Genomic DNA, 144,179 nt, shown 5'->3' on the forward strand with positions numbered 1-144,179 from the left:
AATAAATGTACTGCATCCACCCTCAACAGAGCAGAAGTCAGTGAGAATCCCACAGTGAAGCCATTCTTCACAGGATGGGGTTACAGGGAAAGTCTTGGTAAAAGTATTTTGGGACAGATACACAAATACAAACACAGCTCATGTACCAAGATGTTGAAATGCTAATTTTGATTGTGCAGCTGATCCTGTTTCGCTGGGAGAACAGCAGCCAGTGTATTACTGATTTTCTTAAAGAGAGTTGTAGCTGAGACTTCTAGACCAGTGAGTTGTTGTTCTTCCCAGTCAATAGTAAATTATAGCTACAAATACATGGCAACAGCATAAATTTTTTCAAGGGGAAGTGATGCCTCATAAATCTGCTTTGAAGATGCCAACCACCCTTTAGATAAAGGCGATCCAACCTGAGAAACAGTAATCCAAATTTGGTATTACTGCTTAGGAAGGAGAGCTGATCATCACTGTGCCTACCTCAGCAGTCAGCAAAGGGCAGGTAGGAAGTTTAAATAGTTAGGGAGGAAATGGAAATCAAGCAAACCCATGGTTACCGGATGGACTCACAGTTAGTCCATGCTTTGAATGGCACATCGTTATACTCTGCCATCTTACGAAGCGTGCAGAAGACATAAAATACAAATGAAAAGCCACTGAACTTACTCACCTAAAGAAAGAAATTAAATAGACATGGATGGTTCAGCTGGGAAAAGTGGTGGCAGACAGAAGTCTGTAAGTGATTGTTGATGGGGAATAGGTATACAGGAAATTACTCGCTGTTACAACATGAAAATGCAGCTTCAGCCAATAATGACCAACCGGCAGCCAAACAAACACAACAAAGTAGGATTCCTATAGACTCCAGCTGTGGCATTTCCAGGCATAGGGAGGTACAGAGACTGAAGGCATTCCATCAGACAGATGAGTCACATACGGTAACTTTGATGTCCCCAGACAGCTATTTGATAACTGTGGTCCCAGTGCAGCCCCGAGGGGAGGAAACCCCTGCTCTGCACCTCACCGTGCGGGGAAGGATCTCTTCATGCTCTTTTGGGTTCCTACGGTTTTTCCTCAAGTACCACTGCTGGTCACAGTTGAAGGGAATACTGAGTGAGAAGGAGAGTGGGAAATTACAGTGAGGTCAGCAGATCTTCAGAATAATGAACTCCATGGCATTCGTGCTGTTAAAATGACTTTTTTTTTTGTCTATTGCTTCTTTTTGTGACTGAGTTTTGTTTAGACATGGGCAACTTTATTTACTTCTATAATGTAAATGATACTCTAGGGTATAACCTAATAAAATATTGTGTCCTGTACTCATCTACTTTAAAATTAATGCTTTTTAAGTGGTGCAAATATATATAAGATTAGCCTTAGTGTATAATTATTCTAATTTGTTGAAAATTCAGATTATTTTCCTGTCAAGCGCGAGGCAAAGAAGCTGTTAATACCACGTATGAGTTTTAAATAATGTATAAATTCCTTGAAACATCAGCTGTTGTGAGATTACCACAACTGACCTGGTAGTTCACACACGGGCTGTGTGGAGCTTTCAGATGGAGCTTTCAGATGGAGCTTTCAGGGTTGCACTGATTCAGAGGGGAATCCAAGTGATGTGTCACATTGGGACAGAGATGGCTGTTCACCAGTTCAGGATCCAAAGTGAAGCTGAAGACTTCTGTCTGCACAGAGGGGACGGAGAAGATGGAGGCAGGTCCTTCACAGTGGGGCGTGATGGGGAGACCTTAGATGATGGGCGTACGTTGAAACAAGATGGGGACAGAATGGATCTAAAGAGAAACTTTTCCTCTGCAATGACAGCCCAGCCATGGCAGGGGCTGCCCAGTGAGGCTGGCCCACCTCTGCCCTCTGAGGTCTTCAAGTTTCCATTGGATCAAGACCTTGGCAACCTGGTCTGACCCCAGAGCTGCCCCTGCTTTGGGCCGGTGGTTGGACCAGTAACCTCTTGAGGTCCCTTCCAGCCCGAGTTATCCTATGATCCTACCATTTTATGAGGTCAGACGCACTAGATATAATAGCAGACAATTACAGAGACTGATGTCTCCCTTAATATAAAGGTTTCACCCGATGTGCTGTACTTCAGGCTCTCAGAAGATATTTCAGGATCGCAGGTCTGTGTCTGAAACCTGCTGTTATTTTAGTCCTTTGTGTTTGTTTCCATAACTGTCATGGGTGACTTGGTCACAACCCCAGAAAAGCACCATGTAGGTAGGAGGAACAGAAAGAAGGGGTCTGCCAGAGAATCAGACACCTTAGCAGAATTTCCTTTGAGCGCAAATCATCCTGGTTCCCAGTGGAAACTCCTCCAGAACCATCGGTTATTTTTAGGGTGACAGGGAAGATGTTTACATGAGGAGATGGGGGAATAAGGGTCAAGTGGCTTAGAGGAAATTTAGTTCTCTGCTGGACCAGCACACCTAATAAATTGTCTCAGACGAGCAAACTGGACGTTCAGAGCATGCTTACTCTGCCAGATGGCAATGACAGGAAGCACTGGCTGGCTGCTGCTAGCTGAGAATCCAGATTCAGGCAGGGACCCGGAAAGACTATCCCAGGTTATAGAATTAATAAGCTATTTTTCACTAGAAAAAGTCTTAAAAACAGGATTTACAATTCCTCCCCTGCCCCCTCCACCGCACCCCATGATGTTACAGACAATGGATTAAATTATTTTGCTGGCAGAAGGAGAGGTGTTTTTTCTTGACAAGTGCAACTCGGGCACATAGAGCAGGAGGTGCTGCTCTGAGGGGTTTGTTGGCCTGACCAAAGAGTGATTTTTTCTGATACATCCTGAGATGTCTGTGCTTCAAGATGACTGGAAGAAAATGCTGGGTTTGTGATGAGCATCTAACAAAATAACCCTTTCTGTTTGCTTAGTTGCTTGCTTGTGCTGATATGCCCAGTCTTGCTTTTCCGTGGTTCGCCTAAAGTTGTGTCTGAGCTTTGATGCTCTGGAGCAGCACGCTGAAAGGGCCTCTGTGATTTGTCATAGCTTCCCTTACACGCCTGCTTCAGAAAAGACCTTTGCCTGCTTCGTACTTCACAATGCCATTTCCCACACCCTCTAATTGCCCCACCGCAGGCTGTGGCTTGTTTCCACCGTGGACCAGCTGTTGTCAGGGAGGAATGCTAAGAAGGCAGCTCGTGGTCTGGGGGCTCTGGAAGATTGAAGCATATATATACACACAGGCATATATATATTTCTATATACAGGACGCATTGGTCAGTGGAGGGCAGACGTGACCTCTCGTGCTGCACGGTATTGCAGAATGAGCAGCAGCAGCAGGTGGTTGTTAGTGGGTTGAAATAGCCTGAAACAAAACCCCAAACCCAAACAAACAGCTTCACAAAAAGGAGAATGGAAGGAGGTTTCTTAACCCAAATCACTTGGAGACTAATTGACGAGGCACCCCACAGAATCATACATGGGTGAGGTGAATAAGGGCCTGCAGTGCGTGGGGAAGAATGACAGAGGGGGAAAGGCATCTGCTAAACTTGTTTTCATAGAATCATAGAATCACAGACTGGTCTGGGTTAGAAGGGACCCCAAGGATCACAGAGCTGCAACCCCCCTGCCACAGGCAGGGACACCAGCCTCCAGGCCTGGATCTACACAAGGTTGCCCAGGGCCCCAGCCAAACTGGCCTTGAACACCCCCAGGGATGGGGCATCCACTACTTCTCTGGGCAGCCTGTTCCAGCCCCTCACCACTCTCTCTGGAAAGAATTTCCCCCTAAGATCTCATCTAACCCTTCCCTCCTTCAGCTTTGCTCCATCCCCCTTGTCCTGCCAGTGTCTGCCCTTTGAACAAGCTCTATTCCCTCCTGTTTCTCTGCTCCCTTCAGGGATGGGAAGGCTGCAATGAGGTCCCCTTGCAGCCTTCTCTTCCCCAGGCTGAACAAGCCCAGCTCCCTCAGCCTCTCTTTGTAGGGGAGGTAACCTCTCTTTGTAGGTTTGTCACAGGAAAAAAACAAATATTGTGAAATCCTACCTGTAGTTTTCTTGAAGAAATGGGATTAAGACTACAAATAACTCTCATGTTGTATGAAATAACAGGAGCAGTCATAAGGTTAAAAAAGAAGGCTTAAAAAAAGCGCTTTTTGTTTTTTCTTGCGTCAAAAGAAGAGAAGAGGAATTTTTCTCACTAGTTAGTCAGGTCCTTATCAAGAGTCTGCGTCGTTTCCTTGGACAGGGAGAAATCGGAGTTTTGCTATGCAGAAATAAGTTGGGGAGTTTTGATGGAAATATTGGAGTTTCCCTATTTGTTGAGGTTTGTGTTTATTTTTCTATTTTCTATCTGTAAAATATCAAGAATATAACCAGACCCATACCCTGGGGATCGTGCTTTGCATAAACTTAAAATGCCAAGAAGGAGAGTTGGCGACTAAGCCTCGGCTTGCAGATAACCCTCCCTTGGCCCAGTGCTGGGACAGCTGACTGAGCCAGTGAGCTACACGTGGCTCCAGTGAAGTCTGCATGTGGCTGGAGCAGGACTGTGCCAGGGTGAGGAGCCCTAGGAGAAAGCTGAGCATCCAGGCCCCTTAGGAACTAACACCCGCTAATACCTGCACTGGAGCAGTAGGTGCTCATGGTCACCTCCGAGATGTGCACAGGGCCTGGGAACTCTGCCTCCCTGGTGCTTAGCAGTATGTGGTATGTGTCTTGGACACTTCAAAATAAGAAAATCCCGTGGATTTAGAGCACAGGAGAGGTGAGTATACCCTCAAGCCTTGCCATTCAATCACCAGCCAAAGCAAAGAAAGTAACTAACATGCTAAGAGCAATCATATCCATGCCTTTTGTAGCTCCTACATGTCTCAAGACCATTACTCAGCTCTTCCGACACATTTTCAAGAGCCCTTTCCTACCTACCATAAGAGAGGGTGATGGTGATTTTCAGGCAGTAGTTGACATGGAAGTCAAGAGAACCTTAAAAATGACACCATCAGGGTTGTGCTGCATTTTTCTGGTTAACATTCTCTGAAATAGACAAGTGGGTGAAGAGGTTGTCCACATGAAATAAGGGCTTTCTGAGCTGGCAGTCCAGGTTTCCATTCCAAACATAAACTTGCCCTTCTTTGTGAACAGCACTTAGAGGACAGCACTTTCCTACTGTGCCTTTTTTCCTTATGAGACAGAAAACCAGGTTGAAAGCAATGAACAGAGTTGCTCAGCTCTCTCATAGCAGGAGACCGGTATGACGATGGAGAAAATGAGGTTTCTGGCCTGCATTGCTTCGCAGTGAGGAGTGGCGTCCTGTCCTCTAATTGTGGCTACCACTTTACTACACATTCGAGAACCCTGTTAGCAGACTGTGAATACCCCTTATTTACCTCTCATTTGTGGAAATGTACCCTTTGGTTTTCTGTGCTTCGAGGAGGTCCCAGCTGACTCACTTCAGACACTCATTTTCCCCCCTCCGTTTATCTTTGCTTTTTTATGGCCATGTTTCTTTCAAAGAAGCGAGTTCCCTTTTGGATGCTGAGTATGTACAAAGCCCCATGGTGGCGAGTTCCACCATAAAAGACAAAATTGGGTGTTTGGAAAGAGCTTGTCATTGACATCAAAGTGGAACTCGGCCTCCACTTTTGGTGTGTCTAGAGAAGACCTGCTTGTTACCTGGGGAGGGCCTGTTGTGGGCCTGCAGCAGCTTCAGCCTCTCGAGTTCTCCTTCTGACTCACTGCAGAGCCCTCAGACCTAGGCAGGAAATAGTCTTTTGGGTGTTAATGATGAAGTAACTCACTCAAGGCTCCACTTTATAAATATACTTAAGTATATTTCAAAATACTTTAATTTTACATCTTTTAAAGCAAGGCAAACAATGCTTAAGGGAGCTTCGAGGTCACTGAAAATCATCACAAAGTGGGAAAGTGACAGAATTAGTAAAAATACATGCATTGCCATTAAAAACAAGGAAAGCCAGCCAGCCGCTTCCCTTAATCCCTTCCCTCCAGGACAGGCCATTGCTCACAACCAAAAAACTGCGACTTCAAACTCCGCCAGTGCCAGTTGAGGAGCCAGGGCCGCAGTTCGGGTAAGGCGTGATGGGGGAGAGGGAATGTGCGGCTGCGGGGGCGGGGTGTGTGGGGGTGCAGACCGAAATCTTTAGTAAGGCTGAAGCTGGGGGGGGGGGAGGATGTTGGGGGAGCAGCAGCCTGACAGGGACCATCCTCACAGGGATGGCTTCCAACATCATCTGCTTTGCACTTATAAACTTGGGCGGATAAAACACTAACTCGATAGCCGGATTATCTGCTGTAACGTGGGGTTTTATTTTATTGCCTCTCAGCACCTGGGTGACAGGGCCCCGCCAAGAGCGGGAACCCCGAGGAGGGGAGTTGAGGGCGCAGCGCCGCCCGCCCCGCCGCCCCTCTCTTCACGGGCGCCTCAGGCTGCCCGCGGCTGCTCTCCCCTCAGCCCAGCCTGCCCACCGCGGCCAGGGGGGCAGACTGCCGAGCCGAGCCGTGCCGTGCCGAGCCGTACCGTGCCGCGCCGGCCGGCGCCCCACGCCTCCTTAAGAGGAGGCGGCCGAGGGAGGGCTGGCGCCTCCCCCGCGGCGCGTTGAACAGAGTCGTGCCTGCAATGGGGACCGGCGCCGTGTCCCGGCAGACAGGGACGGCCGTGCTCGCGGGACTCCGGGTGACTGTAAGCGCGGTGCCTCCTTCTTACACGCTCCGGCCGCGACCCCTGCGCGGGGTGGGGAGGGAGGGAGAACGGGTGGGCTCTGGGCGGTGTGGGTGGCTTATGCGGCTGGCCCCGCGGGCGGGCAGTGTGCGGAGGGCTCGGACTGAGGCGAGTGAAGCGCTCGCGGGGACGGGATAGAGAGTGACGGGGCGAAGCGTCGCGGACCCCCCCGCCCCTGGGTGCCGGCCGCCCCCTCCCGCGCCAGGACGGGCGGCTGGTCGTTTCCCGGGTCTGTGAGAGGCGCCGAGAAGCGCGGCCAGGCGGGAGCAGGGGGGAGCGCGGAGCGGCGCTTTCCCGCGGGCGCCGCCCAAGGCACCTGCTGCCCAGGCGGCCCTGCCGGCGCCCCACTTCGGGCAGCGTGGCCGCGGCTGCTGAGGAAGGCGCGCTGTCCGCTCGCCTCTCCGCCAGAAGCCCCATCACTGTGCCGCCTCCTCCCGCCCCGAGCACACAGGCTCCATGAGGTAAAAGCGGGGGGGGGGAACGGCGGGGGAACGTTCCTAGCACTGGCCGTGTGGAGGGGGCGGCGCAGGCTGCACGGTCGGCGCTGCGAAGGCCTGCCCGCGGAGGGCACGGTACCCACTGCAGCGCTTGGGGTCGGGTCGTGCCTGCCTTTGGCCCAGTGTCAGCGGGACCGGCCCTGGCATCGGGCGCTGCGAGCTCCTCCGTGTCCCCGCGCAGTGCGCTGCGATGAAGCAATCCGTTGTGAAAGGGACAGGGAAGTAAACCAGTGCATCTGTGAAGGAAACATTTCACAAAATGCCAGCCACAGCAGCTTCTCCTCTGGGTCTGGTATAAAAAGTGCCTGCAAGAGTTCCTGTCTGTGGCTTAGTGCAGGTATCTGTTAGGTATGTTAGGAGTATGATCACAGACCATTATCCTTTCCTTTTGTGGGGTTACATGTTCCTCTTTGGGTGCAAACTTGCACGCTTACTGGTAGAGGTTAATTTGTCATCCTGGCAGGCCTGTGGCATGTCCCTTGGAGAAGCTGCTGCCGCAATGGTGTGACCAGTTCCTGTGCTGTTGGCAGTGCTTCCCCCCAGTAGCGCAGTGGTGCACGCTGGTACAAAGTCAGTCAGTCAGCCACCTTCCCTCCAGAAGCTGCTGGTGGTGAGTTTGAGCTGCTGTGCTGGGCTCTGAGCTGGAGCTGCTGAGGCTCCAGCACCTTCGGGCAGTTGGAGCTTGCCTTTGGGGAGAATCTCTTCAGCCACCTGCCCTGCGGCATGTGAGCCCTCCAGTTTGGAGGCTCCTTGCAGATGGAGGTATGCAGGCTTGGAAACAAGATGAAGATGCAATCCCACATGAGGAGCAGCAGTGTGGGTAGGACTTGTAACCACAGTGGCGTTGCAGGAAGATGGCCTTCAGCAGGCTCAGTCACTTACTGTTTGCAACAGTTGGTTCATAGCATCAGTTTCTCCTGCTTACCAGGAGTTGTTCAGTATGCTAAGGCTTCCAGATAAGAAAGCATGAACCTAAAACTACTTTTTTTGTTGCTCCTGTTACAGGAAGGTTTTGAATACACAGTGTAGAGTTAAATGCTCCTCTACCATTGCTGTCTCTCAGAATCTCCACCTTCTCCATTTAGGACCACCCTTCTGCACTCAATTGTTCTTCTGTGGCAGGGGTATATAATAAAGGAGAAATGGAAATGCATACTTATGCTTGTATTGCATAACTTAATCTCTTCCTGCATGGCCACTTAATCTACACTGGAAAAATACCAGCTTGACTCTTGGCATCAAGTGCTGTTTATGACTTGCCTACTTCTTCCAAGAAAAACAAAAGAGAAAAATCTGGTGCTGTTGGTTCACTATGGTTCCAATCTTGCTTTCATCTTAACTTAAATGTACATTATCATACATGGTTACCGTAAGATGCTCCTCTCAAATTTCCATGATACTCTGAACAGATGACTTCTGTCAGCTGGTCTGTGGTAGCCAGTGTAGGAAACATTTCAGCCAATCTGTCTTTGCTTTAGCGTGCTTCAGTGCATAGCTCTTAGTCACAAGTAATGAGTGTAGAAGGAGCCCTGGCTATCTCCTTCCAAGATATTCCTGCAAAGCCATTGAGCAGGCTTCATTGGTGTTTTGGGTAACCTCTGCTAGCTTCCTTGGCATGTTTGCGCTGGATTCAGTCTGTCCATTTTGGGATTGTCAGAGGATGTAGCAGTGACTTTGCAGTTGCCCATCACTGCAGGGGCAAGAGAAAATGGCCCTGTCTGAGTCTGTGTTAACTGACATAGTGTTCAGGTATGTGGTATCCTCTGTGACTTGCATATGGGTTGGAAGAGGATAGTGTTGGCAGTAGATAGACCTGAAGCTGTTCTAGAAACCTGGGAGCTGTTGAGTTCAAATCGAGTTAATTGACTGGCTTGGGCTGGAAGGTGTCAGGGACAAGACTTGTGCAGCGGCTGGAGGAGGGGGCATCTCCTACTTGTACCCAGAAGTTCAAGTGTATGAAAACTGACCACAAAGTAATAGGAAGAAAAATAACAAGAAGATAACCTCATTTCTTGTGGAGATTTTCTAGCGTGATAAGGTGAAGCTCATAGTATGGTATGGCCCATGGTTAGTGTGTGGAATTGAGAGATGGGAGATTAAGTTCAAATTTATTCTTTACATGACCCAAACTACTGGTGTGATCACAGTCCCCTTAACCTCCAGGGCAGTGCCCTAAGGAGGGGGAGATCTTGAGGGAGCAAAACCCAATTTTTGACCAGTTGTTTACTTCTTGTTGTTGGGGAAGCCCACATTTCAGTGGTGGCTCTAAAGATGAGTATGTGTCAAAAATACCTGTGACTTACAGGTTTGGCGATGACAATCAAGTACATTCCTGCAGCTCTGGTTCAGCTGCTGTTTCAGCTCCCAGCCAAACCTTGGGGGAACCAGTCACAAGATGCATTTTTAAACTGAGTTTACAACTGTTCCAGTTGTGTTTTGTTTGCCTCTTTCCAAATAGAAGTTCTGTGTAATCTGTGGAAATCTTTGGCTTCACAGGCACCTCTCATCTTCCTGAGAGGTGCTGAACTTCATTGTGTGTGACATGCCTCAGTGACAGAGCTGTGTCTAGTCTGGAAAACAAATCCCAGAACCTGCCTTAGTAATGGGAATGATTTCATCTCTGCCCTAGGTTATAATAATATGAGGTCGTAGAAGAATACTTTGAAAACAACTTTCCCTTTTTTCTTTTCCCCAAATGCCCTGGTATTCAGACTTTCCTGAGGGCTTTCATTTACTGTTCACCTCAGAAATGATACACATTTCCTGACTGTATCAGTTTCCAGTAGCTCATGTGTCAATGTCTGGAGCAGCATTACTCAGCTCAGTGTGCAGGGACGGGTGGTGGTCTCTTGGACGTGTTGCAAGTGGTCCACTAAACAGAAGCAAGCAAAGCACCAACAAGCTCTGAATAATTTGTTGTTATTATTATTTTTTAAACAGATTGCATCAAAAGTAGCTAATGAACATTTAAACTTTAGTCTGACTTTTTAAAATGGAAGATACAGTGGCAGTACTGCAGGGGAGACTTAGTGGACTTCAGAAAGATCAGTCAGTCCTTCAGCTTGCATAGAATGAGGTGAATTCTGAGGGGGGGGAAGGGGGAAGAAGAAAGAAACCACCCCACAATGTTGGCAAGTGCAACTTAAGACAGCTGACAGAATGGGCCATCACTGCAGAGGTTTTATTCATTTCCTCTTGACTTCCCATATGAGATCTGTGGGCTGTCTGGATACTCCGGAGCCTGTGTTGGCACTCTGTCAGCTGGCAGGTGGGCACTGCAGTTTTTCTCCCAAAGCATTTTCCTGTCCAGAAAGATGGGTGCTGAGAGGACACTTTTCTGTCTCAGCTCGTGCTTGTGCTGTGTGCTGGGGCTTCCAAGGCTGTCAGTGTGTGTAGGGACAGAAGCTTTTGGGGTCTGGGCTGACCAATACAGACATTACTGAAGTCGATGTGTGAGTTCCCAGGCTCTTCAAGTAATCCCTGTAGGAAAAGCAGGTGCTTCCAGGATAAAATGAGCGTGATCCTAGAGCAGATATCCAGTGGGATGCATGAGTTATGTGCTGGGAGTGCCTCCTTCTCTCTGCTAGCTGAGCACAGTGTGTCTTTATGCGTTGGGCTAGGTGAGGCAGATCCTACCTCTGGGGTCTGGATCTCTGAGCACAGCAGTCTCCGTGCAGCCTGCACAACTCTGTTGGCAGGCTAAGTTCTGAGATGCAATCTCCTTTTGGAGGAGTGGTGACCTTAGTAAATATGTATCCCAAGGCTGAATCAAAGAGTATAGAGAGCTGCTCTGTGGCTGCTGATAACAAATCACTTTGGCAGACATTTATAGGCTTAATTACGAAAGTAAATGTGGCTTGCCCTTATGCTTTCAACATCCTAAGGTGGTGAATCTCAATTCTTGAAATACAAAGCAGCCTGTTTGCAAACAAGCATCTTTGTCTCTCTATCATTCCAGCTTGCATCCTTAAATATGCTGATGGAGGAAGGAGATGGTAAATGGTGGATCACAATCTTCCGCATGCACGAGTTCAGTGCTAAGACATGATGTGACTCAGTAACCCAACAGTAAAGTCATTGAACTGACACCTTTTGATATTTATCTAGTGTTTTCCTTAAAACCATCTTGGCATGAATCTGTTAAACATTTCTGTCATTTCTTACTGATTGTGTCAGTTATAACAGTGCCTGTATCCGTAGCCAGGATCTGTAGGAACCTGCACTTCTGTAATTCATGATCCTTTTTATTTACAGTGGCTGTAAGGTTACATATTTATTTGTGCATACAGAGACAGACTATAATTCCATCTGTACAAGTGTGTATTTATCATAACAAGTGGCAGTCACAGCTCCCAGGGCACTGTGTTTTAAAAGACACAGGTGATGGAGCTGACTGACAAGTGGAAAGCTGGGGTGGAAGGAGGTGGTTGAGTAAGAAGCACCGTGAATGTGTGTGCACAGACTGGCTTACCCTGTCCAGTCCGATGCATTGGACAGACTGTTAAATAAAGACCTGGCTTTTGGAAAGCCTTGTAGGTTAAGCATGGGGGTTTTGTGTTTGTTTTGGTTTTGTTTTGAGTTTTTTTTTAATCTTCAGGTTATAGGTTGTAAATGGGGCTTACCTACTAGACCTGTATTTCTCATGCATTTTACCTACTACATTGTCAGTTGGATGCTCAGAAGTGCCTCCCCCCCCCCGTGTATTCATTTCAGCCTCTTCCAAACCCCACTGAGGGCAGTGGGAAAACAAACAGCTCTGTGGGCAGTTGTACCAAACACACAGGAGCTCTGGCTGTGGCCTGCACCCTGACTTTGCATGCTCTGTCAGGAGAACTCTGCCTTTGTACTCTGCATGCAAAACTCTGTCTCTATGCAAAGTCAGCTGTTGCTGCCCAGCACTGTGGTCCTGTTAGGAAAAAACTCCAACCCTACAGAATGGCAAATAATTTGGGGGTGAAGGTGGATGTGTAGAAACATGGAATGTAATGAATTAGACATTTTCTGGTGGTTACTCTCATGCACTATCTTTTAAGAATAACCTGTAATGGGGAATTGCAAAAGATAATGCAGGTTTGAGGCACTTCTGTTCTTAAGGTCGATATGAAATATGAAACTTGTAAGATAAATATTGGAATAGCGATGGTATCTCAACCTGGGCAGTACCTGTAAAATATGAAGCTAACCATTCTTATCACAGAACTGTAGGGGTTGGAAAGGAGCTCCAGAACTCATCTGGTCCAACCCCCCTGCTGAAGTAAGCGTCCCTAGGACAGGTCACACAGGTCGGCCTCCAGACAGGTGCTTTGTTTGAATCCCTCCTTCCTCCAGAGAGAACCGATAGCGGCGGGTGTGTGACTGCGGCACTAAGTGCAGTGCCTCTTCGTATTTTGATAAAGGCAGGAGCCTGCTCAGCTTTCACAGCCACTGTGTTCTCCCACTGTCACCTTATGTGCAAAAATGTATTTTTCTTGGTGTACCCAGAACCCTTCAACTCTGAACCAAGGACTGCGAAACACCTCAGGACAAATGGGAATTAGCAGCAGCCTGTACCACGTCTGGGAGGAAGTTGCTAGGAAGCAAGTCCTAGCTTTTCTTGCATTCAGGGTTTTTTTTAAGTTTGTCTGTTCAGTGATGAAATCTGCTGACTAACTTTTATTAGCAGGCAGTTTAAGGTTCCTTGGGGGAAGTTGGTGTGATGTCTGTGCTGACAATAATGCAAACCAGTTCTTTGCTAATTGCAACATCTGCCAACATCTGTTGTGTTTCTCTGGTGTTTTTCCTTTTGAACAGCATACAGACCTTCCCGGTGAACAGGCTTGTCACAGTTAACTCTGACCTACTTCTAAGTATTATTTAGACATTTTATACTCATTCCTTTTTGTTTGAGGATCCCAAATATAGTAATTTAACGAGCTCTTCAACTCTCCTGTGGCCTAGTGAATATAGTTTCACTCTTTAAGGGTGCTTTTGATCCAGAGAAATTAAATAGCTTCTTCCTAGTCATTAAGTCAAATCTGAACCAAATTTATCTGTAAAACCCTGAAACTGTCTTCATTAAGTCAAATCTGAACCAAATTTATCTGTAAAACCCTGAAACTGTCTTGTAGCCTTGCTATAGACGTTTTCCTGTCCCAAATCCCCACTCTTGTGAAAAAATGGCCTCTAATTATGGTGAATTTTATTATGTTTTGTCTGAAAAAAAACTTAAGGCATGTAGTGTTGTGGGGTGGGGCTTTTTCTTAGCTTATCCTCTATGTGCTTCCAAGGATTGTTTCTTGTAGTTGAAATAACAACTGAAATAATGCAGGCCTGGGAATGATGTTTGATATGGCTGAGGTGGAAGGAAAACAGGTTTTGTTGCTTGTGCAGTTCCTTTCACCGATGAACGCACAATTGGGAGGCTCGTGTGAACCAAACCTGGCTTCTCCCTGCAGTTTCTCCTTCTCCTTAAAACAAGTGCTTTATGTAGGTCTGTCTGATGGGCTGTATAGATGTTTCTGAAAGAAGCTAAGGAAAAATGACTGCAGAGCATTCTGAGCTGGCTGGCACACCGTTGTGCAGGAGGGAGGGCAGAGCCCAACATGTTTTCTGCATTTTTCAGGTGAAGAATTTGACTCTGGGTTTCCTGTGTACTAGAACAGTAGTGTACTCCCTGCCCTGCAGGGCAGGGCAGGCTCTTCAGACAGATCTGAACAGACTGGACCGATGGGCTGGGACCAGTGGGATGAGGTTTAACAAGGCCAAGTGTAGAGTGCTGCACATGGGACAGAACAACCCCATGCAGTGCTACAGGCTTGGGGCAGAGTGGCTGGAGAGCTGTCAGGCAGAGAAGGACCTAGGGGTGCTGGGTGACTGCTGACTGACCATGAGCCAGCAGTGTGCCTGGGTGACCAAGAAGGCCAATGGCATCCTGGCTTGTGTCAGACACAGCGTGGCAGCAGGGCCAGGGCAGGGGTTGTGCCTCTGGACTCATCATTGGTGAGGCTGCACCTCGAGTGCTGGGTCCATTTCTGGGTCCCTCACTATAAGAAGGACATTGAGGTCCTGGAGCAAGTCCAGAGAAGGGCAACCAGGCTGGGGAAGGGGCTGGAGAGCAAACCTTCTGAGAAGCAGCTGAGGGAGCTGGGGGTGTTCAGCCTGGAAAAGAGGAGGCTGATGGGAGACCTTATCACTGCCTACACTGACCTGACAGGAGGGTGCAGAGAGGTGGGCAATGGTCTCTTCAGCCAGGGGACAGGATGAGGGGGAATGGCCTCAAGCTGCACCAAGGCAGGGTCAGATCAGATGTGAGGGAAAAGTTCTTTCCCGAAAGGGTTATTGGGCACTGAACACGCTGCCCAGGGAGGGGGCTGAGTCACCACCCCTGGATGTGTTTAACAGACGGGTAGATGAGGTGCTCAGGGATATGGATTAGCACAGGACAGGAATGGTTGGACTCAATGATCTTAAAGGTCTTTTCCGACCTTGTGGTTCTGTGAATATACAGTTGGGTGTGGGGCAGTCCTCCTCCTTGGTATGGCCGGCTACACATGAATGAAAGAACGAGCGTGGGGGAAGAGGGAGACCAACCCACCCCCCCGCTCCCCCGTCAGAGTTTTGTTAAAACTGGTGTAGTTCTCTAGGGGCAGATTTCTGCTTTGACTAACTGATGCTTTTCTGAACAAAAGCTCTTCCTGAAAAGTACTTTTAACATCTCCACTGTGTGTTCCTCTGGCGTGTAATACGAAGCAGTCACGTCCCTTTCAGCTCAGAGCTGGCACATAAGCCGCTGCTTTAATATGCTGAGAGAAAGTTTGAGTTGGCCAGGGAGGTAGTAAGCCCTCAGTGTCTTAAGAAATAGTTAAATTAAAAGCTTAGGCTGTTCGGTAAGAGAGTAGTCATAGTTCATTGAAGTCTTGTTGAACTTTCTCTGGCTGACCAATCTCCTATGCCTCAGAAGAGCATGAAAGTCCCCACTATGTCCCTAATTTTGCGAAGCTGTTTTAGCAAGTGAATACGTAACCTCGGGGTTTCTTCCAGACTTTGATTGTCCATTTACTTTTTGAGTCATTGTTTGTGGCTGCTCAGTGAATGAGACTGTTTGTCTCACGTTCCCACAGCCAAGGCCAGGGTAGCTAGCAGTTACTGCTTTTTTTGTTACTCTGTGGGTTTTGTTTGTTTTGTCTAGTATTGGTATAGCTGGCAGGATCGCTGTGGGCAGACTCGGAGGGCAATAATGTTTGTGACATTCTTGTGTCACATCTTGCTTGTGACAGATAGAAAAATGTATTAAATGAAAAATACTATTTTCAGTTTTACCCCCTCTCCCAAGCCTTAGTTGGTGATGTTTACCCATTACTGGTGGCTTAGATCCTTCCCCTCATCCCCTTAGACCTTGGCTGTGTCATGAACAGTAGCGCTTGAGGCAGCTGTCTGGAAACGAAGTAAGCATCACCCGGTTCAAAGCTTTCTTCCTTTAATCAGCAGAGGGATCACACTACTGCCCTTGCAGCAGCCTGGAGCTTCTGCTGTCCTTATGCTGAGCTGATGGAGCAGAGGATTCCGGCTGTTTTGATGCTGCTGCTGTAGCCCCAGGAGAAGAGCGGGTGCAGGCACTCGTTGGTTGAAGTGTGGGTGGCAGAGGTGACCAGGGTGCATGGAGAGCCTCGCAGAAGTGGTAAAAGGCATGCCACAGAAAGAGGAAGCTCAAGAACGGATGGAGGAACGTGCCACTCCCTTGGGGTGTCACCCAAAAGGGAGATTGCTTCATGCTTGCCCTTTCCTGCCCGGACAGGAGGGCTGTGGAGGTGCAGCAACAAAGTCTCACTTGAATTTGTAGGTGAAATCAAACCCCTCCAGTAAATGCTTTCTTTGCATCTACCCTGGCTTCAAACACAACCAGGTATCTGGGGAGCACTTTTGTAACCGCTCAAACCCAGGACTGATGGTGTCTCTGGCTGGAGGCTTGGCTCTGGGGTCTGGCAGGCTTTGCCCAAGGCTCTTTGGCTTTGGATTGAAGTGGGGTGTTCAATGCAGGATGGAGAGCTCTGATACAGATGCACATTCTACTGCAAAAGTGCACAACCTCTCAAGAAAATGGCTATGTGGTTGGGCTTTCCTGCTAGGTCTAGCATTTATTTATTGAGTCAGTTGACTCTGAAATTGTTGCATGTCACAGAATCACCAGGTTGGAAAAGACCTTGGAGAACATTGAGTCCAACCATTCCTATCCTATGCTAATCCATATCCCTGAGCACCGCATCTAGCCGTCTGTTAAACACACCCAGGGGTGGTGACTCAGCCCCCTCCCTGGGCAGCCTGCTCCAATGTATATGAAAAATACAAAGGAATTTTTCACAGTATAAGTTCACCACTTACTTTGTCCCCTCAAGAATATGACAGATGCCATAGGGGTGTCTGCATTTCCCTTCCTCTGTAAAACATATATCTGTATGACTTAAACTCCGGCTTGGCAATAGATGTAAAATATTTCCATATAAAAATATTTCCATATAAATTTTACTCATGTCATTTCAGAGGCTGAAAAACCTCAGCGTCAGTAGCTTGGTCATGGCTGCTTTTACTAGAAAGCCCTGACAAATTTCCTTGAGTCACCATAACTACTTTGTCATGCTTTGAATGCTATGACCATATAGACCAAAGGAAGTGCTGCACAGTTGTGCCTTTTATTGCAGACAATGACCAAAGCTCCTATTTTGAGTAAATAATCCAAAACCAGAACATGAAAGTTGTAGTGTTGAGTCAGGTTGTACAGACGCTGTGAGTGTGAGATGATGGAACACACCGTTTCCAGTCCTTTCTCTATCCCTGCGGTGCCAGCGTGACAGTAGCCTGTGTGCACCGACTGGCACTACAGCTTGCACTGAAAAGCCTGGAAATTCAGGGGAAAAAAAAAAAGAAGTTCGGAGAACTTGCTCTGGGTACTGATTAAACTGGAAAAGGATTAAAAAAAAAAAAGATATTTAAAGGAAAAGTTTGCCTGACTCTCAGCTCAATTTGTTCTATCGTGGATGCATGGTACCTGAACAGCAGCCAGCTGTTAATTCCACCAGCTCCTTGCATTTTTAGCTGCTATTGTGGTGGTTCTTTTGTGTGTAACCACTGCAGAACTTCAATGTGGAAGGATTGCCCAATTGCAATTGAAGCCTGAGAGCACCGGTCAGCTTTGCATGCTTGTCTCTTCCCGCCTGCCCCAACAAAACCCCAAACATAAATAATTAAATTTAAAAAAAGCTCTAATATTTTCTGTATTCATTTTTAAATTTTATTTTAAATGGTCCCTATTTTACAGCAGGGAAGCAAAATAAGGAGTGAGGGCATAGATAAGTGAAAGAGATGCAGTTACCTAACCTCGTTATTTTAATAAAATCTTTGAAAGGAATTGGCCTAAAAATATTTGGAAGTTGGATGACATCCCTGTTGTCAACCAGTGGAGAAGGAGGGATTTGGACTGAGACCTTTGGAGTCTAAATCCAGTGCCCTGAAACATTCAGCAGCATTTCTTTCCACAGAACCAGTGAGGGAGGATTCTTCAGGGGGGTCCCTGAAGGTTTTGGCAGGCAACAGCTCTTGACCAACACGCTGTGGCAAAGTTGAGGAAATGGAAAGTTTTGTCAAAGATCCAGGTAAAAACAAGATGTGGAGGAGATTGTTTTTCCCTTTCCTTCCCTTCATCTAAATTTTAAAGGAATACATTCCACAAACAACTCTGCCCAGTCAGGTGTGGCACTTGAGATGTATATCATTTCATTTTAAAGTTGTTTGTATTTTTGGCAACACTTTTTAAAGCTGCCACTGGCTTTGAGTTTTTTTCCATTTCGAAGAGCCTGGCTTGACATCTCCAAGGTGCTGGGTGCGTGGCCTTCTGGGATTGAGCATCCCTTTAAAACAAATAACTATCATACAGTAAAACATCTAGTTGTGGAATAACTAAATTCTGAAAACCTAACATATGGAGACTCTAGGAATTTTTTACCCTTGCTTCTTCTTAATTGCAGTGTGCATACAACAGATAGCCTGCGTAGATCATCTTCTTGAAATGATTTAATAATAGGTTGGGCTTGGCTAGTGTCCTGTAATTGTTTTTACAGGAAATATATCCTAGTAATTCTTCTTTTTCACAGGACTTCCATCGGATTTTTTTACATTTTTCTTCTGGTTTTTGGCCTTCTTGCTGGAAAAACACGCTAGCTGGCTCCTACATAAACTACAGGGTGCATGACCTCCACAGCAAGAAATACAGATTGGTTGCTTGAGGCTTTTTTTTTGACGAAGGTTAGATGGCAGAATCTCAAAATACATGCCTTGTGGCTTGGATTTCTGTAGACAAAGACTGATTTTTCCTCATTTTCAAGGAATATTCTTGGGAGTCTCTCAGCTGAGCTTTTTGGGGTTTTAACATTTAAGGCTGGTTTTTATTTCTAATGAAATTTCAATTGAAATAAAATACAAACATGGAGAAAAATTACATAAAGGCATGAACTTGAGGAACTCCATTCTCAGAAAGCATGAACTCCTTACTTAGAAAGTAGAACTGAGAAATTCAAGTATTTCTAAGCTTGTCATACAGTGAAGTCATATATGATGATGGCTTTTTCTTGTAAACTGTTGGGAGTGTTTCTTATTAACTCACGTTTGTATAAGCAGCATAGCTGTAAGATAAACCACCATGCCCTGAATCACTTGCCTCTTCCTTCATGCCTGTAGTTAAGTATTCATGGTGAAAATCCAGTACTCGGTTGGATTGGAAAGGTACTGGAACTTCCATGACTGACTTGAAATAGGTGTGAGTATTTGGGCAGAAATGCTCCTGGCCTCTCAAATATTCCCCTTGGTAAGGTTATTCTTTGAAGAATATAACATAGGGTTTAGTTTTTTGTTTGTTTGGGTTTTTTTTTCCCCGCCCCTTGGACTAAATCCATCTTAATTCATTATGAGATCGTGTCTAACTTGCCCTGACCCACTTGAGTTTTGCCTCCTCTTGCAGGAGGTTGCCATATTGTGGAGTTCTCCAGGAGATACTGGGTAGCTGTATGTAAAGAACTGGCCTGATTATTTTACCATTTTTGTCTTCCTCACTTCTGGCCTCTAAAGTAGCCTCCAGTGCTAGATAAGATGAAAATTGACCTTGCTCAGGATTTGTTCAGAGTTTCAGCCCTGTGGGGTTATTTTACAGCCCTCTTCTCGCACTGAAAGGAAACCCTGGTTACTCTGTCACCTGTAGTGTCAGTAATTGCTTACAGACCGATGGGTCATCTTTCAAAGAGAGATTCACCATCTCTTCATCTGCTACATCCTCTTGAGCAGGAAGTCAGATGTGGTTTCCCAATCTCAAAATCTCCTGTGTAGCTATTTCTGCTGTGTCAACTGCCGGGCTTCACCCCAGAGCATCCTCCAGAGACGTGGCACAGTGGTAGGGCTTTTTGCTTGTCTGCTCAGAATACTTCCCTCCTCCTGTGCTCTCCTGGAGAGGCTTGGGAAGAGGGGCCGTTGCATGCAGGCAAAGCCTGAACTTTCCCATCTGGGATGAAAATGGAGTAGTGGGTGGTCTGCACAGGGGAAGAGGTAAGCCTTGTTTAGTGTGTGGGATGGTCGAAATTAAGAAATAACATTATGGTGCTTTTTTTTCCAGGATGCTAGGCAAAGCCATGTAGAAACAGATTATTTATTACTTCTATTATACAATTTCAGGATTGTGTGAGTTAAACTCTGCAGAGTTAAACTCTGCAGGCTAATGTGATAAAAAGGGGTGATGACATTGGTACCGAAAGCCTGAGTCAGTACTTAGCTTATTCCCTACCCCTCACTCTTATCATATTAGATTGGACGTTAATGACTGTGCTGCTGAGTCGCACGTACTCACTTCTTGAAAAAATTATCTGTTTCTTTGATTTTTAAGAATTGACCGGCTTGATTATAAGCAATCTCCCACTCTGGATTATTTTTTTTTCCTTACAATCTTGAGGATGTATTCTGGTGGTGATACTTACACTGTATAGTGCTTTACTTGTTTTCAGAACTTTTCCACTTGGTGAGGCTCCTTCTCTGGAGATATTCCAGACCCATCTGGATGACTCTCTGTGCAACCTGTCCTAGGGACGCTGCTTAGGCAGGGAGCTTGGACTCAATGAGCTCTGGAGCTCCCTTCCAACCCCTATAATTCTGTGACTCCGTGAGACTAACCATGGAGTAAGCTCATGTGTGGGATGAAATGGGAAAGATCTTGTTATTCTTTGTTCTCTCACATGTCCTGTAAAACTGAATTATGTGTAGGAATATTCTGGGTCAACACTGAGAATGAAAAAGGTCTGGCAATAATCACTTCTCTGTGTGTGGGTAGCTGCTTTTTGTGGAGTTGCTCTTTTGTTGTGTGTCTTTAGAAACAGTTACCCCTTATCCATTTCACTGTGTCACCTCAAGTGAAAGTTGGCTAAAATCACAGAGGACCCTTGATTTTTGAACAGCGAAACACCTATCTGAAAGAGTCTTCTTTCTTTTGGTGGCTGAAAACCGTGCCTCACAGTTAAGTGCTTTTGGGCTGACAAAAATAGAGTTCATTTTTGGGTAAAAGTGAGTTTTAGGAGCTCATAGGAAGCTGTCTCTGTATTACATGACCAAGCTAAACTGTAGCCAGTTTGTTGCGGTGCTTTGTGGACTTGGCCATTTGTCCATAAAGCATCAAGAAACAGGTAGTTGATTAGTCTGGCTGGCCTAGTTAGTTTTGGAGATACGGTATGATTCCATAGAATCACAGAGTGCTTTGGGCTGCACAGGACCTGAAAGATCCTCTAGTTCCAACCTCCTGCCATGGGCAGGAAACCTTTCACTAGCCCAGGCTTCCCAAAGCCCCATCCAACCCGGCCTTGAACACCTCCAGGGATGGGGCTCCCACAGCCTCTCTGGGCACCCTGTGCCAGGGCCTCAGCACCCTCAGAGTAAAGAATTTCTTCCTAACATCTCACCTAGCCCTGCCCTCTGTCAGCTTGAGGCCATCACCCCTTGTCCTGTCTCTGCACCCCCTGGGGAACAGCCCCTCTCCCGCTTTGCTGTAGAACCCCTGTAAGTATTGATATGCTGTAATTGAGTCACCCCACAGCCTTCTCTTCTCCAGGCTGAACAAGCCCAACTCTCTCAGCCTGTCTTTGTAGTAGAGGTGCTCCAGGCCCTTGATAATCTTTGTGGCCTCCTTTGGACTTGCTCCAACAGCTCTATGTCTTTCCTGTCCTGGGGACTCCCAAGCTGGACACAGTACTCCAAGTGGAGCCTCATGAGAGCAAAGGAGAGGGGCAGAACCCCCACGCACCTGCTGGCCACACTGTTCTTGATGCAGCCCAGGACATGGATGGCCTCCTAAGCAGCCAGCACACGCTGTGGGCTTGTGTTGAGCTTGTCATTGGTCAGCACCCACAAGTCCTTCTCCTCATGGCTGCTCTCAATCCATTCTCCACCCAGACTGGAGTTGTGCTTGGGATTGCACCGACCCACATGCAGGACCTTGCTCTTGGCTGGGATCTGTGCTCGTGCTGCTGCAGAGGCACTGCTGGCGAGGTGCTGCCCTGTGTTTTGGGCAGGAATGCAGTCAGCCCTGGAAACAGCACAGTTTGGGCCTGTGTTACTACCCATTAGCAGGGAAACCAAACAACACATGAATAATATTAGAGTGTCCTTCAAGATCTGCTTGGAGGCGCCACTTCCCCTGCAATCTCTCAAGGGTGGGCCTGCCAGCAGCTTCAGCTGGAGTTCAGTTCTTTGTATGCGCTTGTGGTGCTGTCCTTCATTATTCATGGGGTTTTTGTGGGACAGACACCATATAGTGGCAGCGTTAAGTGAGGTAATTTTGGTATCACAGCTCTATTTACAGCAGATGTTTCCAGAAAATATTCTTCAAGACTTTATTTGTGGCTCTCGGTGAGTGTAATAACTGGCTCCTGATAGTGCTGTCCTCTGGCTCCTCTGCCACCCTGAGATTTTAGACAGATTATATTTTAGATATATTAGCATGCTCAACCCAAGCTCCACTGCAGAGGGTGAGGTGTAATTTTGTTAGGGTCAAGTAACTCTGATTTGGATTAAATCCGCTGTAAAGGCATTAAGCGTTCAAGTCATTCAAACGGATGTCTGCTGCCGCTTCAGATGTCCTGTTGGCTTCTGGCACGGATGTCTGTCTGCCAGTGCCTCAGGCCCACTCATGGGTGTGAAAGGCCTGTCTTTGGGTACCTGCCTCTGTTTAGCACATCCAGAAAGACTGTGATTAAACCAGAAAGCGGGAAGGTCCAAGTTGAAATAATCCCGGCACAATGGGGGCTGAGGTCTGTGATGCTGTACAGCAAACCAAGGTACTAGGCTTTGGCCGCTCGTGTCAGGGCCTACTTGCTCCCTGGCCTTTTTTCCCCTGTTCAGAGGCTCTGCCCATATATCTTCAGCCCACATGTGTGTGTGACACAGTTGTGGATTACGTGATCACATATCTATCTGTCTGCATGGCCCTTGCCTCATTCAACATGGAGGACAGTTGGCGCTCAGGGATTCATTATGGCTCCGTAGCCAAAGAGACTGTTGTTTGCTGGATCACAAACGTGTTTCCTGCAGATGTTGAAATGAGGCGGGGGGTTGTAGGAGAAGAGGGGATGATGTCATGTCTAAGCCAGTCGACTGGTTGAGTGATGATCTGGAGACCTGGAACTCTGCCTCTCAGGCGCTAGTCAGATAACTCTGAGCAGGCTTCTGCTCCTGGGCCTGATCTGTCGTCTTCTTTCCACAGTCGGAGTGGTGTCCTCAGCTCAGTTTCGTGTATCACGGAATCACCAGGTTGGAAAAGACCTTTAAGATCATCAAGTCCAACCATTCCCATCCGAAGCTAAACCATATCCCCGAACACCTCATCTACCCTTTTTTTAAACACATCCAGGGATGGTGACTCAGCCCCCTCCCTGGGCAGCCCACTTACAAAGCCAGTGTAGTAACTTGTAGGGGAAACAGTGTGTTTTCTGTTTTCTGACTTAGAGATTTCCACTTCATCACAGTGATCAGACATCCCTCACTGTTCCCTTTTCCTTGATGGCCTTTGAGGTTTGCAGCAGTTCTTCAAAGACATGGCAGGGCTTGTACAATAAGGCTCTCCAGTGGCCTGCTCGAAGTAGGATCCAAGGTAAAGTGAACTTGAGTATAACAAACCATCCATACAGTATGTATATACACACATTACTTCCCTCTGGTCTGCCTGCTTATGCTGCTGCTGAATTTTGCTGATAGGATTTTGACACGTCTTTGCTTATTATTTATTTAAGATTTCTTAGCCTTATTATTGCTGTAGGAGAAATAGTGGTGGATTTGTGTGCTAGAGACTTCCCTCTGAGTCTGAAAAGCCACTTGCTGTCTGTGCTAAAGACAGCTGGTTCTTGTTGGCATTGAACTTCCTTGAATGAAAGCTATGAACTGAGTGTGTGTTGAAGTCTTTCTTATTCAGGCTTCCCTAGATAAAAAAAAGATAAACAGAACCAGGGTAATTTGAAGCCTGAAGCTATTGTTAGGGCTGAGAAGATTAAAGAAGGGATATCATAACGTTCTGGTTATCTTAACAAAATGACATTTTTATGGAAATGCCTGCACATAGTTGCTCAAGAGGAAGGGTTTTGGGAGTGACATAAATCATTGTTCTTCAGGGCTTATTCTGCCCTTTCAAAATTGAGGATCAGGAATCATTTCCCTGAGACCAAGCCCCACGTGGAGCTTTTTTTCTCTTCACTCTGAAGCTTCTACTTCAGGTCTGACCGTGGTCCAGCTGAATCTGAGAAATCCTGGGTTTGTTTGTTTGGGGTTTTTTAGAGTCACAGCGAGGAATAAGCTCTGAATATGTTTTACTTTGATGGCTGGAAACAGTCCTGAAGTTTGAGGCCTTTGGTGGCCCCTGATTTCAGCAGAAACCTTCACGAAGCATTTGGAAAGCAGTGGTCTCTGAAGGACCTGTTGAAACCCTGCCTGCAGCTTGCCCATCAAGGCCCCTTGGGAATCTCTAGACAACAGGGCTGGCCAGGGAGGGTACCCAGGACTTCAGTTGGAATACCTTTCCCCGGTTTACAGAGGGCACTATTGCTGCTGGTTTGTAGTTAAATGAGCTGCTGCTGGGCTCTTGCTGCAGAGCAGATTCTGTTGGGTGGGACTTTGGGAACTTGGCGTTTGTGGATAAAGCTTTCAGAGTGTTGGTGGCACGAAAAGCTGCGTGAAAAGGGACAAACAGACAGACCCGTACTGGGAAGGGCTCTCTGGGGCTGGGTGCTGACTTCTGTGCTGGTGCTTTCCAACCGGCTTCGCAGCTCTAAGTCATGTCCCTGGGTGAGTGGGGGACGTACCCTCATCCCTCACCTTGTGTGGGCAGAGGATACAAAGAGGAATGTCATCTCTGTCCTGACCACGTGAGCATCTTAATATAGAAGCATGGGAACTTGTCCCATGAGTTTGTCACTGCAGTAGAAAGGCTGTTAACTAAACACTGACTTCCTTTACTTACTTTAAATGAGGATTGTAATGCATGGAGGCATATACATTTGAATGTATGCAATAGATAAAAATAACTGCTCTATTCTTCTCTTTATCTTTAGGACTGCTAGGAACACTTGGATGACTGGAATTCAAGATATTTGGTTCATGCTCTTACCCTGAAGTGGAGGAAATAAGTGCAAGGAAGGAATTTCTCTACTTCAAGCAGGTAAATATCTGTACCTCCATAGCTTATATGAAATGACGTTCTTAGTAAACAGATTTATTGTGGGAACTGACCTGAAGTGGAAGAACTAATTTGCTCAGTTACAAAATATTATTTAAAAGGAATTTTAATTATTCTTTTATTTTTATTCATTTAATAGTTAAAGGAGCTGTCACACTGAACTCTGCTCTGAAAAGCTGGGAAACCCCCTTCTGTGTGGAATTGAGAGCCATTTGACAGTTGTGTTGAATACAAATTGAGGCAGAAATGTCTGTCATAGATCCTTATCAACACATTGTGGTAAGTAGCTTTGAACTATCCAGGTATAGTGCCTTGTATAACAAATACCACCACCTACAATGTATCCTGTTAGAAGCTACTGTGAATAAGCACACAGCATTAGAGTTATCATTAATTCCTTAGAGCTTTGGTGAGTGTGGTTAGAGCAGATTTCTTCAAAAAATTATTTGAATGCAGTTTGGAAAATTCAAATTGAGTGTAGTTGCTCATGGAATCTGGGCTCCTAACAACCTCCTGGGTCTGATGTCGTAGTGTATTGTTCGGAAGGACTCGCCTGGTCAAAGTGTTTCATCAGAGTGCTTGTAATTGACTATTTCATGCAAGTTTTTCCAAACACTGGTTGTCAAATTGAACTGTTGTCTACAAAAGTAGCATCATGTGTCGAACTTTCTCTTTTATGGTATTATTGTTTTCTGTTCTTTGAACAATTCTAGTTACCAAATAACTGTATTTTTTCTTTTCATCAGTATGGATAGAGGGGTAAGTTGGAGGGTTTGGATAGTTAGATCTTAAGCTAGTGTGTATCAGTATTTTGATCTTAAGCTAGTGTGTATCAATGATTCAAAGAGAAACTTCTAAATGTAACCTGCAAGCTCTTGGTGTCAGTCAGATGATCTCTGCCACCCGACAACACCCTGCTGCCAAAAGCTCCTGCTCCGTCCTTCCCTGCTCCTTATTCCCACATTCCTGCTATCAAATCTGTGTGATTGGCACCGACCTTGCTGAATAGGCAGAAAAGCAAGTCAGTGCAGAAGATGAGTTCTGTGGTGTCAGAACTGACTCCAGGGAAGGGTAAAATAACCAGGTGAGCTCAGCCTCTGTAAGTAGAGAAGTTGGAGCAAGGATGGAGGGGAACGGAAATGGGAGCAGAACTGCCCTTTGCATGGCAATGCCGTGGAGTGGCTCAGTAGCTTATTGAATGCTGGATTTTGGCTGTGAGGTTCATTTTCATCTCTCTGCTTGCGTGACTTTCCAAAGTAAACACTGGAGCTGCAATTCCTAACTCAGTCTGAAATCTTGATGCTCATATCAAGCACTTTCACACCAGTCACAGAATCTCACAGCAGGAAAAGTGACTGTACTCAAAGAGTTACCATACACTTGTGATAACACTGAGTGCTAAAAATACAACGTATGCTTCCTTGAAATGATCTCTTATCACCTCTGTGGTTTCTGCCCCACGCCATCACGCCGCTTACGCCACGTCTGCAGCCAGCAGATGTCAAACTTGTACTCGCTCTGTAGTGCTGCGAACGCCACAGTAAAGGCAAGTTTGGGGTTGATGTCTGTGTTTAACGGTGGTAAAACAAGCCAGCAGTGTCCTCCTTCCTTGCATTGGTACCCTCTCCTGGATGGAATGCTTGGTTTGATCTGTACCTCTGTGGAGGAAGTCTATGAGACACACAGTTCATGGAATCATTCATATACATGATCTTTTCTAATACCAGTCCGTATAGATCGTCATGAACAAAGAGCAGCCTTAAAAGTTTTCAGAGTTACAGTTCTCTAGCTGTTGGGATGCTGCCAAGGCATGAAGGAACACTGTTAATCATAGAATCATAGAATGATCTCAGTTGGAATGGACCCCAAGGATCACAGAGTTCCAACCACCCTGCCACAGACAGGGTCACCAGCCTCCAGGCCTGGATCTACACAAGGTTGCCCCTGGCCTTGACCACCACCACCACCTCTCTGGGCAGCCTGTTCCAGCCCCTCACCACTCTCTCTGTAAAAAATTTTCCTAATATCTAATGTAACCCTTCCCTCCTTCAGCTTCAATCCATTCCCCCCTTGTCCTGCCATTATCTACCTTTTTAAAAAGTTGATTCCCCTCCTGTTTTTAATGCAAGAGCTGACCCTGTAATTGCTTGAAAAGTGAATGGATTTCCATTTCAGAAACTTTGAGGTTTCTTAATTCCAAAATTGAGATTGCAGGATAAATTTCAGTAAAATTTAGAACAGTCAAGGGCAGCAGGCTCAAACCAATGCAAAAATCTGGACATTTTAATGATATCTGGCATGAAAAGACTCAGAGGAATTCTGTGGTTTCCAATTCTGTTAACTATTATGTGTTGTCTGATCTCTTTTTCTTTTTTTTCCCCCCTCATTTTATGAAGGGCTCTGGGGAATTAGACATTCACAAAGCTGCTGCAGATACAGACAGAATAAAGAATTAAAATGTGATACATCCTCAATTACCTTGATATGGGCAATGAATGTTACAACAGTGGGGAGAATCACTTTGAGAGAAAATTTTTTGTGTGTGTGTGTATGCACAAATCACAGAATCATAGGGGTTGGAAGGGACCTCCAGAGCTCATCAGGTCCAAACTCCCTGCCAAAGCAGGGTCCCCAGGACAGGTCGCACAGGTTGGTGTCCAGATGGCTCTGGAGTATCTCCAGAGAAGGAGACTCCATACCCCGCTGGGCAGGCTGTCCCAGGGCTCCCTCACCCTCACTGGGAAGAAGTTCTTCTGCAGATTGGTGCAGAACTCCCCGTGCTCCAACTTGAGGCCATCGCCCCTTGTCCTGTCCCCACAGACACTGAATGGACATAAGGTACAGTATTCCCTCCCTACTGGTTCAACCACAAGGTTTTCCAAGTCTCCTGGGCAACTATGGTTTAATATGTGCTGTTCACACACCACAGCTCAAACTCTTCCTTCATTCCTCTCCCACTTTTGACTTCTTTCCCCTCTCCCCCAGTAAAATTTCCCTAATTATCTGATTTCCTCTGTTTTACATATCTCTCCATTCGTCCACACATAACAAGGTTACCTTCCCACCACGGGGCTGGGAAGCAGAACGCCAGGCTGAGGCCTCCTGTAACACAATCGGGTTTTACCTCGGAACTTCCCGCCCTCACTGGGGAAGCAGGGGATTTGCATACCCCCAACACAGTACTTTCCATATCCCAGAATGCTGAGTCACAAAACGCACCTCAATCAGGAGATAAACACAAAATACCCCTCAGGAAGCCCAGGTACACACTGATTGCATAATAAGCATTTATTAGTGTTACTTCCTTAAGGACACTGGAGCTGACGAGTAGGTTGGACAAATGAACATGTCTGCCTGTTTTCTTCAGTAGCAGGTTTTTGTAGAGCCCATGCTGCTCCTTCAGGCAGTATTACAGTTAAGCCAGATATTTGCTAAGAGGGCCAGTGGGATTCTGGGGTGCATCAAAAGGAGCATGGCCAGCAGGTCAAAAGGAGGTGATCCTCCCCCTCTGCTCTGCCCTGGGCAGGCCCCACCTGGAGTATTGTGTCCAGTTCTGGGCTCCCTGGTATAAAAAAGCCAAGGATCTCCTGGAGAGAGTCCAGCAGAGGCTACGAAGGTGATTAAGGGCCTGGAGCATCCCCCTCTATGAGGAGAGGCTGAGTGACCTGGGGCTGTTCAGCCTGGAGAAAAGAAGCCTGGGAGGGGATCTGATCAGTGTTTATCAATATCTGAAGGGTGGGACACAGGGGGATGTGGTCAGCCTCTTCTCAGTGTCTGTGGGGACAGGACAAGGGGTGATGGCCTCAAGTTGGAGCACAGGGAGTTCCGCACCAATATGGGAAGAACTTCTTCCCAGTCAGGGTGAAGGAGCCCTGGGACAGGCTGCCCAGGGGGGTGTGGAGTCTCCTTCTCTGGAGATATTCCAGCCCCATCTGGATGCAACCCTGTGCAACCTGTCCTAGGGACCCTGCTTTGGCGGGGGGTTGGTCCTGATAATCTCTGGAGCTGCCTTCCAACCCCTGTGATTTTGTGATTGTTCAGAAAAACCATGTTCAGAGAGTGCATGTTGTTGTGGGTTTCTTCTTTTTCTTTTTTTTTTTTTCTCCTCTCTCCCCCTTCTCTAACTGTATGGAGAAAGAAGTGAAGTGACACACAGTCATGGTTAACCTGGCTGGCAGCTAAACCAACCACACAGCCATCTGTTTCTGTGCTCCCCCTGTCTCCAGTGGGATGGGGAGAGAATAAAAAAAAAAAAACCCAACCAAAAAAACAAACAAAAACTTCTGGGTTGAGATGAAGACAGTTCGATAGGACAGAAAAAGCAAGAGAGTGGTGATGATAAAAGAATAAAAAAAAATGATGCACAGCACAGTTGCTCACTAGCTAAAGCTGATACTGAGCTAGTTCCTGAGCTACACCACCACCTGCTCTCCCCACCCCCAGTGTTATATACAGGGCACATTTTGTATATATTTATATATATATATATATATATGTATGTATATATATGTAGTATGGAACATTCCTTTGGTCACTGGAGTGAGCTGTCCTGGACATGTCCCTTCCCAGCTCCTTGGGCTTCCCCCTGCTCCTCATTGGCAGGGCTGTGTGAGATGCTGAAAAGTTCCCAACAAGTAAAACCTGGGGGTGTTACCAGAGTTATTCTCATCCTAAGCCCAAGCACAGCACTACCCAGCTGACTGAAAGAAAATGAGCTCTATCTCTGCCAAAACCAGGTCAAGCACATGTGTGAAGCTAGGTTGTTTTGGATGATAGGATAGAAGGAAAGGAAGCCATCCAGAGGGATCTCGACAGGCTGGAAAGGTGGGCCTGGGTGAACCTAATGAGGTTCAACACTGCCAAGTGTCAGGTGTTGCACTTGGGCCGGTGGAACCCAGACATATTTAGAGACTGGGAGAAGAGCTCCTGGAGAGCAGCCCTGCTGAGAAGGACCTGGGGGTTCTGGGATGAGAAACTTAACATGAGCCAGCAGTCTGCTCTTGCAGATAGGAAGGGCAATAGGATCCTGGGCTCCATCAGAAGAGGGGTGGCAGCAGGGACAGGGAGGGGATTGTCCCTCTCTGCTCTGCCCTCCCGAGGCCCCAGCTGGAGTCCTGTGTCCAGAGCTGGGCAGCCCAACACAAGAAAGATGTGGGACTGGTGGAGAGGGATCAGAGGAGGCCACAAAGATGATCAGAGGGCTGGAGCACCTCCCCTACAAAGAGAGGCTGAGGGAGCTGGGCTTGTTCAGCCTGGAGAAGAGAAGGCTGTGGGGGGACCTCATTGCAGCCTTCCCGTCCCTGAAGGGAGCAGAGAAACAGGAGGGGAATCAGCTTGTTCAAAGGGCAGAGACTGGCAGGAGAAGGGGGATGGAGTGAAGCTGAAGGAGGGAAGGGTTAGATGAGATCTTAGGGGGAAGTTCTTTCCAGAGAGAGTGGTGAGGGGCTGGAAGGGGCTGCCCAGAGAGGGGGTGGGTGTTCAAGGCCAGGTTGGCTGGGGCCCTGGGCAACCTTGTGTAGATCCAGGCCTGGAGGTTGGTGGCCCTGCCTGTGGCAGGGGAGTTGGAGCTCTGTGATCCTTGGGGTCCCTTCCAACCCAGATCAGCCTGTGATTCTATGATTCTATGATGTAGTTTTTGAGTTAATTGTGAGCTGCTGAGATTTTTTTCCCTGGCTATGAATTTTTCAAGTTATGCAGAAGTTGCTCCACTCAGTGTTGCAACGTTTCAGTGATTTATATATCGTCGTTTCTTTTTCAGAAGTAATTGAGGAGTTGGCAATGTACAGATTTTTATCAAGACTTGCAATGTAGATAAGTCACTTCAGAAAATGCAGCTTAGTCATCTGGACCAGCAAGGACTAAGTTTCTACAGGTATTTAGAGTCAATGCATTTCTTAGGGTATTTTCAGAAGGCATCTAACTTTTTTAGAACTCAGTCTCTCAAAAAAACCTAATCAAAAACGCTTCTGAAAGTTGTGTTGACTCTGAATATGACATTTTGTCCTCTTGGGATCGTGTTTCTAAGGGGATTAAGTGGAAAATTGCCTTAATTTCCCATTGTACTTAAATTACGTGAACAACATTTATTTTGGGGTAAGAAAAGATCTAGGCTTTGAGCTTCCTGTATATCTCTGTGTATTTTCATTTTTACAAAAACTGAGGTTGTTTATTTTAGCACCATTCTGTTGCAGATTTCTTACCAGCATGTGCTTATGACTAAATGCTAATAACTCCCTAAGCCTCGGTGTGTTGTTTTGGGTGAGGTGTGGGGAAAGAAGATAATGGTTTTCCTGCTTTGCCAGAGCTCTGGGTACTCAGGTTCATTTTGGGGGCATACCAGAGCTCAAACCAGATTGACCTTCCTTGGCAGAATAGCAGCAGGAACACTGGGGTTTGCCACTGAGTCATAGAATCATAGTGGATGCTGAAGTGGGTAACAAGTAGTTCTCACAGCAGCAACCCAGTTGTGAGAGAAAGCAGTGATGGTCTCTGTACTGCTGTGAGGACAATACACTTTTAAGTGTTACTTTGGCTTGCTTTGGTGGTAGGTATTTTATTTGGGCATATGAGTTTCATGAGAGGCAAGAAAATGACTTTGCTGAAGTGCTTTTTGTCAGGAAGCGTTTTATAGTACCCCCATTTTACAGCCAGGATGCTGGGGCACCAGAGTTGCATGTGAGTTCCTCATAGCAGCTGAAAGCTCCATCCAGCACACCCATGGCCTTGTAATTACAACTCCATCCTCCTCTTTGTTGCCAAATGCTGAGATCTCTGATTTGTGGTCTCTAGGGAGGACAGGCTCTTTCTTAACAGCTAAGAATAAGGAGAAGGGTGGTGTGTTTGTACTTTGGGCTGTTTCTCTTAATTACAAGGTTGTACGTGACAAAGGAGCTGCATCAGTCTGTGTGAACAAGCTCTGTGGTGTTGTGAAACCCACACTTCAGCAGCTTGACATGTGTGTGAAGGTGGCACAGGCTGATAACACTGCTTTGGGGCGAGAAGCCAGCTGAGCGCATGGGACAGCAGAGGGTGTCGGTTGTGGATTCACAGCTTGTAAAAATCCTTGAAGCATGGTAAACAGCAGAGCACGGCTGTCTTCACAGGAGTACCAGCTATTCCAGACCCCTGCTAAAATCCCTGCTTTACCCTCCTGGGGAGGAAAACTCTGGACATCTTTATTCTGTGTGACAGAGGCAGAAGTTTGTTCGGAGGGATGTGCCACCCATTCATCCCTCTTGGAAGCTGCGATACAAAAAGCGATGGATTTCACCAAGTCAGCATCAGGCAGGCTGTTAAATAGGTGTTGCTCCTTAACAGCTTCGAGTTCTCACCCCGAAATCCTTGCAGTTGGGTTTGATGCTTTTGAGGTGAGGTAACAGCCCTGGTTGGAGACTTGAGTAGAGCCTGGATTCTGTTTGTGCAGTGGTTGGCAATTTCAGATTGCCACTTGTAAGGGGAGAGTTTATGGTGCCCCAGCTTTCCCCTGCCTGGTGACTTGTGCTTTGAACCAGACAACTCCTACGGCTAACAGGGGAAAAATTAGTGTTGAAACTTACTGCTGGGCAGAGAGGCATGGAACAAGCCTCCAGCAGTCAGCACAACATGTGGGTGGTTACAGCCGTAATAAAGATGCAACAGTGCCTGGGTCAGCCAGTGTCTGGGTGATGTCACACCCTGGGTATCGCTGTGGGCATTTCGTGCCTGGGTCAGCCAGTGTCTGGGTGATGTCACACCCTGGGTATCGCTGTGGGCATTTCGTGCCTGGGTCAGCCAGTGTCTGGGTGACGTCACGCCCTGGGTATCACTGTGGGCATTCTGTGCCTGTGCCTTTGCATGCCTCCAGACTACAGGCTTGTGGTGGAATTTGTGCTGGTGTCATTTGTAGTGTTTTTTATGTCTCCTGATGTAGCTGTGACATTACACAGGCCACTGGTGCTATCTTAGAAGAGTCTTTTTAGCTTTTGCTTTTCTTTTTTTTTTTGAGAAAACTATAAACCTATAAGAAACTTACCCTTTTATTTTTGGTCTGACTGTATTTGAGAGATTCAGCTTGGTTCTAGTCTCTGGGTGTGACCGTGGTGTAGGTAGGTACCAGCGAGGCTTGGCTGAAACAGCTGCCTCTGAAATAAGAATGAAAACCACCTGAAGGGCCTTCTAAAGTCTAGCAGGTGTAGTGGCTTAATTGGAGGCATGTGCTGAAAACTGCGTGTGGGATGAAGGGTTTTATTGGCTTATCTCTTCCTCTAAAAAAGGGTTTTTTTAAAAAAAGAGAAGTATCCAGATGAAAACATAGCAAGAAAGCACCAGGCACAGCCAGAACACGCGTATCCCATGTACCGTGTCAAGGGGGTTGTCTCTCACTTCAAAGAAATGTCTATGAATTTCCTCATTCTGGTATTTCCCCCTTTTCCTTCTGACTGTGTTGTGAAAGCTTCTAACATAGGGATAGTAGTTCTGGCCCTAAAACTACAGATCGTAGTTCAGCCCTATAGGCTGCCCAGGGGGGTGTGGAGTCTCCTTCTCTGGAGACATTCCAGCCCCATCTGGACACCTCCCTGTGTGACCTGTCCTAGGGACCCTGCTTTGGCAGGGGGGTTGGACCTGATGAGCTCTGGAGCTCCCTTCCAGCCCCTACGATTCTGTGATTCTGTGACTGCAAGCAGTGTGTGTTTGAATGTGTTTCTCAAAGTTAAGGAGTGGTTAGGAAAGGCAGCGGGTATTGCTGTTTTGGTTTTAGACATGGAACCCTGAGGTAGCGGTGTGTGCTTGTGTTACCCGCGGTCCCATGCCCAAGGTGTGCGCTTTCGTTAGAGAAGCTTGAGCCCCAAGACCCAGGCAGATTGGACCTGCTGCTCCCTGGGGGTATAGCTCAGATGTGAGGCGGTCCCCTCCCAGTCCCCAAGTTTCTCTTGCAGGGGAGAGAGCTGGCACCCTCCGGGTTGTAGCTGTGTGTAAGTCAGTGACAGGGCACTGTGGGCACTCAGCCTGGGGGGGGGTCCTAAGACTGGCCGGTCCAGACACCTGGTCCAGATACATAAACCACCACCAGGCTCTGTACAGAGTTGCTGTGGAGACTGATGTCTGCCTTGCAGTGTGCAGTGGTGATTCTCCTGATGGTAGTCAGTGGGCTTGGTCACGCTTAGGCTTTGTAGATAAGGTAACAATAGATTCACTGACCTCTTTTCAGGAAGGTTTTTAAGTTTTGTTTCTTAATGTCACACCTTTCTCTGCTTCCCTAGTTTGTTCAGGACAGAGCTGCTCTTGGAAAGGCAGCTCCTGATGTGTGCTTGGGCTTTGCAGGAAACAGGAAACTCCAGAAGCTGTGTCAAATTTGCTTGTGCATGTTTTAATAGCTTGTTTTTCACCTTCCCTCCTTTGTCTTAAGGACACTGGCCCTTTGAATATTCATATATACTAAGCAGGTATATCCCATGCATAGCTGCCTGCATCCCTTGTGTGTGCAGTATGTGTGTATCCATTCCAGAACAGATACCCTGCAAGGTTTGCATCCATCGCCCTACGATCACCCCTTTTTTATTTTTTCCTTACTGCACTGAGTTCCCCTGACTGACAAATGCCTTAAAGCAGGTTCTGTAGAGAGGAGGAGTATTCATTGAGATTAGTAGGTGTGGCAGCAGGGAAATTAGGCAACCCCAGTCTAGGGTCTGACCTCTGTGTAAAGCTCCAGTGTGCGGTTCAGCTTTAAGATGCTCTATCCAGTATGAGTTTCACTTACGTTTTGACTGGGTGATTTACCTCTCTCAGTTTTTTGGACAAAATGAAACCTATTTTGGACAGGTGTTTTTTTGGTTCTGGAGCTTAATCATCTCTACCTCTCTGACTTCCAGGTGGAGCACCAGTACTCACACATATTCACTGTGACAGTAAGGAAAGCAACAAACGTGACGAAAGGAGCCATTGGGGACATGCGTGAGTATTTCTCTTTCTATTTTGCTTCTCTTTCTGTGAGGCTGTTGCTGTAGGCAGGAGGAGATCACAAGCTTGTGGTGGGTTCACTAGTTGTTTGTGGGTGCTGGTATTTTTTGACTTGCTCACTAAAGCCAGAGCTCTGTACAGCTCCCTCTCTCCAGCTCGGGAGGCAGATTTGCCCGCGCGTCTCCTTTTCATTGATGAAAAAGAGCTGAGTGAGTTGTAAACAATTTGCCTACGGGCAAGCAACACCTACACTTACGGTTTTTGGCTCAGTTGGAAGTGCTGCTGAGTGTCCCGAAACTCTCATTCGCTTTATCTTCAAAAGGCTGTGGTTTGATGGTGAGAACAGTTAAAAAGAAAGCGCCCACTGAGTCAATGCAGTCAGAATTGAAAAAAAGTCCAAAATGGATAAGCAGATCTCAGGAGAGGGAGGGCTGCTAAGACACCAGCACTTCCCCTTTCTGTGAGGCTTCTGAGCCTCCCCACTTGGTAGCTGCACAGGAAACCACCAGGAAGAATGAGCCATGAAAACACTTGTCTGCTCTTAAGGGGGAAAGAGGGACAGGGTAATATATTGGTTGAATCTAAAAGAAAATAATGCCTCAGCTTCCTTGGCAATGTTCTGCTGGCAGGTTGTGCTGTCCTTTCCCTGGCGCTCCATGTAGAGGGTTGCACAGCCCAAGACTTGCAGGCTGGGGCTGGGAGGATGAGTGTGGTACCTCGCTCCTGCTCACTCATCAGTCTTCTTGGACTTGTGGCTGTTTCTCACCCAGCATGTTCCTGGAAATTGCTTTCAGGTCAAACTCCAGCAGCTGCTCTGACACACAGCCTTGCTTCAGTGGGTTAACGGATTTTTAGCCTAACTGCTGCCCACCACTGATACTGAACTTGGGGGATAAGTGGGAGGGACAGCTGGAAAGGGAGTGTTCAAGAGCCCCGAGTACGAGGGTAGAGAGGGGAGCCCTTGCAGGAGGGAAGAAGGAATTTGGGGTCCGTTTAGTGCCTGCTGTGGGCTGGAGGAAAAGGAGGACACAGAAGGGTGTTAAATCCTGGTGGCCTCTGAGAGGGTCTTTGAAGAACAAGGCCTCAGGAAAAATGCAGTAGAGAATGAACAAGGGACCCACAGGCTTGTGTGCGTAAGGAGCGGGGTTAAAGGGCAGAGATCTCTGCCGTGAGACAGTGGGGAGCATGGGAAGGGAAGAAAGGGAACCACATGATATGATATTCAAGGAAGCTTGTAAAGGGTGAAGAAAGACACAAGACCAGGGGCTTGGGACTTTTTGGTGAATTTGTGTGTGTGTGCTTTCCTCTTCCACCCTCCCCCCTGACAAGTATGGTCTTGTAGTATAAATTCCAAATATTATGTATTAATGTAATTGATATAATTTTTTTCTAGATAAAACTCTTATCTTGCCAAATCATCAAACCCAAAAGCTCCTGAGGAAGAACTCAGTTTGATAAAACCTGACAGAACTGTACTCACAGCCACTGAAACCTGCTTGGTTTCCTGTCTGAGGCAGCCAGGAGAGCTCCATAGCCTGAGGCACCCACACTTGGGGCATCTCTGGCTGAGCTTCTGGGTGCCTGGAGCTTGTTCTTGGAGTCCTGGCACATCCCTGCCCCCCCCTCCACTCCCCCCCGCCCCCCACCCTGGAGTGAAAACAGATTGTTGCTTCTGGTTTTGTTTTGGGAAAATGAAAAGTGTTTGTAGTTCCCATATATATACAAAGCTTGGTGTGTTGGGGCCTGGAAGCTACATGATCAAACCACTAATCATCTTAATTACCTAAGAAAGATCTATGAAGCTGTGAGCAGTGGAGGGTCTTTGCAGTTGGTAGTGTCAGGCTGTATATCTGTATCTAGTTTGTTTTTTGTTTAATTTGCCAGAACTGTAAATTGTGGAAGGAATTTCTGGACTTTTAATTGGGTTTCTGATCTGGAGGATAGGAATGACTGCCAGGGAGGGTGGGATACATAATGTGAGACGCAGTGATGGGAGTGAGCACCTCAGTGTTGCTCTCCCATGGTGGATGCTACCAAAATAATGACTGTTCTGTTAGGTTTCTTCTGTTTTACTCTGCTCTAGTTTGTGTAGACTGCTCTGTGGGCAAGAGAATTAACCTTACATCATGGTGGTGATGGTGGTCCTAGGGAACATGAGAGATTTTGTAGAGTGTTTTGCTTTTTTTTTCCCCATATATCAGTCTTTCTAAGGCCATCTGGAATAGCTGTGAAAGATCTGAGTAAAACTAAGTTTATGAAATACTTGGAAGTGCTTATAATTTTGGTGGTGGTATGATATTTTTAATTGTTTTAAGAGGTTTTGAGGTCTACCTCTGCTCAAGGAGTTTGAGGTGAGAGATCCAGCGTGTGTGGTGGCCCAACTCTGTGGGTACATAGAGGGCCTGACTTCTCTGGTGTGGTTAGCCTTCCTCTGTATCTGGGGTGATGAACAGTGTTTGAAGCAAGTTCTTCAAGGCTTCTTGAGCTCCTTGCTGATGGGGAGCATGAATGGCTGTACCATCCTTAAAGCTGGGCAGGGGATGCCCGCTGTGTCGGAACCACCATGGGCAACGTGTTTCTTTCGGTGAACAGTTCACACACGGCTCTGCTGAGTCAAGAAGTGTTTTTGGTGTCCTGGCTGATCTGGGTGGCTGGATCAGCAGAGAAAGTGGAGCTAGGGTAGCTTCCAGCCCTCTGGTTTCATTTGATCTGGCTATTTCCCTCTGTCTCTGTAAGCTTTAACGTTTTTGCAGGGTGATCTGGCAAAGACAAGCAATCCAGTCTGATCCTGGCTCCTACCAGGGTTGGAGTGGATGAGCTGTGGTAGCTGCTGCTCTTTCTGGGTGATAAAGCACATCAAACCAAATGAAGATGGCACTAATTGCCTCACAGGAGCTGTCTGTGCACGTGCTTTCTGCATGTGAAGGAAGTTGTTCTGCTTACCCCAGTTTGTTGTTCTGTACACATGTGTGCATGTGTGGATGCTGATGAAGGCTGGTGTAAGAATGCTTGTCCCAGGAGGTTTGGGAGGGGTAAAAGAGTTCTGAAGCAGAGTCCTTCTTTCCCAGGAGCTCACTTGAGTCTCTTCTTTCTTCAGCTGCCCACCCATTTACTGTTGCCTTGGTACAGGGGTACTTACCTCCCTTGACTTCCCTTGCTTTAACCTCAGTGTCCCTTTCTGGGTGCCTCTCACATTCTCTATACTGGCCTATCCACACCCAATGGGTGCAGCACCATCCTTTAGAAAACCCTAAATTCTGTTTTAGTGACTGCTGCTCTGTGAGCTGTGCTCAGTGCTTCTGGCCAAGTCTTTTTACAGCCTGGAAGATTTACGAGGTGAGCAGCTGCAGCAGATGTGTGGTGGGCTGACCTTGACTGGCTAAGCCCCACTATCACTCCCCCTCCAGCAACATGATGGGGAGAGAAAATACAGTGAAAATCTCTTGTGGGTCAAGATAAAGTCAAGGAGATAACTCACCTGTTACCATCACCAGCAAAACAGACTTCATTTGAGGAAATTAATTTATTGCCAATTAATTTTGACAGAGCAGGACAGTTAGAAGTGAAACTAAACCCACCTTCCTCCATACACCTCCCTTCTGCCCCAGCTCAGCTTCACTCCTGACTCATCTACATCCCCCCAAGCGATGGAGGGGGATGAGCAATGGGGGTTGCAGTCAGTTGCTAACATGTTGTCTCTGCCAGTCCTTCCTTGTGCTTTTCCCCTGCTTCCTCCCACAGCATAAAGTCCTTCATGGTCTTCTCCAGCATGGGTGCTTCCCAAGGGCAGGGCTGCAGTCCTTCAGGAGTAGACTGCTTCAGTGGGCATCCCATGGGATCCACTCCTGACAGCACTCTGCTCCTGCACAGGTGCTACAGGGGCTGTGACTTCCTTTGGGGCACATCCACCTCCTCTGGCATGGGACCCTCCATGGGCTTCAGTGTGGATCTCCTCCACCGCAGTCCTCTATAGGGTGCAGGGGGGCAGCCTGCCTCACATGGGGTGGATCTCTACCCAGCAGCTGGAGCACCTCCTGCCCCTCCTTCACATAGCTGAGCATCTGCAGAGCTGCTTCTCTCACATCTTCTCCTTCCTCTCTCGGAGTTGCTGCTCCCTTCCTTAAACAGGTTATCAGAGAGGTACCACCAGTGCTGCTGCTGGGCTCAGCTTTGGCTGGCAACTGGTCCATCCTGGAGCCAGCTCAACTTGGGGGTGGCTTCTGGTATCTTTTCACAGCACCTACCTCTGCAGGCCTCTGCCCCTCTTCTGCCCAAAACCTGCCATGGAAACCCAATAAAATGGAGTATTTCAATCTGCATAGTTTTGGTGAGCGTCTAATTACCTTAATTGCTTAGCTTTCTGCTGGTTGGAGGGGTCAGTGGCACTTGTAAAAATCACTTCTCTGACTGGAGCTTTTGGAAAAGACCTTGCTCCAGTCCACTGAGGTCTTATAAAGCTGAAGTTTCACTTTGAACCTACTCCAGATACCACACTGTGCTATAGGGCCTTTTCTTACTTCATGGCAGTACAAGAACTTGTAGAGAAAGACCAGAATCCCAAATGGCAGCCTTCTGGAAGAGAAATCCTTGCTAATTGTGGTGGTTCTTGTCACTGGATCTCTCCTCTTCCTACCAAGGCCTGCAAGTTGCCTTGGTAGAAAACCAGGCCAAAGGAAGTGTTGTAAAATTTGTCTTACATCTTTAAAGGTCTGTTTTCCTTTTAAGCATCCTGGCTTTCAAAATAATTGGTGGTACCAACAGAGGAAACCAGTTATATGACTCCACTCAGTGATTGCTAATCTTGCTTAACCCTATTTTGAATTTGCAGGTTTTATTTGCTTCATCTACTTTTGATGCTGTGATAACAAACAGCGTAATTCCAGGCATTTTAAGGGAAAAAGTCTTTTCTTAAAGTTAAAAAAAAAAAAACCCAACAAACCACCTTTAGATATCTTGTGGCACTAGTCCTCAGCTTGTACTCCAGTTGGAATTAAGGATGCCTTTCCACTGTTGTTAGGCTGCTCAGATAAACAAGTTGCAGTATTGGGAGCTCTCCTGTCAACAGCTCAGCCCTGGTTGCAAAACTTGCTCACACGGAGGTGGAAAGCAGCCCTTGGAAGTGGCTCTCAGCACGGTTACCCCACGCTGCTGTGACCAGACAGAGCCATCCCCCGCGAGCCCAGGACACCTTCTGCTGCTGGGGCAGCATCGCTGACACGCTTCCTGGTTGCCTTCTGCTCCTGCAAGGGCACCGTGGAGCCCTGGCCTTGTGTGGACCAGGACGTGCCTCTCCCTGCCTCCAGCCTGGCCCCGGCCTCCGCAGGGGAAGAGCAGCTGGTGTCCAGTGCGGTTTCAGCCACCGTTCCTCCCTTGGGAGGCCTTTGCCCTGGGGTTGTGTTCACTGGAAGCCAGGGTGTGCTCTTGGTGCTGAGACTGGCTTATTTGAAGCCAGAGTCACGGCAGACTAGTGCAGTTTAGGCACATGTGTGCAAAAGGGAGGAATTGGAGACCTGCCTGCTTGTAGGAGAGCAGAGACACAGCACGTTGGGTTACAGCAGCTCTCAGGACTAAGCCAGCTGTTCTTTGTATGGCAGCTGCCTGGTCTTGCACCCTGACTTAGCTGCAGAATGCTTCATTTAAGTGTCATCAGATAATGTTTTTCCTACAAGGCCCTGAAGCAGGACCTGATTTTTGCAAGGGAGCTTCAAGAGGAGAACAAGCCAAACTCCTCCCCTGACAGCCTGGAAAAAGTAGGTCAGAGTTGGCCAATCTTCCACATCCTACAAGTTGCACATGCAGATCTTCACATGGCCAGGAGTCCTGAGATGTGCTACATGCCTGACAGAGCACAGCGGAGGAGGAGTGCTGGAAGTGTCTCGCAGGCAGGATACAGAAGTGTTCCTGTTTGGATGCATGTTGCTCCAATCTCTGCTAGGGTGGCCTGGATGAACAACTGAGAGCTAGGATGACCAAGCCCTGTAGGCTTCAGCAGTGATCTTCCTGACAGCCCTTGTACCAGCCCTGCTGTTGATGGCATCCTGGAGTGGTCTGTGCTCCTTCTCCAAGCATAGCAGCTGACTGGTTCTAAGGCCATAGGCTGGTACTGAAATGTCATAGAATCACAGAATGATTTGGCTTGGAAGGGGCCACTGAAAATCATCTGGTCCAGCCCCCTGCCAGAGCAGGATCCCCTCGAGCAGGCTGCACAGGGCAGTGCCCAGGATCACAGGGTCTGAATGTGTCCAGAGGTGGAGACTCCCCAACCTCTCTGGCAGCCTGGCCCAGGGCTCTGCAACAAATTATTGCCAAAATATCTTTTCAGTGGAACCAAGGTGTGTCTCTGACCACTTGCCTCATTGGGGCACTGCTTCTGTAAAATGTTACTGAAAGCTTGGGTTTGTGCTAGAGGAAGGTTCTCCTGCTCCTCTGTCACACTGTGATGATGCTGTCAAAGCAGCAATGCTTGACCAAGGGTCTGTCTTGCCTGGTACTCTGGCTGCAGTCCCTCCTGGTCCCCCTGCCCTTTCCCCCCTCTCCCCGTGCCCAGCTGCAGCGGCAGGGGAAGGGTGCTGGCTGGGGACTGGGACCTGCTCACATTTCATGGCTGCATCTCTGCAGGCACCCCTTTGTGGTGGGGCTGTCCCCCAGGGAGCTGCGGATGCCATTGTTGGTTTCTTCCTGCTTTCTTCTCTGTGTCATCCCCCTCCCAGGGAGGGCCTTGAAGTTGTGTTTGGGTTGGGCTGATGCCTGATCCTGCTCCAGGAAGAGCAGCAGTCGAAGCCAGATCCATGGACAGGGTGAGCATGTGATACTTACCTCTGATCCTCTCCAAACTTTCAGCTGTCTTCACAGGGGACTCCCTGAGCTGGATGTGCTTCCGATGTAACCTCACTGAGTTTCTCTTGCATAAACTACTCTTGTTTTCCTTTACTTCACATAAGTCTTCTCATCCACAGCTCCTTTGATAAGCTCTGTGGCTTGCTGTCGACTGCATGCAAAAGGCTTTTAATTGGTTTTAATTTGTTTGATTATTTCTTTTAAGTGTGATTGGGAGCATCCTCTGGTTCTTGGCTTGCATTCTGCAGGATGCCAACTGTCCTGTGTGTCAGTGTATCAAAGGAAAGTTCTCACAAATAAACACACTCAGTTACATATTTCTGACTGAACACGTTCTGAAAGGGAGACCACATCATCAGCCTTCCTCATCTTCCTCACCACAGAAGGGAACGCTGTGGGAAGACTGCCACTGAAAGCTGTGCTCCATCAAAGCATCTGGCCAACAGCATCAGAGGTCAGAGGAAATCCAGGGAAACGTCTGCTGATCGCTGGGATGTGCTGTGCTGAGCTGCACAGCTCAACCTGCAGGCACAGCCAGCCCTTCCCCTTGGGGACTGTCACCCCTGGGGAGCAGACGCTGCTCTGACCCAGCGCTTCGCAGTCCGGCCTTCGGTCCCCTGCACGACATGGCTGTTAATAACCTGCTGAGCCCTGCGGTCGGGACAGAAACAGTTCATGGGTGACATGACACCTTCATTCTGAGCTTCCTGCGATTGCTGTGAGCAATGGTGATGGTTTCACTGAGATGTGATGTTCACAAACCCATCCTGAGCCTGTACTCAGCTGTGGTTCGGCCAGAATCACAGACTCACCAGGTTGGAAATGACCATTAGGATCATCAAGTCCAACCGTTCCTGTCCTGTGCTAACCCATATCCCTGAGCACCTCATCTACCCATCTGTTAAACACACCCAGGAGTGGGGACTCAGACCCTCCCTAGGCAGCCTGTGCCAGTGCCCAATAACCCTTTCAGGGAAGAACTTTTCCCTCACATCTGATCTGACCCTGTCCTGGTGCAGCTTGAGCCCATTCCCCCTCGTCCTGTCCCCTGGCTGAAGAGAGTATCACCCACCTCTCTGCACCCTCCTGTCAGGTCAGTGTAGGCAGTGATAAGGTCTCCCCTCAGCCTCCTCTTCTCCAGGCTGAACACCCCCAGCTCCCTCAGCCGCTCCTCATAGAATTTGCCCTCCAGCCCATTCACCAGCTTAATTGCCCTTAGTTGCCCACGTTAGGACAGCTCTGGCTTTGCAAAGCATCACTGAATTAAAAAGTTAAGGGAAGAGCCTCTCCTCAGTGGGGCCTGGAGGCTTTGCTTCAGCAATACAGTAAATGAAGCTCTCAGGCAGCTGGTGGAGGCCCAAACCCTCTAACACCTCGTGATAATGCCAACCACAGATCCAGTGTAAACTTGTCCTGCGGATTCGGGAAACGCTGCCAGTTTATATTTGTGTTAGCAGACTTTATGCCAGACTAGGAATAATCAATACTCCATCAGCTAACATAAATCTGGAATAAAAGTCATCCTCTGGGGTTTGAGTAATTTGCCAGGAATGTGACGATGTGCCTGGACCTACTCTGGATCCGATTATCTCTGCCCACATCTGGCTCTGCCTTGGACCCACAGCTGCAGCTGAACTGTTCCTTCTCTCCTCCTGCCTTTGTTGGCAGAATGAAATGCTTCAGAAGTTTTAGCACTAAAAAAAGCTCTGAAGAACTAAGCATTTGAATTAATTAAAGAGAAAACCCCACCCAAATCCCTTGGATTTCAGGACACTACTAGAAAAAGCAGATTTTCTTCAGGGCTGTTGCAAGTGAATGTTGAAGTCACTTTTCACTGCTGGCTGTCAGCAAGGGAAACTGTTCTGATAACCCCAGGAAGTGAAAATTTGTTTGGTCTTGGCACTTGGCCATGTTCTGCTGAACCTGGTGATCACAGAATCACAGACTGGTCTGGGTTAGAAGGGACCCCAAGGATCACAGAGCTCCAACCCCCTGCCAAAGGCAGGGCCATCAACCTCCAGGCCTGGAGCTACACAAGGTTGCCCAGGGCCCCAGCCAACCTGGCCTTGAACACCCCCAGAGATGGGGCATCCACTACTTCTCTGGGCAGCCTGTTCCAGCCCCTCACCACTCTCTCTGGAAAGAACTTCCCCCTAAGATCTCATCTAACCCTTCCCTCCTTCAGCTTCACTCCGTCCCCCTTGTCCTGCCAGTCTCTGCCCTCTGAACAAGCTGATTCCCCTCCTATTTCCCTGCTCCCTTCAGGGATGGGAAGGCTGCAATGAGGTCCCCCCACAGCCTTCTCTTCTCCAGGCTGAACAAGCCCAGCTCCCTCAGCCTCTCTTCATAGGGGAGGTGGTCCAGCCCTCTGATCATCTTCGTGTCCTCCTCTGAACCCTCTCCACCAGTCCCACATCTTTCTTGTATTGGGCTGCCCAGCTCTGTACACAGGACTCCAGCTGGAGCCTCACGAGGTCAGAGCAGAGAGGGACAATCCCCTCCCTGTTGAAGGGTTCATCTGTCTCCTTTGGTTTGGTTTGGTTTGGTCCTTGCAGGGCTGGATCAGCAAAACCACTAATGGTGTCCCACCCTGGTACCCTGGGTGGTAGTGCACAGCCCATGCTGGGAGTTCAGTTCTTTCCTTTGCTTAAGTAACACCAGAGATGAAAAGCCCTGTAATAAAAGGCATTATTAATCTCTAATAAACATATTACCTAATCACAGGATTTCTCATAGCCTAGCTGCTGCACTGGGAGCTGCCTTACTTCACTTGGAGTCATCTTCCACCCATGAAATCCCCCACTGCATCATCCCCTTTGCAAAACCCCAAAACCCCTCTTGAAGATGAAGCCAAATGCTGTGGCATTCTCCATAGCACCTTATGCACAGGCAGCAAGTAACCTGTCACCTCCTCCTTGGCATCCCTTCCTGGCACTTCCTGTGTGGCCTCTGGCATGTCTCCAGGCTCTTAGTCTAGCATCTGTATTACTGCTGGGCTATGAACTGGTGTGTTTGAAGGCTCTCAGAAGAGTCTACTCCATAAGAATGTGGAGATCTGATTGCACCACAACGTAAGTCCAGAATGGATGGGAAAGGATGGACTGAAAGTTTGGCCTTGCCTCAGCTGTTGAACAGGGGGCTGTGAATGTGGGGCTGTGGGCATCCTTTACGCAGGGATTTCCTCAGAGGGTGATGGGCTCAGCCTGTGTGCAGCAGCCTGCCAAAGCCCCTCCTGCTCCTGGCATGCCCATTGCTGGTTGCTCTGGGGGGCACCTGGTGGCTCTGCCTTTTTTCCCATCATCTTCACCCATCCGATACCGAATCAATTCATAATGCCTGTGTCCTCTTGAACAGAAGAGACACCTTTTCTGAGGCCTTGTGCCAGTCTGTCCTTCCACTAGTTTTCAGCAGAGTAAGGGTAAAGCCAAATCTAATTCTTAATGTATTTGTTAATAAGTTGTTGTTTGGGAACATTAATTATTTGGGAAACATTAATTATTTGGGAATTATTTATATTTGTCAACCATAACTATTGTTTTTAAGAATTCCCTTTTTTAAAACTGGAAAAGCAAATTAAACTGGGGAAAAGTGATTTAAAATTCATTATATTGCCACCTGACGCTGTCAAGGAGGCCAAGCAATACTTCTGCTCCACTGTGAAGCAGATGGTCCCACAAGCCCCTAAAATTCACCATTTGGATAAGAATTCAGTTACCATTTTTAAGCACACAGCAAAACTGTTTCTGGCCTGGAAAGAGATTCGTGTAGCTCGTGCTGAGCTGGTTTGCTGTGATGGGTGCTGGTTGATGTTGAGCCCCTTGAAAACACTGTGGTGTCCCTGCTTTGGGTTCCTCTAGGCAACAGGCAGGTTTGACAACTTCCATAAAATTCAGAGGAGCCCTGCAGCAGGTATGTCCTGCCCAGGCTCATTTCCCCAGCCAGAACCACCTGTGCATAAGCTTACTCCTAATTTTTAGCTTCCTTCTCCTTGCAAGAGGGGGAGGTAGCCCAGCAATTCCTGTTCCTAGCTCAGTCAGGCCACTGAGCTGCATGTAGCTTCGTGGCGACCGAGCTGTGCTGTGGTGCAATGAGCCAAAAAAACGGTGGGAGGTAGACAAAGAGCATCTTTTGGGACCCAGGAGGATTTTATGAACGGGATTGAATTTAACAGGGAAGGATGTTGGTTAACCAGGAGACAGAAAAGCTCCAATGAACCAAACAGATGTTTGAGGAAGTTCTGTCATCTGCTTACTGGAATATTCCTGTAACTGCAGAAATGTGGTGTCTGGAGATCACGAAGTCACAGAATCATGGAAAGCTTTGGACTGGAAGGGACCTTAAAGGTCATCAAGTCCCAACCCCCTGCGCTGGGCAGGGACACCTCTCACCAGACCAGGCTGCTCAAGGCCCCATCCAACCCAGCCTGGAACACCTCCAGGGAGGGAGCAGCCATTATCCCTCTGGGCACCCTGTGCCAGAGCCTCACCTCCCTCATAGTGAAGAATTTCTTCCTAATATCCAATCTAAATCTACCCCCTTCCAATCTAAAACCATTCCCCCTCGTCCTATCACTACCTGCCCTTCTAAAAAGTCCCTCCTCCGCTTTCCTGTAGGCCCCTTCAGGTACTGGAAGGCTGCTGTAATCTCCCTGGAGCCTTCTCCAGGTGAACAGCCCCAACTCTCTGTCTGTCTTCATAGCAGAGGTGCTCCAGTCCTCAGATCATCTTCATGGCCTCCTCTGGCCCTGCTCCAACAGTTCCATCTCCTTATGTTGAGGACTCCAGAACTGGACACAGCACTCCAGGTGGAGTCTCAGAAGAGCGGAGCAGAGGGACAGAATCACCTCCCTTGACCTGCTGGCCACACTGACTCCTTTTGATGCAGCCCAGGATGGGGTTGGTCTTCTGGGCTGTGAGCACCCATTGTCAGCTCATGTCGGGCTTCTCATCCACCAGCACCCCCAAGTCCTTCTCTGCAGGGCTGCTCTCTAGCACATCATCTCCCAGCCTGCGTCGATGACAGGGATTGCCCCATCATGGGTACAGAAAATTTGGATCCAGATTTAAATTCTATTTCAATTAAATTTGAAATAGAAATTCTATTTCTATTTCAAAGTTAATATAGTTTTATTTTATGTGTATCACAAGTGTTAGTGATGTTCTCATGTGGAAAAAAAAAGAGAAGTTCTTACCGTGCAGAAATGTTTTGGGAGCAAACCAGGTTTTGGAATACTTCAGTAACTGTGCATTTCTTTCAACTTTTGATGGACAAACGTGATAATTTCTAATATATGGTGGTAGTAGCTTTGTCCTTGGTATTTTGTGTTTGCACAGGCGTTGTATAGTTTCTTTATGTCTATTATGCTGTTGAAATAATTGAAATTGGAATGACTGAAATATAAATTATATGTCTGAAATATTAATTATATTAATATGGGGCCTGATGACAGTCATCTCACCAAATTAGTAACATAAGATCAAATGGTTTCCAGTCATTGTAGAAGATTTTACAGGTTTCTTTACTAGGCAGGTTGCTTAAAGCATTGCTCACTTTTAATGTGAAAATGATTGATTCTAATTCCTGTCCATTGTGTGTTTCGCTCCATGATTCACAATGTAATTTGGAGACAGAATTCTAGAGCAACTACTTAAACAGGGGAAAAATAGACGAGGAGGAGTCCTGGAGTCCTTACTTCCCACCTCTCGGCCATCTCAAGCCAATGTGTTTAAAAACAACAGTGTAGATGCCAAATCTGCTTTTGTTATTGGATATTTGTCCTCAGCCTCTGGAGAGTTGGTGGATACTGTAGACCTTACTAAAGGGTAATTACGAGTGTTCTGTTAATTACCTTTGTAATTTGTCCAGCTGTAAGCTGCTAATCACAGGACTTGCTGTTGGTTAAGCCGATATGAGTGCTCAGAATTTTCTTGTAGGGTAAAAGAGGGGGTTTAGATCACAGAATCACAAAGTCACAGAATCACAGGGGTTGTAAGGATGCTCCAGAGATCATCAGGTCCAACTCCCTTGCCAAAGCAGGGTCCCTAGGACAGGTCGCACAGAGAGGCGTCCAGACGGGGCTGGAATATCTCCAGAGAAGGAGACTCCACACCCTCTGGGCAGCCTATTCCGTTTCCAGATCAGGTTTTGAAAAACATACCTGGCAAATCAACCAGCAAACCCACACCCATGCAAAAGGATGCTCAGTCTGGCTGCTTTATCAGGCTGCCCAGGGAGTGAGCTGAGTCACCATCCCTGGTTGTGTTTAAAAAAAGGGTAGATGAGGTTCTTGGGGATATGGTTTAGCATAGGATGGGAATGGTTGGACTTGATGATCTTAAAGGTCTTTTCTAACCTAGTGATCCTGTGTTTCAGAGCTTTGATGTCCTGATGTACGTCAGTGAATGCTTCTGAGTTACTTGCCAGACTGCTGACAGCCAGCTCTTCCAAACAATAATAAGGAATAATATTTTGATGAATATGACACAGCTTCGAGCAATACCTTAGTCGGAGCACACAGGCTTCCAGTATTTTTGCTCTTAATCTCAAGAAGGAAGTTATAAAAGAATAAAAGAATAATTTTTCATTTTCTTAATTGAAAATAGCACAAAATACACTTTTAAACATGAAAGGGCAGATTATTAACTCTTGGCCTCAAGTTAAAATAGATAATACAGGCAGGGAGCAAGGGGAGGGCTTGGCCGTAGTGAGTTACAAAGCCTGATTTCTCTGTGCTTGCTTGTTCTGTGCCTTGGGTTTGGTTTCTGTTTCAACCCTCTCATGGAGCTTGTCTGCTCTGCAGCGTTGTGGGGTTTCCACAGGCTTTCTGATTCTGAATGTAGGTAGGAAACCATTTCCTGTTGGTGTTTAGAAGAAAAAAAACTGGGTGGTGATAAAGCTGATCACATAATCACATGAAAAATGAATGGAAAGAGAGGCATTGATGTTTTGCCTGGAACACTGCTTCTCTGGCAGGACAAGGGGGATGGAGTGAAGCTGAAGGAGGGAAGGGTTAGATGAGATCTCAGGGGGAAGTTCTTTCCAGAGGGAGTGGTGAGGGGCTGGAAGGGGCTGCCCAGAGGGGATGAATCCTGAGGTGCATCAAAAGGAGCGTGGCCAGCAGCTCAAAGGAGGTGATCCTCCCCCTCTGCTCTGCCCTGGTCAAGCCCCACCTGGAGTGTTGTGTCCAGTGCTGGGCTCCCTGGTATAAAAATGCCAGGGATCTCCTGGAGAGAGTCCAGTGGAGGCTACGAAAGTGGTTAAGGGCCTGGAGCATCTCCCCTACAAGGAAAGGCTGAGTGAGCTGGGGCTGTTCAGCCTGGAGAAAAGAAGCCTGAGAGGGGATCTGATCAGTGTTTATCGATATCTGAAGGGTGGGACACAGGGGGAATGGCCAGCCTCTTCTCAGTGTCTGTGGGGATGGAACAAGGGATAGTATTTCTTGCCCTAAAACTACAGGTAGTAGTTCAGCCCTATAAGCTGCCTAGGGGGTGTGGAGTCTCCTTCTCTGGAGATATTCCAGCCCCGTCTGGCTGCCTCCCTGTGCGACCTGTCCTAGGGACCCTGCTTTGGCAAGGGGGTTGGATCCGATGGTCTCTGGAGCTCCCTCCCAACCCCTACAAATCTGTGATCCTGTGATAATGTCTGTTTCTTTCTGGGAGATTGTTGACATCATTGTAGCATTGTCATTGTACTGACATCATTTCTATAGTCGAATATCTCTTTGTCACAGACCCTGAGGTGATCTGTGGTTTCACGTAGCTGTATTGATTATCACAACGTAAACTGAGAATTGTGTCTAACTTGACCATTGATTTTGCTCTGTAGTTGACACTCCAGATCCCTATGTGGAGCTGTTCATCCCATCCGCCCCTGACTGCAGGAAGAGAACAAAGCATTTCAATAACAATGTGAATCCCGTGTGGAACGAGACCTTTGAGTTCATTTTGGACCCCAACCAAGAGAATGTTCTTGAGGTAACTCGCATGGCTGAGCTGCATCTGTGAAATGGAAGTAGCACAATGTCTGGAAGATTAACGTAACGGTAGCTCATACATGCATGGCATCTCTTGTCTCAAGATTTCAACTGTCTTTAAACACTAAAGGGTGGGTTTTGTCTTTAGGCATGATGCTGAGGAAGAAGTGTTGTAGCCTTGAGAATCATTGTGATATATCCTCTGAGTCATCTCTCAAACTGCTCCTGAGGACCAGTAGCTTCCTATTCTTCAGCTATAAATTATTTTCTCCCTGCTTCCTACACCTGATCCAACTGTTACGGACAGCGAATCGCTGGGGGTAAAATCAAATCTCAGCCAACTCCCCGTTTCTTTGCGAGGAGACAGAAGGCAGAAGCATGGCTGTGCTTTCTCCTCTGTGCCTGGAGCTGAGGGCTTAGCAGATCACTCAGTGATGGTTTGGGTGCTCCTGTTCCATGTGCAGGCATGTTGACTAAGCCATCATTAAGTCTCAGTCTGTTAAACCTTTCCAGGCTGTGTGAGGAAGGTTTATAAATGGGCATGGCAAGCATTTAAGGTTATCTGTAGTCCCTTGTTAGCTTGGTTCTTCGTAGGGAGTGGCCCTAAACCATGAAGTTGCCTGACCTCAGGTTACAGACTTTAAGTCTAAGTTGGCCAACTGGGACAGAGGCTTTAGCCTGTGAAGCTTTCCCTTCAGCTAGTAACTGTAATTTCTTGGGGCTAAACTGTTCAAGATCTGAAAATTGAATTGTGCTTTCTACAAAGCTCCCTGTGTTCCTGGGGACAGGGGTAGGTTCTACAGCTGGGGGAGAAAGAACCCCATGATCAGCTCAGCGGAGCATGAAGAGCTACTATTGGCATCTCATGGAAGAGGCAGCAATAGTAGGGAATTCAGTTACCCAAACCAGCTTCCATCAGCTGGTCAGGCCCAGCAGTCACCTGAGTTGAGTCTTACTGAATATTTTGGTTGTGGACATGCAAGCTGGCCATGTGAAACTTGAGAAAAGTTTGAAATTCCTCACTTAGTTCTTGCTTTGTAATAACAAGTTGTACTGCTCCAGACACCATTTTGTGGGAACTTGAGTGGTTTGTCTCAGTCATCCCCACCGACCCATTTCCAGAACACTCTACCACTCAGCACTGGGTCTGCACAAGATATGCTTGGCCTCCCCAGAATGTTGGAGCCAGGGAGCATCAACGATGCAGATTCAGGACATCTGGCATGTGCCTGTCATCCAAGGAATACAGCTTTATGCTGACCTACACTGGATCTCATGGGTGATATCTTCTTATTTTCTCTCTCTTTCTTTCTCTCTCTTTCTCAGTCTCTCTCAACTTCTATCCTCATCTCATCACATAACAGTAACAGCCCTTCCAGTTTTGCTGAGTTCCACCCACCGCTACTCACTGCCCCAAGCAGGCAGCGTGCTGTGGTTCTGTCCACAGGCTTTACAGCCATGCTGGCTTTTGAGTAAGGTTGGGCTTTGCCTGGAGCTCCTGGGTAACTCCTGTCACTCTGAGTACCATAGAGGGTTACAGAAGCTCATCTTGCTGATGAGGTTGTTACAAGAGACCAGAGGGTGAGCCTGGCCCCTGGTGCAGGTACAAAAGGTGATCTCTACGCACACCCATCTGCTGGGATGGGACAGGCAGGTCTGAGAGGAGGATTGGGTCCAGCCACACCTAGACTCCTCTCTGGGAAGGAGGTTAGAAAGCAAGGGGGTCCCAGTGGGAATCTTCCTGGTTTGCCTGCCTGGTGAGACGTGACACAAGTCAGGCAAATACATATCAGAACTTAGAGAAATTTTTGTGGAAATAGGAAGAAGAAAAGAATAACTTGGGTTCATCAACCTGCCTTTGTTGCAAGAAGGGAACTAAAAATTGTTTCAGTTTTGCCTGATAAAGCCTTTGTGGATTCTAACAGAAGTCCTGGAGTTTTACCTGTCTCTTGGAAGATCCCATGCTTTTTTGGGAGATCTGCAGGAGCTACAGTGGCTAAATAATTGATGTCACCTCTAGTATCTCTCATAATCTTCAAAAGATGTGTGGAATTGTAAACTGAGAAATAGCAAATAATAGCTATGAAGACGAGGTCAGATTCTGCTTTGTAGTTCCACGCAGGCAGCCTGCCTGGTGAGGTATGAATTTGCTGAGTACAAAGTCTGGTGCAAGGGTTTCTAAAGGCTGAACTCAGCAGTGGCCAGTGGCTTACCTGCTGCCTTCCTGGGGACAACACCACCTCTTTACTCCGTGTCTTTACTCATTCTGATGGGAGAAGGTGAGATGCTGGCCAGCCATTCATTTCTTACTTTCACATAATCTCAGATAGCTTTGACTGTGGGGAGCCCTGGGTCATTCACTTCCTTCTATTGGAACAACAGGACTAGCTCATTTCCCACCAGGGTGAGAGACTGGTTGAGCATGATCTCCCATTGGTGAATCCATGCTGACTACTCCTCATGACCTTCTTCTCTTCCAACTGCTTGGAGATGGCATCCAGAAAAAGCTGTTCCATCACCTTTCCAGGGACAGAGGTGAGGCTGACTGGCCTATAGTTGCTGGGATCCTCCTTCTTGCCCTTTTTAAAGACCGGAGTGACATTGGCAATCCTCCAGTTCTCAGGCACTTCTCCTGTTCTCCAAGACCTGTTGAAGATGATAGAGAGCAGCTCAGCAATTACCTCCACCAGCTCCCTCAGCACACGTGGATACATCCCATCCGGGCCCATGGATTTATGTGTGTTAATCCCTTTGAGACGCTCCTGGACCACCCCCACCTCAACCAGAGGGAAGCTCTGCATTTCCCAAACGCTCCTACTTTCATCCAGTGTCTGAGTGTCCAGGGAGGCCTTTGAAGTGAAGACCGAAGCACAGAAGGCATTCAGTATCTCCACCTTCTCAGCATCCCCCGTTACCAGGACAATAATAATGATAATACCAATGATAATAAGTACAATTTGGAAATGTACCTTCCCAGTAACCAAAGGCTGTCGGTGGTTTCTGAGACACCTGCAATAAAATGCTGTGAAAATAGCCTGCAGAGAGCTGGGGATGCCCTGTAGTCGTGGTTAGCAGTGGGGCTGTTTGCCATGTGTGTCTGCATACATACATATGTGTGTTTACATACACACATCCCGGTGTTTGCATACAGACCTACGTGTTGCTCAGAGTAAACATTCCCTTCAGCATGCAGGGTATGGTCTTTAGGTTAGAACTGATCTGCTGTTGCACACACACAGTACCTGGCTGAGCCTTTGGATTTTGCATGGAGCAAAATTCAAATCTGTGAAACCACCTCCCCTCCCTCAGCCTCCCTGTGAATTCCCAAGCTCACACAGATCCCCCCAATCCACTTGACTCCTTAGATCACTGTCATCTGAGTCTTGAGTTCTATCCCAAGTGCATTTTTTGCTTTAAAGAGTTAAAAACTCTCCAAAATCCCACTTAAAATTCTTTGCTGTAGCTGTTAATTTTAAAAGGCCCTCAGACAGTACAGGAATGGGCATGGAGTTCAGCAAGGAAACAGAAGAGTTTAGGTACTATTAAAATGACGAGTTCTGTCTTAAAATACAATTCATCATTTCAAAGGGTTGCTTGTGGCACAGGATGAAGAAGATTCTTTAGAGCTGAGAAGAGGCTGAACTCAGATGTAGCAACTAGTTATTCAAGTGATTGTATCTCAATTCCATTTGTTTTATGCAGTCCAAGCCACAAACATACAATATTTTAGAAGAAACAATTCCACAAAGTGGAAAAAAATGGTAACCAAATGTGTTTGGAGAACTGACTTAATAGAAACCATGTAAAGGATAATTTGAAATTCTTTCTGAACGTCTTACTTGATAATTTGGCAGGCTGCCACTGAGAGAAAAAGACTGCTAGATGTAGACCCACAGACAAAAGCATTGAACAATGTTCTGTGGTATCCACAGACATCTCTGGATGGTATCACATTTTGAAAAGACATATGCTCTGACATGAAGGATATGAGAAGGAACTTGAAGATCTGGCTGGGTACAGGGGAAGGCTATGTGTAATTTGGAGTGCAAAACACGTTGCCAGTGATGCTGTGAATGCCTTGAAGGTGCCACCTACACCCTGCGTGAGCTTAGCTTCTTTCAAAGGACCATGTCTGTTGGCATTGGGCATTGGCTGGGCTGGCTTAGACCTGTTCCTTTTCCATATTTTTATTTTTTAGGCATGAGCTGTATGGAATTAAAAGGGATTATTGAAATAGAATTTCATACCCATGTATCTTTTCTAGGTTACTTTGATGGATGCCAACTACGTTATGGATGAGACTCTTGGCACATCCACATTTCCTATATCATCTCTCAAACTGGGAGAGAAGAAGGAGGTCCAGTTAATTTTCAATGATGTAAGTTGTGATATTTATAGCTTTGCATGTATTGGTGCAGCTTTGAACATGGTGGAGAGTTCCTGAAAGAGCACCTGAACTAGGAGACCTGAACTTTTGTGTAGACCAGGACAAGCCATGTTTCAGTCCTTTATCAGGTGTCTGAATCTTACCTGTGCTCCCTTCTGGTTAGATAAAACTTCAGAAATCAGAAGGGGATGGTGCTAATACAGGCTGAGTGACATGTCCTGAGGGCTTGTGCTGTATCTGATGTTCCTCAGAGTATTCCCTCAGTCATGCTGTTGAAGCATAAGGAAAACCTTTGGCCTGCTCCCAGATACTTGTCAGAAGGGCATATTGCTGGATGAAAGGAATTCTAAGCCCATTTCTGATCCTATCAGTGCACCTCAGTACTATGTGTGTGTGTTTTCTTAATACAGAGCTATGTTTTGAATTCAGGAAGGGATTAGAATATATCATACAATCATAGAACCATAGGATATCCTGAGTTGGAAGGGACCCATGAGGATCATTGAGCCCAACGCCTGGCTCCACGCAGGGCCAGCCAAGGCAGAGCATGGGGCTGAGGGCATTGTTCAGACACTCCTTGCCCTCAGCCCAGCTCAGTGTTGTGACCCCTTCCCTGGGGAGCCTGTGCCAGTGCCTGACCCTCCTCTCAGTACAGATCCTCTTCCCAACATCCAACCTAAACCTCCCCTGGTGCAGCTTCATACTGTTCCCTTGGATTCTATCCCTGCACACTAAAGAGATATTGGTGCTGCCCCTTCACTCCCCCACGTCAAGAAGTCACTGACTACGATGAGGTCTCCCCTCAGCAGCCTCCTCTTCTCCAGGCTGAACAACCCCAGAGCCTTCAGCCTTTCCTCATAAGCCTTCCCCTCCAGACCCTTCCCCATCCTCGTTGCCCTCCTCTGGACACTCTCTGATAGTTCTCGTACCGAGGCGCCCAAACCTGCACCCAGTACTTGAGGTGAGGCCGCCCCAGCGCAGTGCAGAGCGGGGCTGTGATTCTGTGATTTACAATTCCCATTGGAAAGGGCAGGTTTTCCCTGGGCTGTCAGCAGGTGCGCAGGATGTGGGAGGCCAGAGGCAGCTTTACACCTCTGTGACCTTAACTGCTCTCTACATGTCATGCAGAGGTTCAGCCTGAGCTGTGGTAGCTCGCTTCCTAACGATCGCCTCCAGAAAGGGGGAGGAAGACGCTGTGGGTGTGTGTCTGTGATGCATCTAAAGGCTGTACTGGCGTGTTGGGGACCCCTGGTGAAGGAGGGAGCTCAGCGAGATGAAATCCCTCCCATTTGTCTTGGTCCTGCCAGCCTCACACTCCGGAAATCTGCCAACCAAATGCAAACGGTGGTTTAACCAGCATTTTAAACCCTTTGCCTGCAGAGAGAAGTGCTCTGTGATAGAATCACAGAGTCACCAGATTGGAAAAGACCTTTAAGATCGTCAAGTCCAACCGTTCCTGTCCTATACTAACCCATATCCTTGAGCACCTCATCTACCCATCTGTTAAACACACCCAGGAGTGGGGACTCAGACCCTCCCTGGGCAGCCTGTGCTAGGCCCTGACAACATTTTTGGGGAAGAACTTTTCCCTCACAACTGATCTGACCCTGCCCTGGCACAGCTTGAGCTCATTCTGCACCTTTCTGTCAGGTTAGGTGTAGGTGGTGATAAGGTCTTCCCTCAGCCTCCTCTTCTCCAGGCTGAACACTCCCAGCTCCTTCAGCCTCTCCTCAAAAGGTTTGCTCTCCAGCCCCTTCCCCAGCCTGGTGCCCTTCTCTGGACATGCTCCGGGGCCTCGATGTCCTTCTTGTAGTGAGGGGCCCAGAACTAGACACAGCACTTGAGGTGCAGCCTCACCAATGCTGAGTCCAGGGGCACAATCCCTGCCCTGGCCCTGCTGCCATGCTGGGTCTGACACAAGCCAGGATGCAGTTGGCCTTCTTGGCTGGCTGGGGACACTGCTGGCTCATGGTCAGTCATCAGTCACCCAACACCCCCAGGTCCTTTTCTGCCTGACAGCTCTCCAGCTGCTCTGCCCCAAGCCTGTAGCGCTGCCTGGGGTTGTTATGTCCCATGTGCAGCACTCTGCACTTGGCTGTAGAGAGAGGAGACAAACCCAGAGATTATGAGTTGGGTAGTTCTGTGTTTTTTCCAAGTGAAACCATTATTGAGTGGCACTTACTCATATGTGAATCTTTCAGAAACTTAAAAGCAGTCACTCTTCTTGTTTGACAATTCCAGTGTATTTAGCAGTGGATAAATGTGGTGGCTCTTGCAGAACACAGTGTCATTCCCTTCCAAGTCTGTGCTTCCCAAGTCCATGTTTCCAACACATGGTGGGTATGGAGTTCTCCCAGTGAACTGGGATCAAGTGTCTGGCAGTAGAAACAAAGGATCCTAAGTGTGTGGAGGCCATTTGATCCATTCAGGCCAGAGATGGATGGCACTTTCAAAAAGAGATCACCAGTGGGAGAAAGCCAAGACAATAGCATCTGATTTTCTGCTGTGCTCAGTGCCAGTGGTGTATTCTGGAATCATGTTGTGTGCTTTGGAAAAAAAAAAGGAAGTTCTGTAGACAAGAAACTCATTTGTGTATTTCAGAAGCTTCAGGCAGAATCACAGAATGTTAGGGGTTGAAAGGGACCTCTGGAGATCATCTAGTCCAACCCCCTGCCAGAGCAGGATCACCCAGACTAAATCACACAGGAACACATCGAGGCAGGTTTGAATGTCTCTAGAGAAGGAGACTCCACAACCTCTCTGGGCAGCCTGTCCCAGGGCTCTGCCACCCTCACAGTGGAAGTTTCCCCTTGTGTTGTTCCTCTGCTCCAGCTGGCACCCATTGCCTCTTGCCCTATCATTGGACATCACTGAGAAGAGCCTGGATCCATCCTCCTAACACTCACCCCTTAATGTATTTATCGACACTGGTGAGGTCACCCCTCAGTCTCCTCCAGGCTAAGGAGACCCAGCTCCCTCAGCCTCTCCTCATCCTTTTTTCTAAAAAAGAAGCCATTTAAAGAAACATTCTGACAGTAGGGTTTTATGTCCCAGTGATGTAACCATATTTAAATGTTTCCTGTTCAGGTCACAGAAATGACTTTGGAATTATCTCTTGAAGTATGGTAAGTATCTCATATTTTAAAAAAGGGAAAGGTTGAAAAAAAAGGTATTTTTTGTTTACTCTGTTAAAATGTTCGTAAAAGCATGTCAAGGGGAACGTAAAAATTCCTTTCTTTAACATAAAATTACCAACTACAGGTAACTTTTTTGTCCTTTGTCTTTTTGCCTCTTCCTAAATGAAAACCCAAAAATCATCTTGAGGCATCAGCAGAAAAATCTATGTCTAAAAATAAATTACTGAGAACAAAGCATTTAGAGTCTTTTTTTTTTTTCCCTGTAGCTAATAATAGCACTACTGAGCACTGTAACTCAGTGTTAAGAGTGTGGGACTCTTTCATAATGGCTCTGGAGACTGACAGACATCTCCCCCCAGGGGGAATTTCTGTTCAACATTTTCTCCAAGTACAGGTGCTTATGTGGGTGGCCCTTGAGACCACTCCTAAACCTCCCAGGGCTTGTGCACAAGTATTTCATTTCTCTGAGGCTAAATGAGCAGGAGATTCTTGGCTGTGTCCTACTGCTCTTAGGCAGTAGGCTTTGAAATACGCCAGGCAGAAGGATCTGATGAAGTTCTGCTCTGCCCAGAGCAGCAGGAGCTGGAGCTGCAGCTTTTAAGTCCAGCACCGTGGTCTTTACTCAGCCCTGTGCACGTTTGTGATCACAGAGGCCAATCCAGTTTGCACTGAGATCCATACAGCTTTTGCTTGCAAGGCTGAATGGATCCAGAGTCAAAATTACCCCCTCCTCCTTTAACCTGACCCTCTACCTTCAGAGGAGGATACACTGGTGTCATCCTCATGGCAGCCCTGTGCTCAGTCGACAGGCAGAGAACTCAGATTTCTACATGGTAAATTCAGAACTGCAGCTGAGCAGGGAACCCACCTGCTGCAGTTCAGCTGAGTTCTTCTTGAGACCACATCATGCACCACCAGAAGCTGGGAGCTCTGCCTTTGGCTCTCACTGGTGTGTGAGCAGGGAGGTTTCTATTTCAAATGCACGGCTTAAAGATGCAGCAGTGCCTCTGGCCTCTGCAGCCATCACTCTGTGAAATCAGATGATGTTGTTATATCACAGAAATACTTTCTTTTTCCTTCCCTTCCCTCCTCTCCCTTCCCCAGTCCCCTCCCCTCCTTTCCCCTGTCCCCTTTTCTCGGCATTTAGTCATGCTCCCATTCATCTCCCTGGGTGGTCTTTGTTCTTCTGCCGTGAATGATGTTCGTTGTTACAGCCTGTCTGTTTTGCCCTGCAGCTCCTCCACTGACCTCCGGTTCAGCATGGCTCTGTGCGATGAGGAGAAGAAATTCCGGCAGCAGAGGAAAGATAATATCATGCAAAGCATGAAATCATTTCTGGGAGAGGAGGACAGCAAGAACTTAACCAACTCCCGTGATGTAAGTTCACCCCAAGATCAGGATCCCCTTTGGAGTTCTGCATTTGTCTCTCAAAGGAATGAGTGGGGCTTGGGGTGGAGAGGAGATCAGTGTGGAGGTAGATGGCAGAAGGAAACAAAAATGCTTTTTCCTCTGTGCACCTACGGTATTTGGAATGGAGAATAATCTTCCTGGGGCTCTAAATGTATCAATTAGAGTTTAAGGAGACAAAATCCTGAAGTGAAGCTTCACATAAATAAGCTAGGTCCATTATGTGTGAAAGGGTGAGACTGTGTGAGTGCCTTTGTAGGAGAGAAATCACAGCTCATCCTTTGCACTGGCATTTCACACAAACTGCTGTAGCTTTCAGCTGGCTCTCTATTATTTTATCCCTTAGCAGGCCATGCCTGGGTTAAAGTGGGTAAAGGAGATAAATCCCTGCTTCCCTTTTGCTCTGCTTCTGATTTCTGTGCTTCCTTAAGGTGCTGGTTCTGAGCTGATCAGCACCTGACAAGTGCCTAAGGGCTCTGTGAAACACCTGCTGTGTGGGAAGTGTGGGGTGGCTCTGGGCAGGAGCCCCCTGCAGAATCTGCCCTTGCATGCAGGATACCCAGCCTGGGCTTTAAAATGGCCTTGGCTGCACGGCCTTCATGTCTGAAGGACTGGGCAGGGAATGAGCTGGTTTAACAGTAGAGTCAGCATAGAAAGTTTTCCCTTTCCCTTTCCCTTTCCCTTTCCCTTTCCCTTTCCCTTCCCTTCCCTTCCCTCTCATCTCTAGCTCATTCTATAGGAATATGAACTTAATTCTTAGAGAAACTCCAGCTTTCACTGACTGTCTGGAAACTGTGCCAAGCCAACAGGTGGTGGTTTGGGTCACATCAAAGTGAGGAAGGGTGCACAGTAAACTGGGTGTGGATGTGCTTTGCAAGGAAGAGGAGAGAGTCTGACAATATCATACACGTGTTATTTGTAGAGCTATAAATTGTGTACATCCTGAGGGAAAATCGTCAAGGTTTCAGGTCAGCTATTTGAATCTCACCAGAAGAGGCATTTGTGGCTGTGACAGTGATCTGCTCTTCTACAGCAGGGTAGTGTCCTTCTCAGAAAGGATGCAGGTGTTATCACAGAACAGTAGGAGTTGGAAGGGACTCCCTGTGCTCCAACTTGAGGCCATCGCCCCTTGTCCTGTCCCCACAGACACTGAGAAGAGGCTGGCCATATCCCCCTGTGTCCCACCCTTCAGATATTGACAAACACTGATCAGATCCCCTCTCAGGCTTCTTTTCTCCAGGCTGAACAGCCCCAGATCACTCAGCCTTTCCTCGTAGGGGAGATGCTCCAGGCCTTTAATCATCTGCATAGCCTCTGCTGGACTCTCTCCAGGAGATCCATGTTTTTTTTATACCAGGGAGCCCAGACCTGGACACAACACTCCAGGTGGGGCCTGGCCACGTTCCTTGATCCAGGTAGCACTGGAGTGAGACTGGGTGCCTGAAGTATCAGTCCTGTGCAGGTGGTATGTGTGCACGAGCTGTTAATGGTAGGTAAGGCTTGCTGTTCTTTATGTCAGCATCTTGCCCAGGTCTCCCTCACCATCTCATATAAGCAAAGCTTATCAGTTAAACCACATCTTCCAAGAGCAGGCAGTAATCTCTTAATTGTCAGCTTATCAGCCCTAGGAAGGACTGAGGTAATGAGATCCTCCCATTTTTCATATGCCAAGTGTCTATTTTTAAGCTGACTTGTCAGAATATTTTTAGCTGCTTCCAGCGATGAAAAAACCCTTTTTGTTCAAATTCAAATGCAGTTTTGTTTTAATAATCTGCCATTTTTCCTTTTACTGCCACAGATGGGAGATAGCAGGAGGCTTCACAGGATGTCTGTAGTCTTGACATGGCATCAGAAGTCGGGAGCCATTGATAATGAGTATTATTAGCTGTCTGTGAGTCATTGTTTAATCTCAAAACAAGTCACTCAATCAAAGTTCACCTAAGTTTCTTCCTCTATGAGTAGCAACATGTGTGCCTTGCAGGGTTGCTGTAGGACTGGAATACCTGTGAAATAATTATACATCCCTGCATGAGGAAGTGAGTGCTTCCAAATTTCCTTACCTGATCTTGAGACACACTCAGAAGACACAAGGGATGATGCTTCTGGAACCTGTGTTCCTGCTCAGTTTGGTTTGATCATTGTTGTTGCTTTAAACGATTTTCTAAAAATACTGTAATCAGTTAAAGAAATTGTGGAGTTCTCTAAGGCTGGATCACAGAGCCACAGAATCACAGGGGCTGGAAGGGAGCTCCAGAGATCATCAGGTCCAACCCCCCTGCCAAAGCAGGATCCCTGGGACAGGTCACACAGGGAGGCATCCAGACGGGGCTGGAATATCTCCAGAGAAGGAGACTCCACACCCCTCTGGGCAGCCTGTCCCAGGGCTCCCTCACCGGGAAGAAGTTCTTCTGCAGATGGCTGCAGAAGTTCCTGTGCTCCAACTTGAGGCCATCACCCCTTGTCCTGTCCCCACAGACACTGAGAAGAGGCTGGCCATTTCCCCCTGTGTCCCACCCTTCAGATATTGATAAACACTGATCAGATCCCCTCTCAGGCTTCTTTTCTCCAGGCTGAACAGCCCCAGCTCACTCAGCCTTTCCTCATAGGGGAGATGCTCCAGGCCTTTAATCACCTCCATAGCCTCTGCTGGACTCTCTCCAGGAGATCCCTGGCTTTTTTGTACCAGGGAGCCCAGAACTGGACACAACAGTCCAGGTGGGGCCTGACCAGGGCAGAGTAGAGAGGGAAGATCACCTCCTTTGAGCTGCTGGCCACACTCCTCCTGATGTCCCCCAGGATCCCATTGGTTCTCTTAGCCACCAGGACACACCGCTGGCTCATGGCCAACCTGTCATCTACCAGGGCCCCCAGGTCCTTCTCCACAGAGCTCCTCTCCAACAGCTCACTCCCAGCCTGTACTGATACATGTGATTATTCCTTCCCAGGTGCAAAACTCTCCACTTGTACTTGCAAAACAGTTTTTAAATAATCATCTGGGAACCCCATGGCAATTATTTTTGGACCATGGGGGTTTTTGTGCCCTGTGTTTCCAGGACATTTGGATAAAAACATCTCCATCGCTTATTCCCAAAACAAGTTTAATATGGTTTTGCTTTTTTGTTTTTTGCCAGATTACTGGAAAAGATGATTGAGCTTGCTATTCTTAAAACATATCTTGTTTCCCAAATCCTTCTTTTTTTCATGCCCAGTTGGGTGATGAAGCAATCCGCGTGTGTCAGGATGAGGGGCCCGTTCCTGCAGTAGAGCTGTGTGGTGCTGAGCTCACCTGCACAGTACAGTGCCTCACAGGTCCTAGGAACAGTACAGATGGATTGACAAACCACTTCACTGCGTTGTTCCTCTTGTTCAGTGGGTTTTGTTTCAATGATACACAAGCTGGTTTCTCCAAAACTAGCTTGGGTGGGTCCGTCAGCATTGTGCCACGCCAACCAACCGTAGGAAAAAGCAAGCCATGCTGTCCTGGCTGTTTGGTGGCTCAGATGTGGGCATAAACAAATAGAATCAAGTGTGGCATTGAAGGACAGTGGCCACAAGTTGGAGCACAGGGAGTTCTGCACCAATCTGCAGAAGAACTTCTTCCTGGTGAGGGTGAGGGAGCCCTGGGACAGGCTGCCCAGGGGGCTGTGGAGTCTCCTTCTCTGGAGATATTCCAGCCCCGTCTGGATGCCTCCCTGTGCAACCTGTCCTAGGGACCCTGCTTTGGCAAGGGGGTTGGACCCAATGATCTCTGGAGCTCCCTTCCAGCCCCTGTGATTCTGTGATTCTGTGGTGATGAGGCCAGGGATTAGACCAGTGGGCTTTTGTCTCCAAGACTTCTGAATTCAATTCACATTTCTGACATTCACTTCCTTGTGAGTCACTTAAGTCTTGTCTGCTTGAGTGGATTTAGTACCTCTGTGCCAGTTTTACTGATGATATGTTAAGAACTTTGAGTTCATAGTGCCTCACAGAGTGGAGTGCATCATCCCCAGCCTAGGTATGGGGCGGAGCATGCACCCCATCTTTCTCTCCATCCTTTCATGAGATAGCTTCTTGGTTCTCACTTTTTACTCTGCTGCTAATTCACCCCTGCTTCTGCCCTTATTTATCCTCAGTGGCAATTTGAATGGTGGGTATAAGATGGGCATATCTCAATTCTGCCATTTCTTGACCTTAAATGTGTTGGAAACTGAAGTGCAGTTAAAAAGCTGCCTGAACAAACCTGCCTGCTTGGAAATGTGCTGTACCTTCCTCTGCAGAGCAAGAAGGGACTCTTAAACTTCATCAACTGACTTATCACAGAATCACAAGGTTGGAAAAGACCTTTTAGATCATGGAGTCTAACCGTGCTAAACCATATCCCTGAGCACCTACCTGTCTGTTAAACACACCCAGGGATGGTGACTCAGCCCCCTCCCTGGGCAGCCTGTTCTAGTGCCCGACAACCCTTTTGTGGAAGAACTTTTCCCTCACATCTGAGCTGACCCTGCCCTGGTGCAGCTTGAGCCCATTCCTCCTCGTCCTGTCACCTGGCTGAAGAGACCATCGCCCACCTCTCTGCACCCTCCTGTCAGGTCAGTGTAGGCAGTGATAAGGTCTCCCCTCAGCCTCCTCTTCTCCAGGCTGAACGCCCCCAGCTCCCTCAGCCGCTCCTCGGAAGGTTTGCTGTTCCTACTCTGTTTGGTATCAAGTGGAAACGAAGAGATACTCTACAAACACGTAGGTCTGTATACCCACCCTCCCCTCCTGTAGGAATCTTTGTTTCCCAGTGGATTAAGTATACAGGAAACATTTGCTGTCAGGATGCTAGTGACTCCTCTCAGCATTCTTTGTTGATCCTGCTTACAGATCTCTCTGTGTCCTGAAGGAAACTCAGATTTTCCCCTGTGCTCGTGCCACCGCGCTGATGAGTGGGCTCGTTGGATCGTGGTGCTTTGGAAGTGCTCTCACATACTTTTTCCGGGCTTGCACCTGCAAACCACCATCTTCATCCTGTTGGGATTTGTCTTTGTAGGTTAATTAGGTAGTGTTTGTAAAGAGCTTTCAAAGCCTAACGTAGATGATTAAATTGGTGATTAGTAAGATGGCTCTTCTGCTCCGTTATTGGGGTGTTGGCTTAACAAAACATGCACGGCCTGAGTCCTTACCTTTGTTCTGTCATTTCTGGACAGATCCCTATCTCTGGAGATGCATCATGAATGCTGATGCCTGTGAATACCTGTGGTTTCTATTACTAAAGCTTGACACAAAGATAATGCAATAATCCCACTTGCACCAGGAATAAGCAGTTTTTGTGGAATGGAAGCCTTGAGAAATGTCTCAACAGCCTTGGTCATGGTGCATGGTCATTTCCATGTGATGATGCCTTTCAGTCTGCGGGGCAGTTTCAGGGGTTGGAGTGTGGAGGCTGCAGGAAGAAACTGAACTCAGCAGTCTCATGGTTCCTTTTCTTATAACTAATCCCATCTATTGGCACCTTAAATTGCATTTCAGTGACATTTTTAACTGATTAACAGTTTGATCAGATAGGGGCTTCCTGCACAACTCTGTAATTCTCTTTATGATTAGTAAAATCCAAGACGTTACCTTATCGCCCCTGAACAGTGGAACATTCTTCTAGGATTTGGAAACTGTGAGCTAGGTGGGATCTTTGCTGAAACACTCGCTGATGGCAGCAAGTTAGCTTGTAGAATCACAAAATCATAGAATTATAGAATGAACCATAGAATCATAGAATGGTCTGGGTTGGAAGAGACCCTAAGGATCACAGAGTTCCAGCTGACACCAACCTCCAGGCCTGGATCTACGCAAGGTTGCCCAGGGCTCCATCCAGTCTGGCCTTGAACACCCCCAGGGATGGGGCACCCACCCCTCACCACTCCCTCTGGAAAGAACTTCCCCCTAAGATCTCATCTAACCCTTCCCTCCTTCAGCTTCACTCCATCCCCCTTGTCCTGCCAGTCTCTGCCCTTTGAACAAGCTGATTCCCCTCCTGTTTCTCTGCTCCCTTCAGGGACGGGAAGGCTGCAATGAGGTCCCCCTGCAACCTTCTCTTCTCCAGGCTGAACAAGCTCAGCTCCCTCAGCCTCTCTTTGTAGGGGAGGTGCTCCAGCCCTCTGATCATCTTTGTGGCCTCCTCTGAACCCTCTCCACCAGTCCCACATTTCTTGTGTTGGGCTGCCCAGCTTTGTACACAGGACTCCAGCTGGGGCCTCGGGAGGGCAGAGCAGAGAGGGACAATCCCCTCCCTGTCCCTGCTGCCACCCCTCTTCTGATGGAGCCCAGGATCCCATCGCCCTTCCGAGCTGCAAGAGCACACTGCTGCCTCATGTTAAGTTCCTCATCCACCAGAACCCCCAGGCCCTTCTCAGCAGGGCTGCTCTCTAGGAGCTCTTCTCCCAGGCTGTAAATATGTCTGGGATTCTTCCAGCCTAAGTGCAACACCTGACACTTGTCAGTGTTAAGCCTTGTCTCTCCGTGTTTTTCAGTGACTTCCAAAATAACCTTCTCCATAATTTTTTCAGACCCTGAAGTGAGACTGACTGGCCTTTAATTACCAGGCTCTTCCTTCTTAACCGTCTTCAGAACTGGGATAGCATTTACCAGCTTCCAGTTGACTGGGACCTCTCCAGACTGTTAAAAACCAATGGAGTTCCGTCCTTGGTGTGGTTTAACCCCATCCAGCAGCTGGGCCCCTTGCAGCCCCTCACGCAGTTCCCATGGTGGGGTGGGGGAGAAGATTGGAGAGTAAAGTGATAAAGCTCCTGGGCTGAGCTAAAGACAGGTCAGTAGGTGGAGCAAAAGCCACATGTGCAAGCAGAGCAAAGGGTGGAGTTCCTTCCCCACTGCCCATGGCAGCAGGTTTTCAGCCATTCCCAGGGCAGCAGGGCTCTGTCACGTGAAACTGGGACTTGAGAGTACAAATGGCATCACTCCCAGTGTCCCCCCTTCTTCCTTCTACTGCCAGCTTTATATGCTGAACCTGATGCTGTATGGTGTGGAACAACATCCCTTTGATCACTGGGATCAGCTGGCCTGTCCATGTCCCCTCACACCCCCACCCCCCGTTGGCAGGGCACTGTGGGAAAAGTCCTCGACTGCTTGGCAGCAACTAAAACCTCGGTGTGTTACCAGCATTATTCTCTCCTTAAACGCAAGCCCAGCACTACCCAGCTGACTGAGCTCCTTCAGCAGCCCAAAGTCTGCTCTGCCCATGTCCAGGGTCTGGGTTTTGTTGGCATTTTTTCCTGTGTCCCCTATCTTAATTTCCCTTCTTGGAGAAACAATGCAACGGGAGGGAGCAGCTCTGAAGTCAGGGCTGAGAAGGCTGGGGAGTAAGAAGGAAAGGGCTATGAAATGAACCCTCTGTAGATACAGTTTCAATATGGTGCTGCTTATAAATGGCTCTGCATTTGCTCACTCTTCTATCTCTTGGTAGCTGAGGTGTTACACAGATACTCACAAATTACCCTTACCTCTCCTGGCATTTTAGGAAGGTAGCTGTACATTTGAGACTGTCTTCATGCTGTGTATTAATATCAGATGTTTTAATTATAATTCTAATTATAAAATGTGTTTTTAAACTCCTAGCCTAAATATGATTTGTCTCTCCTGGTTCTGATTAGTAGCTTTTACTGCTTCTGGCTCTGTCCCAAAGACAGTGTTTGGATTAAAGCTGGATTCCTTTAAAAACTCCCGGGGTTTTGTAACTAGTTTATGTAAAATGTAAATTTATTATCTTCTCTGTTTTGGATTATGGGTAAGGACAGGAATTCTATGTAAATTCTGAGTATATCTTCATTTAGAACTCTTGCTGAAGTGGCAACTTCTTCGAATAGATTCTAATTCTTCAGAAAGCAGGAAAAGAGAGTTCTAAGTCACAGGGCACCGCGGGGTCATCAGCTTGTGAATGCCGAGACCTGACGTGGTTTATTCACTCAGTTTGTGGACCTCTGGGTTGTAGGTCTGAAGCAGTGCTGCAGCTGGGTGCAGGTGAACTGAACTGGAAACTCCATACATTATTTCACTAGGCAGGAGTTACTGACTCGCAGACTGGTCGGAGTTGGAGGGGACCTCTGGAGATCATCTAGTCCAACCCCTGTGCCAGAGCAGGATCACCCAGATTAGGTTACACATCCAGCTGGGCTTGAATGTCTCCAGAGAAGGAGACTCCCCAACCTCTCTGGGCAGCCTGTCCCAGGGCTCCATCACCCTCACAGTGAGAAGATTTTCTTTGTGTTCACATGGAACCACCTCTGCTCCAGCTTGTACCCACTGCCCCTTGTCCTTTCACTGTACATCACTGAGAAGAGCCTGGCTCTGTCCTCCTGATACTGACCCTTTACTTACTTATAGACATTAATAAGGTCATCCCTCAGTCTCCTCCAGGCTAAAGAGGCCCAGCTCCCTCAGCGTCTCCTCATAAGGAAGGTGTTCCACTCCATCACCTTAGTGGCCATACGCTGGGCTCTTTCAAGGAGTTCTATGTCCTTCTTGAGCTGAGGGGCCCAGAACTGGGCACAATATTTCAGGTGGGGTCTCACCAGGGCAGAGCAGAGGGGGAGGAGGACCTCTCTTGACCTACTAACCACCCCCCTTCTAATACACCCCAGGGTGCCATCGGCCTTCTTGGCCAGGAGGGCACATTGCTGGCTCATGTCATAATGTTAGTCTTTGACTTTCAATATTTATTTGTTTGCTTGTTTGTTTGTTTAATTAATTAATTAATTGACCTGAAGAAGACTCAGGCATTTCCTTTCTGTGCCTGTAAGGAACCCAAACCGGAGGGTTCTGTGCAGTGATAGTATCGTGCCCTGTTACTGGATAGAAAGTGCTGTAGAGCAGAGCTGTGGGAGACTTCTCTCACTGCCAGATGTTGTGAGCTGGCAGCTCCCCCTCTCCTGGGAATTCATGCTTCTTCCTACCTTGTGCTGCCTCAGTCGTATCTTCCTTCTTGCCTGCATGGCGACTAGGCACATTTAGCATCCCTTTCTATCCCTGTGTGGCAGGAGCTGTGTCACACACCATCTGCTTGCACCTCCTGGTTGCTAATGGTCCCTAGGTATGAGACATGTAGGAGGCTGGAAGGAGGTCTGCTCTGCCCCTTTGTGAGTTGTCCACCTTGGCAGAGCCTCTCATGCTGCTGGCTGGTTCACGGCTTCCCTTGCTCGGGATCAGCAGTGCTGTTCCCATGAGTCCTAAAGCCCTCCTGCCCTTCAGCTCTTCATGAAGAAGAAGGGACTAAGTAAAAAATAGGCAGATATTCTACATCACTCTGAGGCCCAGAGACTCTAGAGGGGCACAGGTAGCTTCACAGGTGGGATTATGGTACTTTTCCATTCTACACAGTGTTTAAAAGTCCTGTGTCAAAGTGTTTATTAAAGTATTTTGCTGTCCTTTTACACACATGCCACTAAGAGACCGCAGAATGCTGCCTTTTTGGCTTGCTAGAGTGTTGGTGCACAGGTGTGGAGAATCAGAGGGTTCTTCTGTGCTGTGAGATCTCTGAGGGGGTGACCTACCCATTGCACAAGGCTGGTATGTTTGGCCAGGGGTTGATCAATACCGTTTCTTTACTACTTTTAAGTCTTCATGGGAATTGGTGTGGTGATTATGCTCTTCTTGTCTCTGCAGGTGCCAGTGATAGCAATACTGGGTTCAGGAGGTGGATTTCGTGCCATGGTGGGGTTTGCTGGAGTCATGAAAGCACTTTATGAATCAGGAATTTTAGACTGTGCGACCTACATCGCTGGTCTCTCAGGATCCACGTGGTAAGTGCTTCTCCTTTTCCTGTTCTTCATCTTTTTCTTCAGGAGGTTCAGGAGTGGATTTTCATGAGAGTTGACTTTATTTCCAAGGTTGTCATTTGTAGCAAATTATATACCATCAGTACTGAGATAGGTCAGTGGAGAAGGTCCACTGGGGGAGGTGTTTCAGCATGTCTGGAAGGGTGAGGACAGCCTGGTCTCCAGATATCTTCCTAAGAGCTTGGAAAGCAGGAACAGGTCAAAAGAGGTGCTATGGATACGCACCCACATTGCTGCACTGCCAGCCAGTACTGTGCACACTAGGACTGTGTAACTGATCCCTTCATCTTGGTTACAAACAACTTAAGAATTCAAATTGTTGTTATAAATCCAAAATATTTTTCATGTTCCTTTATTTTCCTGATGAAATAAAAAGATAAACACTTTGGGAATTGAAGGGGATGGCTTGTTTGACCTTAAAAAATTCCTGAAAGATCTTACACTCCATTTTGGACTCAGTAGTCCCCTTCTCTGGCGATTTACTGGGGATTGCTAGGATCTGCTCACCGATTCTCTGTTGGTGTAAGGAGGTGTAAGCAGATCTATTGCAGCTTGTAGGAAAGAGAATCACAGAACCACAGGGGCTGGAAGGGAGCTCCAGAGATCGAGTCCAACTCCCCGCCAAAGCAGGGTCCCTAGGACAGGTCGCACAGGTCGGCGTCCAGATGGGGCTTGAATATCTCCAGAGATGGAGACTCCACACCCCCTGGGCAGCCTGTTCCAGGGCTCCCTCACCAGGAAGAAGATATTGATAAACACTGATCAGATCCCCTCTCAGGCTTCTTTTCTCCAGGCTGAACAGCCCCAGGTCACTCAGGCTTTCCCTGTAGGGGAGATGCTCCAGGCCCTTAACCACTTTCGTAGCCTCCACTGGACTCTCTCCAGGAGATTCCTGGCATTTTTATACTTTCTACGCAGAGCTCCTCTCCAGCAGCTCACCCCAACCTGTACTGATACATGTGATAAAGTGTACGGACCGAGTGCTGTGCTGCTGGGCATCCTGCAGTGGATTGTGTCCCATCACTCCCATTGTCACTGTTTGACTTGGAAATTACTTAAAATAGTTTGTTAGTCAGATGGGAGAAAAGATCTTCCAAGATGTCTCAATGAGAATGCTGCTGTGACGTAGGTATGATGTCCTCCTGTCTGACTCAATGCATTCTTTAGCCCATTGACAAGAGCAACATCACCTGGAGAAAATCAGCGGCGTCACTGTGTGAAAGGCACTCGCTGGGCATTACCAGCTCAGGGCTGTGAGTGCAGCAGGACGCTTTGAACCCCAGGATTACATCTGCCTCAGCCACTCTCCTGAGCGAGAGGGTTTCCCTTCTCCCTGCCCAATGCCTTTTGTTGTCTTGGCTTTTATAAAATTTGTCCCAAATTACACTTATTACACATGGAGAAACTATTTGTTTTGAAGTTTCTTAAGTGAAGTGATGTAACATTTTTAAAGGCTGTGTGATTTCCATCAGCAGAACACATCTATCAAATTCAGTCCCGATTTTGTAACTCCCTGACTCCTCCTTAACATTACATTTTTTTCATCAAGTGATTCTGTTTTCCCCCCCTAACTTCAAAAATCAGTTGTAGTGTCAGTGGATCAGGTTGCAGTAGAGGATGTTACATCTTAAAAGAAATGTTGGGCTTTTCAAGGGAGTATCCAAAATGTCACAAAAGAAGACTTAATTATACCCAGGGATTTTTTACATACCAGTGTGAATACTGGAGGTGCATCTGAATCCAGTTTAGGGCCATCTGGCTCAAGAAAGGTGTGACAGACTGGATTAATCCCATCAGAGTGCCACCTAGGCAGTCAGGGGGCTGGAGCATATGGGAAACTAAGGCAGCTGAGTTTGCTTAAGCTTGGGGAGGGGGCAACGGTATTGGTGGGGAGAGGTCTTTCTGTTCTCTTCACCTGCCCAACAGGTAGCTGTAAGATAACAGGCTTCTTGGAGGCACACAGAGAAGGACAGGGGGTAATGGCTGGAAGTTACAAGATACATTTAATTTGCTGTTAGGCAAATGACTTTACAGTGAGAGTGGCCGGGCACAGGAATGCATTGCCGCATCCTTACTCGACTGGGCTGGGTAAGGTGTCATCCTCTCTGACTCAGTGAATTCTTCATGTGAAAGTGGAACTTGACAGAACAAAGCCCTGAACAACCTGATCTGACTTTTAAGTTGGCTCTGCGCTGAGCAGAGGTGGGAATAGAGTCCTCAAGATTCCTTCCAGCCTAAATTGCAAGATTATATGAATATCTCATTTCTTGAGAGGAAGGGCAAAAGACTTCAGATGGAATAGCTAAATATAAATGAGCAGGGAGTTTGCCTGGCATGAATTTTTCCCCTGGTTTAGCTCTGAGCAATCACATGAATTTTGGTTCCACACATTCTAATGCAATTCTCTAACCCCAGAGTTGCTAACTCTTTTGGAATCAACAATGATCTGTGGGTTCCCTCCCCAGTTATTTTTCACTTGTGTGAAGCTTGCTTTCCCCTTCCCACACTGGACAGAAAGCTTTCAGGTTGCCAGAAGGTTTTGAAATTCCAGAATTGTGTAGGAACTAGAGTAATTCAGATGACTGAACTTTAAAAGACTGGCACCCCTGGAACCTGGGGCTTCTCTCACAGGTTGTTTGGGGCAGCAGATTTAGCACTGCCTGTCAAGAGACCTGGATGTCAAACTGCAGAAGGCAGAAGGTACTGTTGGGCTGGGTGAGAGCAGTTGGATTGGCAACACAGTGTGCAAACTTCTCCCTGTGTTTCTAGGGAATGGTCTCCAATGGTCTGTGGGGACAGGACAAGAGGCGATGGCCTCAGGTTTGAGCACAGGAAGTTCCACACCAATATGGAAAGAACTTCTTCCCAGTGAGGGAGTCGTGGGACAGGCTGCCCAGGGGGTGTGGAGTCTCCTTCTCTGGAGATATTCCAGCCCCATCTGGACACCTCTCTGTGCCACCTGACCTAGGGACCCTGCTTTGGCAGGGGGGTTGGATGGGATGATCTCTGGAGCTCCCTTCCAACCCCTATGATTCTGTGATTCTGTGTGTAGTCCATGCTCTGAAAAGACGTCAGTCAGCTGGCCATGAGGTCCTTTTTTGGGAAAACCCAGGTGTGAATACATAGCTGTTTGAATGCAAGCCTATAAAATCTGTATTAAAATAGCCAGGTTATCTGCACTGATTCAGGCAGGAACATATGTTGGAAACAGTTGCATTTAAACAAATTTGCTTTTGCTGGTGGTGACATCACCTATTCCGACTTCTCTTGCCTGATGAATAAATAAATGGACACTTTGGCACTCCCTTTCTTTTTTTCCTATTGCTTGGGAATAACTCTCTTCTCTTTCTTCTTTCTTTTCTGAAGGGTGGAGAATTCCTTCCCTGCAGGGAGAGGCAGGTTTTCGCTTGTTCCCTCGGGTGCATGCCTAACCTGGGAGCAGGGCACTTACCTCCCTCGTTGTTTCTGTCGTCCTGCTTCAACCTTGTCCACAGCTCTTCGGTCCTGCGTTGTCCTTGCTCCCAGGGAAGCTTGCTGCTCGTCCCCCCCGCGCGCTGATGCACACACTAAGCTTGAGAGGCTGCACAAAGGACTAACGAGTCAAGCTCTGACATCAGGCCAACTTGGATGGGGCCCTGGGCAACCTTGTGTAGCTCCAGGCCTGGAGGTTGGTGGCCCTGCCTGTGGCAGGGGGTTGGAGCTCTGTGATCCTTGGTGTCCCTTCCAACCCAGACCAGTTTGTGATTCTATGTTCACGCGTGTGACAGGGTTCATCATTCTGTCAAGTAAGCTGCCGGGCAGTGATCTCAGGGCTGAGCTCACACAGTGTGCAGCTCACTGCTTTGCAGAGTTCTGCCTGCAGGATGGTATGTGTACCTGAGCCAGCTCATTGAGTAAACAATAGTGAAATGAGCATCTGGTGGCTGCCTGCCTCCAGTGCTCTCCCATAGCGTTACTGAAGCCAACCCAGCACAAACCGCAGTTGTCTGCATGTTTGTCTAAACTTTGTTTGGAGTAAACAAAACTTCAGTTTCCAGAGTTACTCAGTGACAAAATCAAGATTTGCCTGATAGGCCTCTTCTGAATCCTCAGACTCGATTACATCTCTGCGCAGGTTGTAGTTAATGTGCTTCATCTTCTTATGGAAACCCCTAGATCCTGGAAAGCATGCTGCAGGCTACTGTCTGTTAGGAATTTTGGATAGTAACAGTGGGCTGGAGAGTGGCAGAGAGGGGTACCTCTACCTTAGGGTAAAAGCACTGCATGTGTATACGCACAGGATGTCCGGTCTGCCAAATTTAGGTATGCTCTGACACGTGAGAAGCTGTTTTTTCAGCTTAGGAGGAGCCTGTCCATTGTCCCTTCGACAGATAAACAAGGAACACTTCATACCCGTTATGGAAATGTGGAGTGTTTGATTGCATGCTTACATTTAGAACAAATTGTTTAGCTTTCTGTGCCTCCAGAAATAAGAAATGACCATTTACTTTACAAACAGTGAGTAAATTTGTCTGATCTAATCACTAATTGTATCAGATTATTTATGAGCTTATTGTGTCACAGACAGGTGACATCGAACCAGACCTGGATACTTACACAGCCTATTTTCCATTGCAGGTATATGTCAACTTTGTATTCACACCCAGATTTTCCAGAAAAAGGACCAAAGGAGATTAATCAAGAATTGATGAACTCTGTGAGTCACAACCCCCTTCTGCTGCTCACTCCTCAGAAGGTCAAACGCTACATTGAAGCCCTGTGGAATAAGAAAAGCTCAGGGCAACCCGTCACCTTCACAGATATCTTTGGAATGCTAATAGGTGAAACACTTATCCATGATGTGAGTTCATTTTTTAAATGATTATTAGAGTTGGGCAACTGTTGTGCAATAACCCCTGTTCCTATTGTTTTGGAATGACTGGTAGCATTCAACAAACCGTCTTTAGCAACAGGAATATTTACATTTATAGCTGAACAGATACCGGATAAGGAACTTATAAAATGCCTTCTTTGCTCTAGGACATGTTTCTGAAGGGTACTTGTTTCTCCAGGAGCAGTTAGGGAAGCATCATGCAGTCAACTCAACTGCTGGGTACTTGCAGCCAGCTCCTAACATCATGTGGCATCCATGAAAATCCCTGCTCAGGCAGTTTCAACACAAAGTTATGAAATGGTGTAACCTCTTTGCACCTTTTGCTGTAAGAAAAGTAGCATTTGCTTAACAAAACCTTAATTTAAAGGTGAAAAATCACTGCTCTGTCCATGATTCCTTGTTTTTCTGAAAAAAAAAAAAAGAGACAATGGGAGGGCTTCATGTATTTTGTTACTGACAAATCCCACCTGACTGCATCAGGCACACAGACCTGAAATTCAGATGAGTCAGGTGAGCAGAATTGGGATTTGATCTTATTGTAAGGTGAAAACATGTTAATAGATCCACAGACTTTTTCTATAAGCCTGTGTCATTGATGAGTACATGTTTCCATGAGGCTTTAAACACTTCAGTGCTGAAAAATGGGCAGCACAGCTTTAGGTAACTGTGGTATAGAAAGTGAGTTTCTAACGGTGGAGGGATGATACTGGTCTGTGAGGTTGGGTAGAGGTCCCTGTTTACTAAGGAGTTAAACAAATGCATGGGTGTTCAGCTTAAATCTGAACCTGAAAAATGGAAATACAGCTCTTGGCTGTGTACAGAGAACACATCTTGGTACTGTTATGTCATAATGACCTTCAGACTCTCTTGTCTGCAGACTCCAGACTATTTTCTGGGGGAGATGCAGATCCTTGGTTAGCAAACATAAGCCCCTTAACAGGCCATTGGCTTCTCTCAGTTTCCTTTGCTGATGTTTCAGAAACAGCACAGGTTGAGAAAAAAATGATGTGATTGTTAATGGCGGTTCTGCATGAGAGCCGTTTCCTTGTTGTCATCTTGTGCAGTAGCCAGAGGGAAAGAGCTTCCCTTGCTCACCAATCCTGTGTTCTTTTTGGCCATGCAATTTTGGATTCCCCCAAGAGAGCGGCTGTGCAGTGCTCAGCTGCCAGCTGCAGCAAAACCGTGACAATGATACATGCTTCTTTCATCTTCCTCTTGTGTCTTTGTCACAGAAAGGGTATGAGTCTGATGCATGGCTGAGGGAGGCCCTCCTGTTGAGTCAGGAGGTTCAGAAAGGAACCCCTGTTCTCTAAACTCCTTCTCAAAGAGCACCCTAGGTGTGGCTAAGGTACAGTCTTAGTGCCAGACTTGGTCAACAGTTCATGTCTAAAGGGTTATATCTGAAGGGTTATAAATATAGCCAAGGTTTGCCTGCCAGAGCCCCCAGAGGACTTCACTGAGACAGGTTCTGCAAAGTTGAGACTAATAGAAAGTTTACAGAAGCAACAGAAACAGTTTGGGATTGCTAAATATGCTAATACATGCTATATATATTAGCAATATATATTGCAGTCCTAATATCACAGAAACATAGAGGTTGGAAGGCAGCTCCAGAGCTCATCGGGTTCAACCCCCTGCCAAAGCAGGGTCCCTAGGACAGGTCGCACAGGGAGGCGTCCAGATAGGGCTGGAATATCTCCAGAGAAGGAGACTCCACACCCCCTGGGCAGCCTGTCTCAGGGCTCCCTCACCCTCACTGGGAAGAAGTTCTTCTGCAGATTGCTGCAGAAGTTCCTGTGCTCCAACTTGAGGCCATCGCCCCTTGTCCTGTCCCCACAGACACTGAGAAGAGGCTGGCAATGTCCCCCTATGTCCCACCCTTCAGATATTTATAAACACTGATCAGATCCCCTCTTAGGGGGTGATTATAATGCCAGCAAAATACCATCCTGGCTGTTCTCACGAAAAGGGTGAAATCACAGTTGCTTACCAGGAAGGTGTCCCTGTCTTGGGTGGAGGAGAAGGAGCACAGCCCATTGACTGCCTCTTTGGGGTCTTCAGTTTCTTCTCTCCCCCACCTGGGGGTAGCTTCCTCACTATCCTCTATAGCCCAGCCTTAGCTGTCCCATCTAGGGGTGACACTGAATATGATTTAGGGCAACCAGGCTGGTGAAAAGGCTGGAGGGCAAATCATATAAGGAGCGGCTGAGGGAGCTGGGGCTGTTTAGCTTGGAGAAGAGGAGGCTGAGGGGAGACCTTATCACTGCCTACAACTATCTGAAGGGAGGTTGTAGAGAGGTGGGCGATAGGCTCTTCACCCAAGTAACAGGAGACAGGACAAGGGGAAATGGCAAGAAGCTGTGCCAGGGCAGGTTTAGGTTGGACATTAGAAAAAAAAAATTTACTGAAAGAGTTGTCGGGGCCTGGAACAGGCTGCCCAGGGAGGGGCTGTGTCACCTTCCCTGGATGTGTTCAAAACAAGGGTAGATGAGGTTCTTAGGAATATGGTTTATCTTAGGATGGGAATGGTTAGACTTGATGTTCTTTAAAAGTCTCTTCCAACCTTGTGATTCTGTGATGCTGTGCTACTGCTGTGCTACTATAGTCTCATATGTTCATCATGTACTGTTTTTAGCTCAGTAGCATCATTTAGCTGCGTGTCGATTCGCAGTTAATGAAGCAAAGGGTCTCTGGGCACTGTGGCCTTCACAGTTCTGTGTAGAAACTCTCCTACCTGTTTGTTCCGCAGCGTCTAGCCAAATCAGGGCGGTCTTGCCACTATAAGGCTTCCTCCGTCCTCCTTTGGCTGCTTCTCACAGTGTTTGTATAAGAGATAAGCAGTGTTTTTAACCTCTCAGGTGCAGTTCCCAGTCTTCTCCCAGTTCTTCCTTCCTGTACTGGGCAGTTGAAAGGTATACAAGGCAACGACTTCCTTTGGCAAGTTCTTCTGTACTGTTTTTCTTGGAAGCAACTGAGCTTGTCCATTTTCCTTTGAGGATTTCAAAGAAAGGAGTAGCCTCCCAAATGACAGCAGGCCTGTAAAAGATCCCTTGGGACATAATGCCTCTCTTTTCTTGCAGAGAATGGACACCACTTTGAGCAACATGAAAGAGAAAGTCAATAATGCCCAGTGTGCTCTCCCACTCTTTACATGTCTCCATGTCAAACCAGACGTCTCAGAGCTGATGTTTGCAGGTATGTTTCCAGGCTGAGTACTGAGTCACTTGTGACATGGAGAGAGAAGTGCATGGCTGAAGGGAAGCTGTGTGTTTTTAGCCTTTCTGAGAATAACTCTGGTCCATGTTGAAATTACTAGTCTTCCGGCAAGGATTAGGGAAGAATTAGCCATGGTATGAAACATTCTTTGGGGCTTAGCAAAATGTGCCTCTGAGCACAGGGAGATTGTCGTTTATAAACAGGACAGGAAGCTGTGAGGTGGAGGGATGTGCCAGGCGGGCCCATCCTCAGGGAGGTTCTGCTGGGTTCTGAAAGGTGATGGATGACTGGACACGTTTGTGTTCAGCAGCTACAGGGACCCAACAGTAGAGTCTGATAATGGGAAGTTACATGGGCATAAGTGATTCCAAGCATCAAATGGACATACTCCTCAGGGATACCATGGACCTGACCCTTTTCTTGGCTTTTAAGCTGCATCTTTTCCTGTCCATGGAGAGACAAACAAGTGGTATTTTAGTCAGTGGCTTTTTATTTCTCCTTTTTATCCCCCGCTCGCTCTTTCTTCTTGAACAATGTAAAATACTGTTGGTAACACAAAAGGGGCTTTTGGTTTTATGTATCCCACAGGTTCTAATCCCAGGTAGTAGCCTCTGTTGAGAGTAGGTTCAAGTTGTGCTGATGCTGTGCAAAGAAAAGGATGTGTATATCTATATCATTACCTGTAACACTGAGAAGGGAAACACCAGGTGGCTTGCCCAGGGTCTGTAAGTCAGGCATTGCATCCACATTTCCTAAAAAAAAGGGTGTTTGGAAAAGTTAATGTTGACACTTTGTGATGGAAAATGAAGTTGTAAGTGAGGTTAATTTTTTTCATGGGAGAATGTCTACTTTTCTCCCTATAAAATTGAAACCTTTTTATTTGAAAACAAAAGTACTTCTTTTTTTTTTTCCCCCATGAGCCTCTGTTTGCTAAGACATTTTCTGTGGGTTACTTTCCATTTTAAAAACGAGATTATCTGTAGTTAATAATTGCTTATGGCTTTCTCTGTGCAAGACCAGAAGCACCCAGAGGCAGGTCTAATTCCTCTAACCTTATAAATTGTTGTAAAAAGGGTATTAGCTCTGGTAATGGACCTTATTTTTGCTCTTTTGAGGCTGTCAGCTATATAATTTTATAGGATGCTAGATCATGATTATTTCTATTGTGAGCATTTTCCCTCCTTTTAGAACTGGATAGTTATTGATGTGAAAGAAATAGTAAGTTTTGAATGGAATATTTTACACTTTTTTATTTACTAGGTTATAGAAGTAGGTGAGCTCGTTCACATGTTCTTTCAAGTTGAAATATATTAATTATATCAGATAACATTCCTTCTGGGAGCGATGGTGCAAGATTTCATGCAGCTGCTAATAGCTTTCCTGCCCCAAGCTCTGCATGTTTTCCCTCCAGCAGCATTTCTGACCCAGGTGGAGCCAACCATACCCAAACATGCATTGTAACCGAACATAATTACAGTGACTTAGTTAAAGACAGACCTTTAAATTAATATTTTTAATTGCAGTAGCTTCTTTAATGAGAAGAAATTACCTGAAGGAACTGATAGGCAGTGTTAAAGAAGGGGAGTAGAATTGATGTGGCCTTTGGTGTTGTGTGCTTGGTCCCCTGACAGCCTCGTTCCCCAGTGGTGCTGCTGCAGTGCCAGACCTGTCAAAATTTGGATTTGGGGGGTTTGTTCTTGAAAGTCACAATAGTAAACTGAAGTCTGTGAGAGGGAGAGCGTGTGTGCTGCTCCACAGAATCATAGAATCACAGAATCATAGGGGTTGGAAGGGACCTCGAGAGATCATCGGGTCCAACCCCCCTGCCAAAGCAGCTCCCCAGCTCATATTGCACAGGTCGGCATCCAGACAGGTCTGGAATATCTCCAGAGAAGGAGACTCCACACCCCCCTGGGCAGCCTGTCCCAGGGCTCCCTCACCCTCACTGTGTAAAAGTTCTTCCGCAGGTTGATGTGGAACTTCCTGTGCTCCAACTTGCAGCCATTGCCCCTTGTCCTGTCTCCACAGACCACTGAAAAGGGGCTGGCCAATTCCCCCTGCATCCCATACTTAAGATATTTATAAACATTAATCAGGTCCCCCCTTAGTCTTCTCTTCTCAAGACTGAACAGCCCCAGGTCACTCAGCCTTTCCTCGTAGGGGAGATGCTCCAGGCCCTTACTCATCTTTGTAGCCCTTCTCTGGACTCTCTCCAAGAGATCCCTGTCCTTTTTACACCAGGGAGCCCAGAACTGGACACAATACTCCAGGTGAGGCCTGACCAGGGCAGAGTAGTGTGGGAGGATCATCTCCTTTGACCTGCTGGCCACACTCCTCCTGATGCCCCCTAGGATCTCACTGACTCTCTTAGCACCCAGGGCACACTGCTGGCTCATGGCCAACCTGTCATCTACCAGGACCCCCAGGTCCTTCTCCACAGAGCTCCTCTCCTGCAGGTCATCCCCCAGTCTGTACTGATTCAAGCGGTTGTTCCTTCCTAGGTGCAAGACTCTACACTTGCTTTTGTTGAATCTCATCTGGTTTCTCCCTGCCCAGCTCTCCAGGCTGTCCAGGTCTCTCTGGATGGCAGCGCAGTGTTCCTGCGTGTCAGCCACTCCTCCCAGCTTTGTATCATCGGGTATTTGCTGAGGGTGGATGCTATTCGCATAGCAGTAAAGCACTATGGGATTCACTTGGGGAGCAGGGCTGCTTTCAGGTACAGATCCATACCACTCGCATCCCAGGCTCCAGGTCCCAGAGGGATCCTTTGGTGGGGCTCAGTTAGCCATGTTCTTCCCTCAGTCTGGGTTGGGTATGTGGCTTTCATCTGCCTGCATACACCAAGGCTGGACTGTGAAGTGAACCTGGCCTCCGTGTGTGCGTACAGTCCATGCATGGATCTGCCCAGTCATGCTCAGTGCTGTCAGGATGTCACCTTTCTGTCTTCCCTCCTGAGAACTGGAAGAATCGGTTCCAGCTTCACTGATGTGAAGCAATGTAGAGTTACCATCTAAGTCCTATCAGGGTTTTGTCCTAAATGCAGTGAACACAGCTGAGAGGTTTGGCTTGAGGTCAGTTTAGATGAAGCCACAGCCAAGAAACTCGCCCAGTTTGCAGGGATATAAATCACAGAATCACACAATTCTGTGACATATCCCAGCATAAAACACTGAGTATTTCTCCTGGTATAGAGTTCTTGTCTCTTAAAACATTCAACTCTTAAATGGCCACTGTCTGAAGGAGCTTCTGGAAAGGCAGAAGCTAATGGCAAAGCCATTGTCAGGCAGAAATCTTATTTCCCTAAGCAGGTTATTTGAGTTGAGAAATGATCTCCCTCAGTGCAAATACAAAATGAAAGTGGACTGTCACTATTGTAATCCTAATTCAGTTTCGCTCTCAGCATGGCTCTGAACACGTTTCTGCCAATTCCTGTTTATATATCTAAGGGAAATGCCATTCAATTCCTGGTCTGGGTCTTCAGGAGGAATTTCCTTCTGCTCCAGTAAATGTGCAGATTTGTGGGTGGTTTATTTAGAAAATTCCATGTTTTATTTGACTTAGCATAGATAAGCATTGCCCTGTGAAACATAAGCCTCATCAGTCATGATTAAATCTTTCCTTTTCAGGACAAGGGGTTAACCTTAAGCTTAACATTTAAACAGAAGCGCTGGCTGTCTTGAGAAGTGGATGGCATCTGATGACTTGTGGGGATTTTTTGGAGCTGTTTTGTTTTGGCTTTCTGTTTCACAAGTATTTCTCATGTGTTTACAGAAGCAATCAAATCAATCACTGCTAAAACATGGAAAATAGGTGAATGGTTGTAATGCTAAAAAAAAATGCGGGGGATTTTTGGGTGGTAATTGCTTCCTTTCTGAAATGAAATCTCTGATGTAAGCAGCTGTACTAGTGTTAAAAAGAATATTTCAAAATCAGCTAAAATCCATTTTCAGAAAAGGCAAATGTTGCAAAATGTAAATCACTTCTGGAATTTTCTGCTAAAATCAGGAAATCACAGAATCCCAGACTGGTCTGGGTTGGAAGGGACCCAAAGGATCACAGAGCTCCAACCACCCTGCCACAGGCAAGGCCACCAGAGCCTCCAGGCCTGGATCTACACAAGGTTGCCCAGGGCCCCATCCAATCTGGCCTTGAACACCCCCAGGAATGGGGCACCCACCACCTCTCTGGGCAGCTGCATTTGAGCATTTAATTCTGTATTTTTATTGAGCTCCCTACTCAATAAAATGCCATGTGCTTTTAGAACAATGATTGGCATTGTTTGGTATTAATAAGTTTCTCAGTCTCCTCTCAGCTTTGCCTTTTTCTGTTGGATTTCATTAGAAACTTCGCGTTTTGTGGGATCCAAATCCCTGTCCTACCGTATTGCATAACTTCGGTGATATTCAGTAACTTTGCTGCTGCCTTTGTCACTGCCACCCACATTTTTGGTAGGATCACAGTGCACAAAAGGAAACATGGCACTGTGCATTTCACAGAGTCACAGAGTCACCAGGTTGGAAAAGACCTTTAAGATCATCGAGTCCAACCGTTCCCATCCTGTGCTAACCCATATCCCTGAGCACCTCATCTACCCATCTGTTAAACACACCCAGGGGTGGGAACTCAGCTCCCTCCCTGGGCAGGAAGGGTGGACAGGGAATCATTCAGAAGTGTCACGTGAAAAACAGATGTCTGTCTTTTTTTTTCTCTCAATCTTGATCTCTACTCTTACACTTCACTTTTTACAACCTCATGTTTTTTCCCCAAAATTGTTGGAGTAAGGGAGAGTGACAATAAGACATGACATGATCCTTCATTTGGAATGAAAATTTTGACTTCTACACAGCTGATTAGTCATGCTGAGTATTTCACTTCCCATTTAGCTACAATGCAGAGGTTTCATTATGTTTACTCATGCTCTGTTTCTATCCAGGCTGAGATTGCTAACTAAGCATAGCTATGTTTCTTACTTTGCAGACTGGGTGGAATTCAGCCCCTATGAGATTGGTATGGCAAAGTATGGCACTTTTATGTCTCCTGATTTATTTGGAAGTAAGTTTTTCATGGGGACAGTGGTGAAGAAGTACAGAGAAAATCCCTTGCATTTCTTGATGGGTGAGTATGTGACAGAAAGAGCCTTTACAATAAACTTAATTTCAGTAGTTCATAAACAAGAGCTTTTGAAAGCAATCACACAAAGTGTGAGACAAGAAGTGTAGTTCTCAGTTTCTTGCAAGACATCCATTTGAAAGATTTCACCAACATGGAATGGCATTCCTTGTTTCTCTGTGTCTGGTATCTGCATCTGAGCTTATGACTTAGTATGGTCCAAAACCAGAGGTTTCTTCAAAGAGTAAGCAACTGCTTAAATAGTGTGGTTTATGGGGTTTTTTATTCCTTTACTGGCCTCCATTCATTGTTTTCTTTTCCCTTTTCCCCCATTCATTGTTTTCTTTTTCCCTTTCAGGTGTCTGGGGCAGTGCATTTTCAATATTATTTAACAGAGTGCTTGGTGTCTCCAATTCTCAAAATAAAGGTCCTACCATGGAAGAAGAATTAGGTAATATTAGTAAATGATTCTCTTCTTATGCTAAACAATTGCTAGCAAGATTCAGTGGGCTCTCACTGTGGAGGGGTGGCACTCCACTGGTACTCATTTCAAGGAGGTGGCATGCAAATTACGTTAGTTGCTGACATTGCTAGAGTCTGATGAGGTTGGGGAACAAGGGTTAGTAGAATCATAGAATCACTGATGGGTTTGGGTGGGAAGGGACACCAAAGCCCCCCCAGTGCCACCCCTGCCACAGGCAGGGACACTCTCCACTTGACCAGGGTGCCCAAAGCCCCATCCAATCTGGCCTTGAACCCTGCCAGGGATCCAGGGGCAGCCCCAGCTTCTGTGGGCACCCTGTGCCAGGGCCTCCTATTCTTCCTAATACCTAACCTAAACCTCCCCTCTTTTAGTGTAAACCCATTACCCCTTGTCCTACCACTGCACTCCCTGATAAACAGTCCCTCTCCAGCTTTCCTGTAGGTCCCTTTAGGTTCTGGAAGGGTGCAATAAGATCTCCCTGGAGCTTTCTCTTTTCTGGGCTGAACCAGCCCAACTGTCAGACAGAGCAGAGGTGCTACAGCCCTCAGATTATCTTTGTGGCCTTCTCTGGACTCACTCCAACTCACTATCTTTCTTATCCTGGGGACCCCCAAGCTGGACACAGCACTGGAGGGTGGTGTCCCCAGAGTAGAGTAGAGGGGCAGAATCCCCCACCTTGACCTGCTGGTCATGCTGGTTTTGATGCAGCCCAGGACACGGTTGGCTTTCTGGGCTCCAGGCACACACTGCCGGCTCATGTTGAGCTTTATATCAATCAGTCTTCCCTAGTCCTTCTCCTCAGGGCTGCTCTCCATCCATTCTCCTCCCAGCCTGTCATTGTGCTTGTGATTGCCATGACCCACATGCAGGACCTTGTCCTTGGCTTTGTTGAGCTTCATGCAGTTCTCACAGTCCTGCCTGTCCAGCTTGTCCAGGTCCCTCTGGATGCCATCCCTTCCCTCCAGTGAGCTGACTCACCACACAGCTCGGTGTTGCCAGCAAACTTGCTGAGGGGACATCGATCCCCCTGGCTGTGTCTCTGACAAACAGTCCCAGTACCGACCCCTGAGGAACCCCAGGCCTCACTGGTCTGCACTCGGACACTGAGCTGTTGAGCAGAACTCCTGGGGTGTGACCATCCAGCCAGTTCCTTACCCACCAAGGGGTCCATCCCTCAGCTCCATGTCACTCCAGGTTAGAGACAGGGATGCTGTGCAGGACGGTGTCAGATGCTTTGCACAAGCCCAAGTAGATGACATCTGTCACTCTTCCCTGTTTCCATCAGCCCTGTGACCCCATCGTAGGTGTCCACTGAACCTGTCAGGCTGGCTCTGCATGTGGTGAAGCCGTGCTGGTTGTCACCAGTCCCCTCCTTACTGACCACGTGCCTGAGCAGAGTTTCCAGGAGGATCTGCCCCATGGTCGTGCCAGGCACCAAGCTGAGCCTCATGGCTCTGCAGTTCTTCCTTCTTCCCATTTTCCAAACCAGGGCTCACGTTTCCCTTTTCCAGTCAATAAACTTCTTCTAGTAATTTCCTTTTCTTCTTTCTCTTTTGTTTCTGATCAGTATCAGCGGTACTGAAAGTTGCACACGTACCTCTGGCTCTTTTCAGGAAGTTCATCCAATTCCCCTTCTCCCCTTGTCATGCCAGTGTTCAGAGGTCAGAAGCTGACAAATACTCCATAGTTACTTGTCTCTTGACACTCGACTGTGTTATTAGTAAGGTGTTAGTAAAGTAAAACCAGATTAGATCACGTCTGGAGTGTTAGATTGTCCCGTTCCAGGTGACCTGTTGGTATCTGATCTTTGCTCACTAACAATGATTTTGGTTTCATTCCTAATGCACAGATGAGGTAACAACTCCAAGGAAAGGGTTGGAGCTTGGGTTGGGTAGATTTTAGTGTGTTTTGAGTATAGACAATGCAAGGGGTTTTTAACACTTTTTTTTCCTAATCAGAAGGTGGCATTACAGGAAAACAACAAACCAAGAAATAAATCATACTGACAGCCAGATTCTTCTGAAGAGTATGGATGAGTTGATTTAAAAATCTGTCAAAAAAGCCCCAAGCCCCTTAGCTACCTCTGTCTCCTAAGAAATGCTGTTCACCTGCTTGATGAAGTGCTGTTTGAGCAATGAGACCCATGCCTCCAGTTTTCTGATAAACCTCATGAGTGTTGACACCAACTGAAGGGAGATCTCTGTCAGTAAATCTGATAGTGCAACAGTCGGTGTTACTGCTTTTTCAGATGTTGAGGAACAGGTTGTGATCTCTCAGGCATGGGTCACTTTACATGTCATTTAAAAAGCACCTTTAAAGTGGGATTAGAATCACAGAATGGTCAGGGTTGGAAGGGACCTTGTTGATCAAGTCCCAACCCCCTGCCATGGGCAGGGACACCTCTTCCCAGACCAGGCTGCTCGAGACCCCATCCAACCCAGCCTGGAACACCTCCAGGGAGGGAGCAGCCACCACCTTCCTGGGCATCCTGTGCCAGTGCCTCACCTCCCTCACAGTGAAGCATTGCTTCCTAATATCCAATGCAAATCTGCCCCCTTCCAATTTAAAACCTTTCCCCCTCATCCTATCACTACCTGCCCTTCTAAAAATTCCCTTCTCAGCTTCCTTCTGGGGCCCTTCAGGTACTGGAAGGCTGCTGTAAGATCTCCCCTGAGGCTTCTCCAGGCTGAACAACCCCAACTCTCTCAGCCTGTCTTATAGGAGATGTGCTCCAGCCCTTTGATAATCTTCATGGCCTCCACTAGCCCTGCTCCAACAGTTTCATCTCCTTATGTTGAGGACTCCAGAACTGGACACAGCACTCCAGGTGGAGTCTCACAAGAGCGGAGCAGAGGGACAGAATCACCTCCCTTGACCTGCTGTCCACGCTGACTCCTTTTGATGCAGCCCAGGATGGGGTTGGCCTTCTGGGCTGTGAGCGCCCATTGTCGGCTCATGTCAAGATTACATCATGTTGATTAGATCATGTCAGTGAAATCTGAAAATACTGATGTGACTTGAACCACAGTCTCTTACCAGAGCTGACTGTGTCCCAGTGAGGTCTTGGTACCATCAAGCTGGATGCCAAAACGCCAGTGGACATCAGAAGAGACAGTGTTGAACACAGCCTATGTTCTATGTGTCAGTCACATAGAACATTTTGCACAGGGGTTGCTGTTTCTGTTGGCTCTGTTGGCTTCCCTTTGTATTTTGAGCTGTCTCCTATGTCACCACTCAAGAATGTTGTGTACATATTTGTACACTCCTGTCTTTGGTGCGTGTTTGCCCACTGATGGTGTCTGAGCAGAGATCGAGGACCCACTGAGTGTCACAGAGTGTTTTGGGAAGAACACCTGAGGACTAAGCTGTGTCCCTGGGGATTTTCAGTGTTGTATCTGTGTCCTGGAGGGCGTGATCCTCTCCGGAAGAAGTCAACAGTGGTGGCCACCAGTATCCAGTGTTCCTTATGAAGGGTACTAGAGCTGTGGGCTTTACCCTGCTTATTAGTGTGACCCTCTCCTCAGTCTTCCCGTTGAGCCAGGCATGCTTCTAGGAGTTAGAGCCAGGCTGCAAAGTGTAACCACCATGGTTTTGATATAGGATTTGTTAGAAATGATGGGATTCGTTGGGAATTAACATCCCAAAGCACAGGCATGCCACCAGAGACTGGCATCCACATTCCCCTTCTGGAGAAATAAACTAGATGTTATTTTATTTTCACTTTTTAGTGGAGGAACCAATTTGTGCATAATATGTCCAAGTTCATTAGGAAACAGCCCTCATTCAGTTTATTTTAACTGGCTTCAAATTTCATTACAGATGACTTCTGGCCTACTTTATACTAGGGAATAAAGGGGTTTCATCTTCAGAAGTCTTCTCTTGGATACAGTTGCATCACTGAGCTTCAGTCCCTGTCTCTGGTCTCTGTAGACTGTAAACTCCCAGGATGAGGCTTATCATGAGACATTGCAAATCTGCTGTACCTTAAGAAAGGGCTCCCTCCAAATGAGCCTGTAATCCACTTTCACATGAATCCACCTCCACTACAAACCATACCTGAGGAGAGGAACATGTTGCTTTCTCAGTGGTCATTTTGACTGAGAAATAATTCCTTGAGACAGCAGCAAACCCTTAGCAATGCCTTGGTGGTTGTTTTGGAAACCAGGATGTTAATCCTAAAAAAGTGAAGATTTTTGCCAGGGAAGTTCACTCATTTCTGGTTTTGTTTCTCTCAATGTTATGAGATGAAAAACAGTGCCTTTACTAACCTAAATTATCACATAATCACAGAGCAATAGGGGTTGGAAGGGACCTCTGGAGATCATCTAGTCCAACCCCATCCTACCATCTAAACTTTAATTGGGATGGATGACGTGTGTCGCATCAGTGGTGCAGAGGTGAGGGGTAGGTGCTGCTTTAGGATCACGGTTTATAATGGCTTGTCTCCTTAGCACAGGAGCTTTGCCAAATTCCAGTCTGCTCAGATTCTGACCAGAGATGTCCACAGCAGATATGTGCTCTCCATTATGAAGACTGTGATTGTTTCATGACACAAATTCTTTTGAAATTCTTCACTTTTCTGACAATTAAACCCCAGCAATTTAAAGTGAGTTTGTATTTCTCTTCACAGAAAATATTAGGCTGAAGCACCTTGTGAGTAATGACAGTTCAGACAGCGAAGATGAATCTCAGCATCCAAAAGGTAAGGAAGCACTTACAGTTTATTTCATAGATGTCTTTTCCCATCACCTTCCACACAGCATGGTCAAATTTGTGGGTGTTAGGAAGTGGCTGTAGCCTCTTTTCCTTAGCTTTACTATATAGTCACTTAAAATAGAGAGCTCTGCTCTCATTTGTACCAGAGGTAAAACTTAATTGCCTTGCTGAAGGATTTTCATGGAGCCAGTGGCTCAGCAAAGTAGAGAAATCACAGAATCACTAGGTTGAAAAACACTTTTGAGATCATTGAGTCCAACCATACCCGTCCTCTACTAAACCTGACAACCCCTTCTGGGAAGAACTTTTCCCTCACATCTGATCTGACCCTGCCCTGGTGCAGCTTGAGCCCATTCCCCCTCGTCCTGTCACCTGGCTGAAGAGACCATCGCCCACCTCTCTCACCTGGAAGTCAGGCTCGCTGAACCAGTAATGTCCAGACACCTGTTGCCATCAAGCTACAGAGCTCAGAGCCACCTTGCAATTGTGAGCAGCCCAGTGAACGAATGCTCTCTGCTGTTTTCAAGGGTGCCTTGTTCAGATGTTAGTTGGAGTTTCCAGCATCCACAGATGTCAACCTCACCTGGTAGAGGAAGGTCCTATTGCTTGGCACTGTCTTTTAGGCAGTGCCCAATTCAAGTTTCCCAGAAGAGGCACAATCACAAGGGGAGTGTTGGGAAGTGGGAAGAAAAGATCATATTGAAAATCATCTTCAGGCACCTAAGTCCCCTGGGGATTTTGGTGAATTTAGTCAGGGTCTCTGTCTTGTCCTAAAAATGCTTTCTGTATTTGATGATGCATGGGGGACTATGTTTCTGATAACTAAAGCAAAGATGGGAAGGCAGAGCTCAGTTATTGTGGGATCTCCAGCCAGAAAATACAATCTTGTGCAATGGCACGGTGAGTTATGTCATTAGCTCGGTTAAATCATGCCTTCTTCAGTTCCCCTTATGTGTAAAATAGAGGGAGAGGGTGATCCTGCATTTGGGGTTTATTTGTGGGCTTCCTGTCTGAGCGCTGTAGCCAGCACGGAACTCTACATTTCTGTCATAGTTTGTAGCCATAGTGGACAACCTACGAGTCTGTTATGTGTAAACACGTAGTAATCCCTCTCACTTCTCTAGAATATTGGTGTATGGATGTTGGACCTCTAAACTTCCTGGTGTCTGATGCTTCTTTTTTCTCTACTTCCATAAAATCAGCTCCTGTAAGCCTGGGTTAGAGACACATTTCAGTGCAGGATTTAAAGTATCAAGCCTGAGCCTGAATTATCCCCTGATACAAAATGCCTCAAAAAGGGAAGTTCTGACAGTCCAAGTGCAAGGTGATGCCAGTCCAAGTCATTTTACTGTGACATCTGGCTACAGAATCACAAGGTTGGAAAAGACCTTTAAGATCAAGTCCAACCGTTCCTGTCCTGTGCTAAACCATATCCCTGAGCACCTCATCTACCCGTCTGTTAAACACACCCAGGGGTGGTGACTCAGCCCCCTCCCTGGGCAGCCTGTTCCAGTGCCCGACAACCTTTTCTGGGAAGAACTTTTCCCTCACATTTGATCTGACTCTGCCCTGGAGCAGCTTGAGCCCATTCCCCCTTGTCCTGTCCCATGGCTGAAGAGACCATCGCCCACCTCTCTGCACCCTCCTGTCAGGTCAGTGTAGGCAGTGATAAGGTCTCCCCTCAGCCTCCTCTTCTCCAGGCTGAACACCCCCAGCTCCCTCAGCCGCTCCTCGGAAGGTTTGCTCTCCAGCCCCTTCCCCAGCCTGATTGCCCTTCTCTGGACACACTCCAGGGCTTCGATGTCCTTTTTATGGTGAGGAGCCCAGAACTGCACCCAGAATTCGAGGTGCAGCCTCACCAGTGCTGCGCACAGGGGCACAATCACCTACGTCTGTGTCACTGTACTCTGTAGTTAAATAAAACTGGATACTGACTGGAGTCTGCAGTTTCCTGAAAGGATATTTTCAGATATTTTAGAATCCCCATGCTGTGGCACTCTCTTTTACACACACTAACATTGCCTTCAGAAGGAAAGCTGGGTTTCTAGCAGTCAGCAGGAGATGTTGAAGGGTGTCAGTACACATCAGATGAGTTTCAGCCTATGTAGAGCCTGGATCCTGGTGACTCCAGACTCGCTCTGAGCCCAGGAGAGTTTGCATTTCGAGTGCTAGCACTTACAAAGTCACGTCCTCATTACCCCTGCCGATCTGGGTTGATTAAGGCTGTCCCAGATCAGCTAACACATTCCCAATCTATTTTCCTGGTGGGCACATCCACACTAATGTACTGTGGATAAGAAGTGTCACTGGCCTGTGGAGCTCTGGGTTGTGGAGTCTCCTTCTCTGGAGATATTCCAGCCCCGTCTGGACACCTCCCTGTGCGACCTGTCCTAGGGACCCTGCTTTGGCAGGGGGGTTGGACTCAATGAGCTCTAGAAGTCCCTTCCAACCCTTATGATACTGTGATTCTAAGAGGATGGTTTCTCTCCATTCCTCTGAACATGCAGTCTGTAAGAAGGTTGTACCCCAGTTCCTTTTGTTTTCACAGGTCCTTTAATTTAGTATATCTAGATCTTTGGTTTATATTTTACACGTGATCTTAATTTCCCTCTGCAGGCACCGAAAATGCCGAGGCAACTCAAGAGTACCAGAACAGCAGCCAGGAAAGCTGGGTGCAGCGGATGCTGATGGCTTTGGTGGGTGATAGTGCCCTTTTCAACACCAGGGAAGGGCGTGCCGGGAAGGTGCACAACTTCATGCTGGGATTGAACCTCAACAGCTGTTACCCGCTCTCTCCTCTGGCAGACCTTCTCACTCAGGAGTCTGTGGAGGAAGATGAACCAGATGCTGCCGTTGCAGGTTAGTTTGCAGAAAGCCTGTGTCACTGCATGCTTGCTAGTAAAACCAGAAGCAGCTAGTTCTCAGTGTGGTAACATCAAACTATGAGGCTTACAACAGCCAGTACCTGGAGGCAGAAGAAGGTGGCTGTAGTGGCAGTCATGAGTATTAATCAGCAGCAGAGGTTGTGAGGTGATGGGGTGTCTCAAAGGGCACTCACCACACAGAGACTTGGCTCTGCTGCCTACCTCCTGTGTCACCTGCAGATCACACAGCAGTCGGTACCCATTGTGCTGGAGGAATTGCTGGTAAAGGAGACCAAGCTGCTTTTGTGTGTGACAGTCTTCATTAAGGCTACTTTCTCACCCTCTTGGGCTTCTCCAATGGGTATCCAGTGTTGTTCCTTTCCTTTTATTGGCACTAAGCCTTCTGGTGGAAGTAAAACCTTTCCATGTCTTCCTACAGGGTTTCCCTGTTCCAAAAATTTCGTAGGTATTCTGCTTTGCCTTTGTCTTACTCTGAAAACCTTGTGGAGGTAAGACACTTCACACATAGGTCCTTGCTTTGCTGACACCATGTGACTGATCTCTCAGATGCTTTGCCCTTTTATATGTGACCGATGTGTAGTTGCATCCACATTCCATGCTGGCATAGGCAGGAAGTGCACATCACGAGTGCTTCACTGGCTGGATGGCTGGGCACAAAGGGTTGTAGTAAATGGAGTTAAATCCAGTCACCAGTGGTGTTCTCCAGGGCTCAGAACTGGGATCAGTCCAGTTTAATGTCTTTATCCATGCCCTGGAAGAGGGAGTCAAGCACACCCTCAGTAAATTTCCCAATGATACCAAGATTGGTGGGGCTGTTGATCTGCCAGAGGACAGGCAGGCTCTACAGAGGGACCTGGACAGGCTGGATCCATGGGCTGAGGCCAATTGCATGAGGTTCAAGCAGGCCAAGTGCAGAGTCCTGCACTTAGGTCACAAGAACCCCATGCAAAGCTTCAGGCTGGGAGAGGAGTGGCTCGAGAGCTGTCTGGAGGAGAGACACCTAGATGTGATCAACAGCTGGCTGAACATGGGCCAGCAGTGTGGCCAAGAAAGCCAGTGACATATTGGCTTGTATCAGGAAGATTGTGGCCAGCAGGAATAGGGAAGTGATCCTGTACTCGGCACTGGTGAGGCCACTCCTGGAGTGCTGTGTTCAGTTCTGGGCCCCACACTACAGGAAGGACATCGAGATCCTTGAGCATGTCCAGAGAAGGGCTACAAACCTGGTGAGGGGCTTAGAAGACAAATCTTGTGAGGAGTGTCTGAGGGACCTGGGGTTGTTTAGTCTGGAGAAAACAATACTGAGGGGAGACCTCATCACTCTGTATAATTCCCTAAAAGTGAGGTGGGGGTTGGTCTCTTCTCCCTGGTAGCTGGTGACAGGACAAGGGGAAACGGTCTGAAGATGCAAACGGTCTGAAGTTTAGGTGGATATGAGGAAAAATTTTTATACTGCTAGGGTTGTTAGATATTGGCACAGGCTGCCCATGGAGGTGGTGGAGTCACCATCCCTGGAGATGTTTAAAAGAAGAGTAGATGTTGTGCTTCGTGACATGGTCTAGTGTTGGACCTAGTAGTGCTGGATAGATGGTTGGACTCTGATCTTGAAGGTCTTTGCCATCTGAAACCATTCTATGAAAAGCAGAATTTCAGAAAAACTTTGAATTTGCAATAAAGGCTCAATGTGTCCTCCCACTCCAAGAAGGGTATGGTGACTGGGGTGCTGGCTCCAGATAATTAGGAATCATGTTGTCGTGGCATTTTGAAGATCTGCGATAGCGTTCATTGCAGCCTTCTCAAAGACAGCTGATGAATGTCTGAGCAACCTTCTGGCACTGGTGCTTTATTTTCCTTCCTCAGTAGGCAACAGAGCACTAACTTACAGATGCAGGTTTCCCTATAGAAACATTACATCACGGTGAAGATGTGTACTCGGTGGTGGAGCCTCCACATAGAGTTTCTGTGATACAAGCAGTCATACTCCTGGGGCTTGTCCAGCCTGGAGAAGAGAAGGCTGCAGGGGGACCTCATTGCAGCCTTCCCATTCCTGAAGGGAGCAGAGAAACAGGAGGGGAATCAGCTTGTTCAAAGGGCAGAGACTGGCAGGACAAGGGGGATGGAGGAAGCTGAAGGAGGGAAGGGTTAGAGGAGATATTAGGGGGAAGTTCTTTCCAGAGAGAGTGGTGAGGGGCTGGAAGGGGCTGCCCAGAGAGGGGGTGGGTGCCCCATCCCTGGGGGCGTTCAAGGCCAGACTGGATGGGGCCCTGGGCAACCTTGTGTAGATCCAGGTCTGGAGGTTGGTGTCCCTGCCTGTGGCAGGGGGGTTGGAGCTCTGTGATCCTTGGGGTCCCTTCCAACCCAGACCAGTCTGTGATTCTATGATTATCAGGGTTTATTACTGCCATCCATCAGGCCAAGTAACTACAACTCTCTGAAAGCAGTGTTCCTCCCATGTTCTCATGTACAGCACAGCCCTGCCAACCATCCCTTGTCACAATAGGAGTCACTTCAGCCCAGATTATCTGTGCAGAGGAAGGAGATGCTCCTGGCTGGCCATGATGCAATAGTAAATACCAAATGTTGTTTAAAAGCTTAAGTAGCAGACGCACTCTAATGTGTATTTGTTAATGTAACAAATCCCTTGGAGTGGTTTTATAATAATTTCCATCTGCACTAAACTTTCTAAATATTTCTATCATTGCAGAGGTGTTTACAACTGGGTAATCTTAATATTTATAGTACATGTAAAAGAGGCAGGAAAACGGGTAGTAAATTTATGGTTGGAAAAAATGACAGTTGATGAGAATTTTACATAATTAAGATGTGGATAATCTTCAGAAGCAAATATCAACTTCCGGGGGTTTAATTTCCATTGAAATAAAATTCAGAATGAGCCTGAACCTCTGAGGTACCTGAAATTTTGTTGGGTAAAACGGCTGGCCAAACTTGACATAACCTGCGACTGCTTCAGTGTTAGCTGAAGCCCATACTCATAAGCTTCAACTAACAACTCAAATCTAACAGCTGTGAGTACATTATGGTCAAGAACAGTTAAAAAAACCACTTGACATTTCAGCAATTCATGTAAAATGTAATCATTTGGTAGCATGGTAAGTGTATCCACATTTTAGTCCTGCAAATTTTGCTGACTAATGTTAAGAGCAGATGGAAAGGAGGTTCTGGGATAAATTTAAAACCTGTGTATTACCTGGGCTTGAGCTTTGCATATTTATTCCTACCATGAGGAGTTTACCTATCAGCTTGAGTGCAGAGGGAAGTCTGAGTTGCTTTAGGACTCACTTTCTCTTTATTACCCGACACACGAAGGAGAAATAAATGAATCAAAAGGGATCTGAAATGTACTTCACATCTCCAGGTGTCTCCAAACTTCTGTGGAACCACTGGGCTGCACTGCAGAGGCTGAACCTCAGCCAGTGTTGCAGTCATTACTGAGGATTGAATTTAGGGTTTGCAGTGTAGTCAGCAGAGATTCCAGCTCCTTGATCCGAGCATAAAGTGCCTGTCTTCCCTTTGCCACCGAGTCTATTTTTGCTGAGTGTTTTCTTAATTGATCTGAAATAGGCTTTAAAACCTTCACCCTGCTTGAGTGGTTTCATTGTGAACTGGGGTTGTTCTGTTGTTTCTGTGCTTGGCTATTACAACACACCAAAATCACTTGAGAAAATGCCAGGTGAATAACAGTAGGGAAAAAATAACTCATAATCTCTGCTTCCTTATTTCCATAGTTGTGGAAACTCTGCTATAGTAGACGCACGTCAGTAGCAAATGCCCTTTTCATCTGCCATGATTCCACTGAACCTGCCATCTGGGACAGAGTTTGGTCTCTAGAACATGTTCTCTTTCTTCTTTCCTAACATCTGTTTGTGCATCCGATGGCTGCGAATGGGACAGGCACATGCAGAGCTGTGCTCATAAACATCCCCTGCTTCTTCCAGTTGGCTGTTGGGTGGGCTGAGAGCTTCTCGTAAGGTGAAGGCCTCTCTCATAAAAGCACACTGCATGGGCTGAGGGTTAATGTCCCAGGCTCTCAGAGCATAAATACTCCATGGAGTCCTCAGACCGTGTGATGAATAATGATACATTAATTGGTTACTAGGGCTGCTGGAATATCTAGAATGATTGTCCTGGATTCATGTGTTGTAAAGCAGAAAAGGAACAAAGGTTTCTTAACTGGACTCTCTGAATAACTGCAGTGCAGGCTGTAGAGCTGGCGAGGCTTCTTTTAGCCTTGGGGATGCTTACTGTAGGTTACAGCTCTGCCAGGAGCCATTGCAGGCTGCCCTGCAGTGTCCTGACTCCCCTGCCAGCCTGCCTGCTTGGGAGCTGTGTGCTGACACTGGCCTCTGGCTCGGGACCCCGGGAAGGTCAAATCCAGTTGCAGCCTGAGTCTGCTTTCCAGTCATGGTGTAAAATAACACTGGATTATCTTCGTTGCTTCTTGCGTTCTGACCCCATAAGGTGGTCACAAGTTACGTGGGTAACTTTCCTTCTCAGTTCAGAGATCAGAAATGTACTTCTAAAATTAATTATAACTCAAAGAAAAGCCTTTAAGTTGAATCTCTCACGGAAGACCCTGAATCCTAAAACCAATCTGTGTGGTCTCTATGAATGTATTGGCCATGGTGTGATGTTTTATCACTTCAGATGTCATAAATCTGTTAGGATAAAGCTGGTGAGGGAACCTCATTGCAGCCTTCCAGCTGCTGAAGGGAGCATACAAACAGGAGGGGAATCAACTTTTTAAAAGGGTAGACAATGGCAGAACAAGGGGGAATGGATTAAAGCTAAAGGAAGGAAGGGTTAAATTAGATATTAGGGGGAAGTTCTTTCCAGAGAGAGTGGTGAGGGGCTGGAACAGGCTGCCCAGAGAGGGGGTGGATGCCCCATCCCTGGGGGTGTTCAAGGCCAGGTTGGCTGGGGCCCTGGGCAGCCTTGTGTAGATCCAGGCCTGGAGGTTGGTGGCCCTGCCTGTGGCAGGGGGTTGGAACTCTTTGATCCTTAGGATCCCTTCCAACCCAGACCATTATATGATTCTATGATTCTATTCTATGAAGGCTGCAAGCAGCAGGAACCAGCTTGTTCTTCAGCACCTGTTTGGTAGGAAGCCTGTGTACACAGCAGCAGCCTCGTGGCACATGTTCTTGTAGGTGGTACGAGCCTTGTCCAAAGGATCACTGCTGGATTTCAAACCCAAGCTTGGTGAAATAACACAATACAAAACCTTAACAAAAATGTATCTGCAATTTCTAGAAACTCTGTTGGGAACAAAGGTTAAATTATATTTGACATGTCTTTAAAAAAGGAGGGGGGAAACAAAACTGGTTTACTCCTGCTAAAGGGACCTTAGGAAGTATGTTTTTTAACAGTGGTTTTTAAATCATGATGAATTTGACAAACACTAAATATTTTCATTGCTTTATGCAAATTCATTGGTTTATGCTTGACATATATCTGGTTCAGTCTATAAACACGCTTAGCCCTGTAGCAGTAGGCAACAGTGAGAAAGTGCTTTGTCCCTTAGAAATCAAGGCAGATATTACAATATTGGTGCCTCATTTCTTAGCAAGGTGCCCTCAGGTAGATAGGCAGGTAGGTAGATAGATACAGACAGACAGACAACAACAACAGAAATAAACAGTCATAAACCTGTTCTGAGATTGTTTTGCTGCTCATAACAATAACTTTTTTTCATGGATAATGAAATGATAGGAACTAGAGTTTGAATTATTTCTCATGGATTTTCCTCACATGAAAATACCTTTTCTTTCAGGTGACTTCCATCACCAGTACATAGGTGCTACGAAATGTAACTGTACAGGAAATAATTCTATTATTCTGCTCAGCATTCCTTAGATTACACTGCCCTCTACAGCTGTGAGCAGCAGTTTTTAGTAAAAAGGCAAAAGCATGGACTGGAAATATTTTAAAGTTCTAGATCAAGGAAAAACTGGCATGAGAAGAGTGTGAAGAGCTGTAGGGATCATCTGGTGGTATCCAGAGTGCAACAGTGGTTAGGAAGAATGGCTGGTTCTTTCCTGAGCTGCACCCAGGGAATCTTAGGCTAAAAGGGAAAATACCATCTTCTTCAGCCCTCCAATACCGTTGGGTATTGGAGATCGGAGACTTGTTTATTCTGTGCTGTGATGGGAGGTGCAGTAAGTGGCATACACCTAATTCTGTCCAGTGCTTAAATTTTGGATGTGCATATGGGTTACTGTTCCGTTTTGTTCCTAGTGTAGTCCTGAGTGTGAGGTGGTGAGGTTTGGTGTGAGTGGGACAGCGAAGGATTTCACTTGGCAGTCCTAACTGTAGTGAGCAGAAACAGACATAGACAAGCATCACCAAGAGCAGAGACACATTAAGGCTTTTTAGGCAGATTTCATAGAATCACAGACTCACAGACTGGTTCGGGTGGGAAGGGACCCCCAGCCCCTACCAGTGCCACACCCTGCCATGGACAGGGACACTCCCCACCAGCCCAGGGTGCCCAAAGTCCCATCCAACCTGGCCTTGAACCCTGCCAGGGATCCAGGGGCAGTCCCAGCTTCTGTGGGCACCCTGTGCCAGGGCCTCCCCCCTCCCCAGGAAGGATTTCTGCCTCCCAGCCCCTCTCCAGCTGCCCTCCTGCAGCTGAAGGCCGTTCCCCTGGGCCTGGCCCTCCCTGCCCTTGGCATCAGCCCCTCTCCAGCTCTCCTGGAGCCCCTTTTAGGTATTGAAGGGCTGCAGTAAGTTCTCTTCAGAGCCTGCCTGGAGCCACTTCTGCCTTGGGACAGAGTGTTTGTGTACCTGACTTACAGAGGTCTCTCCCAGCTCTGTTTGTTTTTCCATCTTTCCCCAGTTGCGAGTTAGACAGGAGTTCATGGTATGTTTAGCTAGGATGCTGTACTTCACATTCTGTGGAACCTTCAGGACTTAGAGAAACACTGGAAAGCACATCACAATTTCAGTTCTTAACTGGTGTGTTCCTGTTTTGTTTTCATTTGTTCTATGTAGATCCTGACGAGTTTGAGAGGATATATGAGCCACTGGATGTGAAGAGCAAAAAGATTCATATAGTGGACAGCGGGCTGACATTTAACCTGCCGTACCCGCTGATCTTGAGACCTCAGAGAGGTGTTGATCTCATCATCTCCTTCGATTTCTCAGCGAGGCCAAGTGATTCCAGCCCTCCCTTCAAAGTAAGTGAGATGGACCGTTCCTTTCTCTGTGCTCATAAATTTGAGCTGATGATGGGCTCATGTTTTTCCAGTGGGGTTTGTTTGCACGTTTCATGGTTCCAGGAGGCTGGGGTATTGTCAGCACTGGGGCAGTGTCTTTTCTACGTCAAGGCAGAATGTTGCCCTCTGCTTCGGTTCCTGTTTACATGACTCACGTGGGACAACTGACACAAAGAAGAATAATAACATCATTAATTGGAAGTAGCTGCTCTGTTGTTTTTATGGAAGTCTTGCAGAATTTTACTTGATGTCACTGCTTGAATGAATTAAGTCACCTACCATTGTGCTCCCTCCTTCCAGCTGCTCCCCTCTGTGATGGAAATGGGTGGTTTTCCGTCATCATCTTGCAGAAATGTGTCTCCACTCAGTCAGTCTGATATTGCTACATGCTACATTTTGGAAGAGGGGCCAGCTGTTTGTTTACGTCTCATGAGGATAATCCCAGTGCTCGCTGAAGTAGGGTTCCTCAATCCCATTAGGCCAGAGCAAAGCAACCACAGAGGAATGGGGGTTATTGACACGGCCGTTGAGTAGTTGTGAGAAGCACAGCCCTCCTTCTGCATGGCCTGTACCATCTATGCATCCAGACAGCCCCAGCTCATCATGGAACTGTAATGTGGAAACATTTTGGGAGCTGACACAGAAAAAGCAGGACTTGCAGAACTATTGAGAAGCACTCAAAAGTGGGGCCCTACTTATTTGAAACCCAATACTGCATATAATATCCAATTGGATATATATATTTCTCTAATATAATATATATATGGATATTTATATTATATGCAGAGAGAGACAGGTATATATATAATATATCCAATATATATATTATATCCAGTTCTAATTATCTAATTAGATAATTCTATCTAATTATCAATTAGATATATTATATTATATTATATTATATTATATTATATTATATTAGTAATAATATGGGGGTTTGCCCCTTGATAGCAAGAGGAAGGGAAAAAACCCTACTTCTAACTGAAATCTGGCTGTAAAGCAGCAAAGCAAAGCAAGCGGCTGTTTCTCAGGCAGACGGGATTTCTTGGGTATTTTATAATCCACTTATATTGGATATATATATCCTATATATAAAATATCCAATATATATAATATTTTATAATATATATAATAATATATAGGATATGTATCTAGTATAATATATATTATATATATATATACAATTGGATTATAATATATATTGGATTTTATATATATATATATAGTTATAGCAGGTTTTTTTCCCTTCCTCGTGCTATCAAGGGACAAAACCCCCAAACAATGTTAGAAAATGACAGCGACAGCAAAAGGAGCTCTGGATCAGTGTTGAAAAGCAAGCTTCACGAGGATAAAAAGGAGTAACTTCTCTAACCTCTGGGTCCCTCAGGGGCTACCTGGAAGAGTAGAGCACGAAGACAACTCGTGCTGGTGCCGAGACCCTTCAGTTTTCCTTAACTGGCTGAATCCCGCAGCCCATTTCTTCCTTTAATATTCTATTTGATTCAGAACTTCTCTCCATTTTTGCCATGACTGGCTGTTCTACCCATCAGCTGCATTTACTGATGCAGCATGGCCATGTCCTCCAAAACACCTGGTGTTTTTTCATCCCTATGTTGTCTTCCCCATGCGGATTCTATGGGAAAGGCCGTGTCTCGTTGTCTGTTACTGTTACCCAACACATGGAGCTTTCTGTCCCCATCAGCTGCCATTTTCTGTTCCGTTTTCGGGAGCACATGTGTTAGGAAGGCAAGCAGTGTCCTGAACGTTTTCCTCTAAACTCTTCATTTCGAAAAACCAAACTCTTTTTGCTCAAGAGAAGGAAATGCTTGGGAATGAAATGGCGCGGCCGGTTTTCAGGGAGCCACCGCTGAAGGGAACGGCTCGTGATTTCCAAAGCACAAAGATGTGTCTGCTGAAGAGCATGACATGCCTCTAACACACAGGTCAGTCCACGGGTAGGAGCTGTGTGCTGGTGGCCTAAAGGACAGAAACCAGTTTTGTGTGCTGGCTGTGTGATCCCACCGGTTCCACTTGCATTGCAAGCGGTGAATGCCAGTTCAAGAGCTGGCCTGTAGCTGTGGTAGAGCCCTAATGTACTTTTATTACTCCAACACGCAGTGAAATCAGGCAGCTCAATGGCTCCACTCTTGTATCATTTTACACCCACTATCTTTTCATCTGTTGTGTATCCAAAACAGTTGCTCGAAGAAGGGTCCTGTTTCATTCAAAACCAAGATTAAAGATGTTGACCTTCCCTGTCCTTCCTCTCACATGCCCTCATTACATGCTTTTGAGTCATTGTTTACAAATTACTTTGTTTACTGAGTTGTCACTCAGGCCTGTTCTCCAGACCTGCTTCTTCACTTGGCGTGCCTTTCAACGTGGGGCTGTGCTGCGATGTGACTCTGAACATAACAACGTGGGGACCGGTGTTTATTAACTCCCCTTGGTTTCCATAGCACCGATACTCAGTTTGCAAGTAAAATTAGAGATGGGGTTGTTCTTTTTTTTCCTAGCTGCCACTCTGTAAATTCACCCAAAGATTTATGTGACAGAGCAGCTCTTTCCTTCCTGTGAATCATTGTAGGTGGTGAAGGTTGGGCAGGCTGGCTGAGGTGCTCAGTTTGCCATACGGTGTTGCCTAGGCAAGATTGACTCGACTGGGTCTTCTGCCTAAGGAAGTGTGGGTTAATACAACGTTTGACCTGTGTCTCTACATCAGATCTCACTGTGCAGTGCACACTTATACCTACCTGAGTCTCTGTTACCTTTTTCCAGGAAATTTTGCTTGCTGAAAAATGGGCCAAAATGAACAAGCTTCCTTTCCCAAAAATAGACCCCAACGTGTTTGATCGAGAGGGCATGAAGGAGTGCTATGTGTTCAAACCCAAGGATACCTCTTCAGAGAAAGACTGTCCAACTATCATCCATTTTGTTTTGGCCAATATCGACTTCCGGAACTACAAAGCGCCAGGTGAGCACATGGTTTCTGATGCTAAAGCCAGCCCTTCCTTTGAAGCTTCATAGTCACATGGGGGTTGTATGCTAGAAACGTTCTGTCTCTGAAATAGCTCTTAAATCGGTCTGTGGTAGTTAGGGAATTCAAAAGAGCAACTCATAAATGAGACATTAAGTCCTCAGGCCTAACATTTAGGTTGCATTTTTGCTCTGTATGCAGGAGTTCCAAGAGAAACACAGGAAGAGAAGGATTTTGCAGACTTTGACATCTTTGATGATCCAAATACTCCGTTCTCCACCTTCAATTTCCAGTACCCCAATGAGGCTTTCAAGAGGCTGCATGATCTAATGGAGTTCAACACCCTCAATAACATAGATGTACGTATGTCAGGGTGGAAGGGGCTTAAAGGTTTGTTAAAACAGGCAAGTAGGTGATGCGAGGAAAGGCATAAACCTGTTATTTGGAAGTCACAGGAGTTTACTTCAGGGTTTGCCTCATCGTTAGGATGTATGAAGTGCTTCTTGTGTTCAGCTGGGCCTCTCACTGTTCTCTGAATTGAGGCTGGATCAAAGCCCACGTATATATAATCTGCTTTATTTTAATGAGGGCTGGAGCATACCCCAGGTAAATTCCTATTCTTTTTAGTTTCTTTTTGTGTTAACCATCAAAAGTCCTGCAGGGTAACCAAGCAAAGGTGTCTGCATGGAATGTAGGCATCCTGGGCTTTTAGTACACAGATTTTCTTACTGGAAAAGGAGAATGGAAGGTATTTGTAAAGATCTCTGGAAATATCTTTATCAACTAACTCCTCAAGAATTATTTTCAGTTGATACTGGCTGTAACACGAGACGGTGATCCAGCATCCATGGAGTAATGCACCATATTCCCAAGTATAATGATTGTCCCATTTTTCAATATAGTGAGCAAACCTTTTTACTTTGGGACAGAGGAAACTGAAGTGAAGGTTTTCTCAGGATAATGGTTATTATTGATATCCTACCAGTGTGGATTCAATGTTAGTTTTCCCTTTCAGGATCACACTGAACTTGCTTTAAATGGTGTATGTTCTTATGTGTCTTCTTTGACAGTGGTCTTCTGTCAAATCTTTACATACTAATTTACATATTTACATTAAAATCAGTGTGGTTTATACAATCACAAAAATACTATTCATAGTGATACTCAGCAATCACTTTGGTCAGTGATGGAGCAGTGGTAGAAGGAGGAGCAACATCTGAAGGGGTCTTTTCTGTCAGTTAATAAATCATTGAAATGCTGGTTATTTCCCTGGTTGACACGTTGGTCACTTGTTTTCCAGGTGATCAAGCAAGCTATGATGGAAAGCATCGAGTACAGGAAAGAGAACCCGTCTCGCTGCTCCGTGTCTCTTAGCAGTGTCGAAGCAAGGAGATTCTTCAACAAGAACAATTTTAACAACAACCATACGTAGAGGATGTCTCCTAGGTCCCACTCCTTCAAGAAGCTGCTTCTGTCTTTGTAACTGGAGTCAAAAAGACGTTATCAGAGCAGCATGCTCCTGAGCAGGGCAGTGCAAACCTCCTGAGAACACTTTTCTTGCAAATTCTCAAATTTCAATAGGATTTTGTACTTTTTTTGAAAACATTTCAGTATGCTGATATCCTTACCTTAAAAACTATTGAATTAGTTTATTTTAACTATTGTTGCTGGGTTCAGTGTTGTCTTTTCTTTTTCTTACAGAACTGTAAAAACTGGTTTCTTGCAGTAGGGCACTTGTCTGCTTTTTAATGGATGTAAACTGGGCATATCTTGAAATGGAAGATGGAATTAGAAACACAGCAGTCCAGAGCTTTTGGAACAGATAGAGTTTGTGTACTCGGGCTTGGGCCCAGGTTCCACTCTGCTTTGTCTCCATGAGAGGATTTCCTCTGACTTTGGCTTGCAAAGTCCATAGTCACCACGTCCAGCTAGGCAGCAGCGGGTCCCTCGTGTATTGGGTCGCTTGGCTGCATACCAGCTCTGTTCAGCTTGACTTTGCTCACTGACAGTCCCTTGGCTACACTGGCCTTCCCAGCGCCCCATCATCGAGCTGTGTGTCAGACTTCACTTTTCTTGTGGGAGTGGTGGCCCTTAAAAACCCAACAAGCTTCTGGTAACGAGCAGGTGTCAAAGAAACGGGGTTTGTACATCCTTGGTAGAATCACAGAATCACAATGCTTTGGGTTGGAAGGAACCTTAAAGATCATCTAGTTCCACCCCCCTGCCATTGGCAGGGACACCCTTACTAGCCCAGGTTGCCCAAAGCCCCATCCAACCCGGCCTTGAACACCTCCAGGGATGGGGCTCCCACAGCCTCTCTGGGCACCCTGTGCCAGGGCCTCAGCACCCTCAGAGTAAAGAATTTCTTCCTCACGTCTGACCTAACCCTGCCCTCTGTCAGCTTGAGGCTATTGCCCCTTGTCCTGTTCCTGCACCCCCTGGGGAACAGCCCCTCTCCCGCTTTCCTGTAGGACCCTTTAAGTCTTGGTAGGCCGACATTAGGTGTCCTGCAGCCTTCTCTTCTTCAGGCTGAACCAACCCAATTCTCTCAGCCTGTCTTCACAGGAGAAATGCTCAACTCCCTTGATCATCTTCATGGCCTCCTGCTGTAAGTAGGATCCTCAGCTGGTGCTTAATGGTAGTAGAGCTTTTCTAACTGATATGAAGAAGGATTTACTCTTGAATCTTTTAATCACAAATATTTTCACAAAACCTGAAGCCTGCGTTACTGCTGTTGAGGAATGTGTGTGTATCCACTCAGCAGAGAATCCAGCCTCTTTTGTCCCACAAAATCACATCACTTGAGTCCCTGAGCTGGCAGTGCCTGTGTGTTTCGTTATTGTTACTTCTTGTGTTTCCCACCGAAAAGTTCAGAGGGACATTGAAAGTGATGCTGCGTTTGTGCACCATGAAAAGCGTCACATTTCTGCAGAGGGAAGGGACAGGGGCAATGTTTACTGGGGACAGATAACACGTTCCTAGGGAAGAATGTGAAGTAGTTGATGTCTTCAGGGCTTGTTTATCAAAGTGCGTTTTCAAATGTGCTCAGACATAGGGTATTTCAGCAGGTCTTGAGAAAACTCTGCCAGTGTGGAGAAAGACTGGAGTCGCACCTCTGAAAACGTCCAGCCTCCTTTGAAAGACTGTGATGGAAGGAGCTCATGAGTTCATTGCTAATTCAGTGGCTCTTCCTTATATTGGCAATTATTGACCTATTTTTAATTGCTAAATTCTCTAAGCCCATGGGAAGGGAAGTAATTATAATGCATTTCTTTTAGCAGCCACTGCATCACATCCCCCCCCCCCACCTTAAATCTACGTGCAATGTTACGTGATTAATAACATTTTCTGTATTGATTAATAGGCTTTATTTCTGTTTGAGTTAGTGGACGTTTAAAATCAAGAGAGAACATAAAAGTAACTTACATTAGTGCTGGGTAATTTAAACACTTGCGATAAATTTTGGGAATCCAGCAAGAAACTGCTACTGTTATTTTATTGTAATATTTTCTTCTAAATGGGGTTTTTTTTCCCCCCTCCTTTTGTTAACATAATATTTGTATTTTTCATTTTATAATATGTACCTACTCTGTTTTATGGAGGTGTTTTATTGTGCTTTATACAGTTTATATCATCATGGTGTTATCAGACAATAAAAAAGTTAACTATATTTGGCACCCACTGGTTTTGGACAGTTTATTTCAGTGATTTACTGAAATTTAAGTAACATTTAAGACATTTTTCGCCTTTATTGTGAAGAGACACAGCTCACAAGCAGGTTCTGCTGGTTCACCCTTACAGATGTTAAAGCTACAACTGCTGTGGGCAGTTCATCATGCTGGGACAGCCCATCGGTTTGTTCCCCCCGATGCAGGTTCCTCTGCTCAAGCCCACCATATTTCCTGCCAACCCCCAGCCCACCTGTGCCTAGAAGAGGGTAAAAGTTGGGATGAGAGGATGAGTTATTTCAGGAATTACTTGAGGCGGTGCCTGCAGGATGCGGCCTGCGGGATGCAGCCGTGGCGCTGGCCTGGCCGTGCAGGTGAGCGTGGCTCCGGAGAAGCAGATGCGGAGTCCGAGTCGGTCCCAGCCCACTGAATCCTGGAGCCCAACCTTGGTTTCATTTCAGCAGCACCTTGGTGGGGTCTCCAGCTGCTGAGGGGGGCGGGGGGGGGGGGGAGGGGAGGGAGGGACTGGAATCTCCTCTTGCCTTTCCCCTTCAGCAGTGCAGGCGAACGCTCGGAATAAAATCCTACTGACCTGGCGAGCACAAGAGCACCGAGCTCCAGAGCGTCTGCAAAGCAGGGATAAAACTCGTTTTGGCAGGGAAATGGGGCCGCAACGAACGTGCTTCCTGCTTTGAGCCAGCACACTTCGAGGGATGGAACTTGAGACGCCGGGAGGGGGGCGGGGGGGGGGCGGGACGGTTGAGCTGCTCTCACCCCCGGATCGCCGCCTGTCCAGCGCCGCGGTTTGGAGCCACTGAGCCGCTCTGCGCAGGCAGAGGGACAGAGTTGTGCAACCGCCCGCATTGCCATACACGTGTTTGCTCGGGTGCTCGCTCCAAGCACAAGCATGTAGACGTTTCCTGAAGCTCCAAGTTCACCCATCACTCTTTCTGCCGTTGCACTTCACAGGAGGGCTAGATTTGTGTATCGGTGTGACTCACCCAGGAGGTTACAGGCGGGGAGCTCTCCTTGGGAACAAAAACAGAGGCTCCTTTGCATGCAAAGAACAGGCGGCGCTGCAGGGGGGTTGACAGAGCCACTCAGTTAACCTTCAGACTACCCAAAAAACCAACAGGAACAGGAATTCCTTGCGTGGCCCTTTAACCCTTGAGTTCCAGGCTGCACAAACCCGGCTCAAGCAGGAATCCGGGAACAAAGGCCAAGCCAGATGATTTCTGTTCTCTAGGTTTTGGCAGGAGGTGTGTGGGAGTAGGAAAGAAAGTCCCAAAGCAGGATCCCAGAGCATGGAGAAACCCCAGAGTGGGGGGAAGAGACCTGGACCCCAGGGGTGCCACAAATAGAGCTGGGTAAAGACATCAGTGGGGGCAAGCAGGGCAATAAAACCCCAGCTGTGAGGGGGATGCCCAGCACTGGTGCGAGGGCTGGAGTGGGCGATGTCTGATGTTTACAGAGGGCGAATGTCCTGCCGGTGCTTCGGGCTCCACCTGTACCTGGAGTCATCATCCCCATTCGTGATGTCTTCCCGAGACCTGCCAGAAGAACCTCGGGGAACTGAACTGTGTGACCCAACTTGATGCTCAGAAGATGTTTTGCCTTTTTAATCGGAGCAATGCTCTTCCAAGTGCCTCCTGCTTGAAGCCCACAGCTAAGCTAGCAGCAGCAACCTAAGTGTTTGGGGTGGTCTTGGCCTTTGTGTTCCACTCTCATTCTCAGCCAGATGCGTTTTTTCTTCTTTTAGGCCAAAAGTCACCAGGGTGAGTCAGGCAGCTCTGTGCTTATTTCTGTGTGAAACTCTAACTGCTGCAGAACAAGCCACTTTGGTAAAGTTTTACAATTCCTTTGTCTCCATTTTCTAATTTAGCTTCACACCTGCTTCTCACCCATCTTTCTGGATGAGGTCATAGGGGGGACCCAGCTGGGGTCATTGAGCGCTCAAGATGAGGCGTGTTCTGCATCCAGCTTGTGCTAAACACGTTGCAGACCCAACGTGTCACTTAGGGTGTGTTCTGGAAAGTATGCCGTGGAATTAACACCATGACATCGAAAGAAACTGAGGAGAGTATTTTGACGCTGTGTTTTTGGGGAGGAGAAAGGCTGATACTTTGCAGCTGTGGATTTAACACAAATCCTTCCTCCTGGTCCCGTTTTACAAAACCCAGGGGATTTGAGCTGGACTTTTTTATATCACCGTCAAGTGCTGTTTAGGACAGTCACTAGTCTGTGCTGGCTGTCAGCAGCAATAGACACAACCTGAATGGCTGAGGGAGTATCTGCACGCTGGCAGGGGCGGATGTGGCAGCAAGTCTCTGTCTGTCCATCCATCTGTCCGTAGCCCCAGGGCTTCGCTCGCAGCTGGGACGCCGCAGGCAGTGGGTGCGGAGGAGCCATGACTTTGTTTTCCCACACATCCCAGGGTGGGACAAGCGATGTCGGCTGAAGCAGCAGCTGAAAGGAGGTCTGGGGCAGTAAGCAAAGCCCCTGCGGGTGCCAAAGCGGGATGTGTGCTGTGGGCAGCTGTCCAAGTTTGGTTTTGCTGTCCCATTGCAACGCTCGCAGTCAGTGATTAAGGCTGGGAGGCCTGCACCGTGTTCAGCATTTTCCCCTTTGCCTAATAAAGCTGTTGAAAAAACACCAATTAAGTAGTTTTTTGCCTCCAGTAACCTCTTCCCCTGTTGAACTGGTGCTTGTTTGACCTTGCAGAGATCCAAACTTTAGTAATGCTGATCGATTAACTCTCATTTGCCACCCCTTCCTCTAAAAAAACCTCATTTAACATCTCATTTACAGCCACATTCCCCCCCGTTTGTAGATGCAGAAATTACTTCGAAGCTGGTTTAGAGTGGGTTTCAATAACCTGCTGGAGCTTGGGCCTTCTTCTATTATTACACACCTGTGTGTTTTTTTCAGGCAGTGTGGGACAAGGGCTTGCCAAAGATAAACCCCATGACCACTGTGGCATCTGAAATCCTCGGATATACTCGTAGCTTTATTTTACTTTTATTTCCTTTATCAGCCCAAACTACTTCTCTTAGTTTTAGTCTGATTCCCTGGACCAGCTAGAGAGGTGGGCCTGTGCAAACCTCATGAAGTTCAACAAGGACAAGTACAGGGTCCTGCCCTTGCGTCGGGACAATTCCCGTTACCACACAGGCTGGGGAAGGGAGACGTGATGGAGAGCAGCCCTGGGGAAAAGGACTCGTGGGTACTGATGGGCAGAGAGCCAACAACAGGCACTGGCAGCCCAGAAGGCCAACCACATCCTGGGCTGCATCACAAGGAGTGTGGCCAGCAGAGCATCTTTCTGCCGCTGCCGTCTGCCGGGATGCATGGGGTGAGGGCAGGCGGGTGCAGAGTGTCCATCCACCCAGACCCTGGTCTCTGTGCCAGGAGCATTTTCCTGGTTCATCTCCGCAAAGCGGGGTGAGTCAGGGAGGCCTGAAGATCCAGCTGTGGGGTGTGGGGTGGTTGTGACTGAAAGACACTCAACTGCAGGGTTTAAGAAAGAATAATTGTGTTAAACACCACGTGCAAGTTCAGTACCTCACTGGTGCAGGTTTCGTGGGCACGACGGAGAAGTATTGCAGGTCAGAAGTACAACTACACTTATCACAACCACGAGAGATTCACAACATGTGCTACAGCCCACACAACGGAGTCAGGAAATGCACTTTACGACCCCAGATGAAGCCACAAAAGTCACTATCGCCACCCGCAGGCAATTCTCAACATTCACTGGTACAACCACAGCAGACTCGTCACAACTCAGGAGGGCACTAAATACCGCACGTGTGTCAGCCAGTCACCTGAGACTACAAAATAAAAGCACATCAAATACTCACTTATGTCTCTCCAGGTGAGGGTTCTCAATGTGTTAACTTACCCAGCTTCCTGGCCAAGGGGAAGGCTCTCCTCACCTGCCAGCTGCAGAGATGGAGAAGGGATTCACAGATCTCAGCCTGAATCTGAGGGCTTTTATTCCTTGACCTACATGACAGCGGGCAAGGCTGTCCCTGAGTGGGTAACACCACCTGGGGTGAGTGCCATTAGCAGTGTTCCCCCTTATCTTTGTTTATTCATGGTGAGGTTCACTTCTGTGCCCTATCTTTTGTGTATCTTTGTATTGTCTGGGTCCATGGAAGCCAAATGGGTCTCTCTAGCTTACCTTTATCTTACTGCTGGACAGCTGAATAGTGACTGGCCTGGGACTCAGGGCATGTTGTTTGTTGAAGGAATTCAAGGTTCAACCTTATGCAGCACTGCCCTGTTTAGTTTACAGGACAGCTCAGGTTTGAGCTCCCTACACAGCCCCCTATGGACTGTCTCTGCACAGATGCTGCCTCAAGACAAGCCAAGGTTGGGTCGCTTTTAAAGCCCCCCCCCGCCATGAGTCTCCTGGTACACTGGATGTCTCCAAAACCTCTTTGTGAAAGTCTGAGCCAGAGGATCCTTACAGTGATCTGACAGAGTGTTGGTCAGCTCCCTGGTAGCCAAGCATCTCCAGATGTGGCCATGGCAAAAGAACCCCAAACAACAACAACAGCAACAGCAAAGGTTTCTGGTTCACTGGTAGTTTGGATGTTTTGCAACTTGCTTTCAGTGGAAAATACCAAAGGAAAGAAGCATCTGGCCAGCACACTGGCCCTGCAGTCACCTTGCACGCAGTCCTTCCCACAGCTTCAAGGCTGTTCCAGCTCCTATGAGGCACTGCTGGAGCCGTGGCATCCCCTGCTCTGCTCCCAAAACCACAGATGCCACTTCTGCACCACAGCCCTGGACCAGCCAAGGCCTGGACATGGCTCTGGTCCTTCTCTATAGTAAATTGTCAGAGCCAAGGAGTTTCAGAGGAAGATGTGTAGATCACTGCATCCCAAAGGTCGGTAGGGTGCAAGGAGCTAACAGCAGGGTGGTGTGTGGGAAGGCTCCCCCCCCTCACAATAAAAACCTCCTGTTTGCAGGGCTCTTCACAGGATGCCACAAAAATACAGGAGACCATCACATGCCGTTACTCAGACTTTGTGTTTTGCCAAGTGAAAGGGGGAAGTAAGACAATGGTCTGTTTTGCAAATCCTACCCCTTCCCAATCTACTTTTACCTTTCAAGCTGCCTTGGAAAAATAGAAATCTTCCCTTTGCATCCAGCTGCCAATGAAGTTAGAAGACGTTCAGGTGTTTGAAACTATTCTAAATGGTCTCCACGAACTGGCTGAAAGACAATCCAGTCACCTAGATGAAGAGCAGAGGCATTTATATACTTAAATATATATATATATATATTTGAAGCTTATGTTCGGCTTCACTGCTCAGGAGAAGCTCCAACCCACTTCTCATCCCTGGGGGTCAGTGCACATTTCCAGTACTAGAAGTAAAAATGATGGTTGCCCTGGAGTTTAGTTGACGTGTCAGTAAAGGAGGCAGAGTGACAGTTGGGGCTTGTCTTTGTGGTTGTAGGTGATTTGGTGCCAGTAGCAAGAAGGGCGAGTGTTGTGTGCAGTGAAATGTGATGAAAGAGACCTTCTGGGTTTAATAAAATGACTGAAAAGCAGGAGGACCTGAAAACCAGGTGAGCCCCAGGGGATAACATTTGCCTGGGATGTGCTTTATGCACTGGCAGCCGGAGAAAACCTCTCTGTGTTTCCAAGGCTGTACCCTCAGCTGCTTCACTTAGCACTGGCTCTAAGCAAGGGGCTCTTCTAGTAAGCGATCGTAAGTAGCTGCCCATGATATCAACCAAATTTTAATCAATTTGCATGAAAACTCAAGTCTACAGTTGTGCCTTACACTAAAACTGGCCAAGCTTTCTTCTGCCACTAGCTTTGGTGCACTGACTTCAAAGGATTTACCAGGAGAGATCCGGGCCAGACCGATGTAGTTATTGGCACACAACGGATAAAAAAACCAAGCCAGAGAGTGTCAATGGAGTTGACTGAAATAAAACAATCCCTGGAGCACAGTGCTTCATTCTCCAGCCTGAGTTGTAACATGTGGATGGGGAACGTGAAGGGAGCTCAAGCAATGGGTGGTGGGTGGTGGGTTCCCATGGGTGGCTAACCACTGCAGTCTGGTCAGCAGGGAACACATGTGTCATCTAAACAACATCCACCAGACCTTGTTTTGTTTCTTAAACAGAAGTTAACAGGGAGGAGGGAAGGGGACAAAAAAGGGCACGCTGCAAACCTGGCGGCTCCTTCCATGCGTGCGGCTGGGGGGGTGAGGCCAAAGCTCTTGGAAAAATAGAATCATAGAATTATAGAATCCAGACTGGTCTGGGTTGGATGGGACCCCAAGGATCACAGAGCTCCAACCCCCTGACACAGGCAGGGCCACCAACCTCCAGGCCTGGAGCTACACAAGGTTGTCCGGGGCCCCAGCCAACCTGGCCTTGAACACCCCGAGGGATGGGACACCCACCCCCTCTCTGGGCAGCCTGTTCCAGCCCCTCACCACTCTATCTGTAAAAAACTTGCCCCTAAGATCTAATGTAAACTTTCCTTCCTTTAGCTTTAATCCATTCCCCCTTGTCCTGCCAGTCTCTGCCCTTTGAACAAGCTGATTCCCCAAATACAAAGTGGTGGCCAAGCTGGAAACACATGGGCAGAGACCTGTGGACAGAAAGATGGCAAATTTGAACACTGCACATAGACTCAAGGAGAACTTACCATTTGAAATCTGATTTCCTTTCTGAGCAGCTGGAGTCTTGTGACTGAGGCACATCTGACCAGCCCTCTTCGGTGTAAAACTTCCAATATTTATCCTCTACAGTGTGATGGAAGCCAACTTTTCTGCTCTGTTGTGAAATGTAATAAATGTCAGATTGAAAAATTCAACTTGGTTGAAATGTCTTTTTATAATTGCCCATGATGCTGGTAAGGTGCACTTAGCAAAAAGATGTTGGGTTAGCAGATGCAATTGAATCACAGCTCTCTGACTGCAAACTGTCAGAGCAGATAACAGCCTTTGCTAATATTTCCCTGCTTCCCTGTGTGGCAGGATCACAGAATCATAGGGGCTGGAAGGGAGCTCCAGAGATCATTGGGTCCAACCCCCCTACCAAAGCAGGGTCCTTAGGACAGGTCACACAGGGAGGCGTCCAGATGGGGCTGGAATATCTCCAGAGAAGGAGACTCCACACCCCCTGGGCAGCCTGTCCCAGGGCTCCCTCACCCTCACTGGGAAGAAGTTCTTCCGCAGATTGGTGCAGAACTTCCTGGGCTCCAACTTGAGGCCATTGCCTCTAACTTGCAGCCATTGCCCCTTGTTCTGTCTCCACAGAGCACTGAAAAGGGGCTGGCTATTTCCCCCTGTGTCCCACCTTAAGATATTTATAAACACTGATCAGATCCCCTCTCAGGCTTCTTTTCTCCAGGCTGAACAGCCCCAGGTCACTCAGCCTTTCCTCATAGGGGAGATGCTCCAGGCCCTTCATCACCTTCGTAGCCTCCACTGGACTCTCTCCAGGAGATCTCTGGCTTTTTTATACCAGGGAGCCCAGAACTGGACACAACACTCCAGGTGGGGCCTGACCAGGGCAGTGCAGAGTGGGAAGATCCCCTCCTTTGACCTGCTGGCAACACTCCTCTCGATGCACCCCAGGATTCCATTGGGTCTCAGCTACCAGGGCACACTGCTGGCTCATCCAACCTGTCATCTACCAGGACCCCCGGTCCTTCTCTGCAGAGCTCCTCTCCAGCAGGTTCTGGCAAAACACAAAGCTTTGTCTTGTGAATCTAGAGGTAGTTCCCAGGTGACATTCTTTTGCTTTCTAAAGAAACACAGGTTGTGTAAGAAAAATAAAAATGATTTAAAGATCCATCCTTCATCTCTAATGGGAAGGAGGAAACAGTGATCAGGTGCCTCCCTAATGCCAGCTTTGGTGTTTGCATCACCACCAACACCTCACTGCTGCAGGCTGATGGGTTTCAGCACAGTGATGTAATGCAGGTAAGGGAAGGACAGTCCTGGGAATGATGTGCTGCTCCCCCAAAAGCCTTTGCAGGCTCAAGCTTATCCCACAGAGGTGATAAAGCCCTTCCCCAGGATAGAGCAAGGTGCTAAACACTGTGATGTATGGGCTTGGTAAATGAGGATTTAATGATTCATGAGATTTCTGCCAGATGCACACTCTTTGCAGGGCATTAACACTAAGTGCCTCTGAGCAATCTGGTCACCCATCAGGTGAGGAGGACGCAACCTGCAGTACCTGAAGGAGTCCTTCCCCTGACTCAAGGACAGGCCACCACAGAATCAGTCCAATGAGCTGCAAAAGAGCGAATTAACCTTGGAATACAACTTGTTCCAGTGTAAAACTGAACAGGTTTCAGTCTTCCTTTGCAGTAATGCACATCTGCTAGTTCATCCTAAGATTTATTTTCAGCAATCTTAGCCCAAAGCGTTTTCTACCTCTCAGTGGCATTTCAGTAAAAGTTACTCATTTATTATTTGTTTTTTTCAGTAGAATTATGTATATGGATATGAGACCTTCATGAAAAAGTTGCTCAATGGCATTGTGTTCTGTGGATTCCTCAGTTAGGTTTAAGGAAAACAGGGAGAAGATGTCAGTATTTCCATGTGCTGAGCATCTGAACTCACCCTGGTTTGCTCCACCCATAGGTGCTGGTCAAGGCTCTTGGTTTAGTTAGTTAAAGTATGGTTATGTGCTAAGCAACTTACATATCAGCCCATCCACTTCACAGCAGCCTGTGGGGATAAAAATCCTTGCCGGCTTGAAACTCGTGTTATGAGCGAGAATGACTGTGTGTGAAAAGAACTTCAACTTCTGCTTCTAAAAATAGAAAGATTCAGCTTTCCAGTAGTTTTGTGGCAGTGAAAAACCAAGAGCTGCTGGCTTGTGTAAGGATCTAGTAGGATGTGGTAGTTTTGGGTGAATTTGAGCCACGGGCGTATAAAAATAAAGAAAACATGGGATGTCTCTGCACCAAGCGAGTCAACTCCAGTGAGCCGCCTGTGCTGAGGATTTGGTCTTAGGAATGGAAAGTAAATCCATGGGGAACAGGGCTTCATTCACAGGCTCTCTAAAGTTCTGCTCTGTGCCTTATTTTTTTTTTCTTGCCTTTAGATATTTTCAGTTGCAAAGATCTAACAGATAGAATCTAAGATGAGCATAAGAACATAAGATTCTGTAGTTGGAACTTAATTTTGACACATTCGAATTTTCCATGTCCATACATGCACACATTTGTTTATAGAAATGACTGATTAGACATAATACTCAAAATGTGGTGGATTTCCTATCAGATGGTAGAGGGAACCCCTGGATTTCTGTGGGCTTTATGTTGTGTCTTGGGCAATGCCTTCAGGGTGTGGTCTACTGCAGGTTGCCACAACTTCAACTGCTGTCATTGACATACTGTCAAGGGGCTGATTCAGATGTTGTGTAGATTATTTTCATGCTCTGTTGGAAGTTTGATCTCAGAACTGTTTTTTTTTACCAGTAGTAGAAGTTCCTGCCACTGTTTCCTAACCCTACTCGCTCTTCTCACCCACCTTTGTCTTCCCCTGCTTCTAACCCTGTGAAGTCTATGAGGGTTGAACATAGCACTTAGTGGCCTGGAGGACTTTTTGCATTTTGTAAGCAGTAGGTGATTAAATCTCTGATTAAATGCACAATTTATGACAGTTTCATAGTGAAGGGACTCACACAGCTGCAAGGCTGGGGGAAGAGCAAGAGGAATGGAGGTCAACCAGGAGAAAGAGAATAAATTTCAGCATGTCTTCCCCACACATAGCCATAGGTATCTCCAACAGCTGGACATTCATCAAATGACTAATGAAAGTCATCCTGCCCATTTGTTCTAGTTGGTAGCTAGTAATGCTTTCAGCCTCCCCGATTCCTCAGCCGAACAGGAATGCCAACCATCATGTTTTCCCCAGGTGTGGACAGCATTGTTTTAAGTCTCCAACCCAGAACTAAACAAACTTTTATTTCCTTCTTAGCCAGTATTTACTCATGTAGATTTCACTGTTTGTCTTGTAATAGTTACTTGTCTCATTTCTCTCCTGACAATAATTTACAAAATCCTGAGGCTGGAAGACAACCAAAATAGTGCATCAAACCAAAGTTTATATTCACCAGGGTTTCTGCCTAAGGACAGGTGCACTGGGATCTGTATTTTTATCCAAAACATCCTCTCTCCATTTAATAGCTAAATTTGGTTTGGAATTCTCTAAGTAAGTCCATCATGAGACTTGTTTCAGAATTTAAGGAAACTTTCAGAATTGTGTAAAAGCTGCTAGAAATGTCTCTAAAGGTCATGATGTTATTTAAGGGTGAAAAATGGTAAGAACTGCTTGAAAAGTTCTTTGCCTTAGAGTACAAGATAGTTTCATGTGATGTTGAAAAGAAAACCCAAAAGAGTCCAGCCAAAGTTTTTTCAGTGTGGGTAGATTCTATTTCTGGAAAGTCTTAATTCCATTTAATGTTACTTGGTAAGAGCTGGAACTGATTAGGTAGTTGCGGGTTGGTGCTGAAATCCCACATGGTTCGGGGTCTGCAAACACTTAGCTACAGTGATGACCATGGAAGGAATAAAAACATAGTAAACTTTTATTTTTTCTGGAGTTACTTCTACAGATCCTTGACTCAAAGGTGAAGCTAGTTCTTGCAGCTGTTATTACTACAGTGAAGGTGTTGATTAAAGTGGCTCTAAAATGGATCTGAATGAAAATTTGCAGGTTACATCTGCTTCTGTCCCACCTGATAGATGGGAAACCAAGTAGCCTTTCTGCAGGTGTTGGTTGCTTACAGGGGCCTGGATGGTTGTGTTAGTCTCTGGAGATGACCACTTCCCATCTCAGAACAGGTTCTCCCACCGCTCAGCCAATGTCAGTTGTTGGCTGTTGGGCACCTGGCTGCGGAAATGGGGTTGTTTCAGCAGGAGCTGGAAAGGATCCCGGTTGACAAAGAAGTCACTGAGCTCCTTTGGGTGGTGGTGCATCATTTGTCATCACTGTTGAGGGTGGAGCAAGAGAGCAGTAGAGCCAAGACCCACAGCAGGGTTGGGGCTATGCCTGGTGTCCCAGGAGCTGAGAGCTGGTGCTTTAGCACTGAGCTGAGCCCAAAACCCTTCCTGGGGTAGCTGGTGTTAATGCAAATGCTACCCATGCCATACATGAAACCCTACTTGGGTCAATCCCTCAGTGTGTACACAAAATCTACATAGTGGTCCAGAAAACCATCTCCTTTTTCTTTTCTTTTCTTTTTTTATTCTTTATTTTCTCCCCCTCATCTCCAACAGAGAGATGTTTCTCCTTTATGAGTTCAGTTACAGCCTGTGTTTGCAGCAGTTCTCAGATTGTTCATCCTTATCCTCTTACACAAAATGACTCAGCCATATTACTTTTGTTGCTTAAAGTTTTGTCCAGTTGACCCTTCCTAAAGTATTCAACTGCCCTCCTTATGTTGTCATCTAATCCAGAAGGACAGAAAAGATAAGGCAGACCCAGTAACACAGGAGGGGGAGAATTTCATCATTGCAAGCACTGTAAGGACTTTTCATTCTGGTAGATGAAGTGTTGAAATTCAAATGTCATTTTTGTGACTGCTTTGAATACATTTGTTTATGTCTGTTGCGCTGCTCAGCACTCACAATAAAGGGTGTAAACACATCCAAAGTGTGCACCACATTGCATAAGAGGTTAATTTTCCCGTGCTTGAAAGATCTCATAGTGAAGAGGGAGAGTGCTCTTCTAAAGTAATTTATGCTTAGGAGAGAAGCATAGAAGGCAGGAAAAGCTGTAGAGTTTTCTCCTGATTGCTCACGAGTAAGCAGATCAAGCAAATTGCAAAGGCAGCTGGAGGTGACTTCAGACATAAGTCAAAAGAAGTATGCTATAAGGAATGGAAGAATATAATAGCCTTTTGCTGTACTAATATATGCATGAAAGACTCCCTTTTTTTACATGGAATAATTCAACCGTATTGTTAAGCTTCACGGGGAGAAAAAAAATACCTTCTTCAGTTGGCAGAATTTCCAGTTAAATCAGCACCTTGCTGGCAAACCAGCTACTTAGATCTGTGTTGGTTTTTACCGTCCTCGCGTGATGATTGCCTGTTGTGCTAATGGCCTTTGAGGCTGCTGCCGCCCCGCTGTTCGGTGGAGAGCAATCGAGGAGGAAAGGGAAGAAACAAGCCGTGGGCCCCGCAGGCAGGGAGAAAGGCAAGGCCGCGGGGGGGAAAGCACCCCATGGGCTTCGCAGGAATTCCGTGTAAAAGGAAGATCGCCTGGCTGTGCCTGGCTTTGCTGCTCTGTTTTCTTGCTATTATGCCATGAAAACAGTTTAATTAAAACACTTAGAGCACTCCAGATGGAACATGGCTTTGATGCAGGTGTGTGTACAGCGTGAAGCCTGTAGCGTGAAACCTCCAGAGCTCTTTTTCTCTCTTCAAGAGACTGAAGAGGGTCCACTGGGTTCAGAGCAGAATGAAATCTCCCGTTTAATCATCTCCCCCCCCCCCTTATCTTTTTCTTTCTTTGGTGAGCAACAGCCAATGCAAAAACTGCTATGAATCTAGACACCATTTGATAAATTAAATACCATTTAATAAAGTTGTTGAAAGATTGTTTCAGCTTCAGCTCCTTTCCCTTGATAAAACCGTGGCGTGGATATACAGGCTGTTTTCCTTGCTGCTAATTGGCGTTAAGCTTGACATGGCCTTCACTTGTGTTCAGAGAAGCCATAGGAAAAGCAGCCCATAATAGTTACAGCTCTTAGTTACTAGTTACTCTGAGGTACTGGCTTCTCAATTTCTCAAAATCCTGCAAATATTTTGTTTATTTGCATAAAAAAGTATTTCTTTAAATGCCTGTAATCTCTTGGCCTCAGTGAAATCTCTCGACAGTGAGTTTGGCAGACAAATGTTAACCAGACCCTCCCTCCAATCTCTTCTTTCTTCTCTTTCAAAGTATTGCTGACCACCAGCTTGTGTTTCCCAGCATGAAAGAGCAAGAAGTGATAGACTTTGATTTGTTTAGCTTTATGAATTTCTGCACTAAAGGTTTATTTTCCTCCATCTGCAGGTCAGGCCAGTTGCCTTTCCCTTTGCCTTCCCTGTTCAGGGAAACTGAGGCATGTCGTGGTGGAGCTTTCCTCACAGTTGGCTGGCAGCAGAGCCCACAAGGTTCAGTGTTTTCCACCCAGTTACCAACAAATTCCAAATGATGAACTCTATTTTCTGACTTTACCATGAAAGGTCTTAGATTTTGTCAATATATTTTGTGCATCCACTTTTATTTTATCCCCGAGTGCTCCTGATGGCTGGCAGTCTCCAAACTGGACTATATGTTAATGTATTTCACCCACCCACATCCATATTGCAAGGCCATGGTGTAGAAACACAAGACTTGTGATCAAGAGTATCCAAAACTTTAAGACATGTAGCTAAACCCTTTGAACCTCCAGTAGTTCGTGCTTAAAATGTGAAAATTGCCTATTCACTTCTAGCTTTAAACTTGAGAAGTTTCAGCTTAATGACCCTGGAAAAGGTACTGAAAATCCTATAGGATATTTTAGTATGGAATTCCATGTTTACTGTGTTCAAATGTTCTTCTAAGGGGGTTATGAAGCTGAAGCTTGTCTTGAATAAAACAGTCAGCAAAGATGTGGGAAAGGAACAAATTGCTTATTTGGGCTATGCAAGGCTTCAATAACCTGAAGCATAGCTGCTTGGGGGCTGCAGAGCGGGGCAGGCTGCTGAATTGACCCTCTATTTTAACAGAGTTTACAAAAAAAATCTGCTGCACTCGGATACTTGGTTTTCACCTGTGTTGATATCCCTGATCTGAGGAGCATTCTGCTGGCTGGTTGACCCACCTCACACCAGTCCCATCTACTGGTTTCTGGGCGCCACCTCTTGGTTACTGGGGATGGGCTGTTCCTTCTCCTGGGCCGGCTAAGCTCTTGGCTCTCCACACACTCATTTCACACTAGGCTTTCGAGAAAATATTATTAAAGTAAATGTAATGCAAGTGAGGACCTTAAATTATTCATGATTTGGTTAAAAGTAGAGCTGTATTGCAACAGTGCTCTGCAGCACGGTCTTCAAGTGGGACATCTCCTGTGAAGACTGGCGGCTAAACTTGCTGGTGTTAGCTGGAGTTAGATAGTGGCTGTATGATTCCAGTGTGCTTTCCATATCCTGCTCTTGAGCTTCTTTGATGCACATGGGACATAACAACTCCAGGCAGCCCTACAGGCTTGAGGGAAACTGACTGGAGAGCTGTCAGGCAGAGAAAGACCTCAGGGTGTTGGGTGGCTGCCGACTGACCATGAGCCAGCAGTGTGCCCAGGTGGCCAGGAAGGCCAATGGCATCCTGGCTTGTGTCAGACCCAGTGTGGCAGCAGGGCCAGGGCAGGGATTGTGCCCCTGGACTGATGAGGCTGCACCTCGAGTGCTGGGTCCAGTTCTGGGCCCCTCACTACAAGAAGGACATTGAGGTCCTGGAGCAAGTCCAGAGAAGGGCAACCAGGCTGGGGAAGAGGCTGGAGAGCAAACCTTCCAAGGAGTGGCTGAGGGAGCTGGGGGTGTTCAGCCTGGAGAAGAGGAGGCTGAGGGGAGACCTTATCACTGCCTACACTGACCTGACAGGGTGGTGTAGAGAGGTGGGCGATGGTGACAGGAGACAGGACAAGGGGAAATGGCATGAAGCTGTGCCAGGGCAGGTTTAGATTAGATATTAGAAAAAAATGTTTTACTGAAAGAGTTGTCAGGGCCTGGAACAGGCTGTCCAGGGAGGGGGTTGAGTCACCTTCCCTGGATGTGTTTAAAAAAAGGGTAGATCAGGTACTTAGGATGTGGTTTAGCTTAGGGTGGGAATGGTTGGACTTGATGATATTAAAGGTCTTTTCCAACCGTGTGATTCTGTGATTCCACACGTTGCTGAGATCTGGGGGATGTGGTCAAGTCTGTGGTGAGGAGAGCTGGGAACCTGAGTGGCAGCAGCCCGTTTGAAACATCCCTGCAGCATCAGCTGGAAGTTTAGTAACATCATAGCTCAAAGCAAGAAAAACCTGCATCTGAGACCCATCCCAAAACTTCCTCTCTAAACAACACTTCTGTGAGCAGAAGCAGAATCTGGTGCCTTGGATCCGACTGGGTTTGACAATTTGGGTTTTTTTGTTTTCATTTTTTGTTATTTTTCCATGGGGGGGTTTAGTTCCTAGGGCCAGCCCATGCCATATCTTCCAATGAAACACACTACAGGGAGAAAGTAGCCTGATGGGGAAAAAAAACCCAAACAACCCAAACGATGAGATCCAGCAATCCTCTTTATTAACTCACAGAAGCTCAGGTGCAATTCTCCACCACCTTTATTTTAACTCACCCAAACACTTCCATAGCTGATTAAAGTTTCAATAATCACTTAAGATGATGCATTATAGTTCCTTTGTTACTGTTCTCAGGAAAAAGGACTTTCCCAGTGTGGTACATGTCGGAGGATTTTACATGATGGTCTGCGAGCCCCCCATGGCTGTGAAGAGGAGATAGAGCAGATGGTGGTGGCTTTCCCTTGGGATCCTGCCTTAACATTTGGATGGAAATCTCATCCGTTTGTTCCTTAATGTTGCGCGCTTGAGTGACTCTGGGGGAGTAATTTGAGGAATTGCAAATGAAAGGAGGTCTGTGTGTGGAAAATACTGGGGAATGTTGCTTTTGCAAACTGAAAAAGGTTGTGGTATTTTTTATGCTGACTTGGGAAGTGGAAGACTCAGGCTGCCTCATCAGAAATCCTTTGTCGGGAGTTTAGGAATAGGAAGATAAAGGACATTTGTATATCTGGATATGCAACAGATAGCACATAAGATAAGGTGGAACACTGTTAATGGAGTTTTGCTGTTAGTTGTGTTAAAAGAACTATGGTAAAATATCTCTCTCATATAAGGGTTCAGTGAGAAACTGAGGAATACACAGCTCAGCTAAAAGATGCAGATGAAACTTATACCCATATATCAGACAATGAGAACATATAAGTGGTTGAATTGTGACTCAGGTCACAGGGTGGAAGGTAAGGAATTGTCTGGATCAAGGATTCCACAAGCAGGTTTTGGCAATCTCTAGGCCATCAAGCTCCACTGCTGCATAATTCAACGTCCTGAAACCTGTGTTGAACCTTGAATTCCTTCAACAAACAATGTGCCCTGAGTCCCAATCAAGGCCCGTTATTCAGCTGCCTAAACAATGGCAAGCATTTGAGGGTCCCCATTTGGCTTCAATAGGCCCAGACAAAACAGATATGCAGCAGTTAAAGGCTATGTAAGAGAATTTAGTAAGCTCATAAATGTTAATTTTCTTCACCAATGGGAAGCAGGAACCTGCCAGACATGCAATGTGTATTATATTATGTACTATTGTGAATAAGGCGCCTTGGTTGAGCATGCAAACCTTGAGGAAAAAAACCTAATTCGTAGGTAAACAGGGGAGGGATTTCGGATGGGAATAGGGTGTAAGAATGCTGCAGACTCTGCCCACAGGTGTGCCTACTTCACTAGGACACTCGCTCTTGCAAGAACATATAATAAATTACTGCTTCACTACTATGTCTACCGCGAGTCCTTTCTTAGGACCTTCGGCATTTCTACCACGTATAACCATGGGTGGGATGGAAGGTGAGCTTTTCAGCTTAAAATATATCTTTCTGCCCTGTTCCTGCAGTATTTAATCCACCACGGTATCTGAGCCCTCCAACGTCATCATCTCTTGAGCCTTCTCATCAAACAGGTTCACCTGTTGGTCAAAAACTAGATGCCCGTTACTGACTAATTAAGGGACTTGTGCCTTTTGGCCCCTTTCTACCTTTAAAGGGCAGGAATTGCAGCACTAACGAGGTGCTAATTGGATAAATAACAGTTTTGTAGCCTGCCTCAAGTCCTTGAAAGAGGAGCAAGAATGGAGGGAGTTAACTCGCTGCTGGTTTTTTCAATCGGGATTTGTGCCGCAAAGCTGCAGGAATGACTTGCTGACTTATGGTCTGCCTCTGTTTGCAGGTTTTATGATGCCACCCAGGATTAACTGATTTTGCCATTAAAGGGAGATAAAATTATAAAACTAAAAAGCAGTCTGTAAATTCCAGCAACAAGGGGTGCCAACCTCTGCATTTTGTAATGGATGGGACTTTGGCACTTTTATGTTCCTCTTTATTTGCAGTTTGGCTCTAGCTGGGGTAGACAACATTAATTGCCAGGAGGTAGAGGGAGAACTGTGCAACTAATAACAATGTGAGTTTATGGGACTGTGGGACGCGTTAGAAGAGCACAAAGATAGTCCTTCATGTTAGTCTATCTTAATCAGGTGATAAGAAATCATTAAATGAAGCAATGGGAAGTTTTGAAGGCATGGAGGAAGGCCGGAAAGTACTTAAGGAGTAAATAGTGAAGACAAAGCGAAAGGTAATAGGATTACATGGCACCAGTGAAAAATCTAGTGCATGTCCCCCCCTCCACGTTCGCCCCCCAGACTCATCATTCGGGTATGACTTGAGCATCCATCGCTCCTGAGAACAGCTCTGCTTTTACAACCAGAAGTGGAATTGCTTTTGGCCCTATGAAACCTACGGCTCGGTACCTGCACCCTGCGGCGGGGGAGGTGGAAGGTCACCCCCTGCATGCCCTCAAGGTGGACAGCAATCTCCAGGGTTTGGTTTGGTTTGCTGAGGGGCTCGGACAAGCTGTGCTCATCGCGGCGGTGTTACTCGGTGCAGCAGACCACCATTTCCATGCTCTGAAGAAGACTTGGTAAGTTGATGATTTCCTCTTGGCACAGCGCTGCTTTTCCTGGGTTTTCATTGTCGTGTGTGTCCCGTCCCCCCCGTCCCCCCCGTGCCCCCCCAACCTTTCAGAAGACATTTAGTAGGACTTAGTGATGCCCAGAGACAATGTGATCATTAAGAAGGAAAGGGATTGGAAATCAGTACATCTCTGACTAGTCGATCATTTACTCTCATTACAGTTTGAATTAAAAAGGACAGCAATACCAGCGTGGCAGAAGAACGGCACTGGGGAATAAAGTGCCAGGGTTTTATTTTATTTTTAATTTTATCTTCTCTCCTAAAATGAAAACGGGATGATCTATGTCCCCTCTATCCCCTCCCCAACCAACCAAAGGGCTTTGTTTCAGGCGTGTAGTGATGCCTGTCAGCTCTAGGAAATATTCTCCGACTCGCTCATTTTGGCTGCCCCAGCCATAACTCAAGGGACCAGCTTTGTTCTGCAGAAGTAAAACTGTTGTGAATGGATTATGCTTCCAGCTGCATTTTGAGGCATGAATTGCCGACGAGGTTTCATCAACAGAAAAGAGCTCGCAGGGATCGATGGTCACCTTGGGTGATGTAATTTCTTTACTCTTGTAGACTGAGCCAGGTACGGAAGGTGGGAGAGAGTTTATAGAACTGTAAAACATTCGTGATAAGCCAGGCTGCTCAGCAACGTCATCCTCTGGGCATCCCTTAGGATGGGCCTAGGCATGTGGCACTGCCTGTTTTCCATAAAGTGTCTCAGGAATCACAGAATCGTAGGGGGGTTGGAAGGGACCTCGAGAGATCATTGGGTCCAACCCCCCTGCCAAAGCAGCTCCCCAGCTCATATTGTACAGGGAGGTGTCCAGATGGGGCTGGAATATCTCCGGAGAAGGAGACTCCACACCCCCTGGGCAGCCTCTCCCAGGGCTCTGTCACCCTCACTGTGTTAAAGTTCTTCCCCATGTTGGTGCGGAACTTCCTATGTTCCAACTTGCAGCCATTGCCCCTTGTCCTGTCTCCACAGACCACCGAAAAGGGGCTGGCCATTTCCCCCTGCATCCCGTACTTAAGATATTTATAAACATTAATTAAGTCCCCCCTTAGTCTTCTTTTCTTTAGGTTGAACAGCCCCAGCTCACTCAGCCTTTCCTCGTAGGGAAGATGCTCCAGCCCCTTAAACATCTTCAGTAGCCTCCTCTGGACTCTCTCCAGGACATCCAGAACCTCTACTCTCGTTGTCTGGGTGGTATATCCAAAAGTTGGGAGGCTCAGAGAGACCTTTCTGTCTCCATGCCAAGATACTTATAAGGTTTCTAACACACTCCCTTAGTGTTCGGCATCTTGTTTCTGAGTATTTGATCTGATCCTTGTATAGCTCCTGTGTGATAAGCAGTAAAATTGGAATTATTTCATCAGATTTCATTGTGGTTTTCTTGCATAGAAAACTAAAGGTTTTCTTTGGTAGGGTTTTGGAGGAGGGAGAAGAAAAATGCAAGCCAAAGAAAAGAAAAACAGGTAGAAAATGAGTTTGATAAAAGTAAAAATATGGGGGTTCTATTTTATCTTCTATTTGGTAGCAGTCTAAAAGGAAGCTGAATTGAAATGACTAATTTAATTATCTATTCTGGACTTTAGAAAGCTGCACAAATAGAAAAATTTAATTTGAAATAGAAATTTCGGGTAAACTTAGTGGGGGGTTGGAACTCTGTGATCCTTGGACCCTTCCAGCTCATACCATTCTGTGATTCAATGATCATGCTCTGCCAGGGCGGTTGGACTAGAAAATCTTTTGAGGTCCCTTCCAACTCCTGACACTCTGTGATTCTGTGAATATGTAGCGTCTATTTCGAGCAAATGAGAGACAAGGCACAGGCTGAGGAGATGAGTTTGTGTGGGATTTTGAGAGTCTGGATGTGTATTCTAGCCTGAATACACACGGAAATTTTATTCCATTCATTTATTCCCATAGGGGTTAAGTCAGAGAAAATTGAAAGTGTCTCAAATACGGTTTAACTGATTTCTGCTTTGATCTGATCTTGCAAAGTGGATTTTTGAAGGAATACTGTTGTAAATATCCCAAGAAGTCAATAGAGATGTATTTGTATCACAACACGCTGTGAATTTCCCCTTCCAATTTTAGCCTCAGTTATGGCCATGGGTCATTCTTTAATACAAACAATAAATGAGAGATGATAGATTAGCATAGGAAGAGGCAATCTGTAGTCCAAGTACACAGTAAGAAACAAACCAAATTGGTCTCAAAAATGTTCCCTTTTACCGATAAGGTCAGCTCATGATGTCCTGTTCAGATTGCATAGTGGTCTCTTTGAGGGGTGGGGTCAGAGAGATTGAGTCAGATTGTTTTGCAAGCCTACAGCTGAGTGCTGAGACATCATAGATGCCGTTGGATAAATCCTCATTTGCACATTGATGCTGCCAAATTGGTATTTTAGTAAAAGGCAATTTAGCCTCTTCTAGATATCACATCCATCTTTAAAGCTGGAGGAGTAGAATGTGACACCCTCCTGTCCCTCAGGGCACAAAGCATTTCAGCTGAAGAGCCCTGAATATTAGGTTGGATGGTCCTAAAATGGAGAGTTTGGGACTTTTGCTTTCAGGCCTGTATGGTTTCTCAGGCCTCTGCTCATGAAGTACCTGTGGCTCCCTCCAAGGTGGTCTAAAGCTTTACTGCTTTCCCAGTGGATGAAACTCTCTGCAGGAGTATATTCACTTGCAGTTTCCTTGGTTAGTGCACTGTAGCATGTATTTTCACTTTTTTTTCCTATTTTTTCTTCCTGGAAACTAAAAGGCCACGCAAGCTGTTCCTTCCCAGTGTCTCTCACTCCAGGTAATCTTTAACTTTGTCGCTGTTACCAACCTCTTTCTTTCAGTAGCTCAGTCCTCAGGAGTTGCCCAGGCCCAGCATGTTTGTGCAGTGAGCCCTTGGGCACCCCTGCTCGAACAGGGATGTTATATGGAGGTGAGAGCTGGTCTGCCTCACCGAGTCCCGCTGGCTGGCTAAGTGGATTTCTCTCTCTGAATGCCACTTCCAGGTTTATTCCCAGCAGTAAAATGTTTGTGGCAAACTTAAGGAGGTTTTTCTTACCTGGGGGACATTTTTTTTTTTTAAAAGTATTAACTTATTCAGAGCTAGTCTAATGTATTTCCAGGGATGACAGGGAGAGAATAGAGGGAATGGGAAGACATCAAATGTGTTATGAGCTGGTGGGAGAAACCAGACTGCAGTTGTCTGACTTCTCCAACAACGAGAAATTACCCAGAAACACAAGACCCACGGTCGATCTGACTCCTGAGAAATTCAGCCTACAGTTCTCTGAGTATTAAGCAGCAAGCCTCAGAACTCAAAACTATACAGAAATCACATAGGTAGTACTGTATGGCCAAGCTCGGTGATGAGTTTTAGTGAAAACCAACTCTGATATCAAAGCTATTTCTGAAGTTAAAAAACCCCAAAGTATCGTTCTGAAAAAAAGAAAAAAAAAACTTTCAGATAATTTTTAAAAAGATTAATGAAAATATCAAATCTAAAGGGTTTTTACACTTGGCTTTCTAAAACTTTAAAAATTTCCAAGTATCCATTTCTTAATTTAGCCTCCTGTTGAAAATGGTGATTTTCAGGTATTTTGTTACAAGGCCCGATGTTGTTCGTCTCTTGCCATCAGAGATGAGACTTCAACAGGTAGCTTGGTGCCTCTCCTACTGCTAGCTCTTGATCACAGCAGAATGGAGAATAAAGTTCCCATTGTTTCCCTTCCCTGAGTTTCCAGTAATTCAGACTATGCTATAAGGCATCAATTAATAAAGTCAGTTTCCCCTGAGGAAGGCGGTGAGTTTGTGGTTCAGTTGCTGCTTCCTTGGTAAGACCTTTTGCCAAAGAATGGGACCATCTTTACATTAAATACAGTTTCCTTTGTATTTCCAGATGGCTCTGTCTGCATTACCATACTGCCTAGATAAAAGTGTAGGGAGACTGTGCAAATTGAGAGACTCATTTGGGTACCTCAGTGCAGAAGCTGGGTGCGTGAGGACTGATTTTAGATTTTTAGCATCTCCTCCAAGCTCTCCCTTTCTGCAGCCTGTCATCCCAGCCTGCTCTGGGCTGGGGTTGGACTCGATGATCTCTTGAGGTCCCTGGCCTCTCTTGCTAGCAGAAATGGCAAAGCATCCCATTTAAATGTGACTAGGGCTGTTTAAATAGTTGTATGCAGACGTATTTTTTTAAAGGGGGGGTGGGTGTCGAGGGCATACCTGTATTTTCTCCTTAAATCCCTTTCTGTTGCTAATGGTGAGTGTGGAGCCGCAGTGTCCCACCGTGGAAGTTTCCCCTATGCCCACTAGATGCTACTATTGCTCTGTAGAAGTGTGTTATAGCTGCCGCACTGAATTCCTGGCCAAAGCTCTAGTGGAGCTCTGCCTGTGTCAAACCCTTCCCCGTCACCAACAACCTACCCCCCCAACCCCATAATTTACTTTTTCGATTGTAACTGTCACATATAGAATTTAGAAAATTGTCACTTAAGAGTAGAAAGTGACAGTTTCCTTCCAAATCTCCTAGTTGTGGAGACCTCCTCTGCCCTTTTCCTAAGCACATTAAACGCATCCAGTGCATGGCAACACTCTAAAAAGCCAAGCAGCAAAATGTAAGGCTGTCCTTTTTAACTCCTCTGCGAGCCTGTGACTTCAGTCCTGCAAGGAATTACTAATGAGCTTTACATTCTCTATTATTAGTATGGGGATTAAAGGAATACGTGTTGAGGTTTGTCACTGATTTTCAACTTCAAGTTCTCAGGTTTTCATCTTTTTTTTTTTGCTGCTGCTGCTGCTGTTGTTGTTTTCTACATTTGCAGTTAGAAAAAAATATTTGTGAAGAGATTTGTTGTGTCTTTGTAGCTTTTCTGTTGTGTTTGTCCTCCCTCTTTCCCCTCATTAAAGGATGTGGACAAATGAGGATGGCTAGTGCAAGCTTATCTGCTTACTTCAGTCCTGTCACACATGGTGACCTGGAGGTTGGTGACCCTGCCAGTGGCAGGGGGTTGGAATTCTGTGATCCTTGGGGTCCCTTCCAACCTGTGCCATTCTACGATTCTATGGTCGTGGCTTCTACTGCACCAGCTTCAGTGCTTTACTGATGCCATCACTGATCCAACTGAAAACCAACCCACAAAACCCCCCTGCAGATCTAGAACAAAGCTGCAAATTGTACTGCTAAAAAGGGAGCTTTGCAGTGGACAAACACTTAAGGAGGCAGGGGACAGGGTCCCATCCTCCATCTCCTTGGGTTTTGTTCTCCATTGGCATTTAAGGAGCTCCAGCATGCTGAGGACAATGGAAAGCGGCTCCTGGAGTGAGGTGGGAAGGAGCGAATCTACTGCTTTCATAGAATCCTAGAATGGTTTGGGTTGGAAGGGACCCCAAGGATCGTACAGTTCCAACCTCCTGCCACAGGCAAGGCCACCAACCTCCAGGCCTGGACCCTTTTCCTTCTGGATAGTCTCATCCCTACTGTAAAGCTCACAAGTTTTATCTCACCAGCTTGACTTCTACACTACTTCCTTCCTTCTGCTTAAGAGACCTCCAGTAAAACATGCTAATGGCAGAAAGTGATGAGTAGGCTTTAAATCTATTATCATACTGGGGCATTTAGGGAGGGTAAACCATTCATCCTGTTGAAAGTCCCAAAGATGGTTTCAGGCTGTCTGCAGCATCAGGAAGGTGATGTTGCACTGGTTATCCTTAAATCATGAAATCAATGGCTACCTCTGCAACCAAAAGCGCTGGGCAGCAGCAGCAGCTTCTTAGTTTTCAGGAACCTAGTGTGCAATCCTGGATTGCATCCACACAGCAGGGACTGGCTGGGTGGCCCCAGCCTTCCCTTTTGGTGCCAGTCTTACTTTCTAATCACCGCATCAGTCTACCCTTCATTATTGGTGTGTGCAGTGACCAGGAAAAAGGGCTTGTAGGCTCAGCTGAGCATGGCACAAATGTTAATTAATAACAGACAACTAATACCAAGGAAGAGCTGGCTGTGTGCAATTTTGAGTGTTCTTTTCAAAGGTCAGAAAAGGCACTTACACTAAACCCTGCATACTGCTCCGCAGGGGATGGCTGTTATCCTAAAGCTGTTGAACAACTTTGGACAAGAGCCTTAAAACATCTTCCTCAGTAGCCCCAAGTCCATATGAGTGTTGTAAAGTCTGTGCTCATACGTACATGCTGTCAGAGGAGAAATACATGTTTCTCAAAGCAAATCCTGGCGGCTTTAGTTTCCAGTTATTATAGCTATTTCTGCATGCACTGTTTCAAAATGTTTATATGCAATCTAATTAATCCAAGCTTGTTCATAAATTTTCACTGTCTGTAGGAACAGCTCAGTAAATTGGCTTGAAACTATTTAATGTCTGGTAGGATTAGGAGAGAAGTCATGGGCAGATGTGATTTGGCAGGTTGATCCTTGTCTGCGGAGGCTGCAATGGAGATGGACAGGCAGAACGGCCTGGGAAGCGCTTGTCCTGTCCCAGTCCAGGCTGTCTTGGCTCTCCTTGAGACTTCCTGTGGCTGGTAGAGAAGAGTAGGGCAGGATCATGATGTTGGACAGACCTATGAAATTAGATGCCCATAGGATATCTTTCCCATGAAAGCCATCCGGGGGAAAAAGAGGTAGGTCTCATAGTCATCCGTGCTGCAGGAGACCTTGGTACCTTGGGGCTCCTCCAGCTGAAAGGTTTTCAACTGACACCTACAAGAAGGGTACCTTCACTGATACCACAGTGGTATCAGAGGCATTCAATTTCTTAAATTCTTCTCAAAAGGACAGAAAGAAATGCACGTGCCAGACAGTTCTGCTGGGTTACCTGCCCAGAATACTGGGCTGAGACAAGTTGACCCCCTTGGTTAGAGCTCTCCCTGGTTTCACTGTTCTAAGGAGCCACACAATGGCTCTGGCAGGGGCTGGGAAGCATGTTACCTTCCCATCCTCTGTACTACAGCTCTTCAGGCATGAATCAAGAGTGTGGACAAGTTTCTTTGCTTACATGTTGTGTTTAGGCAACATTTTGTGGTGTGCTTGTGCCACCCTAAAATATGAAAAATGTTGAAAACCCTTCTGTTTCTTACCTTGTAAGGTATTATTCCTTTTTTATTTTTTATTTTTTCTGTTACCTGGCTGAGAATCCCATTCTCTTCTGAACCTTCCTGGGAAAAAAAACACATGCAAACCTGCTGGATCTCTTCCCATCACTGGTCATTTATTTCCTTATGAAGATCACAAAACAGAAGAAAGAAAATGAAGTTCAGCTATTCAGAGATGCTTTTTTGTATTAGAAATATATCCCTTTTCTCCTCATAATTACTTGTGCCACCTGTGTCTGACTGCACAGTGCAGTGGTCCTCTGCACACACTGAGACCATCACGCCTGCGTTTGGGGGGGCTAATCCATACTGTCCCAATCGCCCCCATGAGAAGAAACAGTAATTCTGGAGACAGTGCCTTGGGGATGCAGGCCCATGAGCTTTATTCAGATTGCTGTTCTCTTGATTTTACTGAGGCTTTTTCTGCATGTGGCTGTTCCAAATCATCCCAGAGGGCATTTTATACAGGGTGTAAATATGATATGATAAATAGGGAGTTTGATATTCACACATTCATGTAGCTGTTCGGTGGGTATAATTTTCATTCGGTTTGGTTTGCTTTGTGTCAGGAATTGGAATTGGATGGTAGTTTCATTGCTACAGATGGTGCCTTGACAGAAAACTTTGGTCTAGTACAAATGGAATTGAAATTTCAAATTATGCCCACAGGCTTAAAAGAAGACAATCCAAATCAGTAATGCAGCAGGTGTTGGCCATTTATAATTTCTGTTCCCTCATTCGAGCGGTATCAAGCATCCTATCAGTCTTGGTACTTGTGCAGATTTGGCTCTGATGTATCCATGCCAGCAGTACCTTTTATTTTATCTAAAAGGTGGTATCTCTGCATACAATTTAACTAGGGTTCAGCCTAGATGTCAGTCAAGACTTTATTAACTTGTATTTGTCCATCCTTTTATAGCAACTCGCTTCCCACCTGAAATGAACATATTGGGCTTTCCTGGCACCTCTACTTAGGATCATTCTTATTTAAAACCCTTGACTGCAAACTTCAGCAACTCTTGGCTCTGTTATTTAGAAGGCATGAAGTGTCTTGATGGTCTTGGCGAGCTTGCTGTTTCCTCCTCATGAATTAAAGGGAAAGTTTGAGAATAATTAAATTCACTTGAATTTGCACAGGAAGCATATCTGCGTATTGTCAGGGTAACAGAGAACAACCCAAAGCTTCCAGGAAACCATCATGTTGTTGACTTATGACTCAACTGGTTCAAGTAATTACATAACTTCTTTTTTTTTTTTTTAATTTTCTAGGTAAAGGGGCTGTGATTATCTTACATTTTTCTAGCATCGTACCATAGTAAAATGTGCAGTGCTTTCCAAAGCAAGGGCAGCACAAGTTGATATTAAAACTTGTCATACCTTTTGAAAGTGTCACCATCAGAACTGTTAAAATAGATTAATCTAATCAGCTGCATTAATTAATATGGAAGCGCTTGTATCTTTGGGCCTTATTGTAGAGTTGTTGGCTAAAACTGAAAGGTACAATGCCATAGATAAATTCATCATATTGGTGCTTATGGATCATGATTAAATCTTTTTTTGTATTCTCATTTGGTTAAACGAAGAAGACTGAAGTCTTGGACTCACGCCATGTGAATTAAACTTCCAAAATTTATCAGAAGGCTTGTTGAACCGTATGCATCAAGACAAGACAGGGTTTGCTGGTGGTTAGCTCTGCCACTTACTTACAGATGTGCAATTTTATGTTTCTCCGTATTTAAAAGAGGGCTGCTTGCTTTGCCTAGTCTCCTAAAGATTAATATAAAGTCTTTATCAGTTCATTATCAGTTCTTTATCAGTTTCATGTTTTCTCCTGCTCTATTCTTTATTGCAAGTTTTAGTGATGATACAGTGGAAAGGTGTCCTTCATATCACTAAATAAATTAGAGAGGAGCTCTGCGGAGAAAGACCTGCAGGTCTTGGCAGGTGACAGGTTGGCCATGAGCCAGCAGTGTGTCCTAGTGGCTAAGAGAGCCAATGGGATCCTGGGGTGCATCAGGAGGAGTGTGGCCAGCAGGTCAAAGGAGGTGATCCTCCCACTGTACTCTGCCCTAGTCAGGCCCCACCTGGAGTGTTGTGTCCAGTTCTGGGCTCCCTGGTATAAAAAAGCCAGGGATCTCCTGGAGACAGTCCAGCAGAGGCTATGAAGGTGATTAAGAGCCTGGAGCATCTCCCTTATGAGGAAAGGCTGAGTGGCCTGGGGCTGTTCAGCCTGGAGAAAAGAAGCCTGAGAGGGGATCTGATCAGTGTTTATCAATATCTTAAGTATGGGATGCAGGGGGAAATGGCCAGCCCCTTTTCAGTGCTCTGTGGAGACAGGACAAGGGGCAATGGCCTCAAGTTGGAGCCCAGGAAGTTCCGCACCAACATGCAGAAGAACTTCCTGGTGAGGGTGAGGGAGCCCTGGGACAGGCTGCCCAGGGAGGTTGTAGAGTTTCCTTCTCTGGACGCCTCCCTGTGCAATATGTGCTGGGGAGCTGCTTTGGCAGGGGGGTTGGACCCGATGATCTCTCAAGGTCCCTTCCAACCCCTACGATTCTGTGAAACCAAGAAAAACAGTGATTCATCTTTGCGTGATCCTGCAGAAAACATTCCTGTTCAATTCTGTGTCCGTTTCCCTTTAGAGTGGTATTTCAGGGGCCACCAGGTAGCTGTGCATCCACTGCCATCCTGACTTTTTTGTAGTGCTTGTTACTCTATCAGACCACCCATGATACTTCACCAAAACTTTTTGATAAGGGAAAGGTGTGGATACTTCAGTTACAGATACTTAGATTTTCCAGCACTCCTATGAGGGCATGGATATTGATAGCTGAGTTCATAGAATCATAGAATCATTAAGGTTGGAAAAAATGTCTAAGATCATCAAGTCCAACTGTCAACACAACATCACCATGCCCACTAAACTATGTCCTGAAATGCCATGCCTACATGTTTTTTTAACACCTCCTGGGATGGTGACTCTACCACTTCTCTGGGCAGCCTGGTCCAACACCTGACCAGTATTTTGGTGGAGAATTTTGTCATAATATCCAATCTAAACCTCCCCTGGTGCAACTTGAGGCCATTTCCTCTTGTCCCATCACTTGTTACTTGGGAGAAGAGACCGACACCCACCTCACCACACCCTCCTTTCAGGCAATTGTAGAGAGTAATCAGTCTCCCCTCAGCCTCCTCCAGTCTAAACAACCCCAGTTCCATCAGCTGGTCCTCATCAAATTCTTTCACCAACCCCTTCCCCAGGCTCGTTTCCCTTCTCTGGGCATGCTCCAGCACCTCAATGTCCTTCTTGAAGTGAGGGGCACAAAACTGAACACAGGACTGTAACTGCAGCCTCACTAGTGCTCAGTACAGGGGTACAATCACTGCCCTGGTCCTGCTGGTCACACTGTTCCTGATTTAAGTCAGGATGCTGTTGGACAGGCTGAGAGAGCTTGGGTTATTCAGTCTGGGGAAAAGAAGGCTCAGGAGAGATGTCATCTGTGTATATAAATACCCGAAGGGAGGGTGCAAAGAAGACGGGGCAAGTGTCTTCTCAGTAGCAGCATCAGAGGTGATGGGACCAAACTGAAACACAGGATGTTCCCTCTGAACATGAGGAAACACTTTTTCACTGTGAGGATGACCAAGCACTGACATGGATTTAGGACAACATCCTGCCTTGTTCACATCAATGAAATGCGTGATGTTGGCTTTAAGACCAGGTTTCAGCCTTTTCACAGACTTACTCTGTGTAACAGTTATCTAAGAGAGTTTCATCTGCACTACTTCATTAGCTGAAATTAGTACAATTAAGATATTTCTGGGTTATGCTGTGTGGTTGCAGTTGTGAGGTCCTTCCTGTTCAGACCCAAATCTGCATCATATTGAGGTATAATACTCTAACTCTTACATGAAATGTCTCATTCTCCACAACAGAAACTACTACATCTTGCAAAACCATGTGTCCTCCATCCATGTCCTAGAGGAACAAAGGAGTCTGCATCCTGGGAGAGACTTCAGGTAAAATCAAATGCTTTGCAAACTGCTTTGCTTGTGTGCTTGCTTTTTATTGCCTCAGATGCAGTTAATTTCAAAAAGATGGAGAACTATAGCTTTTAAATCACCATAGAAATGATTCTTTTACCCTCACCCCCCCCCCCCCCCCCCAAAATGAAGTTAGCTTTACTGTCTCCAACATGGCCTCAATATTGCATTTTCAGCTTAGAAAAAATTTTCTGATATCAAAGTTAGAGCCAGAGGGAAACTTATTTTTCTGTGCAGATTTTGTTTTGCATAATCGAAATGAAGAACTGAATGCATTATTTACATGACAGAGTAGCCTGTATGCTTTCATAGAGAAAAGCCCAAAAAAGGCAGATGTCAGAGAGGAGAAGCTTGGTTAAATAACTGTTTTTCCCAGTAAGGGTTAGTTTGCCAGCATGCTCCCAGTTTGTCACCTATATATTGACACATTCCTGTAGGGTGGAGGGCTTTTCTTCTCAGTGCTTTTCAGTGAACACCTGCTACTGCGGACACAATTTCTTCTTTGGGCAGTTATTGCTACCTAAAATCTAGGATGTTGTTGCTGATATGGGAAAGAACTGTCCAAATCAAGGTGAAAAACAAACTGTGGAAGGTGGAGAGAAGTTTTCCAAGGGGTGGAGAAGCAGGGAAGTGTAAATCACAGTGAATACAAAGACTAAAATAAAAGCAAAGCATCGCTTGTGCTTTCCCAAGAAAGAGAAACAAGAAAATGTCTTGAAACTGGTAAAGGAGACTGTAAGGTCAGTGGTGTTTCTGTGTAGACACAGAATTCACTCTGTGATTCTTATTCAATGAGTCTCCACTATTCATTATTCAGAGACTATGCAAATGGTCGGCATTAGCATTTTAACACATAGCCATGTTGAACTAGTTGGGAAGAATTCACTGAAACCTATGAATGCAAAGAAGAGTTTTTCTCATCATCCACTCCTACCCCACTGGGCCTGGTATTTGCAAATTATTCTGCACAAACGTGATCAGGAGAGAATGTCTAATGTTGGAAGTTGTCACGGCAGAGCTATTTTTGCTAAGCTATGCCACCAAAGGTATTTGTTTACCAGGAGGATTTTATCGTTAAATGCTTGACAGGCAGTTCAGAGACAAATCAAGGGTCTTAGTGGAATTCCTGGTTGTCCCGATCCACAACCTGGACAAAATTTAGTTTGGCAGAGGTTAAACCCCCTTGCGTTCCAACCGAAACTCAGCTGGCTCTGGGTGGCTGGGGGTGGCTGGGCTTAACCCCGAGTGATGTCCAGTTATCAGGGGTTTTATCGGGATCAGGTCTTTGTGATTCTCGGAGAACAGAATTAAGACTCGAAATGCAGCCAAGGGTAAAGTTACTTTATTTGTCCCACAACAAGCATGCAGGGGAAGGGGGGAAGAAACAGAAAAGGGGGGAAAAGATATATATATCTGATGTCTTCACGGTGGCTCGTTGAATAGTCATTGAATAGTCCTTGGCCCAAGGTTCTTGGCACAAGGCACTTCAAGCCCAACCGGTGGTGATGATGCGGTGTGGTAGGAATGAGGTTTGGTTAGGTGAGAGGAAAAGGGGGGGTATGGTTCTGTTGGCTATTGTTAAGGCATATTTCCAGTACCTTACACTAGTGGACAGATCCTTACATCATTGACATGAAGGATATCACACAAGGGATGGCATGAATTGTCCATCTTGCCAACAATGTTGTCTGAGAATATCAAAGCTTGACGTGAAGGCAAAAATACCTTCCTATCACTTTAAATGATTTCTATAAATTTTGGCAGCCCATACAAGTTCCAGTCCTACAGAGAGATGGAGAATAATGGTCTAGTGTAACCGATTTGCAGTAATCCCTCACCTCTTAGATCAATAAAAGGTACAGAAGTTGGTTTGAAAAGCAGAAAAATGCCAGCCTTGTTTTAACTGCACTACACAGATGCTGCGGTGCCCGTGTGGAGATGATGGTTGAAAAAAAACAACCCCACAACACACATCTTACACAATCTATTGCAGATTTTGTAAGGAGAATAAATAATATATTAACAGGTATACAGCATAGGTATATGTATAGAGTTTTAATGTGTGTAAAGTAGAATTTTAACTACCGCATAGGTCTGATGTCATGCCTTTGAACATACTGTAGAGCAGATGTTTGACATCTGCAGGGATTGGACCAAAAGGGATGGAGCTACGTAGCTCTTAGCTGTAGTCTTGCAAATCAGGATGATGAAATTGCTCACCACAGTCTGAAAAAATTGTTTGTATAAATCCATGGCGTTGTGTTGATTAACTCAAAATATAAATTGTTGAGCTGGCCTTTATTTGCCTAAGCAGTAAGCATTTTTCCTTGTAAGACACTTAGAAACACTACCTGGTTCTTGACATACTGCTGTCATAAGAAAAGAAATATTTTAAAAGAAAGCACTTAAAACACAAAGTAGGGCCCTGGTGAAAAATCCCTAAATGTCTCAGATGCTGGAAGCTACAGTTTCTGAGACAAGGGGTGGGATTGGCTGCTCAAAGCAGTTGCCCTGTCATGGCTTGCAGATATCACTCCAGAAAGGACAGGACAGCTGAGTTTAAACTCATCTCTTTAAGTATGTTGATGAGTAGTTCAGATAAACGAGGATAAAACTCCTTCAGTCTGCCAGAGTGTTATTTGATTTCTTGATGTTTTAAGAAGAATTCCTTCTGTCTTGCTCCGACTGTTAAAACTAAGTTGCCTAGGTAACACAGAAAAGGAAAACTGTTCCCATGCATCCCTGGCACTGGCGAAGACTTGGGGATCTGACAAACAAATGTGGTCCAAGGAAAAGAAACCTTTCCTAGGGTGGTTACTTTTATTTAGCTGGGTGCTAAAGTCTGCAGAGCAGCAAGATTTAAACAAGGATAGAGGAATCAACATTCTCCTCTCCAGCGAGGTGGCTTTTATCTCACCCTAAGTATGAAGGTCTTAACAGCCCTGTTTTCCTTTGTATTACAAATTCTTCTCCATGGTTAATCTCCTTACAATTTCTGAGCAGTTGATTAACCTTTTTTTTTTTTTTTTATGGCATGGAGGAAAATCAATACAAAAACTTGAGGGCTCAAATTCAGTTTTATTTTTGGAAAAGCCTTAAAACCCTCCCGGATAAATGAGGCTCTAAGTTGAGGCTGAACACTACCCCATCCTTGCTATGCTTTATTTTTAGAAAGTCTTGTTCTGGGCTTTCCCATTCATACATCAGATCTGATCTAATTGTTGAAGACAAAGGACTGCTCTGGCTGTCTCTCAGAGGGATGATCTCTTATGCTGAGAAAATCTTTAGACTTAATTAAGACAGTTTTGTCATTCCTGTGGACTTCCACAGTGGCACAAAAAGGCCCTATTAATGCTCAGAAACTCTCACTATTCTAATCCAGTTATATTAAGCAGAGGTTTATTTCAATGAAGGTACCAATGCTCTCCAAGAGGGACTTGTTTTGCACAGAGCTGTGGATTATTCCTTTATCCCCTCTAGAGGTACGACTCCAAAACTTACTGTACAAATAATTATTTTTACACCTCGAAAGTGGTACTAAATTCAAGACCCCAATTGAGCTGTCATCTGAAACGTATAAATATCCTCAGAGTTTACCATTTATAAGGCCTTTTTATTTTTATAACTCTTTAACTAGAAATGTAAAGATATGCATCTGATCAAAGAAAGCCCCCTGATGTTTTATGCAACGTGTCTGCCTTTGACTAGGACAAAAAAATAGATCTGAGAGTACTTTAATCTGTTGGAAGCAGAGCTGTACTTACAGTATGCATCAGATTTCAATTGTTTGAAGCGATTTAGGATTTTCTCATCTGATTTGACATTGTTTTACTTCATTGTTCATGTATTTAAGATAAAAGAAAATCATTACTATTTTAAAGTTAACACAGAGAAAGTAGTCATGATCAACACCAAAGATTTCCAATTCCTTGTCTAGGTTTCCTGGATGGGTTTTTTTGAATCCCTCTGTGTATACTTTTTATGTACAGTTCTATATTTATGTTAGATTACTGGTATACTACATTATAGTACTAAAAAGCTGGAGGACAATCCTGTATAAACATACAAAATTCTTTTATGTCTTCACTTTGGTTTGCAAATTTGGGCTTGGATTCTTGCAGAAAGATGCTCTGTGAAGATTGCTAGTGATTTCTGCTCTTGACTGGAGTTTACACACCGTTTAGGCAAGAAGCCTTCAGCTAAAGGGAGAAAAGTATCGACTTAGAAGCTTACTTTTGGCTTCAGATTGCTCAGCACTTGTTCAGTAGTCAGTGTCCATGTTACTGTTTCTCTAGAAGAGGAATTTGGAGGCCTTTGCTTAGCATATGGAACACCTGATTACTGATACACAATTGTGAGATTTTCTTTGTATTTTGAAGGGTTTTGCAAATTCCCCAGAGTCCTGCTTTCTGAAGGGTGGATTCAACACACGGACAGTTTATTTCCAGTCATAGGTCCAATGCCTGTCCCATCTCTACTGCTTCTACCTCTCCCAGGGATCTAAACTCAAACTTGCCATTTTTCTTTGCTTTCAGTCTCTTCTGACTAGTTCTTCTGGTGTAGCATGTCACACAAGCAGAAACTCCTGTGAAGCCATCCCGGTGGCCAGAAGTGTTTGACTCTGTCCTACAGTCTAAATAAATGAAGCATTAGTTTCCACCTTGATACCCAGCAGGTCAAGTGCCGCTCCAGTCGTGGCCTGTGCCAGACTAGTTGCAGAGGGGTTTGCTGGGATGGGGTGATGGAAGTGGCCTGGAGGTCACAAGAATGATGGTTGCAGGAGGATGTGAGGGGAGGCTGAGGCCTGTCTGGCTAAATTTGTCCAGGTCATGGCTACACCCCCACCAATGTCATCCTGCCCTGGCCCCTTGAAGAGTTACGTGTTGCCTGTAAGACAGAGCTGCTGTGTCTCCTGCCTGTTATGCATTTCTGTTGTTTTTTTGTTCTGATAACTAGCCTCACTGCTCATATTGGAACTGTTCCCAATGTTGGGATGGTCAGGTACTGCTCCTTAGGGATCTCTCCTTCCTTCTCCTTTATCTTCTCCATCAGTCCTTAATTTGAACCAGTCATTTCCTGCTGAAGAACTATATCCTCATAAATCCTACCCTCTAGTGAAGAGTTCTGACCTCAAAAGGTCTGCAGTAAAGGAATACATTTTGACAAAACCCTCCTGGTTTGCTTTGCTCCATATTTGCTCCTTGGTCTGTATCCCAGTAGCCTTTAACCGCAAACCATCGCCCTACAAAACAGTCTGCAGGGTCTGTGTCTGCCTAGCATGGGGAAAAACCTCTTGTTTTGTAACAGTGTTTTCCTTTGAGGACATTGACTTGTTCGTATCTAGCCATTTAACCCTCCCAGTCTGGTTGTGCCTGACATCACAGACCTCTTCCTGGTGCTGTTGTGCTAGCTGTAGTCCACCATCACGCTCAGTCCCAGCTGTTAAATATTCCTCCTCCACAACTGCCTGTGTAAGCACTTTCTGACCTGCCTCAATCAAAACCTGCTCTAAGCTGAGCTGTTTAAAAAGCTTTGTTCCAGGTCTTTGCTAAATTGTATGGACTGGAGGGAGAGAACAGAGAAGTTTTAGGGGGTGAAAGTTCCTTTAGCTGCACAATTATAATTAAAAAACGAACATATGAAGAGCAGTTAAGCTTCCTTCCCTGAACCTTGTCTAGGGAGGCAAGCCCTGGCTGATCCAGTGCGCATTACCATTTCTGTTTTGATCTACTTTAGCTATTATTACATAGGGTTTTTGACATGGGAATTCTTCCCAATCAGGAAGTAATTATAATCACAGGCTGAAACATTTAATGGAACAACAATCACATTTTTACTTATTTTTTTATTGCAAGCATATGTTTCTCTCCTGAGTTTTGAAAGATGTTGCTACATCCTCTTCAATCACAGAAAGGAATGAGCCATGACATTTCTTTTTAATGAAAATGCTGATCTACTGTTTATCTTCACAGAGCTAAATGAAAAGTTTCAAAGACCGACTTGGTTGAATACGTTTATGGTTTAGCCTGCAAAATGTAGTGCTTGTGAGAAGTTTGATATCTTTTTTTTTTCATGTTTCAGTTGATTTTTAAAAGCAGGGAAGATTTTTAAAAGCAGGGAAGAACTCAGCCTGCTTAGTATTTCATCTCTTCCTGGGTCTTCACTGAGTTGTGATAGATGGTTTTATAGGGTAAGAAAACCCAAGTGCTGAGCGGTGAAGCATGTCTGTTAGGGATGTTTAAAATGATCCTTTCCTGCCAAAAGGGAAGCAGTCTTCAGGTTTATAGAAGGGGATGGATCATCCAAGATGACAACTCCTGTGTGGTTTGCTTTGTGTTTGAGGGCTTTTTTCCTCCTTTTTTTTTTTAAGGTCTTCCAGTGTGGTTCCTGTTCTTTTTTTTGTTTGTTTGTTCTTTTCTTTTATGGGAGGCAGAAGAGTAGAGACACGAAACTGCTTTTTTCCAGCTCTGTCTCAATGCACAAGAAAAATTTGGTTATTCTTTCCTTCTACAGAAGGATCATGTCACTGTCAGCTCCCTCTCCCATTCTTCTCCCTGATGATGCTTCTTGTAAGGATGGTGGGGATCAGAAGGATAGCAAAGCCTGTCTTCTTTCCACATTCCCCTCTCAGCTTAACCAGCTCTGGACTCTTTGGGAACTGGGACACCCCAAGACACACTCTTTGTTTTGTTGTCTCCCTATAGCATACCTCACTGTGCACAAGGAGGCAATGACAATGCTGTTGTCTCAGCTCCTCTAACAGTGACTTTAGATCTCTCCAATGAGCCAGTTTCCTTAAGATATTTCATAGTTGCTTTAAAAAAAATATTCAAGTGCTTGGCCATACCTAATACTCTGCTCCTTGCAATAATGTTGTCGACCACATTAGTGTGACAGCACTTGCTCAGGGACTAACGTGAAGAGTGCTATTTAATACCTAATGTTAGTTGGCTTAGTTGTTCACAGAGAGTGGGTTTTCAATAAACAAAACATTTACCATGATAATGATACAGCAGACACACACTGTGCCAAATGACTGTTAAAAATAATTTGTGGTTGGCATGGGAAAATTGCCATTTTGAAGTTGCATAACAATACTGCTTTTAACGGCAGGTACCCAAAATACTTGAGATTGCCTGGATTCTGTTCAAATAAGTGCTTTCATAGCCAGTTATCAAATATTAACTGGGAAGGTGGGAAAATAAAAAGTTATGTTTTGTATCCTTGTAGCTTAAATTTCAAAGCTTCCACACTTAAAAAATTTAACAAGGATGAGCTATAGATTTAGAAACCTTACAGAACTTTTAAAAAATAACCAGTAGTCAGGGCAATAGGGTGAAAAATCCCTTCTGCACGTTCACAGTCCCTCCCCCTTGCTTCAGTGCATTTCCATTTAGAAACTTTTTTGGATGTAGATTAAATGCTTTCTGAATTGAAACTAATTGCAACCACTTGTGGTACTACCTTTAAAGGAACATGCAGGTTTTAGTATTTTTTTTATTTGTCCAAAATATCTCCTTGAACTTAAAGTTTCTTATTAAAACAGGTATGTCAGACTTTCAGAATTAAAAGAAAAACTTATTTTTCTAATTTTTTCAGTTCTAGCAATTTTAACTTGCTTTAGGTGTTTTCAATTTTTGCGTCCCTGTTTGTCCACATAATGATAATGTTTTGCTGCCTTTTTCTTTCTTTTCCTCTTTTCTTACATTAGGTTTTCCTGTAGTAGCTTTTATTATTTGCCTATGTTGTCAGGGTAGCTTTTCCACTGGATGTCGTTGGAAGCAACTAGAATGAGATTCAGCCTGACTGGGTCCCTTGATAGCTATTTTATGAACACTGTACTTTCAGTCAATGATGCAAAGTTACAATAGGCTGCCTCTTTTAGATGGCAAACAGAAGCCTCCTAGTTCCTTGAAGCTTTTTCCCTTGCTGGAAAATGTGAGCAGTATAAGCATATAAGCAATGTAGCTCTATAACCACTTTTCCCCCTCATTTACCAAATAATGGGAACAGAAAGCTCCCCTACTTTTTTTTACATTTCTAACTATGGGGCTTTGTATCCTATATATCTCCAGTTATGGTGTTACACCATTCCTGGCTAATGGAATTGCTGCCAGCTACAATGAGACAATGTACTTTCCTGCATTTATGCATGCTTTCTGATCCACTCCTGGGATCATATCCACCGACATCATAATTCACATAGCTGCTTGAGCTTCAGAGGATCCACAACAGAGACACGCTTGGGAGCACTGGAAATTTCCTGGTTTGATGGGCAGATTTTATGGCCACACCCTAACGGGGTAGGTGACCAGCATAATTGGTCTGCACATATATAGACCAAGTGACACTCCTCTTTAATGCTGACAAGACAGTACTTGTAAGACACCAGTGCAATACATTCTGAGGGAGCTGGGCTTGTTCAGCCTGGAGAAGAAAAGGCTGTAGGGGAACCTCATTGCAGCCTTCCCGTCGCTGAAGGGAGCAGAGAAACAGGAGGGGAAACAACTTTTTAAAAGGGTAGATAATGGCAGAACAAGGGGGAATGGATTAAAGCTAAAGGAAGGAAGGTTTAAATTAGATATTAGGGGGAATTTTTTTCCAGAGAGAGTGGTGAGGGGCTGGAACAGGCTGCCCAGAGAGGGGGTGGGTGCCCCGTCCCTGGAGGTGTTCAGGGCCAGGTTGGCTGGGGCCCTGGGCAACCTTGTGTATATCCAGCCCTGGAGGTTGGTGTCCCTGCCTGTGGCAGGGGGTTGGAACTCCGTGATCCTTGGGGTCTTTTCCAACCCATGCAATTCTATGATTCTATGATTCTGCACTTCCATTTTGGAAGACACAACTAAGTGAAGTTTTTTACTATTTTAGATACCCAATCTATAAATCAAAGTGTGGACGGCAGGTTGAGGGAGGTTCTCCTGCCCCTCTGCTCTACCCTGGTGAGGCTCCATTGGGAATAATGTGTGCAGTGCTGGGCTCCCTAGGTCAAGAAGGACAGGGAGCTACTTGGGAGGGGACAACAAAGGGCTACAGAGATACTGAGGGGACTAGAACATCTCTCTGATTAAGAGAGGATGAGGGACTTGGGACTTTTTAGCCTGGAGAAGAGAAGACTGAGGGGGATGTTCTCGGTGGTAGGTGGATCAATCTTTGTTCAGTGGTGCCCAGGGACAGTTTGTATAGCCAGCCTCTGTGCATGGATGAACTGTGTGATTCCCTACAATGGCAGTACACACACATATATATATATTACACATATAATAGCTTTCTAAGTACTTGTTATTCACATCATAACAGGCTTCTTTCATGACAATGTTAAAAGTACATATTTGATGCCTTTATGTAAATTCATTTGAGTTTCTTCAGACTGCAAAACCCTTGCACAGGCTTCCTGACTAACCTGCTGTGCTCAGTTACAGCAGCAATCTTGCACCTCCGTCTCCAAGAGCTCACATAAACTTACCAAAGAGGTTTGGCTTATTGCATCTAAATAACTTCACAGGAAGGAGAAAGTGAAAGTGCATTTTGATTGGACAGTTTCAGCTGGTTTTAGGCAAGATGGCAAATGCAGTCCCTCTGCAAACCATGATGAAACTGACACACTGCCAAACTATTACTAATTTTAATTAATTTATTCAGTGAAATGTAATAATGCTGAAAAGATTGATGTAGATGTGGCTTGAGACAATTAATATAACTTTAATTTGTTTATTTTAAGAATGTATTTGTTTTGGTTACAATATGGCTATAACCATGTGAGCTGTTTCATGAGAGCAGCTACAAAATTGACCCATAACAGTGCAACAGCCTTGGAGTTAAAGTGAAGATGGGGAGTCATAAATAATGACACCAACTACCAATTAAGAGACAGAGCATATCTTGTTTTCAGTTAAAAGGGGTTCCTAACTAGTTTGTGCAGGAATGTGTTTTTGAGCTCAGGAATGTGTTTTGGTAACAGCGTAGAAAAACGTGAAGAGCATGTGCTGAGAGAGAGGAAGACATCCAGCCTTCATCCCTGAAGACCACATGAAGACCCCCTGAGTGGCACTGAGCATGCTCTATCTGGGAGGAGTTAATGTAAATTACTTCCTGGAAATAATTTGCATAACCCTGCCTGTTCTTAGAAATCATAATGAATATGTAGAGTTAATCTGTAGAAATATGAGAAATTTGGCTTTAATCAGCACACACATTCGGAGGAGCGATGCCCTGTGTCCCCAGTGCTGTAATAAAGGGTACCTGCTAAATAGGCTACTGAGTTTAGATTCCAGCTTTCTGAGGCATCATAGTAATACACAAAGAACAGTTTCATCACAATAATTCGGCATAAGTAGTCTAGTTTAAAAAGCCTAGTTCTGTGGGGCAAGGGACTAATCCAAAGCAGTACTGCTGCTGGACTCTGACCACACACCAGTTCTAGTTACTAGTATATATGTATGTCTGATATCCCTGTGTTGGATATACGCCCAGCACGTATTTATCTCTTAAGTGTTACTACTTCTCCGTTCCGTTAAGCTTTGCACTGGTGTTTGCTGCTGTCATGCAGTAAATTATCTTTCTGCTATAGATTAACCAGGCTGCAATACTCGATGCCGTGGGCAAATCATGATGTATCTACCCTCATAGATCAGGGTGGCAAAGAATGATGACTGCTTTGCACAGCAGAATGTCAAATTGATTACATATTGCAGCAGTTGGAATATAAAGCATCATACTAAAAAGACGCAATACTTTATGGTGGTTTGCCCTAGGAGAATACTTTTTTTACAAGTGAGGAAGAGGGGAATTCTGATGGGATTAATAGCTTTACAGATGACAGGAACTCAACAGCAAGGCATGCTGAATTCTGTCCATGTCCAATGAGGAAACACCCTTGTTTCCAATTTGCTGTTTTTCCTTTGCTTTAAGATGGCAATTTGTTTTGTAGTAAGGGTGGTACACCCTGGTGCATGTATGTGGTGACATGCTGAGATGGGTATCCTCTCATCTACAAACACAACTTTTAAAGGCAAATTTAAGTAGTTAAGGTCTTCAGACATCCCAGTGCACCTTGCAAATTTGGGTTAGCCTACCGTGTTTCCACTGAGGACTTTCTTTTTTCCACTCACCTTTCCAGAGGTGACAGTGGAAGCAGAATGTGATGTCCCGCTTAAGTAAGACTAAGACTGTTTACTGTAGGTGTGGTGGGTGGCTATCCCCCATTCCAGTCCCAGTTTCATGGCCCAATTTAAATTCTCTAGAGAGCTGGTAACCAGCTGCATGACCCTTTGTTTTGAAAGCTTTCCACAGCTCTCATTGAGTGTTTATAGCTGCAATATGAATTTGAATGCACCTTCCACCCTTACCACCAATCCTTTGCACCCTATTTGTGCCAGATTTTATAAGAAAAAGGCAGATATATAGGTCAGGATACAGTTTAGCCAAAAGATGGTGCTAATGCATCTGTGGTGTGGGTTAGCCAAAACTGTGGGGGGGTGGGGGTGGAGGGGAGCAGGAACATAAAATTTGTGATGATGAAAATGTGCTGTGCAGAGACAGACATTTTAAATAATGAATGGGCATTTATATTTACTGTATGACTTTGGGAATGTAAACAATTAAACTTTTACAGATAACATTCAGCTTCTATAAATGGATTATTAGATATTAGCAGCTTAG

The 144,179-nt window shown here is 46.2% G+C and overlaps 1 protein-coding gene across 1 annotated transcript; it reads left to right on the forward strand.

The window, feature by feature from the left end:
• Nucleotides 1-25,162: 25,162 nt before the first annotated feature.
• Nucleotides 25,163-101,328, forward strand: PLA2G4A (phospholipase A2 group IVA; the record flags this gene model as incomplete). Its single annotated transcript, XM_084265962.1, has 17 exons — nt 25,163-25,195; nt 34,765-34,846; nt 49,514-49,662; nt 53,926-54,039; nt 57,136-57,173; nt 58,421-58,562; nt 68,226-68,362; nt 73,016-73,238; nt 76,352-76,466; nt 81,465-81,602; nt 81,955-82,047; nt 86,711-86,782; nt 89,413-89,655; nt 96,696-96,880; nt 99,698-99,893; nt 100,098-100,255; nt 101,197-101,328. 17 exons carry the CDS (start codon nt 25,163-25,165, stop codon nt 101,326-101,328), a joined length of 2,250 nt encoding a protein of 749 aa, XP_084122088.1.
• Nucleotides 101,329-144,179: the final 42,851 nt, after the last annotated feature.

This window comes from Gallinula chloropus (assembly GCF_964237585.1).
Source record: "Gallinula chloropus genome assembly, chromosome: 6".
NCBI lineage: Eukaryota > Metazoa > Chordata > Aves > Gruiformes > Rallidae > Gallinula > Gallinula chloropus.